Below are 110,182 nucleotides of genomic sequence, written 5' to 3'. Positions count from 1 at the left end.
CTATATGACTTTCTGAAAAAGGCAAAACTATGGAGACAGGAAAAAGATCAGTGGTTGTCAAAGGTAGGGAGGAAGAATGGATGAATAGACAGAGTACAGAGGGTTTTTAGGGCTGAGAAATTATCTGTATGATATGACAATGGTGGGTACATGTCATTATACATTTATCCAAACCTACAGAGCATAGGACATCAAGAGAGAAGCCTCGGTAAATTTTGTACTTTGGGTGATTATGATGGCTTAATGTAGGTTCATCAGTTATAACAAATGTACCACTGTAGCGGGGAACACAGACAGTGGGGGAGCTAATGCATGTGTGGGGACAGTGAGTATATGACAGATCTTTGTACTCTCCATTCAACTTTGCTGTGAACTTAAAACTTCTAAAAAATTATCTTTAAAAAAAAACACAACACTGGGTGACTCATGTGAGGCTCTATGTAAAATAAATACTCTGGAATTTTGACCTTGAACTCATGCTTAGAAATGGAATTACTCGTGGGGCTTCCATGATGGTCCAGTGGTTAAGACTCTGCATTTCCAATTCAGGGAGCATGGGTTTAATCCCCTGCCAGGGAACTAAAAATCCACATACCATGTGGCTTAAAAAAAAAAAAAAATAGAAAAGAAATAAAATGGAATCACTCGTGACAATAGCTCATTTGAGCATAGAATTCTGGATTGACAAACCCAGAAATCAAGAGCTATTATTTTTCACAGACCCTCCTTGAAAAAATTATTAAAGAATGAAACTAGAAAAATAAAGACAAAGGTTGTGTCATGTAAGAAGAATTAGTAAGGACAGAAATCAGCAAAAATTGACCAGAGACTCTAAATATTAATTGATTGTAAGTTGTGTAATTATTTAGGAATTTTAAATGTGCATTGATTGTAAGTAGTCTATTTGGTTTAAGAAATAATACCAGGAAAAAAAATTAACAAAGATAGGAAAGGAGCATTTTGAAGAAATTTCAATTGTCCTCATCTTATTCAAGAGGAGAATAGAAATACAAACTTATGTAGATACTGCATGCTGCATGCTAATTCGCTTCAGTCATGGCCGACTCTTTGCAACCCTATGGACTGTATCCCACCAGGCTCCTCTGTCCGTGGGATTTTGCAGGCAAGAATACTGGAGTGGGTTGCCATGCCCTCCTCCAGGGGATCTTCCCAACCCAGGGATAGAACCCATGTCTCTTATGTCTCCTGCATTGGCAGTCGGGTTCTTTACCACTAGCACCATCTAGGAAGCCCCATGTAGATAATAGTTTTTAAAATATAACCTTAAGTGTACATGTGAAATTTTTGAGTAACCACCAAAGGAACTGAAATAGAATATGGTAAAGGTTTTAAAGGAAGGCCAAAAATAAAAGAAAAAAAAGAGCTAAAAGAAATAAAAACCATATGGTATTGGCATAAGGTAGACAAATAGGTCAATGAGATAGAGTAGAATACAGAAATAGAAGAATCCAGAAATCTATACGATCAGTAAATGTTTTACAAACTGTGACAGCCATTCAGTGGGGAAGATAAAATCTGTTCAACAAATGGTTCTGGAACAACTGGATGACTATATGGAGAAAAGTGAACCTGATCTCTACTCCCACCAGCATGGGATGCACAGTTCTATTCAACTCTCAAAACTCATTGAGCCACATGCTTAATGTGCATGTGTGTGTATGTGTGTTTCTTGTACATGAAGTAATAATTTTTTGTAATTGATTTATGTTTGGTTGCTCTGTGTCTTCGTTGCTGTGAGCAGGCTTTCTCTAGTCATGGCAAGTGGGGAGCTGCGCTCTAGTTGCGGTGCACGGGCTTCTCACTGCCGTGGCTTCTCTTGCTGCAGAGCTCGGGTCTAGGGGCCCGGCCTTCAGGAGCTGCAGCACGTGGGCTCAGTAGTTGTGGCTCGTGGACTCCGGCACGTGGGTTTAGCAGTTGTGACTCACAGGATTAGTTGCTCTGCAGCATGTGGAAGCTTCCTAGACCAAGGATCTAACCCATCCATGTCCCCTGCATTGGCAGGCAGATTCTTATCCACTGTACCACCAGGAAAGTCCAATACTCAATTTTTTAAAGCTCTACTAGAAATGATTATGAATTCCTCCCAAACTTTGCTCTTAGCCTAAATATCACCTCCTCAGAGAGGTCCTCCATAACCACTCTAGACCTTCAGCACCTTCAGCATCTTGGATTGTACTGACTTCAGCATGAGGAAGATAAAACATTATATGTCAGGCGAGTGCAGAGAAAAAGAGAGTGAGTTGGGCAGTCAGGCAAGAAAAGGAAATTTATTAGAGGGAAAAGAGAGGATGACTGGCTCTTAAGGAGAACCAGAGTTCTCCCTTTCTGATGGAGTCCTTCTTTTACCCCACCAATGAAAAAATCTCTGAAGGGATGGTCACGTAGCCGGAGGTCTGGAATCTGGTAGTCTTGCAGCTTTGAAAAGACAGGCACCAGTGAGATAACAGGATGCCATTTGGGCAGTTTGGTCGGCCTCACAGATCACTGTGATTTATTCTTTGTTTGCGAGGTCAACATAACAAGCCATCTTATCATTGAGACCCCGTGTGGGCCCTATCATTATCCAGCCAAAATTCCTTATCCCTCTGCTCTACAACCCACCTTCATACCTCCTGCTTCCTCTATCTTCTTCTTTTGTTCAGCCCCTTCCTCTGTATGTTTATCCCATTCCCTCCCACCAGCTCCAGCCTCTGCTCTACTCATTATCTTGTCTTCCCATCCCAATGTCTTTATCTTCTTCTACTGGAAATGCTTTCCAGGCCTCCTCCTCCAAGATGTTGGAGATCACAAGATAAACGGTGATCACCACTTCCAGTGGTTAATTTGGACTTTGAAACCTCACATTTTCTCTGCCTTCTGGGCATCCTGTCAGTCTCTCTGGTTTTTCAGTACCTAATGATTTGCTGTTGAGGATCCAAAATCATTTCTGATGGCCCTGGAACAGAAGACTTCACCAGGAAAGTGGAATTGAAGCTGGATTCCTACCTTTTCTTCTCTAAATGCTACTTGCTCATCCCCTTGGATGTGATGCTAATTCTGTCCTCCCAGAGTGCCTTTTAAAGGTTGATAGAAACTGTCCTTGGAGATCATAAAGCTCAGCAAGGCTGACATGCACAGTTGCACAGGTTGTACATTTCACAACACACCCTGCTGAGGCAGTAAGAGGGGCCTGAAATCCAGCCTTCACTCCCCTTACCAAGCCATGCATCTGTCAACTAAAAAAGATGTACAACTTGAGAGTTAAGTTTCATCTGGGGTGCTGAGGCAGTAAGAGGGGCCTGAAATCCAGCCTTCACTCCCCTTACCAAGCCATGCGTCTGTCAACTAAAAAAGATGTACAACTTGAGAGTTAAGTTTCATCTGGGGCAAAATGAGGACTGCAGCCTGGGAGGCAGCATCTCAGATAGCTCTTAGAGACCACTCCAAAGCGGCAGTGGGGGAAGGTCAATAGATAAGGTTTTGGTGCAGGGGGAGTTCAGGACCATGAAGCATTCATTTTACAAAAAGTTTTTTGTTAGTCATGAGGATCTGATGTCACCATGAAGGGATTTAGTGCTTCTCTAGATATGAGGAGATGCAAGGGTTGAGATCATAAAATCTGTTCCTAAAAACATCCAACTATCTGAAGACCTGTCCCACCAGATTTCCTGGAGCACAGAGCGCCTCACTCCAGCCTGAACCCCCTCAGGGGGTGTTGAAGATCAACACTAGAGCAGATGGAGTTCAATCTCCATGGCAGGTGGCAAATGCCTTTGCTGTTCAATCGTTGGCAAAGCTCTTGGTAAGTGCCAATTTGTAGTTGACACATCCTTGAACTGTATCTGTCTAGTGGACAATTAGTAAAATTGTGTACTAATTTGCAAAAGGCACTCTAGGAACTAGCACGCACCCTGAAGCCTAGCCTGGGTGAGACACTAGCCAGGTAACTGGCTATGATTGGATGCAGAAGGCCTGCAGCCATTCAGGGCCCTGATTTACAGGGCTTTTCTGAGAAGATATGAAAGAAGCCGCATAAAGGCATGCGCCAGTTTTCAGTGAGGCCTATTATCTGATGTTCAGCAAGTTAAGTGATGTAAAATCACTTAATTTGTAAAATCAGCCACAGGCCAGCCCGACAATTTCCATCCATCCACTCAGCTTTGGCCAGAGAGGCCCTCACTTCTCGGGCCTCGGCCACCTAGCCTGTACCCAGATCAAACTGATTCAGCCATGCCAACTTGCCTTGTGTCAGGCAAGTGTATGCTCCTCGATTCTGTCTCATCACAGCAAAGATTTGGAGCGACGGACATTAAAGCCCTCAGCGTGTCGCAGCTCTCAGGTCTTGGACAGACCGTGTTATAGCTCTTAGACAAATCGGTGTTACAGCTCTATTTTATTTAGAAAATAGCAAGAGAATCCATCCTCAAAGCGTGAGGGCATGCCAACCCAAAGATGTGAAGAGAAGAGAGTGGGGGAGCATGCCAGCACGCGGGGAAGAGAGAGAGAGAGAGTGCACTTTGGCTCCTATTTTTATGTTTTTTTCCTCCCCCTGGGCCTGCCCTATGTAAATTGGGCTAGCCAGGAATGCTGTTTGTTCTACCAGAGGTCCTCATTCAGGTCCTCAGACCTTTCTTTGACCTTCCTTTGTTCTATTTTCACCGGCTTTTCCCTTCCTTGTCTTTTAGCCACCGCCATTTTGGACTCCTGTTACCTGTTCTAACTACCTAACACTTGGATTGGGAGAAGGCAATAGCACCCCACTCCAGTACTCCTGCCTGGGAAATCCCATGGACAGAGGAGCCTGGTAGGCTGCAGTCCATGGGGTCGCTGAGGGTCGGACACGACTGAGCGACTTCACTTTCACTTTTCACTTTCATGCATTGGAGGAGGAAATGGCAACCCACTCCAGTGTTCTTGCCTGGAGAATCCCAGGGACCGGGGAGCCTGGTGGGCTGCCGTCTATGGGGTCACACAGAGTCGGACACGACTGAAGTGACTTAGCAGCAGCAGCAACACTTGGATTAGTATTTGTGTGGTATAATTTATCTTCTTCCCTTCAATCTTACAATGTTTCTCTCATTGACACTCTATAGTCTCAATGCCCTTGTGGACATTGACCCTCCACAGGCTGTGGATAGTGCTGGTATACTCCTGTCTCCTGCACAGTGAGTTCTGGTTGGGCAGGGGCTGTCTTCTTTGCTTTAGACCTACGCCTGCCTCCCATAGCTTCTCACCCAGTGCGGTTGCTTCATGGTCTACTGAAGTAGGGTTGTCTCCCATCTCTCAGTGAAGTAGGAATTTCACCCTTTTTTTCTTATTTATTTTTTGGCTGCCCTGGGTCTTCACTGTTGTGCGCAGGCTTTTCTCTGGTTGTGGTGAGCAGGGGCTACTCTCTAGTTGCCATGCACAGGCTTCTCACTGGAGTGGCTTCTCTTGTTGCAGAGCATGGTCTGTAGGACATAGGGGCTCAGTAGATGTAGTGCCTGGGCTTAACTGCCCCTCGGCATGTGGAAATCTTCCTACACCAGGGATCGAACCTGTGTAGTCTGCACTGGGAGGTAGATTCTTAACCACTGGACCACCAGGGAAGTCCAGGAATTTCACCCTTAATGAACACTGAAGCAGAGGTCACAGAACACCAAAGACACAGAGAGGCGTCCCATCTTTCACTTTGCCTTTACTGCATAAAACTCACGAGGCTGGATATCATCCGCTCAGTTCCCAGCCTCTGCCTCCTTGTACTTTTCTTCAGCTGACCATTCACAGCTGTCCCAAGAGAGAAGGTTTCCTGTCCCTTCTCATCATTTCACTCAGGACAGAAATGGCAGTCCTATGATAACAGTGAATTAGCGTTCTCTAACCTTATTTGAAACATTGATGAACTGCCTTCTCCCCAATTTTGGGTAGAAATATAAATGTTAGGGGTAATCTTCAAGTGGGAGATTTTGTTGACAATTTAAACACTGTGTAACTATAAGAAATAATATTTCAACAAAGGACACTGACACACTACTTAAGTCTTCCCTCGGGCTGCAGATAGCCTTGCCTTTACTGGCAGAGGCACACAGGGCTTGTTGTAGCTCACAAAGGAAACTTGTTATATGGTAGCATCTCATGGTCTTTCTAGGGAAGAGACTTCCTGAGTTCCAATGGACTTCAATAAAGCTTGGCTCATAGTGGGTGCCAGAGTATGCCTTGGAATGAATGAAGGATGATTGCCTCTTCTTGAAGGCATGATCTTCCCATTTCTCATGATTATAACAGGTCCATTTACTGAATGGATGAACCATAAACTTTGTAAGGTCACTAGCAGCACCCAGTGCAACTAAGAACAAATCTCCCATCTCCTTCCAAGCTCCTCACCCATTAACCCTCAGCTCTCTACATTTATTGTTATTCAGTGGCTAAGTCATGTCCCATTCTTTGTAACCCTGTGGACCGCAGGGACCCTGTCCTTCCCTGTCTTTCAATATCTCCTGCAGTTTCCTCAAATTCAAGTCCATTGAGTCAGAGATGCCATCCAACCATCTCATCTTCTGTCACCCCCTTCTCCTCCTGCCCTCAATCTTTCCCAGCATCAGGGTCTTTTCCAATGAGATGGCTCTTTGCATCAGGTGGCCAAATTATTGGAGCTTCAGCATCAGTCTTCCAGTGGATATTCAGAGTTGACACACAACTTTTTACACTAGGAGAAATCAAAACATACCATCCACATGAGATAAACGGCTCTGAAGCCATGTAGCTTGTCTATGAAATACTGACTTTAGGAAGGATAAGGGAACATTCATCTAGGATGGAAAAAAATCATCTTTGACTACCCACTTCCTTTGGCCTCTTGCCTTCTCTCAATGAGAGATGATGCTTCTTTAGGTCTTTCCTTGCGGCTGAGCCAGAGCTCTGACTGAGTCATTGGAATGGCCTCTGCCAGCTGTGGGCGAAGCTGTTTGGAAGTTATAAATCAAGCCACCCTTGTCATCAAGGGCTGGATGACAAATCGGTTTCTCCCTTGCACCAGTTTCCATCAACTGGTCGTAGCCACAGGAAGCACACTGCTGGAACAGCACCTGAGACCTTATCTAAGGCTTGGTGGGGAAGGATTTCTAATTGCTCATCAATCCCTTCCATGGTTATTGTTACAAAAGAATCACCCAAAACTTGGAAATAAGTCAAAAGTCTTTTTATTATCAGGCTACGGCATTGTCTAAAAGCCCTCAAAAGACCACCTGACTCTCCAAGGAAATGTGAATTTATATATTGACCAGAGACCCAGCTCTGCAAGGGTTGATAGTAACTTGGAAAAAACTTAGAGAGTACAAATTATTTTTATGTGGTAGAGATGCAAATGATTTCTGACTAGCAGAGAATATAGACCCAAACAGTATGGATATATTGTTCTTATATATATTAACCAGTCTTACAGTTTTATATCTTACTTAGCAACTAAATTCTAGCATCCTTCTATTATTTTAAGAGCACTGTATTTTTACATATCAGTTCTCATATCCTCTCTGAAGCCAGCTCTGCCATCCTGCTGGTTCTCTCATTAATGAGTTAAATAAAACTTTGGTACATGCTTGCTGTGCATTTGTTTGAGATTTTAATATTTTCTAAAATTATTCCTTGACAGTATGGAAGGAGGCAGGAGGCAGCATGGGAGTTATGAGCTCTTTGTTTCTGGCCTGGGGTCCAGAGGAAGAGAAGACTTTGAGGATGCTGCCTGCACAGCTTCTGTCCTGCAACTCACCTTAAACTCTCCATCTGCCAGGTACCCAGCTCTGGAGACAGACTCACATATGTGTTAGCAGTTGCCTGCTTGGGCCACCCAGTTATCTAGTTATGAGAGAAATCATGTTGCCTTTCAACATTAGAGGAGATTTTGAAGATCTAATGAAACCCCATCAACCCCTTCCCCACCCCGCTCTTTTTTTTTTTTTTTTTTTTGTCTTCATCTGGCCTCATCACACAGCATGTGGTATCTCCCTGACCAGAGATCAAACCCACAACTCGTGCATCAGAAGCACAGAATCTTAATCACTGGACCATCCAGACCGTCCTGGAATCCCATCAACTTGATTCAAGGAAGTGATTTATCACCTCAAGTCCAGCTCAAAGAAGTGAACTTGAACAAAATCCATGTGGTCCAAAGCCCTCTCCACATCACAGCATCTTTCCTAATGCTCTGATGTGCCAGCTTTCCTTCCATCAGGACCACAGCACCCTATAATTAGCACTAGGGAGTAATAACAACTAATGCTTATTGTGTGTCTAATATCTACACGTGAATTCTAAGTACTTAATATCACTTGATATGATAACCACTCTATAAGACAGGCACCATTAATTATCATGCTCTCCATTTACAGAGGAAGGTACTGAGGCACAAAAAAATCAAGTAACTTCCCCCAAGACCTCACAGCTCATCAAAGGCATATCTGAGGTTTGAACACTCAAAGAATTTATACTCTAACTGCTTCACAATAGGCTCCATTCACAAATTAGAAGTTGAAGATGTTCCTAGTGGTATTAGGGTTAAGACCCCATGCTTCCAGTGCAGGGTGTGTGGGTTCCATCCGTGGTCAGGAAACTTAAAGTTCCACATGCCAAGTGACACAGACCAAAAAAAGAAAAAAAATAGACACTGCACAAATTCAACTTAAAAAGCTCAACTCTTGGGATAGTAAAAAAGTTCTGGGAATGAATAGTGGTGGTAGTCACACAGTAGTAGTTCAGATCAGATCAGATCAGTTACTCAGTTGTGTCCGACTCTTTGCGACCCCATGAATCGCAGCACGCCAGGCCTCCCTGTCCATCACCAACTCCCAGAGTTCACTCAGACTCACGTCCATTGAGTCAGTGATGCCATCCAGCCATCTCATCCTCTGTCGTCCCCTTCTCCTCCTGCCCCCAATCCCTCCCAGCATCAGAGTCTTTTCCAATGAGTCAACTCTTCGCATGAGGTGGACAAAGTACTGAAGTTTCAGCTTTAGCATCATTCCTTCCAAAGAAATCCCAGGGCTGATCTCCTTCAGAATGGACTGGTTGGATCTCCTTGCAGTCCTAGGGACTCTCAAGAGTCTTCTCCAACACCACAGTTCAAAAGCATCAATTCTTCGGCGCTCAGCCTTCTTCACAGTCCGACTCTCACATCCATACATGACCACAGGAAAAACCATAGCCTTAACTAGATGGACCTTTGTTGGCAAAGTAATGTCTCTGCTTTTGAATATGCTGTCTAGGTTGGTCATCACTTTCCTTCCAAGGAGTAAGCGTCTTTTAATTTCATGGCTGCAGTCACCATCTGCAGTGATTTTGGAGCCCAGAAAAATAAAGTCTGACACTGTTTCCACTGTTTCCCCATCTATTTCTCCCGAAGTGGTGGGACTGGATGCCATGATCCTTTATATGCCACTGAATTGTGTACTTAAAAGTGGTTAAAATGGTTAATTTGTATATTATGTATATTTTACCACAATTTAAAAAAAAAAAAAACACCTTAGTTTTACTACATACTAGCTGTATGACTTGGAGCAGATTGACTTTCTAAGCCTGATTTCCTACCTAAAAATGAAGATGTTAATAAAGTGTGTGTGTCATAGTGTTATTGTAAGGATTGACTTAGTTGATTAAATTGCTCAGCAGAATTCCTGGCACATAGGAAGACAGAAATGATTGTTAGCTTTAAAAAAAAAAAAAAAAAGTAGAAATTCTTACCAGCAAGAGTAGGAAATGTGAACTTCACTGTTTATCTATGAAAGACTACCTTGTACTCTTGTGAGAGGAAGAAGTATTAGCCAACCACCAGTCATCCCACCGTCCAACCTCAACCTAGAAGGGACATACCAAGGGAACTTCATCTCCACACCATTGTGCTCAGATACAAAGAAGAGAAAGCCAGCCACCATTATCCTATGTTTGGGGGCCCTTCTTAAGTGCTAGGCACTGGCTAAACCCCTTTGCATTATGACCCTACTGTCACAGTCATTGTATGAGATTAGCATTACTTCTTGCATCTTAAGAAAAAGAAGATCCCACAGATGCAGAGGAGTTCATCAGCTTGCTTAAGGTCACCCAGCTGCTGAACAACAGACCCAAGATTTGAACCCAAGTCTGTGCATCTTCGTCACTGACTATTATAACAAATCACCATACACAAAACAGCTTCAACAACAGACCATTTATTTCTCACAGTTCTGGAGTGTGGCAAGTCCAAGATCAATATGCCAACAGATCTGGTGTCTGCACAAGACCCACTTCCTGGTGTGCAGATGGACATCATCTTTTATCTTCAGAGCAGGGAGAAAGAAAAGCAAGCTCTCTCCTTTCTTCTAAGGGCACTAATCCCATCATGAGGGCTACACCCTCATGACCTAATTACCTCCCAAAGGCTCCACCTCCTAATACCACCACACGGTGGTGTAGGTTTTCAACATATGAATTGGAGGGGATGCATTAACACTCTGTAAAAATAACTCCAAAATACCCATATTATACCACCTTGCAGGAGAAGGCACTGGCACCCCACTCCAGTACTCTTGCCTGGAAAATCCCATGGACGGAGGAGCCAGGTGGACTGCGGTCCATGGGGTCCCTAGGAGTCGGACACGACTGAGCGACTTCACTTTCACTTTTCACTTTCATGCGTTGGAGAAGGAAATGGCAACCCACTCCAGTGTTCTTGCCTGGAGAATCCCAGGGACGGGGGAGCCTGGTGGGCTGCCATCTCTGGGGTCGCACAGAGTCGGACACGACTGAAGCAACTTAGCAGCAGCAGCATACCACCTTGCTGCTCTGCCACCAAGAATGTGACATGTTTGGAGCAATATTAACCAGAATTCAAAACACAAAACAAAAACAAATCCAAGTGAAGGAGGAGGAGAGGGTCATCCTTTGACTTTGAAATGGAAAGACCAGGAGTCCTAGATGGAGCAGGAGAGGAGGAGAGGCTTATTGGGATGCTACACAAGAAGAAATATACACTCCATCCCTCTTTGTAGAGGGAGCATCCTTCTTGAGACCCACGAAGACATGGGGCTGTGTTTTGGGAGCGAGCCTTTGAAAACACTGTGATGATGATAAGGAGGAGAAGGAGATAATTAAAATACTCGTAGTTGCAAGTAACAGACACAGAGTTGCTTTGTTTTGTTTTTAAATTTTTGGCTGTGCTGCACAGCATGTGGGATCTTAGTTCCCCAATCAGGAATTGAACCCACCTCTCTGTAGTGGAAGCATGGAGTCTTAACCACTGGACCACCAGGGAAGTCCCAGAAACTGAGTTCTGACCTCTTTGAGCAAAATGGGAGTTGATTCACTTAATCAAGGCAAGCCTGGAAGAATAGATTGGAAAAAATAGAATTGATGGGACCAAATGCCTCCAAAAGATTAAGAGACAGGAAATACAACAACCGTCATTTGTAGGAGACCACTACTCTTTCGTCAATCAACACCCCAGATCCTTGGAAGGTCATATGTCTGTTCGTGATGCCCAAGTCCTTGATTCTGGAAGAGACGGGCTTTAGACCTGTGGCTTCTATAAGTGGAGGAAAAGCATTGCTTTCCACCAAGATCTCACACCTGGGGAATAACTTCCAAATAAGGTAAGCGGATGCTGAAAAGCACAACGCCCCCCCACGCCAAACCCCTGCCAAAAAATTCCAGTCATTGCAATGTCTATGATATATATTAATATTAATATAATATATTAATATTAATAGCCCTTCTATGATTTTTCCAGTCCCAGTATACTTGAATGCTATAAATATTCAAGATGAAAGTGTAAATTTTGTGTTCATCAATGAAAATGTCTTGCATAAACATTTAAGTCTTACCAAAAAGTCATACCCAGTCTAAAGAATAGCGTTTTCAGTTAGGACCTTCTCTATATGGAATTACTTCATCTCGGCCAGTAAGGGGAAAGCGTATAGGACAAGTCAAAGAAAGAGGTTACATGCTATCCAGCAGTGAATTATTACCTATTATCAAAACAGGAAGAAGAACAGAAAGCAGAACTAAACAAAATTATCTCTGTGGTAGAATTCCTAGGGCAATTGCCAGAGGCCAGAACACTCTCGTGTGGATGAGAGAACTTGAGAAGAACAAATAATTGAGGACAAAAGTTTTGAGTTTCTTTGTTGATCTTCCTGCTTCCCATGGTAAGCTGGGATTTTCACTTTAGTCATCTCCATATTTTGCAATATGATAAAGAGGTTATGTGATGATCCAGGACAGGGTGTCCTACCACACTAGACACAGTGTACCTACCACTGTTCTTCTAGCCAAGTGTGATTTCAATAGTCTAGAATTGCCAGTGATCAGATGAAATCTTTGATCCCCACTATTGGGTCCAGAAAGAATTTTGCATCACCTTTTCCCTGAGGGACCATGCTCACAGATTTTGGGGCATATGTGTGTTTTCTGTTGCTCAGCTATGTCTGACTCTTTGTGATCCCATGGACCATAGCCCACCAGGTTCCTCTGTTCACCGAGTTTTCCAGGCAATAATACAGGACTGGTTTGCTATTTCCCCCTCCGGGGGGTCTTCCTGACCCAGGGATTGAACCCGAGTCTCCTGCACCTCCTGCATTGCAGGTGGCTTCTTTACTGCTGAGCTACCAGGAAGCCCCCACAGACTTTGAGGATAAAATCCCAAAATAAATTTTAACAGAAATAATTGCCTTTCTATGGAAGAGGGCCACTAAACCATAATATCACCTACGCTAACCTTTTTTTTCTTTAGTTTCATCCCTTTCTTCCTCTCCTACGATATTGTGACATTACCTATTTTCTCCATCAAGCATTATTTTACTCTTCATTCTTCACTGAATTCCTCCTACAGTGTATATTTGTCAGAAACTAATTCTGTTGCAAAAGATAGAAACCCAACTCAAAATAGATTGAAGAAAATGTATCCACTCACACAATTTGGAAATCAGTCCAAACAGTAGATATGCAGGTATAGCCAGATCAAGGGACTCAAACTATGTCATCACTCTTTGATTTTTCTTCATCATTCTGGTACATTTTCCTCTATCCTGGCTTTATTCTCTACCAGATTCTCCTCTGTGGGGTCTAGAAGCTGCAGTTTAACATGGACATTGCAGTGGGAAAGGATAGCATTTTTCTCCCAGTGCCCATTAGCAGTCCTCCCACAATCAGGAATCATGACTGGTTCTTCTTTTGTCATATGTCCACCTCTGAACCAATCACTGGATCCAAAAGTATAAATTGATTGGCCAGCCTGGGTCACATGCCCACCCCTATGATAGGGGTGTGAAGTCCCTTGAAGGACCATCTCACTAAAATCCTCTGCCAAAGAAATGCTAGGCAGGCAAAAGAATAAGCAACTTCAGACAAACATATATTCAACCTTTACATTGATTCCCAACTTCCTTTCCTTTTGCTTCTTGTTTCTTGCTGTGGAATTCTGATCTGGATATTAAGCTGAGTCTCCGAAACACCCACCTGGTCCTGCCATGAACACCCTACACTTGAGATCCCAGGAGAAATATTGGCTTATAAGATAAATCAACAGAGAAATATTGTTTGGAACTTCTCTTGACCAAGTGTTCAGGGGTCCTGGGTCCCTGAGTGGACATTTATGTGTGAGTTGGACTGGGGACTTTTACTGGGCAGGAGGTACCAACACCTCATCAGAGCCATTTGCATGGAATTACTCTTTCTCAGAATTACATCATCCAGAATGGCATCCCAAAACACAGATTTATCACCAGTATAATGAAACTCATGAAATTTAATGTTCCATTCAATAATGTAGTAAAGTTTATTTGTAGACCTTTATCAGCTCCCTATGTAATAAAAGAAATCATATTTTCACCACATGCTTTTTTCTGATTTCTCCCTCTTATCCTGGGTTGTGAGGATGGCCCGCTTCCCTCTGCCAGTATTGGGAAAATACAGAGAGTGAAGAGATAAATGGGGCATGGGTACAGGCTTGCATGCAATTTGCATGTGATGCTGTGTGCCCAGGTATTAAATGTACCTTGTATTCTGCCCTTGAACAGAAAGCAGGACTGGGGAAGATAAAATACTTTTTGCCAAGAGTCCTGTTGTTGAAATACCTGTTCATTATGCCTTCCCCTAAGAATATGACAAATACTCCAATATTGGGGCTTCCCTCTGCCATTAGCTCTTACTGTTTTATTGTAGTAAACCAGGAACATTAATTACTGTGCAGACATGGTCCAGACACGGTATTTTGTATGTAGTACTTGTCTCTCTTATTTTCTGAGAACCTGTAGGTATTGTTCTAAAATTGAGATATATCTAACTTATATGTTTTTAGTTTTTTTAATCTGTACCATTTTAAAAGTTTTCATTGAATTTGTTACAGTATTGTTTTTGTTGTTTATGTTCTGGTTTCTTGACCATGAGGCACATGGGAACTTAACTCCCCAACCAGGGACTGAACCCACACCCCTGCATTGGAAGGCAAAGTCCTCACCATTAGATCTCCAGGGAAGTCCCTGAAAATTATTTTAATGCTTGTTAATACTTACAGGTAACTTAGCCTCTTCTGGTTTAAAACAGGGTCTCCAGGTGACTGTGAAGTAGAATTCCAGATCCCTTCCCCTACCATCTCTTTCTCTTTTGCTTGCCCTAATCCTCAGAGTCTGGGTCCATAGGAGCTGGTGTGTTTTCAAAGTACCAGGGAAATGGTGATGTCTCATCTTCACCAGCTTTTTGGTTGGATTTCTTATCCTCACATCAGCCCCTAGCTCAAGTGGCCGCTGCTACAGTATTCCCCCAAACCACCCTAATAGACGCCCTGGGTCTTCATCCTAGAATTCTCTTCTTCTCTCCATGAGCCTCAGTGATGTTTCCAGACCTCCCACTTCCACCCAAACCCAAGGGGTCATGGCCAGAGTGGTGGTGAAAGGTGGTCAGTCTTTCTCCAACCAAACTGACTGTGCTGTGGTTTCTTTCCCTCTGTTGTTGTTTTTTGTTGCTAAGTCGTGTCCATCTCTTTCGCAAACCCAAAAGATGGCCCTAAATCTCCATGGGGTTGAAAAATAGAAAAAGAACCTGCACAGTCTAGAAAGAAAATGAGACAAAGGGTGGTTTGCGATGAGCAAGAGATCTGGATCTCTACTTCCCTCGTGTCAAGCTGGTTTTCTTTCTAGTTACTTTCATGCCCCCTCTGTTCACCAGCTCCTCCCCTTGCACCTCTACTAAGTGAACTTGGCTACTTAGTATCTCACGTTGCTCCCTTCAGCTGGACTTCTGCAAGTAACGATGCTGGCTTTTCCATCCTGCATGCTCATATGGAGGCCACAGGGATGGTTACCATGGACACCAATCCAGCCAAAAGACCTCAGGGCCTGTGCTTGAGATGGGAGGCCTCATCCCGTTATCCCCAGGGCTCCTTGGGTAGAGGAAGGGAGAAGAAGGGCATGGAGCACTGGTTACAGACAATGAATCCAATACCTTGGATGCAGAAGTTGCAGCAAGACATCAGTGCACATTGAGAAAGGCTCACTTTCACTGTGGTCCTTGCCATTTCTTCCTCCTCTTCTCCCATCCTGCTCTGTTTTCTTTCTTCATCTCTCTTTCTCTTTCCCTCTCCTGGCAGGCAGTGGAGTCCAACCTGGATTTCAATTCTAGCTCTGCCTTTTGCTAGCTGTGTGACTGTGATCGAGGAATTTAACCTCTCCGATACTTAATTCCATTGCCTATTAAACAGGGGTGAAGATACCTACCTCCATTCTCTAATAAGAACTAGATGAGAGAATGTCTGATATCTATCCAGGGCAAAGTAAACACCCAATTGATGTTCTCCATGGTGATCATGTCTCCCCTCCAGTAAGTCCTATTGAAACTATGCAACTCAGATTGGGACTCAAACCCATTGTCCTTTTTTTTTTTTTTTTTTTTTCAAATTTGTATTTATTTTTGGCTGCCTTGGGTCTTCATTGCTGCACATGGGCTTCTCATTGCAGTGGCTTCTCTTGTTGCAGAGCACAGGCTCTAGTGAGCACAGGCTTCGGTATTTGTAGCTCATGGGTTTAGTTGCCCTGTGGCATTTCAGCACGTGGGATCTTTCTGGACCAGGGATCAAAACCTATGTCCTCTGCAATGGCAGGTGGATTCCCAACCACTGGACCACCAAAGAAGCCCCTCAAACCCACTGTATTTTAATTGAAATCGCCCACCTGGTCTCAGGACTTAATGAAGTTCAGGTGCTTTATGTCTCATTGCAGAAGAGTGATAGGTAAAAAGTAGATTTATTGAGAAAGATATACACTCCACAGACCGAGTGTGGGCCATCTCAAAAGGCTTGGAGAGCAGCCCTGAAATATGGGGCAGTCAGTTTTTATGGGCTTGGTGATTTGATAAGCTAACAGGTGAGTGGGAGGGTCACTCCAACTGTTTCGGGGAAGGGGTAAGGATTTTCAGGAATTGGAGCACTGCCCGCTCTCTGGCCTTTTATGGTTGGCTTCAGAACTGTCCTGGCACCTGTGAGTGTGGCACGTAGGTAGCACATTGTGATAAGCGTCTGATGAGGCTCAATCCACTGGAAGTTGAATCTTCCAGCAACATGGGCCTAGTTGGTTCTAACCAGTTTTTGTTTGTTTGTTTGTTTGTTTTGTCATATGCTCAATGCCACTATCATGCTTTTAAAAGTTGTGCCCTGCCCCCTTCCCTCCTGTCTCCCTATTCAACCAACAGAATTCACAGGGGCTGCAAGGTAGGAAACCGCAACTTTAATGAGAAGCTTGAGATTTCTTTTTATTCCAAGACGCTTAACATTTCCCACTGAGTTGCCTACATAGCCTACCTAGCCTCATTCTCCCAGTTAGATGTGCTTAACACTCTGGGCATCTTCTTACTGTAGGTGTATATTTTTCTGCTAAGATAATCAAATATGCCAGTAGGGCTGACGGAAGCAAAACAGAGCCACAGATAAGACAATTTCCCCGGCGCATAAAATGCAAAGGGGCTCTGAGCAGAGATGGCATGCCGAACGTCCAGGAGCACTGGGGAGATGTCTGGATCAGTGCAGGTTTTCATTAAGTTGAGAAAACTACGTTCGCTAAGGATATAGTCCTGGCCGTAGTCCTCTTGCACTTCAGGGGAAAGGTTGTCCAGGACAGTCCTCTCCAGCTTCTCCCACATTTGACTCGTGCCTGAGATGTCTGAGATGCAAGAAAAAAAAAAAAGAGAGAGAGAGGCTCAGATGCTGGGAAGGCCAGAACAGGCATGTCCTACCCCTAACTGGGAAAAAGGCTCTTGTAGATTGGTTTCTGTCGGGAAGGACATTCCCAAATGCCTTTTAAAGTAAGTGCTTTGTTTTTTTATTTTTTTAAGATTTTTGGATGTGAGTCATTTTTAAAGTCTCTACTGAATTTGATACAGTATTGTTTCTGTTGTTGATGTTCTGGTTGGTTGGTTTGTTTGTTTTGGTCAGAGAGGCATGTGGAATCTTAGCTCCCCCACCAGGGATTGAACCCACAGCCCCTGATTGGAAGGTGAAGTCTTAAAGGGAAATCCTAAAGTATGTGCTTTATAATGGCAATTCTATTCTTTTAAACAGGCATACAGAACAGGACACAGAAGACTAGGTTTCCACAAACTGAACAGCTCATGTAACCAGCAGCCAGACCAAGAAAAGGAAAAACCAGCCAAGGCTCCTTTCCCAGGAGCAACTGTTCCAATAAACAAAATAGAGTTTTGCCTGACTTTAGACGCACACACACATGGGTACATGTATTGCGTAGTCAATAGCTTTCCATTCTGTAAACATGCCATAAATTATTGATCTGTTATACTATGATGGCCCTTGGGGTTGTTTTCAATTTGAGGCTCTTAGAAATAGTGTTGCCATAAATATTCTAGTACATATCTTTTCATGACTATTAAATACAATATACAATATAATGTATATATTATCTATGCCAATGTGCCAAGTCACCTCAGTTGTGTCCGACTCTTTGCAACCCTATGGACTGTGGCCTGCCAGGCCCCTCAGTCCACTTTTAAAAATATAGCAGTAATACCTGCGTATTAAGTTAAATATATGACATTGGGAATTCCTTGGTAGCCTAGTGGTTGGAATTCTGGGTTTCTACTGCCATTGCCCAGGTTAAATCCTTGGTCAGGGAAGGTCCCAAAAGCCTTGCAGCCAAAAAAGAAAAAAAAGTTAAAAAATAAAAAATCTTGAACATGATTTTATCTATTTAATAAATAAAACTTTCATTTTAAACAACACATTAAAATTTAACACATAATGATTAAATATATAACCATAATTTAATATAGAAGTAAATTCTTGCTTATTATAGAAAATTTAACAATATCTATGTGCTGTGCTGTGCTTAGTAGCTCAGTCATGTCCAGCTCTTTGTGACCCCATGGGGAATAGCCCACCAAGCTCCCCTGTCCATGGAATTCTCCAGGCAAGAATACTAGAGTGGGTTGTCATGCCCTCCTCCAGGGGATCTTCCCAACCCAGGATCGAACCCATGTCTCCCTCATTACAGGCCGACTCTTTACCATCTGAACTACCAGGGAAGCCCAAGAATACTGGAGTGGGTAACCTACCCCTTCTCTAGGGGATCTTCCTGACCCAGGAATCAAACCTGGGTCTCCTGCATTGCAGACGGGTTCTTTACCAGCTTAGCTACCAGGAAAGCCCAATAATATCCATATTTTACTTTAAAATATAGTAGCAATGTCTGCTTATTGTATAAATAATGAATAATAAGGAGATGCATATTTTTAAAAAATTACTCTCCTCTGAGGTCACTCACAGTTTTGTGTCATTTTACAGTCCCTCCTACTTCATAAACATATACATGTATGTTTGACTTCAGCTTAATTTCATTTCATTTGTGTTTTCACAAACAAAACGCAGAAAGGATCATACTAAATGAAAACACATATGGTATATATTTTTTGTTTGTTTGCAGGTTTTGTTTTTGGTTTGCTTGCTTAGTAATAAATCACAGACCTGCCTCCTGGTCAATGGCTCGAGGTTTAAACCAGAGCTGCAGAATTTTCCACCGAGCAGTTTTTAGTCACCACTTCTCAATCAAGGGACGAGCCAGTCGCTCCTAGTTTCCCCATTTCAGGCAGTGCTGCCATCAACAACCTAGCACAATATATCCTTTTGTTTTTCACCCTTTACTTCTTTAGGCTACTGTCCCCAGAGGGTGACGATCCGGTCAAAAAACAGGTATATTTTGAATTTTAATAGCTACTGCCAGATTCCTTTCCAGAAAGGTTGTAGCAACCCACACTCCCTCCTGCAAAGTGTGTGATTGCACAGGGATTGCTGTGGGGATGAATCTTGTTTGCCAGCCTGGGTGACTCCTGGATATCAGAACAGTGAGGAAGCCCAAATGGGGTTTCACTTGCTCATTTCTTTTCATGAAGGCATGACACCCTGACACCCATACTTAAAGAAATGATTACCCTGACAATTACCACTCTGGGGGCTTCTTTGACTTGGAAAACATGTTTGCATGAACTATGGTTCCTCCAGCTGCTTCTTCCCTAGTCTCTGCTCTCACAGACTAGGGGGTTTCTTTTCTTTCCACTTCCTCCCTCGCTGAACATCTCATGGACATTCTAATCACTCTTGCACCTGCCCTACCCACAATCCCCAAAGCTATGTTTATTGATGACAAAGCCACCAGCCTTTGATCAAACTTCATCTTCCTCTTCTGACATACTGTTGCCCATCCCCTGCCATTTTGAGGCCATGTACAATAAAACTGTTAAGATGACTGGGTTCCAAATCCAAACACTAGCTCATCTCAGCTCTGTGGCTTGAGAAATCCCTTAACTCCTCTGAGCCTCAGTTTTCTACCTATGAAATGGGACTATTGTGATGCCTGCCTCGTGTGTGTTCAGTCGCTCAGTCATGTCGCATCTTTGTGACCCCCGTGGACTGTAGCCCACCAGGCTCCTCCATCAGTGGGATTTCCCAGGCAAGAATACTGGAGTGGGTTGTCATTTCCTTTTCCAGGGGATCACATAAAATCTTAAAATGTGCTTGGAGTGCAAAATGTTCTAGCTATTTTTATTGCAAAGGACCCCAAAAATCTGATGTCTCCTTGAATGTCTTCAGAAATTCTGTGTCCCTAAAGATTCCTTTTCTCATCTCCCAATTCAAATGTCAGACATAAGTCCTCAGCCCTCTACCATCTGGCCTCTTACCTTTAGAGAGCCCAGCAAATATCAGCCTTATTTTTCATTTTACTTATTGTTTTTGGCCCCACTGTGTGGCATGTGTGGTGGGATCTTCCCTGTGATCAGGGATTGAACCCCAACCCCCTCAGTGGAAGCATGGAGTCCCAACCACTGGACTGCCAGTGTGAAGTGAAGGGAAAGTTGCTCAGTCATGTCCAACTCTTTGAGACCCCATGGACTATACAGTCCATGGAATTCTCCAGGCCAGAATACTGGAGTTGGTAGCCTTTCCCTCTCCAGAGGATTTTCCCAACCCAGGAACTGAACCCAGATCTCCCACATTGCAGATGGATTCTTTACAAGCTGAGCCATGAGGGAAGCCCAAGAATACTGGAGTGAGTAGCCTATCCCTTCTTGAACGGATCTTCCTGACCCAGGAATGAAACCAGGGTCTCCTGCATTGCAGGTGGACTCTGAGCTATCAGGAAAGCCCACTGGGCCACCAGGGAAGTCCCCAAATGTCAGCTTTAAATTGAGAGCAGCTTGGTTTATGATATAAAAGAACCAGGCACTACACCAAGAGATCTGAGTTTTAATTCCCCACCACTGTGGTGTCATAGACGTCCATGCTGGAATATCTGTTACCCACCCTATAGGAGTGTCCTCGCCTGGTGAATGATGTCAAATAAACCTACCCCTCAGGGATGTGATGTAAATTAAGACATATACAGAAAGGATGGGAGTAAAATTGGAATGATAATTAAGGGAACAATTTACAATTATCCAGTAAAGTTGAAGACAATGAAAATCTATGACCCAGTCATCCCATTCCTGGGTATGTGTCATAGGAAAAATCACACACACACACACACACACACACATACACCACAGTACATGTGCCAGGAGCTCCACAGAATTGTTCACAATTGTCCAAAGAAGAAGGAAAGAAAGAAGAAAAAGTTGCTCAGTCGTGTCTGACTCTTTGCAACCCCATGAACTGTAGTCTGCCAGGCTACTCTGTCCATGGAATTGTCCAGTCCAGAATACTGGAGTGGGTAGACATTCCCTTCTCCAGGGGATCTTTTCAACCCAGGGATCAAACCCAGATCTCCTGCATTACAGCCAGATTCTTTACCATCTGAGCCACCAGGGAAGTCCAAAGCAACCCAAATATCCCATTGATAGTAGAAAAATTTGTGGCATATTCACAGAATACGACACAGCAACAAAAATGGATGAACTACAGCTATGCACAGCACAGAAGAATTGTGAAAACAATATTTTGAGAAAAAAGACAGACACAAAAGATTACATACATGTTGATTCCGTTCAAAGCTCTAAAACTAATAAAGGCAAACTATTGTTTGAGGATGCATGCATGCATGGAACACTGTCAAGAACAGCAAATAAATAATTGTTAGAGAAAGTACAGGAGGTTAAATGTTGCAAGGAGGAGAGAGCCAAAAGCAGAGAGGACCGTATGGGGGCTTCTGGGAGCTGGAAATGTTTAGGTTTTTTGATCTGGATGTTAAGTGCACGAGTTTCTATCAGTCTGCTAAACTGTGTATATGCGATATATTTCTCAATTTAAAAAATAAGATCAACAGCATCAAGAAGGAATGTATGGAAAATGGCTAGTGCCTGATAAGAGCAGCTGCCCCCAAATGCTAGCGATGACAATTTCACTGGGTCCTTGAAACAGTCACTTAATTGCCGGGCTGCTGTCTGGTCCGTAGTGCATCCTGCATCTGTGTTAGAAGTTTACGTGGGCTGTGTCACCAAGCCCTCAATGCCCCTGCCAGCTCATCATTCTCCCCTTTTCCACTAGCTGTCAGGCAGCTTTCCTCGCTCTGTCTCTCAGGCTGTCACATTTGGCATTGTCTCCGACCCACCCTCCTTCTCCATCAACTCCCCTCAACTCTTTTCCCCACCCAGAGAGTCCCCAGGCTGAAAACCCCTCCCCAGACTTCACCTCCCCTCCACTCCTACAGTTCTGGTCCTACCTCTCAACCCAGATGGGCCACGTGTCTTTCCCCAGGTTTCCATCCCAGATGAACCCTTTCACCATCTCCTGGCTCCTCCTGGACCGCTCTGGGAGATTCCTGGCTGCCAAATACCTCAAGACAAAGTTCTGGTTTTCTTTTAGATTTACATCTGGTGCGTTTGAGTTAATATTCAAACCTCTAGGGTTTGTTCTTTAGCATGTTAGGCATCCCTCTCCCAGTGTGTGGTTTTTTATTAGACATGCTCTTTTACCTCTTTGCTTAAATCACCAATTAAATGTTTGATGGCCCAGAACTAAGGACGGAGCCATGGGGGGTCATTTGCCTCTCCCTAGAGTCCAGAAATTCAGCAAGAGGAGAAGAAAGGACAGCCATCTCCTCCCGGGGTAGAAGGAGGCAGATCATATCCATATCCTCCAGAGGGGATGAGGTGGTGTTTGAAAAAATACATGACATCAATATAATTTGTTGGTGTGAGGAGGCAGGGGAGCAACTATACATTGCAAAGCCGGGCACTTGGCCGTCAGTGCTTGAAAGAGGGACTTCCCAGGTGGCGCTAGTGGTAAAGAACCTAGCTGCCAATGCAGGAGAAGTAAGAGACGGGGGTTCGATCCCTGGGTCAGGAAGATTTTCAGGGGAGGGCATGGCAACCCACTCCGATATGCTTGTCTGCGGAATCCCATGGACAGAGGGGCCTAGCGGGCTGTAGTCCCCAGGGTCGCAAAGGGTCGGACACAGCTGAAGCGACTGAGCACACATAAACGCTTAAGAAAGGCCCGCCCATCCCAACCCCATTTTGGTCCTCCGCTGACAGGTTCAATTTGACCTCTGTCAGAACAGAACATCTGTCAGAATCTCTTCCAGAATGAACACTTCAGGGCTCTTGGGCTCAGACACCTACTTGTTTTGAAGCCTCCGGGCTGGATGACAGAGACTTTAACTCCCCATTTGGACAGCTCTTGTCGCAGGACTGATGAAAACATGATCAGAGCTGCCTTGGATGAGCCATAGGCTGCCATTTTCTGCATTGGAACCCCTCCTAGGGAATAACAAGAGGAAAAAAAAAAAAATCAGGTCTGAGGTTTTTATTTGTTCATCCACTAAGTTTTTAGATGGCACCTACTTCATGCCAGGAGCTGGAATCAGCAATGACTAAGGCAGACAAAGGAAGACAAGGGCCCCTGGTACCCGGGTAAGAGTGTGTTCCTGGTCACGCTGCTGTCTGGCTTCCTTTGCTTCTGCTTTCCACGGCTGTTCCATCACAGCTGGTCCAATGACAAACCAAGTGTAAGGCTCAGTCTCTCCCAGCAATTAAGCTAATGTAATAAAGAGTATCTGCCCAACCTCTGACCTTCCGGTTTGGCCAACCTACATTCTGAGGTCCTGGGTGGACATATGTTGGGGGGAAGGAGGGGTAGAATGGGCACTGTTCACTCCATTACTGTACTTGTACTTGGGCTTAACACGTTGCTGCAAGGAGTAACAGACACCACAGGGAACTGTGGGATATCTCTGTAAGAGGGTATGACCCGTCAGAATGGCCGTCATCAAAAAGACTCTAAGTAATAAATGCTGCAGAGAGAGTTTGGAGAAAAGGGAACCCAATTACTGTAGACAGTGACTGCAGCCATGAAATGAAAAGATGCTTGCTCCTGGGAAGAAAATTGCAGCCCAGTAAAACTGGGGGGCAGGGAACACAGGCATTGAAGAGATACCTAGAAGAGCTAATATCAATTAGCATTATTCTTCTTACATGATTATTAAAGCTGTGGTCTAGGATTTCCCTGATGATCCAGCTGTTAAGACCCCACGCTTCCAATGCAGAGGGTTCAGGTTTGACCCCTGGTGGGGAACCTAAGATCTTACAGGCCAGGCAGTGCAGCCAAAAAAAAAAATTTTTTTTTTTTTTTAAATAAATCTTTGGTCTGGCTCACATAACTTCCTTTTGGGAAACATTCTCCCTTACCCCTCTGTCTTTGCAGGAAGGCTGTCAGTCAGGGGTACTGTGATCATTAAGAGAGGCTGACTGGCCAATCATGATCTTGCATCCCCTGGCCGTGGAGACTGGGTTGGGGCTGTGCATGTGACTTCAACTGAGCAGAGTCCTGATATAGATTGTGGAAGGGAGATAGCTTTATCATTTATTCCTGGATATCTACATGTGATAATGGTGAAATGTCAGCACTCCCGGGGCCATTTTGGTCACCACCTCACAGAAGGTAAGTAAAAGAAAGTGGTGACAAGCGAGTTCAGAAAGCTAGAGGTGGAGGGTTGTGGACTGAAATGGAGATGGAGCTGGGGGAAGAGTTATGATCACCCTGAAGCTTGTTTGCAACTGTCAGTGAGCTTGTAAACTCCTACTTCCTTCTTTAAGTTCCTTTGAGGTTTGGCCCTGTCACTTAAAAGAAAGAGTCCTGAAGCTTAACAATGATGCAATTTCAATATAGAATCTGGCATCAAATGTTAAACTCTGATTCCTGCTTGCCACGTATTTAAGCTGCTTCTTATTGAAGTGATTAAGAGTTCAATATCCAATTCCTTCCTTTGACCCGTGAGAAGGGCCAAAGAAGCTAAAGCAACTTGTTCAAACTTTCAACCCAGTTTGGACAGTTAGACTTGTCATTTCTTCACGGTTTTTAGAGATGAGGTGTGTGTGGCCAGCTGGAAGGCAGGTTAGCAGAGGGCAGCAGTTAAGGGCTGGCTTCTGGAGCCAACTGCACCTGTGTTCAAAGCCAGTTAAAGTTGGGAAAACCAGGTCATGTTTATGCACCTATCTTTTGATCTATAAATTAAGAGTAAGGATAATACATGGTCACAGGATGGTTGTGAAAGCTGAGTGAGTGAGTGGTACAAAACAGGCTCCCTAATAGACCTTCCTGTTATTTGCCCAGGCACTGGGTTGTTTAAAAGCTTCCTCAGGTGATTCCAGTGGTCAGATCTGGTTGTTAAATGCTTCTCAAGAACATCTCTGAATGTTTTCCATGTATATTTCTGTCTTCTGGATGTGTAAATGTTAATACAGCTTGGGACCTGGGAAAACTGAGGTTTATGTTTCGGTTGTAGAAGTTGTGACTCAGAAGTTGGATAGCGACCTGGCATTGCTGTCTTATCTTTGATCTAAGTCTCAGAGATGTGGGTGGGGCAGGGGGAGGGCACGGGTAAGGTATGTTGTGTTTCAAGAGTCTGAAATTAAATCTAAGTCTATGCCGGAAGAAAGTGTTTCTTGTTTATATGTTTGGTTTTGATGGATCTTGAGCTGTATGTGCCTTGGTCAAAATATATTTCCCTTAAATTATGTTGACTGAAAGCATATCTCAGAAGGTTGCATTCTGTATGATTCCATTTATATTACAGTCTTGAAATAAAATTATACAGATGGAGAATAGATTTGTGGTCGCCAGAAGTTGAGGTGAGGGTGTGGATGTGGTCCTGAAAGGGATAGCTCAGGGGATCCTTTTGCTGAAACATTCTGTATTTTGATTGTGTTGGTGGTTTTAGAAAGCTATGCATACGATGAAACTGCACAGAATTACACACACACATAAATGCATGCAGATAAAACCGGTGAAGTCTGAATAAGCTCTGTGCATGGTACTGATGGTTTTGATGTCACACTATAATTACGCAAAATGTTATCTTTAGGGAAGGCTGAGTGAAGGGCCAACAGGACTTCCCTGTACATTTCCTTGCAGCTTCCTGAGAATCTATACTTATTTCCAAATAAAAAATTTTAAAAGGCATTCTCTCTTTAAGACATTTTAAGGCAAGAGAATTGCCTAGCTCCCATGTAGGTCTTTGGATGTACCAAGATCATAGGGTCTCTTAACATTTTGGTAAATAAAACTAAAAATTTAGGTTTTTTTTTTAAGCTTGTCATGGGACGCCCCTGGATTTCCCTGGTGGCTCACTGGTAAAGTATCCGCCTGCCAATGCAGGAGATGCGGGTTCGATCCCTGGGTTGGGAAGATCTCCTGGAGAAGGAAATGGCAACCCGCTGCAGTATTCTTGTCTGGAGAATCCCATGGACAGAGGAGCCTGGCAGGCTACAGTCCATGGGGTTGCAAAAGAGTTAGACATGACTTAGCGACTAAATAACAAAAAATAGGAGGCCCCCAAATCAAGGTCTGGCTAATCTGAAACGTAAAAGATGAGCCCCCTAAGCACACCAGAGTGTGAAACATTTCTGCTGAGGCTGCAAGCAAATTTAAAGTGATAGCGTACTTGTCTGTCACTCCATCCCACATGCACCTCCATCACAGACTGGGCTAATGCAAAAGCAAAACTTTGCCTGTAGAGGGATACTTGCTCAGGACATATTAAAATTGAATGCTGGGGTTCCCGTCAATCGATTCTAAGTAGCCAGCGCTGGTAAACTGCCCAGAATATGAGGTGACCTGTTATTAAGCAACTTAATGGAACACCCAGGCAACAATGGGACTTGTTTTAACCATCTGCATACAAACCTATGGACTATTTTGCTGCTGCGGTGGTTGCTTAGTTGCTAAGTTATGTCTAACGTTTTGCAACCCCATGGACTGTAGCCCACCAGGCTCCCCTGTCTATGGGATCTCCCAGGCAAGAATACTGGAGTGGGTTGCCCTTTCCTCCTTCAGGGGATCTTCCCAACCCAGGGATCAAACCCTCATCTCCTGCATCGGAAGGCGGAATCTTTACCACTGAGCCAGCAGGGAAGCCCCAGGGACTGTTTCCATCCTTCACAACTGCAAACCATCCATCTCCCCTTGGTGGGGCCACCATGAATGCAGCATCCCACCCCCTTCTAAATCTACCAGTCTCCCCTACCCAGTCTTTCTGCCTCGGGGAACTACTCAGTGACTCTGTTGTCTGGCAAGAACAAACTCAGCATTCACATTTGTCATCTGTCTGGGGTTCCTTGTCTTGGACTTCATGGTGTAGAGGGAACCTTGAAGTTACAATCCTGCAGCTTACAGAACTGTGAGGCCTTCCCCGACCCACCCCCCACCATCCCCTAAGGTGGGGCTCAGTCCTAGTCTTTGCCTGATTCATTTGGTGCTGGACAAGCAACAGGTTAGTAACCTTTCAGTTCTAGCAATCAAGTGCTCTTGGGGTCCTCTGAGGAAGCACAGGGCCTCAAAGGCTCCTCATACGCACAACGATCCACACCTACCAGATCATCTTTTTCCTGACCAAAAGCTGACATACGGCTTTCCAAGTGGATGTCCTATAACACAGGGCGGAATAACCGCAACTTTTCAGCCTGAAGCTGTATAGGTAGGGTGTGATATTTTGATTTATAATAAATATGTATTTGGTCATGGTCATTGTTTCTGGCACTGGGCTTCTAAAGCCCCGGGAGTTTCCTAAGGCAGCGGTCCCCAGCCTTTTTGGCACCAGGGACTGATATCATGAAAGATGATTTTTCCACAGACAGGAGGTGGGGGGTGGGGATGATTTCAGGATGATTCAAGCACATACATTTATTATGTACTTTATCTGTGATCTAACCCTGCCACTAATCTGACAGGAGGTACTAGTCTCAGGGCTGGATGTTGGGGACCCCTGCCCTAAGGGACAGGAGCTGCAAAGGTTAAAGGAGACTTTTGTCATGTTAATGAGGCAACCAACAAAACCCTCTCCTAAGGATGGGGCTGGTTGCCACTGGATTCAATCTTGTGATTAGAGGGTTGGAACTTTCAGTTTTACCCCCACCTCCATCTCCAGTGAGGGGAGAGGGGAGATTGAGATCAATCATCAATGGCTAACGATGTAGTCAATCATGTGCTCTAACGAAGCCTCACGAAAGCCCCAAAGGAGGGCATTGGGAGAGCTTCCAGGTCAGTGACCACATGGAGACTGGCTTTCAGAGAGCATGGAAACATCTCACCCTTTCCCCATGCCTTGCCCTGTGTAGCTCTTCATCTGGCTCTTGATCTGTATCCTTTAATATCCTTTGTAATAAACCAGTAATCCAGTGAGTTGAGCTGCTCTAGCAAATTAATCAATCCCAGCAACAGAGTAGTTGGTACCTCTGCTCTACAGCCCATCGATCAGAAGCACAGATGATAACCTGGGCTTGTGTCCAGGATCCACTGTTTGTTTGCCCCCGTGTTTGCCTGATATGTCCTTGTTTGGTAGCCTGGAAGAGTGAGAATTTAGAGAATTTAGAGTAAAAGACCTAGGTACCAACCCTCATTCCATTGCTTACCAGCTGGATGATCCTGGGCTAGAATGTGCTTAATCTAAAAGGAATTAGTCTCTGCATCTTGCAGATAGATGTTAGAATTGAATCCAAAGTGGGGATGGGCGGGTGGTTGGGGGGACAGTCCTGTAGAACTGAGCCCTCAACCAGCGGGACCTGATGCTATATCCAGGTAGAGAGCATCAGAATTGAGTTGCATTGTAGGCACCCTGCTGGTATCTGAGCATTGCTTGTTGGTGTCGGGGAAACTCTTCTCTGCAATTTGGGACCAGGTGCGGGACACATTTATAGGGGTACCAGGGTCCCATATCCACAGCAACTTTCTCATTCTCTAATATCTTCCCAAGACAGTACTCTCATGACCTTGTCTTGGGAGAAAGCAGTGAGGGTTCCCAGCTGGTTTCTGCTTCCTCCAAGGTCAAGTGAGTCATTTCAAGTAACAAAGTCCAGGGAATTCCCTGGCAGTCCAGGGGTTAGGGCTTCTCTGCTGAGGGCCAGGGTTCAATCCCTGGTCAGGGATCTAAGAATCCCCACCTCCATCCCCCTTCCCCCCAAAAAAGAACAAAGTTCATTACTATATTGCACCTTTCCAACTCAAGAACACAGACCAGGGCTTCCGTGGTGGTCCAATGGTTAAGATTCCATGCTTCCACTGCAGGGGACATGGGTCTGATCCCCTCGTTGGGGAAGTTCTGCATGCTACAAAGTGCAGCCAAAAGGAAAAAAAAAAAAAAGAACACAGACCAACCCAGGAGAGGTAGGTTTGCTTACCTTGTTTAGGTACGGATAACAGAAATTTGAGATTAATAGCATCTCCCCAGTCCCTGGGGATTTAACAAACTGTTCAGTAACAAAGAAATATCTAAGACCTTGTTCAAAGTGTGATTGAGAAGCAAGGGCAGCAGCTAGGAGTCTATTAGAAGTGCAAGCCCTCGGGTCCCACTCCAGACCCACTGAATCAGAAATTCTAGGGATGAGAGCAGGATTTTTTTCTTACTGTGATAAAACACACAAAATGTAAAATTCACCGTCTAACCTTTTTAAGGTGTACAATGCAGTGGCTTTTAGTATGTTTACAATATTGCGCAACCAACAGCACTATTTGGTTCTGTATTTTCAATGCCCCAAAAGGACACCCCGTAACCATTAAGAAGTCACCTCTCACACCTTTTCCCTCCAGGCCCTGAGAACCACTAACCTGCTTTCTGTCTCTATGGGTTTGCCTGTGTTGGACATTTCACATAAATAGGACTGCCCCAAGATGTGGCCTTTTGTGGCTGGCCTCTGTCACTTAGCACGATCTTCTCAAGGTTCACCCTTCAGTGTATCAGTGCTTTGTTCCTTTTTGTGGATTAATAATATTCCACCGTGTGGACAGACCACATTACGTTCATCAGTTCATCAGTTGATGGACATTTGGATTGTTCCCATCTCTAGCTATTGTAAATAATGATGCTATGAAGACCTGTGTACAAGTTTTTGTTTGAACACCTGTTTTCTGTTCTCTCAAGTACACACTTAGGAGTAGAATTGCTGAGTCATACTGTAACTCTATGTTTAATTTATTGCTGCTGCTGCTAAGTTGCTTCAGTCGTGTCTGACTCTGTGCGACCCCATAGACGGCAGCCCACCAGGCTCCCCAGTCCCTGGGATTCTCCAGGCAAGAACACTGGAGTGGGTTGCCATTTCCTTCTCCAATTTAATTTATTGAGGAACTGCCAAATGTTTTTCACAGAGGGTGCACCATGTTACATTCCCACCAGCAATTCAGGAGCGTTCCACTTCCTCCACATCCTGGCAGATCAAGTGTTGTTTTCTGATTTTTCATGACATCACCCTAGTGGGTGTGAAATATTACCTCATTTAAGTTTTGGCTTCCTGTCATTGTTTTTAAGTAGCCCTCTTGCTGATATTAATGCATCCAAAGTTTAAAAAAATTGTCTAGGGACCAGTAGCGTTCACTTAGGAACTAGTTACGAAATACAGACTCTTAGGCCCTCTCAGACCAATTCAGTCAAATCCTTCATTTTAACAGGGCCGCCCGATGCAAAGAGCAGACTCATTGGGAAAGACCCTGATGCTGAGAAAAATTAAAAGCAAAAGGAGAAGAGGGCAACAGAGGATGAGATGGTTGGATGGCATCACCGACTCAATGGACATGAGTTTGAGCAAACTCGGGGAAATAGTGAAGGAGAGGGGAGCCTGGTGTGCTGCAGTCCATGGGGTCAGAGAGAGCCAGACACGACTGAGCGACTGAACAACAGCAACCAGGTGATCACCGTACACAGTGTTTGAGAAGCACTGATGTAGGTGACAGCCCTAAACTGCTAATACTTCCTCATCATTGCTTAAACACACTAGAGTTAGGGTCTGTGGTTTTTCTGTTTGTTTTGGGGGGTTTTTTGCCTCCCATTTTTGCCTGGTATCCTTGTTTGGTAGTCTGGAAGAGTGAGAGGAACACAGAATTTGGAGTCAAAAAACAGACCTGGGTACCAACCCTGACTCCACTGCTTACCAGCTGGATGATTCTGGGCTAGAGCATTCTTGATCCAAAAGGAATTAGTCTCTGCATCCTGTAGATGGATGATTCTGGGCTAGAGCGTTCTTGATCTAAAAGGAATTAGTCTCTGCATCCTGTAGATGGATGATTCTGGGCTAGAGTGTTCTTGATCTAAAAGGAATTAGTCTCTGCATCCTGTAGATGAATGATTCTGGGCTAGAGCATTCTTGATCTAAAAGGAATTAGTCTCTGCATCCTGTAGATGTTAGAAATGAATGACTTGAAGTATGTAAGCATCTAATTAAACTCAGCATGAAGACGTTCACTCCCATCTTGCTCTCCCCTCTCCCCCATTTTCCTGTGCTTGCTCTGGCTAGTTTTAAGGAAGTAGATCTCATCTTTGGCTTCTTCTCACATTACCGAGCAACTGAGACTGGCTGAATGATTTGCCAGATGGTTCCCTTAAGGCAGCTAGTTCGACAAGGGGGGGAAAAAAGAAATCCAGGCATGATCCCATAGTCAATTTCTACCGACTAGGGCTTCCCTGGTGGCTCAGTCAGTAAAGAATCTGCCTGCAGGACAGGAGACATGGGGTTCAATTCCTGGGTTGGAAGATCTGCTGGAGAAGGAAATGGCAACCCACTCCAGTATTCTCGCCTGGGAAACCCCATGGACAAAGTTGCTTGGTGGGTTACAGTCCCTGGGGTCACAAGAGTTGGACATGACTTAGTGACCAAACCACCACATGGACTAAGTCAAACTGAACTCAAGGTTGGATCTGCCTGTAATTTGTAGACTTGTAAGACTCTCTGTGAGACCAAGGACTTTGGCGCAAAGTTTTTCACACATTTTTAAACAGCTTGATGTGATGGGTGTCAACTACAAATCGGCACTTGCCAAGATCGCTGCGAACGACTGAACAACAAGGGCATTCACCATCTGCCTTGATGGAGACTGAACCCTGCACTGTTGCAACTGTTGACCTTTAACACCCGCTGAGGGAGTTCAGGGTGGAATAAGGCACTCTGTGCTTCTGATGGCATGGGTCTTTAGATAGATGTTTTAGGAACAGATTTTATAACCTCAACCTTTGCATCTCCTCATATCTAGAAAAGCAATAAATCCCTTCATGGTGACATCAGATCCTCTCGACTAGCAGAAACCTTTTTGTAAATGAATGCTTAATGGTATTGAACTCCCCCCTTCACCAAAATCTTATATATTGGCCTTCCCCTACTACCTCTTTTGGAGAGTCTCTAAGAACTATCCGAGCTGCTGCCTCCCGGGCTGCATTTTTTTGCCCACAATAAAACTCAACTCGCACCTCTCAAGTTGTGCATCTTTTTAGTCGACTTGGGCAACCATCACTATCTCTCAGTAGAGATCCCTGTTACTAGAGTGCCTTCTGCAACTGTGCTAAGTGCTCAGAACCCACCGTGCATTTAGCTCTACGGTTGAGACCAGAAGTTCTCAACTGGGGGTGCTTCTGCACCCCACCCCCACCCCCAGTGGCCATGTGGTAATATCTGAGGGTTTCTCAGCGCTGTGGGTGGGTACTACTTACATCTAATGAACCAAGAACATGTGTTGCTAAACATCCTGCAGAGCATCAGACAGCCCCCCTCAGAAAGAATTAGCCTCCCCACATTATCAATAATGTGGAATCCGGAAATGCTGCCTTCGACTCAGGTGCTGTGCCACCCTGTCATGACAGGAGATGAAAGGGACCCATAGACAAGTGGGGTGGCCTGCCTTCAGATCACCCAGTAATACAAGAGCACAGTTCAGAGCACAACGGGCTCAAAATCCCTGAGGCCTGAGTCGTTTTGATAAGGTTTGCTTTTAGCTGTTCTCACTCAAGTACAGCTTGCAACATAACACAGGTATTTGCTCTGCAATTTCTTAAGAGGACAGCTGGCCAGAAAAGACTTTCAGGTCTCTCAAACATAAAGATTTTTCACCTGCCCTTTGTCCCATCAATCAGTCATCTCTCCCTTCCTTCAGTCCTTGGTTAAATATTTATCAAACTGCCTTGCTGGGATTTAGGTTAAAGAGCTATCCTATTCTGTGGGAGGGATGAGAAACGAACTTGCTTACACGGCAGGGGCAAATGTCCTCCCGGGTAGGTTGTGGTCAAATCTGGAAGTCGTGGCCTATTGGGCTTATCGGCGCAGGAGCTGTCGTGTGTGATAGGAAGCGGCAGGATGAAATGCCAGGTACTGTCACAGGCAGGCATGGTGATGCCAGCGGCGGGCAAGATGAAAAGCCACAGGGGCACACAGAGCCAGCCTCTTCATGGTGCACGGCCTTTGAGTCTCTTACTCTACTACACGCCAGGTTCAAGGCTGATGCTTAAATCCATGTCATTTCATTCCATCTCACCATGGCCCTAAGAAGGAACAATCATTTTTATCCCCTTTGTAAAATGCACGAGCTGCAACTCAGATTCAGGACTTTGTCCTGAGTCACTCTACTGTCAGCGGAAAAGACAGGATCAAAACCTATGCAGTTTATCCCCACTCAGCTTCCTGGCTTTCTCTCCTTTCTGAAACCTGATTCTATCTATATAGCTACATGCTGCCTCACTTGTTCTTTCTGTTTCTTGTTGCTTTCTTTGGAGAGGAGGAGATGTAGGAGGGAAGGGTGTATTCGTAATGCAATCGACTCTTGTGTGCATCTCCTGGAGAAGTCTTTAAAGAAGCAATGTTTCTGCCCTGCCCCAATCCTGGAACTTCCTGTCTACTGACCCTCTTTACACCTGGGTATGGGGGCGAGGCTAAAGCTTGCAGATTAATAGGCAGAGGAACATGGTAGAGGTGATCCTTTGGGAAAAGTCTCTGACATGATGTTAACACAAGATCCTGCCTGAATCAGTGGGAGAGGCAGTGACTTGGTGCATCAGAACATGGGGCCAAAGTTCAATTCCAGTTCTAGCTGCAGGGCTGGTTACATAACTGTTATGAAACTTGATTTTCACAACTGCAAAAGGAGAATACTAATACTTTGCGGGGTTGTTGGGATCATATATCTGATGGCATCCCCAAAATGTCTAAAACCTAATAGTTGTTTGTGTAATTGCTAAGTCATGTCTGACTCTGACCCCATGGACTATAGCCTGCCAAGTTCTTCTGTCCGTGGCATTTTCCAGGCAAGAATGCTGGAGTAGGTTGCCATTTCCTTCTCCATAATGCCTAATGGATGCTTCCTAATAATTATTAACATCTGTTAGATGTCTGCTATATGCCAGGCACCGCTCTAAGTACTTTAACATCAGTTCTATTGGTCACAACTGTCCATCTTCCAACCACTCTTTGACTCTGACCCTCTTGCCTCCCTCTTATAAGGATTCTTGTAACCGCATCAGACCCACCTAGATAACTCAGGATGATCTCTGCCTTTCAGATCCTTAACTCAATCATACCTACAAAGTCCCTTTTGCCAGGTAAGGTCACATAATTCAGGTTCAGGGAATCATGGCGTGGATATACTTGAGAGATCATTATTCTCTACCAGACCAGTTGTCTATTCACAGTATCGTGAGACACTGTCTTTGGGGTTACTTGCTATGCAGCCTTGAATAAATGGAACAGAGTTATCAGTTCCAGCTTAGCTCCTCCTGGCTGATGCAAACTTCCATGATAAATCTACATGATATTCTTGTCATGCAGAGGGTGGCCAAGGTGCCAAGCTCAAGACAACCTGAAGGGTCGGGGCAGCCAGGAGCTCCGGGAGAACTTTGGAGAACACTTACTAGTGACTGGCTCTCTCTCTCTCCACACCTCCATCTTCAAAATGAGAAAAAGACCAGCATGTACTTCCAAATAAGCACATTTTCCAAAATTACTATTACATTAGCTTTGCCAAGAGACTCATCGTCAAGCTGTCATCATCTTGGATGTTAATTTCTGTGGATTAGTAGTAGGCTATATAGTGCCTTTTACACATCCCGTGACTTTTCTGATTTTTGTGTTACAGTCTAGCTTCTTTTCTCCTTGCTTAAAATCTCTTCCATTGTTCTGCAAAACACTCATCAGCAAAGTGCAAGGGATTCTGCTGAATTCCTCTGCTCCTCATCGATAAGGTAAACTGTATGTATGGTTTAAGATCTTTGGCGCCTGTCTTCTTGCAAACGCCCGCGCTGTCAGGGACATATGCTTCCTGTCTGCTCTGATTTCATGCTACTGTTCTAACAACTTTATAAAAACCCTGGGTGACTTCTGAGTCCTGTAAATGAACCCACTGCTGGGTTTTCCCTGAAACATAAGGATTCGGAGCTGGGTGTGATGAAGGAAGACTCCACGCATCCAGGTGGATGGAGTGAGAGGCTCCGGTGAGTGACTGGCTAAGAGCAAAGGAGAGAAAGGCACGGGGATAAACAAACCAAAGAAAGCTCAAAGCTCTGAAACCTAAAGACCAGGAGATGAACAGAAAGAAGTTAAGAGAGCAAACTTTTGAGTTGCTAGTAGCAAGTGTAGCTTCAAACATGTTGACTTGATGATGATGGTAAAATAATGGAATGGAAATAATTAAGGCTAGGTGTAAAGGTTTTGCATGTCTAGTGGTGAGAATAGGAGTGAGATGTGTGATTTAATACTCAAAAATTTTCCTCTAATGGAAACATGTGATAAGTGAAATTGTTAGTTAGTCAGTCATGTCCGACTCTTTGCGACCCCAAGGACTGTATCCCACCAGTCTCCTCTGTCCCATGGAATTCTCCAGGCAAGAATACTGGAGCGGGTAGCTATTCCCTTCTCTAGGGGATCTTTCCAATCCAAGAGTCAAACCAGGGTCTCCTGCATTGCAGACATATTCTTTACTGCCTGAGCCACCAGGGAAACCCAAACATGTGACAAGTCAGTTCAAAGTCTTGGCTTAAGGACTTCCCTGGTGGTCTAGAGGTTACGACTCTGTGCTTCCAATGCAGGGTGTGCAGGTTTGATCTCTGGCCAGGGAACTAAGACCCTACATGCCATGTGGCATGGCCAATTTTTTTTTTTTTTTTTTTTTTAAGGCTTAGACGCCAAGTTGAAGATGTATGAATGGACATCCTCGTAGCATAAATTCATCATTTGTCTATTCATTCATCCATTTTTCCATTCCTTTGCACCCTTGCATTTTTCCATTTATTAATTGAGCTTTTACTTCATGCCAGACACTGGGCCCATAACAGATAGTGTGCATATTAGTGAAATGTAAAATAAAATCTTATGAACGAATGAGCAGCTCAAAGTTGAGAACAGAGGAAGAGAAAAACTTCCTTGCCACTGCGTCAGGCAAAAGGCAATGATAGGTCATTTCAGTAAATATTTGTTGAATGAATGAGGCAAAGAAGCATGTGAGACTTCTAGAAGTACCAGACTGAGGAAACTGAAGTTTTTGCAGAGGTCAAAAATGTAAAGGCTAAATTCAGAAGAAAGATAAGGGTGAAGTACTGCCAATGTGTTTTCTCAGGATTGGTTTGCTTTAGCAAAAAAATTGGAAATATTTTGGGGTTCTCATAAAAGTTAAAATACAACACTCATTGCTCTTAACCAACTTAGACCTCTCTCTCTCCATCCTTTCCCCTCCTCCCTCCCTCTTTTCCTTCCTTCCTTGCAACCAGCAGTGTTAATGTTGAAAGTGTTAGTTACTCAGTTGTGTCCAACTCTGCGACCCCAAGGACTATAGCCTGCCAGGCTCCTCTGTCCATGGAATTCTCCAGGCAAGAATACTGGAGCGGGTTGCCATTCCCTTCTCCTGGGGATCTTCCTGACCCAGGGATTGTGCCTGGGTCCCCTGCATTGCAGGCAGATTCTTTACTGTCTGAGCCACCAGGGAAAGTAGCAATGTTAGCAACACACTCAAATAGCTGTAAAATTCAAGGAAGTTGCTAAGTTAGAACCAGGGAAGAAAATATCAGGGACAATATTAATTGTCTAAAAAAAAAAAACAAACACCTTCCCCCTTGAAACATAAAGAAACCCAAATCAGATGAACAAATAGATGGACTTTTATTTAAAAAAAAAATCTTACTCAGAGCCAACTGAGCCAACAGTGAAGATCGGCATTCCTCTACACAAAGACAGGATCCTGGAGTTTAGAGCCCATCCTCTAGGCTTCCCACTTACCCACACAGTGACTTCCCCAAACAACCCCCTGGACACCACTCAAAGCCTACTAAGGTTCTGAGGAACCCCAATTTGTAGGTTTATCATATATGGCCTTTACTATGTTGAGGTAGGTTCCTACTGTGCCCATGTTTTGAAGAATTTTAACCATAAATGGGTGCTGAATTTTGTCAAAGTCTTTTTCTGCATCTACTGAGATTATCACATGGTTTTTATCTTTCAATTTGTTAATATGGTGTATCACATTGATTGATTTGCATATATTGAAGAATCTTTGCATCCCTGGGATAAACCCAACTTGATCATGGGGAATGAGCTTTTTGATGTGTTGCTGAAATCTGTTTGCTAAAATTTTGTTTAAGATTTTTGCATCTATGTTCATAAGTGATATTGGCCTGTAGTTTTCTTTTTTTGTGTTGTCTTTGTCTGGTTTTGGTATCAAGAACCCCAGTTTGGAAATATCTATTCTAGGAGAAAGAATTTGACATCACCGGCATGAGCATTTTTTTATGGAAGGGAGATGTTAAACCCTTGACTTGTTAGCTATCTGCCCTTTGAAATGGAGAGAAATGAGCCATCAAATGTCACACCCTGTGAGTGTGTGGTGGTGTGACACACACCAACTATCTTGAGATTGCAAAACAATGGGAATAATGTTATGGAAAATGCTAGTTGGCAGCCAACAGAGATAAGGATCACTGACAGTGCCAAAAGAGTGAAGACATATGCCTACTCATTGTCCAAGGAAAGACAGAGGGTGCAGGTGCTGGGAGGCTGGAAAACACAGGTCCTCTGTCACGCTGATGTGAACTGTATGCAGGGTTTCCTGGCCAAATCTAGGAAGCTTGTGCATTAGCAGTCACGCTGTGAGGATGTGTGAGAACCCTAAATCCCCAATAATGAACAGATGAGTTAGAAGATAGGTAAGAGTCAGTACAAGAAAGGTTTTGTACTAAGATCAAAGGCAAACACAGGATTTGACTAATCTTCACCCAGCCCTCCATGAGAGTCTTGTTTTCTTGTTCAGCCCACAAAGAATGCTACAAGCTGCATCTTGCAGGACTGGCACCCACGACCTTGTGGGGGAAAGGCAAGCTCACCTGCCATGCTGCTGATGTTCACCAGCCTCCCCCTGGATTTCCTAAGAAGAGGCAGAAACGCCTTCGTGACTTCCACAGCCCCAAAGAAGTTCACGGCCATGCATCGTTTGTATTCGGTCATGGGAATGAGTTCCCCATCGGTTGGTAAGCCAAGGACTCCGGCGTTGTTGATCACAGCCCACAGTCCTGAGGACAGAAAGGAACAACTCTGAGATTGGGCAATACCAAGAGAGTGGGATGATTTTTAATCCTTCAAGCTCCTAAGTCAACAGGACCCATTTGAGACTTGAGATCTGGGCAAGAGATCAATTCAACTCTCACACCTTTGTCTTGGGACTTCCCTGGAGGTCCAGTGGTTAAGACCTCACCTTCCAATGCAAGGTGGGTGTGGGTTCAATCCTTTCTTAGGGAACCAAGATCCCACATGCCTCATGGCCCAAGCCAAAACATAAAACAAGCAATACTGTATCAAATTCAATTAAGAGTTTAAATATGGTCCACATTAAAAAAAAAAAAAAAAAAGTCTTGAAAAGGAAAAAACCTTACTCTCCTTGAATACTTTTGAAAGATTAAGAAATGGTTTTATGGAGTTATATTCTTTTGCCTCAAAGTTTATTCCAAGTCTGCCTCATGTTTCTCTCTCAAAGGAGTATGTGGAGACAATAATGTCTCTTTAAGACAACGTGTCTTACATGCAGTGCAACAAAATAAGATTCTGTCTTCCCTTTGACTGGAAGAGTTCCCCTAGTACAAGGAAACAGGAAAACTAGAGCAGAAATGCCAAGAGCTAAGAAAACTACAGAGTCCTTGAGCTCTGCTCCCTTCCCCAGCCAGCCTGATCCCCTTGACTAACCGGAATCACAAGGAGAGCTTGTTCACTCACAGGTGCCTAGGATCCAGCTCCAGAGAAACTGATTGGGGATGTCTAGGGTGAGACCTGAAAATCTGCATCTCTAGCAAGTTCCCAGGTGATGCTGACTCTACAGGCCTGGACCTCACTTGGAGAACCACTGTCCACAACTGGTGATTTTTCAGCCTTGACTGCACATTAAAATCATCTGGGGAGCTTTTTAAAACCCTGACACCCAGGCCATACCGCAGCCAATTAGATCAGCAACTCTGGGGTAGTAAAGAAAGGGGATCTCGGCATTAGCCATTTTTTAAATCCCCTACATAGATGATTCCAGTGTACAACCAAGCTTCGGAGTCATTGCCCTAAATGGCAGAAGAGTGGTAATACAGAAACTCCATGTGCTTTGTGGGGAGGAGGGTCTGGAGCACAAGTGAGTCACCTGGGAGAAACAGAGGCGACAGGAGCTGGGGCATGTTCAGCTAGAGAGACCTGAAGCAGATTCTCTGAGTTCCCTGAGCCACTGCAGGGTTTAGACCAATGGCTCTCAAGGTGTGGTCCAGACCAGCAGCAGTAATTGGGAACTTGTTAGAAATGCAAATACTGGAGCCCCATCTCAGACCTGCTGGATCAGAAACTGACGATCAGAAATTACTGTTGAAGCTCAGCATTGTGACATGACATGCCCAAGCGTGAGATGCACGCCCACGTGTGAGAACCACTGGGATACAGAGGAGCAGAATGAGCCCCCATGCTAGGAAAGGCACGGAAATGGCAGTAGACACCAGCCCTAACTTCAAAGAGGCAAGTAGCAGCCAACCTGCATGAGGACCGGACAGAGTCTCAGCAGAGTCCAGCATGAAGCACTGGCCATCAAAGATGTAATGTCCCATCCCTAGGAATTTAGGATGCCACCCTGGGGAAATGAGAGAAAGCTCCAAATGACTGACATGGTTTTCGCCACATGGCTCAAGATAGAAATTGAGTTGACTTATAGAAAATAAAGTTACATTTCTTGCACAGCTGAGTTGGTGGTCTGACATTTACATGCAGTAATGACTGGGAGCTGTGAGAGGATGCCTGGCACGCAGTAAGAGCTCTACAGCTATTAGGAGGTTAGCGATAGGAGGAGAGGATGCCTCCAACTAATCCCTCCAACTGATGGTTTTAATTGCCTCAGCCTGATGCATACCTTTGACCAGTCAAACATACAGGTGGCAGCTTGAGAATGCCCTATGACATGGACCACCAAACATATCCTGTAAAAGGCTGGATAGTAAAAGCTTTAACATTGCAAGTCCTACTCACTCAACTCTGCCATTACGGTGTGAGCAGCCACAGACAATCTGTAAATGAACAGGACTGGCTACGTTCCAATAAAACAATAGGGACATTGACATTTGTATCCCATATAATTTTCGTGTGTCCAAAAAAATCTTATTCTGATTTCTTTTAACCATTTAAAAATATAAACACCATCCTGAGCTCACAGGATATACAAAAACAGGTGGCAGATTTATATAATAATCTATATATCTTTATAAAATACTCTTTAAATGACAAAGTTAAAGAGATAGACGTGATCTGGGTGAATTCCGGGAGTTGGTGATGGACAGGGAGGCCTGGCGTGCTGCAATTCATGGGGTCGCAAAGAGTCGGACACGACTGAGCGACTGAACTGAACTGAACTGAACTGAAAGAGATAGAGAGCAGGTTAAGGATGAGAATATGGCTCTTCAGAGGTAACGTGATGGGTCTGGTGGTGATGAAACAGTTCTGTATTTTGAGTGGGGTGATATTGCACAAAACTACACATTATGAAATTGCAAGCAAGCGCACACACACACACACACATGCACTTGCATGTATAGCTGATGAAATCTGAATGAACTCTGGGGATTACACCAATGCCAATTTCCTGGTTTTGATATTGTACTATAGTTATGCAAGATATTAACACTGGGGGAGGCTTGGCAAAGAGTGAATCTACTATTTTTCAAAATAAAATAGTTAAAAAAAAAAAGGCAGGGCCACATCTTGCCAACTCCTGCCATAGAATTCTAAGCTGGCCAATATACCTATTATACCCTTAGGGCTTCATAATAGTTTTTTAAAAAATTAATATTAATAACGAAAAAAGGGATTCCCTGATGGCTCACATTAAAAGAATCCACCTGCAATGCAAGAGACACAGGAGACACAGGTTCAATCCCTGGGTCAGAAAGATCTACCTGGAGCAGGGTGCAGCAACCCACTGCAGTATTCCCACCTGGAGAATCCCACACACCAAGGAATCTGCCAGGCGATAGTCCATAGGGGTTACAAAGAGTCAGACATGATTGAGTACACAGACACCAGGGCAATAATGAACAATATGTTCATGCTAATTTTAAAATCTGCTATGTAGGGACACCGCACAGTTGCTGGCCCTCTTACAGGAGCTGAGGTTTTCTGGTTTATCCACGTGGCCCAGAGGGTTCTTTAGCAAACATCCTTCTTTGTGATTTTAAATGAACCTGTTCTACCGCTCCACTTTCTGTTTGACTTGAGAGGCTGAAGTCGAGAGAGACCGCGAGAACAGGTAATTCTGTATTGGTGTTGAATTGGTATATTGGTAACTCTGCCTCAGTAAGGACTGTTCTCCAGAATGCAGGCCCCCAAACAGCATGTAAAGTGTTTTCCAAATTCTCACACCTTGGAAAGCGTACTGATTGGATCCTTTCATCCCAGGACACTGGTATTGTTCTTAGCATTTCAAGAAGTACTACCTTATCATTCACTATGGCCAGTACTGTCCTGCTGGGCCTCTCTAGATGGTGTATATTGAATATCTCCTAACAAGACAAATAAAAGGGATAGCAAAAGACAAGGCCAGGAAAATGACCTTTCTAGAAAACAACAATATTCGTTTCTTTTTTCTGGGTAGATCAGCTGTGAAGAGGACATAAGAAGGAAGTCCTTGAGGCCTTCATGGAAAACCCCCAAGTGAAGCCATAACAGGAGAAAGCGAAGCTAATTAAGAGAGGCTGGGTCCTGATGACATTGCTTGAATGCCTGGATCCAGACATGCCTGAAACCAACGGGTCTTTTTAGTTATGTAAGCAAAATGCATTCCCTTTATGCAGAGCTGACTCATTTGAAAAGATCCTGATGTTGGTAAAGATTGAAGGCAGGAGGAAAAGGGGACGACAGAGGATGAGATCGTTGGATGGCATCACCGACTCAATGGACATGAGTTTGGCAAACTCTGAGAGTTGGTGATGGACAGGGAGGCCTGGCATGCTGCGGTTCATGGGGTCACAGGGAGTCAGAAAGGACTGAGTGACTGAACTGAACTATGAATCTTTCTTAACATCTGAACTGAACTATGCTTTAACAGTTTTGAATTGGTTATGTCACTTGTATCTGAAAGAATCCTGATGGAAACATAGTTTTGGTTCTTAAGAAACCCTGTGGTGAGGAGTGGGATATGGACATATTTGTACAATAATGCAGTAACGAGGGTGTGTGCAAGGGGTAAACAGTGAGTTTCCAGAAGAGGAAGTGAATGATGTAGCCTGGATTACTGTTACATTTGAGCTAGATCTCCTGTAGAGTGTGTGGTTGGACAAAGGCAAAAGTCTAGAGAAATGAAGTGGAGGCAAGAGGGAAGTTTGGGTAAGAGGAAGCTGAAGGTACAAAGTCATGAACTAGAACATTCTATTCTGGAAACCATTCATCATTTACTGAGTGGAACAGCAGATATTGCAGATGAAGGTTTTGGCAAGGGCTATTCTCCTGAAAGGTCTTAGAATCCCTGTGAAGGTGTTTGATGGTGAATGAAGGACCACAGAACCGTTCAGTGGGACAAAGCATACGCCTGGCTAATAGGAGGAGCCCAAGACACGGAGGCTCAGTTTATCAAAGGAGATGGATGATACTCTAAGATATGCACATTGTAAAGACCACTCTCCATCTGGAAAGCAATGGGGAAGGAAATCCGATTACAAACAGAGCTCAGGTGGGAGATGAGGGTCCCAGTTAAACCATAGCTCCCCCAGGCTAATAGGAAGGGGTGGGATGATAAAGATCTAGGACATAGAATTGACAGGACTCAGGACCAACAGGATGCAGAAATCAAGGGTAAGCTGCAGGCCTAAGTGACCCCAGCTTGTTTGGCTTGAATGACTGATTAGGTGGCAGTGCCTGGGCTTCCCTGGTGGCTCAGACAGTAAAGAATTCACCTGCAGGATACCTGGGTTTGATCCCTGGATTGGGAAGATCCCCTGGAGGAGGACATGGCAACCCACTCCAGTATTCTTGCCTGGAGAATCCCCCTAGACAGAGGAGACTGGCAGGCTACAGTCCATGGGGTCACCGAGTCAGACATGACTGAGCAACTAAGCACAGCCGGTGTCTGAGCCAGCACCTCCATCGTCGGATGCAGGAGGGGAAACTGATTTGCAGACTAGAAGCAGAGGAAAAAATAATGAGGTCCGTTTTTGACAAATTGAGGCGGGATATCTGGTAACCAGTTGTATACGCCTATAGGTCCTGACATTGAAAAGAGGGCTATGTTGTTAACACAGATTCAGAAATTACTGGATTAAATGGCAGTGTTTCTCAGCTCTGGCAGAATATTAGCATTGCTGGAGGAGCTTTAAAATATGCTAATACCTGGGACCCCCAAATGGGATCTTCTTTATAGTGGACCTTCCCAGAAAAGGAGAGCACCAGTACCAGCCTCGCTGCGGAAGACCTGCTAAGTTACTGCCTGTAGATACCGATTTAATCTGCTAGGGAAAAGTCCCCAGGCTTCGTGGGAATCACAGACGTGTGACCTGTGCTTCAGAAAGATCTCAAGCTTGGTTTAATTTTCCACTGGCATTACCTTAACATCGTAAACATTTTGTAAACAAGGGGCCGCACATAAGTTGCAATTTTGCACTGCATCCCCTAAATTACATAGCCCATCCTGGGTCCACACATAGGTATTTTAAGACACTTCCCAGGTGAAAATTCCTGGTGTAGGAAGAGAAACAGGATAGCCCAGGAAACTTGGAGTGGGGTCTGGGGACGGAGCCCTCAGTAACACTCACACTTAGGGGACTGGCATGGTGGGCAGAGGAAGGAGGTTCATATAAGAGAAGCAGAAAGAATGATCAGAGAACTTAGAGGGCAAGATGTGGCTGGAGACCCCCAAAGCCCAAGGAGGAAAGGGTAATCAACACATTCAAACACTGCAGAGAAGTTAAGAGCTTGGTGTTCAAGATAATACAGACTGCTTCCCTTGGCCAGACCATTTAGGGAGATGTGTCAAGAAGTGAAAACTGGGCAGCAGGGTTCCAAAGAGCCTGGCTGTGAAGGGAGAGGAAGAGAAAGGCAGGGGCTAAGGGAAGACAGCCATTATGAAGCTGTTGCTGCTACTGCTAAGTCGCTTCAGTCGTGTCCGACTCTGTGCGACCCCAGAGATGGCAGCCCACCAGGCTCCCTGGTCCCTGGGATTCTCCAGGCAAGAACACTGGAGTGGGTTGCCATTGCCTTCTCCATTATGAAGCTACTTCAAGTCTAATACATGTTAGTATCAGTAGGAGGAAAGACATATGGAGGGGCAGCAAGTAACAGGGGAGTGACTGAGCAGAGGTTGGAGGGAATGAGATGGAGAATTCTGTAAGTTCTGAGGAAGGACCATGCCTGACTCCTTCGCAATGTCTTCATATCTGCAAGAGGTCCCAGCAAGGGGCAGGGGCTCAGTGCAGGGGTCTCCAGATGCCATCCAAGACTAAAGGGAAGTGGTAATTAGAGGCTAGAACCAGTGTTGGGCATTTGCAAGGAGGGTGGAGGGCAGTCGAGGGCACAGGTAGCTGAAGGCAGTACCTTTGTTCTGCAGCTTCTCCTTCACTTTGCTGTAGGCCGCTTTTATCTCCTGCGTGTTGGTGATGTTCAGCTGGAGCACAGAGAGATTCTTGGAGCAGGTTCTTCGTAATTCCTCTGCTCCGGACCCCTGTTCATCCAGAACTCCGGCAAATACAGTGAAGCCCAGCTCGTCCAGATACTTGGCCAAACCATGGCCAAACCCAGAATCGCAACCTGCAAGGGGCCAAAGCAATACAAAATGGGCTCAGACTAAAATGGCAGGAGAAATTATTGAAGAAAAACTCACGGCATGCTGTTTATGATGGTCCATGTTCTCTGTAGAGAGTGGGTCTTGAGGAAGTTTTCTCCTTTGCTAAGTGGAAAATGGGCAGAGAAGCCACAACAGACAAATTTCTCTTTATTAAAAAAAATAACGGAGGTGAGGAAGAATTTTAGGTGGGGACATAAATGGAAGGAGAAATGCTGATGAAGGGAAGGGGTCCAGGTGGTCAAAGAATGTAGCAGCGGAAACTAAGACATCTGACAGAAGCTTTTTCACTCATCTCTACGTGTAGTGTTTGCTGTAATAACCTCCATTACTGCATACAGTCTTCAGTAAAATTTTCATTACAAACTAACAGGTTGGAGTTGGTTTTTCTTTTTAAAGCTATAACAAAATGTCAGGTCCTGCTTCAAATTGGACCCAGGACAATAGAAGGAGCTACCCACAGGGTCCAATTCCTTATGAATTATGAAAGATGAAGACTCCTAGCCACCTGCCCTTCTCACCTCCTTGAAAGCTTGCCCCTAGCCATGGCCTTCTCCCAAACCACTGAACCCTAGAAAGACGCCTGCAACGGAAACCAGATAGAAATCCCTAAGGGCACTGCTTTGTGAAACCAGAGGATAAGATCATATGCAAAGCATATGTCAAATCTCAGATTTTTTTTTCACTAATCAGAAAAGGTCCATTCCTGTAAATGCTAGAAGGAATTTGGCCCATGTGCTTCAGAGAACACAAATACACAGTTATTCTTTCCAATCCAAATTTCTTGCTTGCTTTAGTTGGATCCTTTAAGGTAACCTTTTGGGTATTAGTTCTAGAAGGTGTTGTAGGTCTTGATAGAACTGTTGAACTTCAGCTTCTTCAGCATTACTGGTTGGGGCATAGACTTAGATTACCATGATATTGAATGGTTTGCCTTGGAAACCAACAGAGATCATTCTGTCATTTTTGAGATTGCATCCGAGTACTGCATTTCGGACTCTTGTTGACCATGATGGCTACTCTGTTTCTTCTAAGGGATTCTTGCCCACAGTAATAGATATAATGGTCATCTGAGTTAAAGTCACCAAAAAAAGATGTCCTTTTAATTATTGGGTACTGGAATGCAAAAGTAGGAAGTCAAGAAACACCTGGAGTAATGGGCAAATTTGGCCTTGGAGTACAAAACGAAGCAGGTCAAAGGCTAATACAATTTTGTCAAGAGAATCCACTGGTCATATCAAACACCCTCTTCCAACAACACAAGAGAAGACTCTACAGATGGACATCACCAGATGGTCAATACTGAAATCAAATTGATTATATTCTTTGCAGCCAAAGATGGAGACGCTCTATACAGTCAGCAAAAACAAGACCGGGAGCTGACTGGGTCAGATCATGAATTCCTTATTGCAAACTTCAGACTTAAATTGAAGAAAGTAGGGAAAACCACTAGACCATTCAGATATGATCTAAATCACATCCCTTACAATTACACAGTGGAAGTGAGAAATAGATTCAAGGGATTAGATCTGATAGACAGAATGCCTGAAGAACTATGGACAGAGGGTCATGACATTGTACAGGAGGCAGTGATCAAGACTATCCCCAAGAAAAAGAAATGCAAAAAGACAAAATGGTTGTCTGTGGAGGCCTTACAGATAGCTGAGAAAAGAAGAGAAGCTAAAAGCAAAGGAGAAAAGGAAAGATATACCCATTTGAATGCAGAGTTCCAAAGAATAGCAAGGAGAGATAAGAAAGCTTTCCTCAGTGATCAATGCAAAGAAATAGAGAAAAATAATAGAATGGGAAAGACAAGAGATCTTTTCAGAAAAATTAGAGATGCCAAGGGGACACTTCATGCAAAGATGGGCACAATAAAGGACAGAAATTATATGGACCTAACATAAGCAGAAGATATTAAGAAGAGGTGGCAAGAATATACAGAACTATACAAAAAAGATCTTCACTACCCAGGTAATCACGATGGTGTGGTCACTCACCTAGAGCCAGACATCCTGGAATGTGAAGTCAAGTGGGCCTTACCTTTTGTGAAGCATCACTACAAACAAAGCTAGTGGAGGTGATGGAATTCCAGTTGAGCTATTTCAAATCCTGAAAGATGATGCTGTGAAAGCATTGCACTCAACATGCCAGCAAATTTGGAAAACTCAGCAGTGGCCACAGGATTCGAAAAGGTCAGTTTTCATCCCAATCCCAAAGAAAGGCAATGCCAAAGAATGTTCAAACTACCGCACAATTGCACTCATCTCACACGCTAGTAAAGTAATGCTCAAAATTCTCCAAGCCAGGCTTCAGCAATACGTGAACTGTGAACTTCCATATGTTCAAGCTGGATTTAGAAAAGGCAGAGGAACCAAAGATCAAATTTCCAACATCTGTTGGATCATAGAAAAAGCAAGAGAGTTCCAGAAAAACATCTACTTCTGCTTTATTGACTACACCAAAGTCTTTGTGTGGATCACAACAAACTGTGGAAAATTCTTTAAAAGATGGGAATACCAGACCACCTGACCTGCCTCCTGAGAAATCTGTATGCAGGTCAAGAAGCAACAGTTAGAACTGGACATGGAACAATGGATTGGTTCCAAATAGGGAAAGGAGTGCATCAAGGCTGTACATTGTCACCCTGCTTATTTAATTTACATGCAGAGAATACATACATACATACATACATACATACATACATCATGAGAAACACTGGGCTGGATGAAGCACAAGCTGGAATCAAGATTGCCCAGATAAATATCAATAACCTCAGATATGCAGATGATACCACCCTTATGGCAGAAAGTGAACAAGAAATAAGAGCCTCTTGATGAAAGTGAAAAAGGAGAGTGAAAAAGTTGGCTTAAAACTCAACATTCAAAAAACTAAGTTCATGACATCTGGTCCCATCACTTCATGGTAACTAGATGGGGAAACAATGGAAATAGTGAGAAACTTTATTTTGGGGGGCTCCAAAATCACTGCAGATGATGACTGTAGCCATGAAATTAAAAGATGTTTGCTCCTTGGAAGAAAAGCTATGACCAAGTTAGACAGCATATTAAAAAGCAGAGACATTACTTTGCCAACAAAGGTCCATCTAGTCAAAGCTATGGTTTTTCCACTAGTCTTGTATGGGTGTGAAAGTTGGACTATAAAGAAAGCTGAGCCCTGAAGAATTTATGCTTTTGAACTGTGGTGTTGGAGAAGATTCTTGAGAGTCCCTTGGACAGCAAGGAGATCCAAGCAGTCTATCCTAAAGGAATTCAGTCCTGAATATTCATTGGAAGGACTGATGCTGAAACTCCAATACTTTGGCCATCTGATGTGAAGAACTGATTCGCTGGGAAAGACTGAAGGCAGGAGGAGAAGGGGATGACAGAGGATGAGACAGTTGGAAGGCATCACCAACTCAATGGACATGAGTGTGAGTAAGCTCTGGAAGTTGGTGATGGACAGGGAGGCCTGGCGTGCTGCAGTCCATGGGGTCGCAAAGAGTCAGACACGACTGAGTGACTGAAATGAACTGAACTTAAGGTAAATTTAGATAATTCTGTTTCATTAATGTGGAACGGGATATGAATTCTGATCTTGGGATGCAGGCACTTAACCAAATTATCAAGCTATCTACAATGATGGTTTATTTGAAACAGTTCTTGTGAGCATGAGGCTTCTTTCTTGCATCAAATGAGTAAGGACTCATAGTGGCAGGGAGAAGTACTTGTCAGTGTGAAAGTCACAGTTTATCCTTCTATAATTAGCTTAGGAGAAAAAAGTGAAGAACCCACTGTAGCAGGAAGAAGCAAGAGTCTTCCAGGGTCTGATATTTGATTAACTATTGTTACTGTGAATATTGTTACTATTGTTCCATTGTTTTTCCATGGCAGAACATACGGCAGAGACTTGGGAACGTGCATGCCTGAAGCCAGGTTATTCTTCTGTTCCTATGTTGCTTGCTGCTGCTGCTGCTGCTGCTAAGTCTCTTCAGTCGTGTCCGACTCTGTGTGACCCCATAGATGGCAGCCCACCAGGCTCCGCTGTCCCTGGGATTCTCCAGGCAAGAACACTGGAGTGGGTTGCCATTTCCTTCTCCAATGCATGAAAGTGAAAGTGAAGTCGCTCAGTCGTATCCGACTCTTAGCGACCCCATGGACTGCAGCCCACCAGGCTCCTCCATCCATGGGATTTTCCAGGCAAGAGTACTGGAGTGGGATGCCATTGCCTTCTCCAATGTTGCTTGCAGTGCCACAGAAGTTGGCCGTGCCCCAGACAAATGGGGTGCTGGTCTGTCCCCACAAACCTTTATCCCAGTCTTCAGGCAAGGAGGGAACTGCCTTGTGCTCTCAGCCAGTCTCTTGCCCAGGGTTCCTGCTTTGGTTGACTACACCCTGCTCAATACAGCTTTTGTCATCACAGCTTGAGATGTGATGACTGATTTCAGCCCAAGGAACCTGACGGCGAGCATTGAAGGGACAAGTCGCCAGTTTGCGACATCAAGATGATTCTTTCTGCACTTGATAAATTGATAAGGAAACCTGCAGGCTCTGATCTGGTGGTTTTTATCATAAGGGCATCATAACAGCTTTTCAGGATTCAGAGTATTGATGTAAGTTTCTTCCATGTTGGAAAATAAGGAGACTAATCCAAAGTGCTCAGCTGAGACACGCTCTCCCAACCGTGGTCTTTGTCCACACCCTGTGCCCCAGCAACATCAGGGTTCACTTCCAGCCCCTGATGTTAGGGGGTGGGGCCCCCACTTCCTGCAATGCAGGGCTGGGCATCAGCAGAGCGTGGGGATGGGGGCAAAATCTCAGAATTTGAGATGCGAGTCTACCCCACCCACTTGGAGTGTATTATGGACTGTAGAAATTTGGTCTATACCCACAAGCACAAAATAGAGATATCTGAAATTTTAAGATGAAGACATCATGGACATAAACTCACCCTTGGAGCCATACCAGAATAAATGTGTAACAATTACTAAGTCTCTACAGCTCTAAAGATAAGAGATCATATTCACATTGGCTGTGCCAGGTGGTCTGTCCTGTAAACCCTGAAGGAACTGCCTTGTCAGCAGCTGGGGGCTACAGTCAGGCATGCCCCTAAAAATCAGAAAGTTCAGGAAATCAGAGAGCACACTGACAATCAACTCAAGGATCAATATGCAAGTGATTAGAAAAGATATCTGACTTTAAAGCTAACAACACCTCCCTGGAGGGACTTCCCTAGTGATCCAGTGGTTAAGAATACGTCTTGCAATGCAAGGGTTGCAGGTTAAATCCCTGGTCAGGGAACTAAGATCCCACATACTGCAGGACAACAAAGCCCGTGGGCCACAACTAGAGAATCTGTGCACTGCAGCAAAAGATCCTCTATGACACAGTGAACCTCCCACATGCCTCAACTAGGACCTGATGCAGCCAAAGTTAATTAATTAATTTTTAAAACCCCTTCATGGATCACAGTCTTGTCATGCTGAAGAGGCTTGCATAACTCAGTGAAGCTATGGCCACGCCATGCCAGGCCACCCAAGTTGGACAGGTCATAATGAAGAGTTCTGACAAAATGTGGTCCACTGGAGGAGGAAATGGCAAATCACCCTAGTACTCTTACTGCAAAAACCCCATGAACAGTATGAAAAGGTAAACAGATAAGACACTGGAAGATAAGCACACCCAAGGTGTCTGATACGCTACTGGGGAAGAGTGGGGGCCAGTACTAATAGCCCCAGGAAGAATGAAGAGGCTGGGCCAAAGCGGAAATGATGCTCAGTTGTGATGTATCTGGTGGTGAACTAAAGAGCCTCTTGATGAAAGTGAAAGAGGAGAGTGAAAAAGTGGACTCAAAACTCAACTTTCAGAAAACTATGGTCATGGCATCCAGTCCCATCACTTCATGGCAAATAGATGGGGAAACAATAGAAACAGTGAGAGACTTTATTTGGGGGGCTCCAAAATCTCTGCAGATGGTGACCGCAGCCTTGAAATCAAAAGACACTTGGTCCTTGGAAGAAAAGTTACACCAACCCTAGATAGCACATTGAAAAGCAGAGACATTACTTTGCTGACAAAGGTCCGTGTAGTCAAAGCTATGGTTTTTCCAGTCATCATGTATGGGTGTGAGGGCTGGACTATAAAGAAAGATGAGCACCAGAGAATTGACGCTTTTGAACTGTGGTGTTGGAGAAGACTCTTGAGAGCCCCTTGACTGCAAGGAGATCCAACCACTCAATCCTTAAGCAAATCAGTCCTGAATATTCATTGGAAGGACTGATGCTGAAGCTGAAACTCCAATACTTTGGCCACGTGATGCAAAGAACTGAGTCATTGGAAAAGACCCTGATGCTGAGAAAGATTGAAGGAAGGAGGAGAAGGAGATGACAGAGGATGAGATGGTTAGATGGCATCACTGACTCAATGGACATGAGTTTGAGCAAACTCTTGGAGTTGGCAGGGAGGCCTGGTGTGCTGCAGTCCATGGGATCACAAAGACTCAGACATGACTGAGTGACTGAACTGAACTGAACTGAACTGGTGGTGAAAGTAAGGTCCAATGGTGTAAAGAATAATACTGCCTGCTGCGGCTGCTAAGTCACTTCAGTCGTGTCCAACTCTGTGTGACCCCATAGACGGCAGCCCACTAGGCTCCTCTGTCCCTGGGATTCTCCAGGCAAGAATCCTGTAGTGGGTTGCCATTTCCTTCTCCAATGCATGAAAGTGAAAAGTGAAAGTAAAGTCGCCTAGTCGTGCCCGACTCTTCGCGACCCCATGGACTGCAGCCTACCAGACTCCTCCATCCATGAGATTTTCCAGGCAAGAGTAATACTGCCTAGGAACCTAGAATGTTAGGTCCACGAATCAAGGTAAATTGGGCTTGGTTGTGAACCTGGCCCCCAACCTCTGCAACCCTGCTCGAGTTATTTAACCTCTCTGTGCCTCAGCTTCCTCATCTCTAAAATGGGCTTGATAACAGTGCCTACATCAGTTATGATTTGTCATGTGCTTAACAATGCCTGGAATTACTATAATAGATCTTTTAAAAAAAAATAATACTAGGTACATGACATTCTTCCTGAATTTCAGGTGTTTACATGCATGATCTTGGTAGATAGGAAGTTCACCTCTACTGATAGCTAAACATCTTGGTTAAGACTCCGCCTGCTTGATTCTGCCTCTGCCATGTCTGAGCCTTGGGTAACATTACATAAAGTAGTGCAGAGCCTCCACTTATTCATCTGGGAAGTGGGGTTATAACGGTTCCTCCCTCCTAGGCTGATCTTGGAAGTCAACAAGACAGAGAATGTTCTGCACAAAGCCCAGCATATCATACGTGACTGTTCCCAGTATTGTGGCTCTAACCCAGACATCATTTCTGATGTGATCATGTGAACGATCAGGCTGTGCTAACCCTGGTGTCTTAGGGCCATGCAGGGGCCAGAGGGCCTTGAGAATGTAGGTGGATGGGGAGCCACTCTCTGTCAAGATAGAGTAACCCTTGTGCACTCCAGAAACCCAAAGACAAGGCAGGGGCCTTTGTGAAAGCTACTTTCCCTCGTGGCTCCCTGGTAAAGAATCTGCCTGCAATACAGGAGACCCAGGTTTAATCCCTGGGTTACGAAGATCCCCTGGAGAAGGGAATGGCAACCCACTCCAGTATTCTTGCCTGAAGAATTCCATGGACAGAGGAACCTGGTAAGTTACAGTCCATGAGCTTAGACACAAAGAGTCGGACACAACTGAGTAACTAACACTTTGTGGAAAGGCAAAATGTTTCATAACTTACGCATCAGTAGCTCAGTTGGTAAAGAATTCGCCTGCAATGCAGGAGACTCAGGTTCAATCCCTGGGTCAGGATGATCCCCTGGAGAAGGAAATGGCAACCCGCTCCAGTATTCTTGCCTGGAAAATCCCATGACAGAGGAGCCTGGTGGGCTACAGTCCATGGGGTCATAAAGAGTTGCAGCCAACCGAGCAACTAAACCACCAGCCTCTGAAAATTATCAAACCTAGTATGACTCAAATGCTTACCAAGACCCATCCAGCTTCACACATATTAACTCCACCCACCCTGGGAGATAAGTCATTTTACTATCATCACTCTACGGAGGAGGAAACTGAAACACAGAGGATTAAGTCATTTAGCTGGACATGGCAGAGGTAGGTTGAAACCCAGGCAGGGGTTGATGTATAAACATCTGGAACATAAAATACTCTATTCTTCCAGAGCACAGGGCCTAGCATATAGTAGCTGATCAATAAAAGGCGTGTGTTGGGGACTTCTCCAGCAGTCCAGTGGTTAAGACTGTACACTTCCAATCCAGGGAGAGAGAGTTCAATCCCTGGTGGCGGAACTAAGATCCGACATGCTACACAGCACAGACAAAAAATTACACACACAAAAAAGCATGTGTTGGCTAAATGGGCATTTAAGAGGCCTTAATGCCTTAAAAACGCAGAGAGTCTTATGTCACTAGTATCGAGGGTTCCTAGCCTCTAAGTCCTAACAAACACCTGTGGAGTTGGATGCCTACCCCAAGAGAGGGTGGAGGAATTGCTGGGGGTGGTTTTAAGCTATGCCCTTTGAGATCATTCTGTCTCTAGTGGCCTGGAAAATCATCAGCTTGGAGCAAGCAACGAGTACTAGAGTCTCGTTTTTGCAAAACTGGAGTGAATGTGAAATTATGATTTATTCTAAAATATTAATAAAGTCTCTCAATTTGTGTGAAAAACGGAAATGTGAATCACTTTAACTCAGAAGAGTTAAGAATCATAGTTTCTGAGCTGGTGGGCTAACTGTAAGTGGATTTATGCTATTGCCGTATGGAGCTGGTGAATAGAAACAGCTCATCATTTGTTGGGTCAAGTCGTCGGCAAGTTGTGAATAACTCAAGTTCTGGAGTTCTTTAAGGCTAGGTCCCCTGAATGAAACTCACCTGTCAAGACTAACAGCATGTGCTCTTGGACACAAGCTGGTTCCTCGGAAGCTGCATTCAGAAAAGGATGAAGAGGGAAGAATTTGCAACACTGTAAATGATTTCTTTGTTGTTGTTGTTATTGTTTAGTCACTCAGTTGTGTCTGGCTCTTTGCAACCCCGTGGACTGGGAGGCTCCTGCCAGGCTCCTTTGTCCATGGCAAGAATACAGAAGTGGGTTATCATTTCCTTCTGCAGGGTATCTCCTCTCAGAATCAAACCCACATCTGCATTGGCAGGTAGATTCTTTACCCCTGAGCTACCAATTTTTTCTAGACAGTGTTAAAACATCATATAAGTAATAAAACTTTAAGAGCAACATCAGGATAAACAAAAGAAGTTACCCATAACATTACCAATCTAGCATAAGTTTTATAACTTTCTTGCTTTTTCTTCTAGTCTTTTTTTCCTATACACTGTTCTTTAACAACTATAATTATAGTACACATATGATTTGACAACTAATTTTTAAATTAGTATTATAGATATGCGGATGACACCACCCTTATGGCAAAAAGCAAAGAAGAACTAAAGAGCCTCTTGATGACAGTGAAAGAGGAGAATGAAAAACTTGGCTTAAAGCTCAACATTCAGAAAACTAAGATCATGGCATCCGGTCCCATCACTTCATGGCAAATAGATGGGGAAACAGTGGCTGACTTTATTTTTCTGGGCTCTAAAATCACTGCAGATGGTGACTGCAGCCATGAAATTAAAAGACACTTACTCCTTGGAAGGAAAGTGATGACCAACCTAGACAGCATATTAAAAAGTAGAGACATTACTTTACCAACAAAGGTCCGTCTAGTCAAGGCTATGGTTTTTCCAGTGGTCATGTATGGATGTGAGAGCTGGACTATAAAGGAAGCTGAGCACCGAAGAATTGATGCTTTTGAATTGTGGTGCTGGAGAGGACTCTTGAGAGTCCCTTGGACAGCAAGGAGACCCAACCAGTCCATCCTAAAGGAGTTCAGTCCTGGGTGTTCATTGGAGGGACTGATGTTGAAGCTGAAAAGCCAATACTTTGGCCACCTGATGTGAAGAGTTGACTCATTTGAAAAGCCCCTGATGCTGGGAAAGATTGAAGGCAGGAGGAGAAGGGGACGACAGAGGATGAGATGGTTGGATGGCATCACCGACTCAATGTATATGGGTTTGGGTGAACTCCGGGAGTTGGTGACGGACAGGGAGGACTGGCATGCTGCGATTCATGGGGTCGCAAAGAGTCAGACACGACTGAGTGACTGAACTGAAACCAGTTTTAGCTATTTCCACAGTCTGCAAAACCATAAGTCATCATTTTTCACTACTAGATAAAATTCTCCCCATGAAAATGCAGCAAAGAAAGACATGATTAGAGCCTGGATTTTGGAGCCAGGATCCCTGGGTCCAAACCCTGGCTCTGCTACTTACAAGCTGTGTGACTTTGGCCAGTCAATTTACCTCTCTGTGCCTCATTTTCCTTATCTATAAAGTGAGATGATACTAGGACCTGCCTCATAAGATTGTCCGAAAGATTAAATGATTTTATATACTAGAGTAATTGCAACAGAGCCTGCCACATGGCAGTTGCCACCCAAGTGTTAAATAAATAGCAATTGCGTTTCTGTTTGTTTTAAATCCATGCTACTCCTTTCATTGGCTACTTCTGGTTCCTAGAACCAAAAGGATTTTGAGTTCTTATCTCAGAAGATCATCACAGACATTCTAACCACAATAATGAACTGGCCAAGTACTGTGCTTTCTGCCAGCGGTCTCATGTCTCCTAGACTCTCCTTCCCTAAAGCTCCTTGAAGTCTCCCCTTTGTCAATATCTTTGAACAACAGCAGCTTAAAACAGAGTTTCTCAGGGGGTGGGCCTCTTCAGAGGTGCCAGGGCCCGTTCTCATAGTGGAATTTCACTTCTCTTCATTGGAAGGACTGATGGTGAAGCTGAAACTCCAATACTTTGGCCACATAATGGCCAAATGGGAAGAGCTGACTCATTTGAGAAGACCCTGATGCTGGGAAAGATTGAGGGCAGGAGGCGAAGGGGATGACAGAGGATGAGATGGTTGGATGGCATCACCGACTCCATGGACATGGGTTTGGGTAGACTCCGGGAGTTGGTGATGGACAGAGGCCTGGTGTGCCTGCAGTTCATGGGGTCGCAAAGAGTCGGACACGACTGTGCGACTGAACTGAACTGAGTGGAATAGACAAACACAAATGGAGGACCTGTTGTGTATCAAATAAGAGGACACCATCTGAATATGTGTTTTGCTTGGCCCATACAGTGTATTTCTTAGAAATTTAAACAAAGGCTAAAATCCAAAAATGCCACCTGAAAACCCAGATCGGTGGTTTCTTTTGATTAACCAGAATATGGGCCAACTGTGGGCCTGCGTTCCTACGAGGAACTCGTGTGCTGAAGCTGAGGATCCCAAAGCTGCCCCCTGCCACTCCCAGTCCGCCGTCCCCACCGCCCTCCCCCGTCCCCCGACTCCCCTCCCCCCACGCTCTCAGGTCCAGGGTTCCCACTTCCTATTGTGCATGCGCACCTCTATCGCCAACTGCCTTCGCCACTGAGACCCGTTCCCACCTCTGCAGCCTTTTGAACCCAACATACCTGCCACACTTTGTCCCACTTACAAAGCTCATCTGGGTCTAGAGTTATTTATCTGTAAAACCGTGGAAAACTAGGGAGGAAGACTTTCCGCACCCTTGTTTGAAATTTAAGCACTCCACCAGATTGCCGCCCTCATGTTGACTCTGCCTGGTCCCTATAAAACAGATTAAGGTGCAATAAAATGGTAGACACATAATAAAACTGTAAGGTACCTAATAATTCCCTGAGAGCCATACAAGGCTCAGCTTCTAATCCAGGAAGAGAAAATACTTGACAGTTTTACCACTGACACTACGTGTGTTGACTTTGGCACTCTTAAAAGATAGTAATGTTGGGTGGTGAACCCCTGGGAATTAGCTAGAGCTTTTTTGCTTAATTGGAGGATAACTGCTTTACAGTGTTGTATTGGTATCTGCTGTACAAAGTCTGTGTGAGTAGCTCCGTCATGTCCAACTGTTTGCAACCCCATGGACTGTAGCCCACCAGGCTCCTTTGTCCACTGGATTCTCCAGACAAGAATATTGCAGTGGGTTGCCATGCCCTTCTCTAGGGGATCCTCCCTACTCAGGGATGGAACCCAAATCTCCTGGATTGGCAGGTTGATTCTTTACCACTGAGCCACCAGGGAAGCCCCTAAGACAACATGAATCAGCCATAATTATATATATATATATTTATCTTCTCCCTCTTGTGCCTCCTCCCACCCACCCTCCATCTCTCTTTCTAGGTCATCACAGAGCTTAGCTAGATCTTTCATGTCAATTTTTTAAAATAATTTTAAGTTTTATTTTTTGGCTGTGCTGGGCCCTCATTGCTGTGAAGGATTTTCTCTAATTTGGGTGAGTAGGGATGATTCTCTAGTTGTGGTACACAGGGCTTCTCATTGTGGTGGCTTCTCTTGTTGCTAAACACAGGCTCTAGACATGCAGGCTTCAGTGGTTGCAGCTCAAGGGCTTGATTGCTCTGCAGCAGGTGGAATCTTCCCGGACCAGGGATTGAACCCATGTCTCTTGTGTTGGCAAGCGGATTCTTCACCACTGAGCCACCAGGGAAGCTCTCATGTCAAATTTTTAATGAAAATGAATTTTTCCTGGAATGTGAAAACCTTTATGAATATTTCTTCAGTACTATTGATATTCCTATGTTAAGATGGGTAACCGAGATGCCAAGAGATTACTCGTTCAAGGCTACACAGCTGGGATGTGCAAGAGTTGGCTCCCAGAGTAACCTGGAAATGTACATTACCATATGTAAAATAGCCAATGAGAATTCACTGTATGACTCAGGGAACTCAAACCCAGGCTCTGTAACATTCTAGAGGGATGGGATGGGGAGGGAGATGGGAGGGAAGTTCAAGATGGAGGGGACATAGGAATACCTATGGCTGATTCATGTTGATATTTGGCAGAAACCAACACAATACCTTCAATTAAAAATAAATGAATTTTTTAAAAACATAGGGATAATAAAAGGTTCTCATGAACTGAAAACAAAACCAGAAAAATGAGCTGGCTTTCAGACCTAGATTTGCTTCTTTCATGTTCTATTATTGCTATGATTCATTTATTGTCTCCTTGAGTGCTTTGCAGTGGTGGGGATGGGGGCACCAATGATGAAAGCCCTCTGGCTAAGAGGGGTCTCCATAGTGATGCCAGTTCCCTTCACACAGGATGGACTGCCATCATCCATCCAGCAGTGAAAATGACTTACAGCTGATTTCCTGGATGGAAAAATGCAGTGGGTTTGTTCTCAGTGGTGCATAAGGAAGCAACTCCTAGCCTTGCAAAATAAGCAGCCAATCAAGGTAGCTCTGCTGGGTTTGAGCAAGTGGCTGGATTTCCAGACCACAGCCTAGTCCTGATGCCTCTTCTGAACTCTACCTGCTGCAATTTCAAGTTGAGCCAGAATTCATCACCAATTGCCCCCAACTGCTTTACCTTCTGGAATTTCTTGTTCTCCTAGTTACTCAGGACCAACACCTTCTCTCCCAATGCTCATCTCCAGTCAGTGCCCACGCCTGTCCTCCTAAGACTGATACCTATCTCTATCTCCTTTCCAGCATCTCATGACAAAAAATGCCAACTCAGCTCAGCCTCTCAACAGATTGTTAAGTTAGGGATTGTTTTCGTTGTTGCTTAGTCACTCAGTCAGGTCTGAGTCTTTTGTGACCCCATGGACTGTGGCCCACCAGGCTTCTCCCTCCATGACGTTTCCTGGGCAAGAATACTGGAGTGGGTGGCCATTTCCTCCTCCAAAGGATCTTCCTGACCCAGGGATCAAACCCATGTCTCCTGCATTGGCAGGTAGATTCTTTACCCCTGAGCCATTGGGGAAGCCCAAAGTTAGGGGTATATGTCCTCAAAAGCCACGGAAAATGATGCTGTAATTGTCCAAAATTTCATATTATGTCTTTTATGGGTATGCCAGTTAAGAAACACTGGACATGAAACAGTACTGACAGGGATGATGTTCAGTCAGCTGAGAAGGCCAGAATTTCAGAAATCCTCAGTCAAGCACAGAAGCCATTAAAAAGAGGTGAGTTAAGGATCTAGACAAGATTCATGGGGTAAAACAGAGCCAGACACAACTTCACAACTGAACACCAACAACACACAGAAACCAGGGACGCTTCTCAACATCCCACAGCATTCAGGACAGCCCCCACCACAAAGAATGATCTGGCCCCCAATGGCTATAGTGCTGGGAACCCCTGGTCTAGAGGAAGACACACTTTAGGTAAATACGTGAAACAGAGAGTAAGCGATGTTTTCAATAGAAAATCTCTGGGAACTACAGGCCATAGTTTCTGTCCAAGGAGAACTCAAAGTCCCTCCTTTAGGGGACATCCTATTGGAGAAGAATACAGGCAGGAAAGAAAAAGAACTAGGTTACCTCCACCAGGACAGGGAATCTATTGGGTTAACCCAGTTCACTGTTCTAGCCTCTGTGCCTAAAACAGTGCTGTTAGGCTTCCCTGGTGGCTCAGACAGTAAAGAATCCACCTGCAATGCAGGAGACCCAGGTTCAATCTGTGGGTCAGGAAGATCCCCTGGAGAAAGGAATAGCAACCCACTCCAGTGTTCTTACCTGGAGAATCCCACAGATGGAGGAGCCTGGTGGGCTGTAGTCCACGGGGTCTCAAAGAGTAGGACAGGACTGAGTGAGTAACATGCATACACAGACACCTCTGTGCCCAAAACAGTGCTGGGTCTAAGTCCCAACAGTCTGAGAGCCTTATGTTTATATATGTTACCTTATTTCATGCCCGAGGTCTCAAAGTGGGTCTTTTTTTAAAAATAGATTTTAATTTTTTAAAGTTTTAGATGTATATAAAAATTGCAAAGAGTATAGAGTTCTCTTTGCTTACAGTTTCCACTATTATTAACATCTTACATTAGTATGCTACATTTTCTGAAATTAATGAACCAATATTGATACATTATTATTAACAAAATTTCAGACTTTTTTCAGATTTCCTTACTTTTTTAGGTCATTTTTCTATCCCAGGGTCCCATCTAGGATCCCTTATTATACTTAGTCATTATATTTCCTTAGGCTTCTTCTCAGACTTTTTCTTGCCTTTGCTGTCTTTGAAGGTTTTAAAGAGTACCGGTCAAGTATACAGGGCTTCCCAGGTGGACAAGTGATAAAGAATCTGCCTGCCAAAGCAGGAGACACTGGTTTGAACCCCGGGTTGGGAAGATCCCTTGGAGAAGGAAATGGCAACCCACTCCAGTATTCTTGCCTAGAAAATCCCCCAGACACAGGGGACTGGGTGGCTACAGTCCATGGGGTCACAGAGCGTGGAACACAACTGAGCACACAAGTATATTGCACACACACACAGTCAAGTATATTGTAGGATGCCCCTCTGGTGGAATTTGTCTGATGTTTTTCTTGTGTTCTGGCTAGGGTTATGAGCTTGGGGAAGGAGATCACAGATACAGTGCCATTTTCATCACATCGTGTTAAGAGTACAAACAAGCAACAAGACATGAATGTTGACGTTGCCTTTGATCACCTGGATGAAGTAAAGTGGGGAAATTTCTCTGCTATAAAGTTACTCTTTATCCACCCCCTCTTCCATACTACACTCTTTGGAAGGAAGCCTCTATGTATTAATACCTACATAAATTATTTGGAACTCTTGTACATGGGAGATTTGTCTCTTTTCTCTCATTTATTAATTTATTTTTATCTTTATGGACTCATGAATATTAATTTTATACTTTGGGTTATAATCCAATACTTTATCTTAGTGCTCAAATTATTCCAGCTTAAATTATTTTGAGCTCTTTCAGTTGGCTCCTGTCAAAGTATATTTTTTATTATGATTTTATAGGTGAAAGAATATAAAGTTTCTTTAAACCAAGCTTCAAAGAATATAAAGTTCCCACTATCACTAAACTAACAAGAGCAGAGGTGCAATGAAAATCATTAGATTCTAAAGCACAGGGGTTTTTTCCCTACTCATCATTGGCTACTGATCCATAGCCAATCTTTGTTGACCAATGACTAGTGTATCTTTCATCTGATGGAGTTACTTAAGGCAATAAGTTTTGAGACTACCAGTCTGTTATGTACATTACAGGGAAACTTCCTTATTTTTTGACTTTTTTTTTTTTTTTTTCCCCTACTGTTTGCCATGGGGTGATGGGATTGGATGCCATGATCTTAGTTTTTTGAAAGTTGACTTTTTATATGTTGATGAATTTTCACAGAGTGAATCCACTCGTGCAGCCAGCACCCACATCCAGACCCAGAGCTTCACTAGCTCACCAGAAATCCCCCTGGGGCCTTCCTCCAGTGATCCCCACCCCAGAAGCTACCATTATTCTGGCATCTAACAGCAGATCAGGTATACTTGATTTTCACTTTAAGTAAATGGAGCCATCCGCGTTATTCCTTTTGGAGGCTGGATTCTTTTGTTCATCCTCATTTGTTTTCATGTGGTTTGGTTAGTGGAATTTTTTAAAAAGAGGTTCCAACCACTTATTTCATAAGAAAGGCTACAAACAAGGTAACACTTGTAAAAACACGTTAAGCAACTCCATTAAAAAAATAGCAGACTGCTATTATAAAGTAAATTTACTTAAGATTAACGTTACACAAAGAAGGGGAAACTACCTGGAGATATCACTAAATTGTCCCATTATACTGGGGTGGCTCACTTCCTCCTCCCTATCTTTATCTATAATCTCATCTACCACGGGCTCTCTTAATAATGTTTCTGTTAGTTTCTTTCACAGCAAAGGTGCCTCTTGACTGACAGGATGTCCTTCTTGCCAACACATAGCCAAAAACTCACTAGGTTGCTTCTAACATCTAATGGTGCAAGATGCTACCTGCCAAACTGGACTCAAATACTGCCTGGAAACCCAAGAGATCTGTGATCTACAGAATTTCTCTTTCTCTTTCGTTAGCCATCACTGCCAATGACCTAGTTCCTCCTGATAGGGCCCGCATGGGGTCTCATTGATAAGATGGCTCGTTATGTCAACCTCGCAAACAAAGAATAAATCACAGCAATCTGTGAGGCCAACCCAATTGCCCAAATGGCATCCTGTTATCTCACTGGTGCCTGTCTTCTCAAAGCTGCAAGACCACCAGATTCCAGACCTCCGGCTACGTGACCATCCCTTCAGAGAATTTTCCCTTGGTGGTGTATAAGAAGGACTCCATCAGAAAGGGAGAATTCTGGTTCTCCTTAAGAGCCAGTCACCCTCTTTTCCCTCTAATAAATTTCCTTTTCTTGCCTGACTGCCCAGTTCACTCTCTTTTTCTCTGCACTCGCCTTACACCTCTCAACAGAGGTGCAGAACCCTTGATGTCCCTGCCACCACCCCACTCTGATGCCACCATGGACCTCATTCAATCAAAGCACGCTCTCCTGCAGGACCCACTCCCTCACCACACGCTCCTAACCAGCCAGAGACAGCACAAGAGAGGAAGGTATTTGCCGTCCCCACTCACACACAAAGCATTGTGTTATTTCCTAGTTGGATCCAGGCTTTCACCCCACTGTTTTCTAGTTGGAATCAGGTTTCTGATTTCTACTGCATCCTTACCATCATATTTCTCACTGACTTACAAACCTCCTCTGGCTCCCTCTTGTCTGATAAGTGATGGATGAAGTATCCTGCCTGGGTTTCAGTAATCTCTTTAATTTGTTCACATCCAGCCAAGTCCAAGATCAGGCTCTACTTTGTATTCTAGTCAGGCTGGATTCTTCAACATCCCACACATGTCCTGCTTTTTCTATCCTGTGTGTTCCTGCCTATCCTTCTAATATGCATGCATTTGTTCATTCTTTCAATAGCTATTTTTTTAACAGCTATTTGTTCAGTTCCGTTCAGTCACTCAATAATGTCTGACTCTTTGTGACCCCATGGACTACAGCACGCCAGACTTCCCTGTCCATCACCAACTCCCGCAGTTTACTCAAACTCATGTCCATTGAATCGGTGATGCCATCCAACCATCCTCTGTCATCCCCTTCTCCTCCTGCATTCCATCTTTCCCAGCATCAGGGTCTTTTCCAACGAGTCCATTCTTCACATTAAGTGGCCAAAGTTTGGGTGCTTCAACTTCAGCATCAGTCCTTCCAATGAATATTCAGGACTGATTTCCTTTAGGATGGACTGATTGAATCTCCTTGCAGTCCAAGGGACTCACGAGAGTCTTCTCCAACACCACAGTTCAAAAGCATCAATTCTTTGGTGCTCAGCTTTCTTTACAGTCCAACTCTCACATCCATACATGACTACTGGAAAAACCATAGATTTGACTAGACAGACCTTTTTTGGTAAAGTAATGTCTCTGCTTTTCAATGTGCTGTCTAGGTTGGTCATAGCTTTTCTTCCAAGGAACAATTGTCTTTTAATTTCATGGCTCTAATCACCATCTGCAGTGATTGTGGAGCCCCCCAAAATAAAGTCTCTCACTGTTTCCATTGTTTCCCCATGTAGTTGCCATGAAGTGATGGAACCAGATACCATGATCTTAATTTTCTGAATGTTGAGTTTTAAGCCAACTTTTTCACTCTCCTCCTTCATCAAGAGACTCTTTAGCTCTTCTTCACTTTCTGCCATAATGGTGGTGTCATCTGCATATCTGAGATTATTGATATTTCTCCAGCAGTCTTTTTTTTTTTTTTTCCTCCAGCAGTCTTAATTGCTTGTGTTTCATCCAGCCTGGCATTTCACATGAGGTACTCTGCATATAAGTTAAATAAGCAGAGTGATAGTATACAGCCTTGATGTACTCCTTTCCCAATTTGGAACCAATCTGTTGTTCCATGTCCAGTTCTAACTGTTGCTTCTTGACCTGCATACAGATTTTTCAGGAGGCAGGTAAGGTGATCTGATATTCCCATCTCTTTGAGAATATTTATTAAGTTATTTATTAAATGCCTACAAGGTGCTGTGCAGGCCTCCCAGGTGGCTCAGTGGCAAAGAATCTCCCTGCAATGCAGGAGACTCGGGTTCGACCCCTGGGTCAGGAAGGTCCCCCAGAGAAGGAAATGGCAACCCACTCCAGAATTCTTGCCTGGGAATTGCCATGGACAGAGGAGCCTGGTGGGCGACTGTCAGTGGGGTCACAAAAGAGTCAGACACGACTTAACAACTAAACAACAATGACAGCTGTGTGCTACGCACTCTCCATGAGGGTACAGCAGTACACAAAGCCATCCAAGTCCCGGTCCCGTGGGCCTTATGTTATAGGTGGAGATGGGATACATTCAATAAACACACGAACAAATGCATCTGGTATTAAGAGCCAACGAGTGCTGTGACCAGAGAGGAGGATGCCGGGTTCTATATGGAGGTCAGGGAAGGCACCTCTGAGCAGGAGCAGTTGAACAGTCTTCCCAGGGAAAACTACAGGCACAGAGAAGAGTAGGTGCGAAGGCTCTCGGGGACATAACTGTTAGAGGAAGAACAAGGAGGCCATTGTGACCACAGGGGAATGAGTGAGGAAGGGAGCAACAGGAGGTGAATCAGAGCAGTGGTTCAAGGCCAGTTCATGTGGGGCCGTTAACGGCTCTCAACTGCTCTCAACGGCTCTCAACTGGGGTGATTTGGCCTCCACTCCAGGGGACATCTAACAATATCTGGAGACATTTTTGGTTGTCATGGTTGTGTGGTGCTACTGGTATCTCACTGGACGCCAGGATCTAAGGATGCTCTTTAATATCCTACGGCACACAGGGTGACACATCAAGGAAGTATCCAACCCCAGCATCCATGGTGCCAAGGTAGAGAAAGGCTGCTTTATCTATTTATTTGCCTGTGCCTGGTCTTCACTGTGGCATATGAATTCTTAGTTGCAGCATATGTGATCTAGTTCCCCAACCGGGATCAAACCTGGGCCCCCTGCATTGGAAGCACAGAGTCTTAGCCACTGGACCACCAAAACCTTGCTTTAAACCATGGCAATGACTTTGGCTTTTACTCCAACTGTGATGAAATGGCATTACAAAGCTTTAAACAAAGGAAAGACATGAACTGACTTCAATTTTGAAAGGGTCACTTTAGATACTGTGTAGTAAATCATACCTTGAATAATGAGTGATATAAAAGGCTACCATTTATAAAGCCATTTAAAAGGCTACCAATTTGAGACACTGTACGACACCCCTTAAACTAGGATATCTTGGTAACTTTCTTCATTGTTCCTACCACTACCTGACATTGTATGACATTGGTGTGTTAATTTTTAAATATTTGTCTCCCCCAATAAAATGCAAATTGAGAGAAGGCAAGAACTTTGCTATGTGACCTGTTGAATCTCTAGCCCCTAGGACAGTGCCTAGCATACCCTGGGAGCTCTGTATTTGTTGAATGAACACATGGCTCTTGGGGTCAATCCATTTATCCCCATTTCACAGACAAAAGAATCAAGTTTCAGTGTTTGTTGCCTGAACAACACTATGAGTAAAACTCATTTGTGTTGTGTGGGCCATTTCCAGGGGGATCATCTCCCATTTTGGTGACAATTCCCAGAAAGAAAAGTTCCCAGGGTACACTATTCCAAGTGACTTGCCTAAGCTACTGAAGCTATTGCTACACCTTAATGATTTTTGACATCAATATCTATTTAGTCATTCATTTGCCAAGTTTTTACTGAGATCATACTATGTGCCAGGCACTATGCTAGGCACTTGGGATATACTGGTGAGGAAGATCAACGTGATCCTTGTCTGACTGACACATATAAACTATTGATACTGTGTATAAAATAGAGAACTTACTGTATAGTTCAGGGAATTCTACTCAGTGCTCTATGGTGACCTAAATGGGAAGGAAATCCAAAAAGAGGGGATATATGCATGCATGGAGCTGGTTCACTTTGCTGTACAGTAGAAACTAACAAAATATCGTAAAGCAACTATGCTCCAATAAAAATTATTAATTTTAAAAAAGAAAGGAAAGGAAAAGACAGATCAGTATTCATACAGAAATATCCAAGATGCATTGCTAATTTGCCTGTGAGGAAGTATAGTGTGATAACTTTATTGTGAAAGAGCCCATGAGATACTAGGAAGGTATATACACTCATATGAGAACCAAGAAAGGCATGGAACCATAATGTCCAAGAAGAATATTGATTTGAAACAACTGGGAATAAAGGAAATAAAAACAAATCTTTAGGTGCAAAAGAAAACGTGAACTCCACCTGCATTAGTCAGCTCGGGCTGCCATAACAAAATAGCATAGACTGGATGGTCTTTCAACCACAGAAATCCATTCTCCCACAGTTCTGGAGGGCAGAAATCAGAGACCAGGGTGCAAACATGAACAGCTTCTGGTGAAAGCAATCTCCCTGGCCCTCTGCAAGGAAGTCCACTGCAGATCTCTTCACTGTTTCCTCACATGACCGAGAGAGAAAGAGAGTTCTATGGCATCTCTTCTTATTTTTTTTTAATATTTATTTATTTATTTGGCTCCACTGGGTCTTAGCCATGGCACACAGGGTCTTCCATCTTTGTTGCAGCATGCAAGACCTAGTTCCCTGGCCAGGGATTGAACCTGGGCCCCTGCATTGGGAGTGCAGAATATTAGCCACTAGACCACCTGGCAATCTCTTCTTATAAAGATACCGATCCCATCATAAGGGTCCCACCCTCATGAACTCATCTAAACCTAGTCACCCCCCAAAGCCTCCATCTCCAAACACCATCATAGTGTGGGGGGCAGGGGGACTAGGGTTTCAACATATGAATTCAGGGAGAATATAATTCAGACTATACCACCATCCTCACAAAGTTCACAGTCCTGTGTGGGATATAGACATTACCTGCATGATATAAGAAAAAAAATGATGCACTGCGGTAAGGGTTACAGAGGAACTAAATGAGTGCTGTGCGATGAGTAATTGAGGCAGAAAGGAGGGATCAGACTTAAGGAAGCAGGCTTCTTCAAGGAAGTAACATACAAACAAATCACCAAAAATGTGGTACAATGAAAAGTACCTCATTAATAACTTTTACACAGATTACATATTGAAGTGATAGCATTTTTAATATATTACGTTAAATTAAATATATGATTAACATTCATTTTACCTGTTTCTTTTTCATTTCTTTTTACATGTGACTACTAAAAAAGTCTAAATTACTTATGTAGTATGCATGTGTGAATACTCTGTCGTGTCCAGCTCTTTGCAACCCCATGGACCCTATATAGCCTGCCAGGCTCCTCTGTCTATGGGATTTTCTTTCCCAGGCAGGAGTGGGTTGCTATTTCCTCCTCCAAGAGATCTTCCCGACCCAGGAATCAAACCCCCATCTCCTGTGTCTCCTGCATTGTTAGGCAGATTCTTTACCAATGAGCTACCACAAAGTACTTATGTGGCTTGCATGATATTTCCACTGGACAGCACTGCCTTGTACTATTCCCTTCTACCTAAAAACACTAGTGGAAAGGAGGAGTGACTCCCCAAAGAGACAGAGGTGGAGGTGATGGAAAGCAACATGTCAGGAGGTCGAGAAGTCGAGTTGGCAGAAATGACTAAGCAACATTTTCAGAAGAGAACAGTCTACTAGTGGTTCCAGCTTTCTTTTGGGGGTTATTGAAAGTTGGGGGTTAGACAGTAGTGACAGTTGGATGGCCTTATGAGTGTACTAAAATCCACTTGTACACTTGAAAGGGTGAATTATATGGTATGTGAATTTATCGCTCAATAAAAAGTAAGATATAAACAAGAATAGAATAGGGCAATCTAATATCTACCATGTCTGCTATGACAAAAGACACCTGAATTTTCTGGAAAGCTTACTATGATTCGAGTATGGAAGGATGTGGGTTTGAGAGTGAGTGATTAAGGAGACAGGGCTCTTACATGTTTTGGTGGAAAGCAGGGCGGAGAACAATACTGCACCTTCACTTGGAGAAAGATGAACTTGAGGATTTGCAAACACTCTGGAGGCCATGAATGGACCTACTACAAGGGATCACATAGGGACTTAAGCACATGATGTCTTGACCTAATGGGGAAGGGTGACCATCCCTGATGTCTGAGTCCCTTCGGTTATCTGCTTGATTAAATTCAACCGTGAACCTCTATCTGTGGTTATAGTTTCTACACTAGAACCTCCTTGCTTAGTGCCAAGGGGACACCCCGCCCATGGGCAACTCTCCATGTCCATCTTTGTGTTGGCTCTCCAGCTGCAGCCAGAGATGAAGCTTATCCCCAGGGGACAACGGCACGCAAAGTGGAGTTTTCTCTATGCCCAGTCTCGGAGCTGATTAACAACGCCTTTAGAAGCTAGCCCCAGCCAAAGAGTCCACTCATGAGTTCACTCAACTTCTCTCTGCTTCACACAGGACTGGACGCTGGGGGTAGAGATCAACCCAGTCCCTGCCCTCAAGGCACTTAAAGTCTGGTGGGAAACTCCAAGTCCATGGCTAGCAGTATGGACTTTACCCATTCCTGATAAATATATCATTGTTTGGCTATGCTGATATTTGCTGTCTTGGTTTGCGGTTCCTGTCATTGTTTTTAATTCAGGAGGATGGAAGATGGTGATGATTTCCATAAACCCTCATCTCCTCTGTGGACTCTGCACAAGGGCTATGGTAATCTTAGCCTGTTTGGAACGCATGCCTCTTCCAGATCTTCACTGCTCTTCGTGCTTTATGACTTGGCTTCTTTTCTCTGTGGTTCAAGTCACGACTCCCTGATCTGCATGGGCTCTGTGGGCTCCCCGTGTTTCTGCACCTGCAGTGCAGACAAGTCCTGTGCTAGGAAAAATTTCTAGAAAGCACCTTGTTGCTGAGTTATTATTAAATGGAGACCCAGCAGTCATGACCAAGAGATGTCATTTGGTAAATTGTGTGTTTAATCAAATAATAATTGTAGAATGAACATTTCTTAGAAGTATAGTGGACATCTGTTGTATTTGCTGCTCTGTAAAGCAGGATATCTTGGGTAAAGAGATGGCAAATTGGGCGATTGGAAGGAAAGCCAGTAATAGACGTGAGAAGAGTCAAAAGGCATTGAAAAACCCCCAGGCACATAAAAGTCAGGACCCCTATTCTAGGCCTAAGGGGCAAAGGAAGGGATCAGTTGCTGAAATCCAAAGAGAGTAAACTGTGACATTCCATCAGGGAGTTAGGCAACCCCTAGTTCCCTGGTAGCTCAGCAGTAAAGAATGCAGGAGGCACAGGTTTGATCCCTGGGTCAGGAAGATCCCCTTGAGAAGGAAATGGCAATCCACTCCAGTGTTCTTGAAGAGGAAAAGTTAAAATTTTACATAACCTCCTGCTCCTTCTGCCTCTAACTCAGCTTGCTCCTTGCGAAGTCTGGATCACGTAGGTCACGTAGTCTCAGAAAGTGCGGACTCACAATACTAGTAACTGGAGCTTATCTCACTCACTCTTGTCCTGCTCTTTGCAATAGCTGCTGCTGCTAAGTCGCTTCAGTCGTATCCGACTCTGTGCGACCTCATAGACAGCAGCCCACCAGGCTCCCCCGTCCCTGGGATTCTCCAGGCAAGAACACTGGAGTGGGTTGCCATTTCCTTCTCCAATGCATGAAAGTGAAAAGTGAAAGTGAAGTTGGTCAGTCATGTCTGACTCTTTAGCGACCCCATGGACTGCAGCCTACCAGGCTCCTCCATCCATGGGATTTTCCAGGCAAGAGTACTGGAGTGGCTGTAATAGCTAAGTCCCTACAAACCTGCTTAATCATGCCTGTCTGTGTATAAAAATTCTGTAACCCCTTTGTTCGGGGCTCAGAGCTTAGAGTGTTACTCCTCTGGGGCCACCAGCATGAAAAACCTGAGTTCTCCAACTCTCTGAGTGTGGTGCTTGGTTTCTAGAGTACTGGTTTCTGCAACATTTCTGGAAGCCCCAGTGAGATTCCACTCATGCTGGCCTGCTGAGCAGCCGTCCGGACTGGTGGCTCAGCCAGGCTGGAGCAAAGGAACCCTGAGGCAAACACGGAGGTGGGCCACCCGACAGTATTCCGGGTTTTCTTTCAGACCAGAGTTCCGATTCTCTGGATGGCCGAGCCCAGACTGGACTCACTTGAGGGACGGACCAACTCACCAGGAATGGCCACAGGATCAGGTAAGGCCCCAGGGCCAGTCCCCAGTCAGGTCCTACCCCAACAGGTAGAAGACTGATAACCTCTCCTTGGGGCTCCCAGGAAGGGAGCAACAGTTACAGAAACCTGGGGACTAGGGAGAAGGGAGGCATTGTGATAACCTCTGAATGATTGTGAGCACGTGATTGCTGATCGAATAAAGTGAGAGAAATTTTTCATTTTGGAAACTGCAAAACCAATTCTTTTTGAAAATACAATTAAAAACAACTAGCAGGTTAAAAGGCCTGCCCAGGAGAAAAATTGAAATTAACCCTTTCCATGTCCTTGAAATACACAACCAACTTTGCCTGAGACCTCAGCCTTTGGCAAATTAGAACTTCAAGAGAAGAAAAAAAAGGAGGATCAAAGAGACGTTTTAAACCTCAAACAGAAAACTGTAAGATCGCTGTCAGTCTGTCTGTCTGGATTTATGTATGTCTCAGTGTATGTCTTTTGTTTTCTTCCGATAATACTGTTAAAGTTGTAAATGAGTTCTAATTTAATTGGCCTAAAGAAAAGCAAGCACTTACAAATCAAACAATTCTAAATTTAAAAAAAAAAAACTTAACCTAAATAAATTTCAAATTCATGTAAACTGGGAAAATTTCAATATTAAATACCAGACTAGACATCTCTTCAAGAAAATTACAGATACCAAGGGATACCATCTTTCATGCAAAGACGGGCTCGATAAAGGACAGAAATGGTATGGACCTAACAGAAGCAGAAGATATTAAGAAGAGGTGGCAAGAATACACAGAAGAACTGTACAAAAAAGATCTTCACGACCCAGATAATCATGATGGTGTGATCACTCACCTAGAGCCAGACATCCTGGAATGTGAAGTCAAGCGGGCCTTAGAAAGCATCACTACGAACAAAGCTAGTGGAGGTGATGGAATTCCAGTTGAGCTATTTCAAATCCTGAAAGATGATGCTGTGAAAGTGCTGCACTCAACATGCCAGCAAATTTGGAAAACTCAGCAGTGGCCACAGGACTGGAAAAGGTCAGTTTTTATTCCAATCCCAAAGAAAGGCAATGCCAAAGAATGTTCAAACTACCACACAATTGCACTCATCTCACACCCTAGTAAAGCAATGCTCAAAATTCTCCAAGCCAGGCTTCAGCAATATGTGAACCGTGAACATCCAGATAGATGTTCAAGCTGGTTTTAGAAAAGGCAGAGGGACCAGAGATCAAATTGCCAACATCCACTGGATCATTGAAAAAACAAGAGAGTTCCAGAAAAACATCTATTTCTGCTTTATTGACTATGCCAAAGCCTTTGACTGTGTGGATCACAATAAACTGTGGAAAATTCTGAAAGAAATGGGAATACCAGACCACCTGACCTGCCTCTTGAGAAATTTGTATGCAGGTCAGGAAGCAACAGTTAGAACAGGACATGGAACAACAGACTGGTTCCAAATAGGAAAAGGAGTACGTCAAGGCTGTATATTGTCACCCTGCTTATTTAATTTATATGCAGAGTACATCATGAGAAACGCTGCGCTGGAAGAAGCACAAGCTGGAATGAAGATTTCCAGGAGAAATATCAATAACCTCAGATATACAGATGACACCATCCTTATGGCAGAAAGTGAAGAGGAACTAAAAAGCCTCTTGATGAAAGTGAAAGAGGAGAGTGAAAAAGTTGGCTTAAAGCTCAACATTCACAAAACAAAGATCATGGCATCTGGTCCCATCACTTCATGGGAAATAGATGGGGAAACAGTGGAAACAGTGTCACACTTTATTTTGGGGGGCTCCAAAATCACTGCAGATGGTGGTTGCAGCCATGAAATTAAAAGACACTTACTCCTTGGAAGGAAAGTTATGACCAACCTAGATAGCATATTCAAAAGCAGCGATATTACTTTGCCAACAAAGGTCCATCTAATCAATACTATGGTTTTTCCAGTGGTCATGTATGGATGTGAGAGTTGGACTGTGAAGAAAGCTGACCACCGAAGAATTGATGCTTTTGAACCGTGGTGCTGGAGAAGACTCTTGAGAGTCCCTTGGACTGCAAGGAGATCCAACCAGTCCATCCTAAAGAGACCAGTCCTGGGTGTTCATTGGAAGGACTGATGCTGAGGCTGAAACTCCAATACTTTGTCCACCTCATGCGAAGAATTGACTCATTGGAAAAGACTGATGCTGGGAGGGATTAGGGGCAGGAGGAGAAGGGAACGACAGAGGATGAGATGGCTGGATGGCATCACTGACTCTATGCACATGAATTTGGGTGAACTCCGGGAGTTGGTGATGGACAGGGAGGCCTGGCGTTCTGCAATTCATGGGGTCCCAAAGAGTGAGACCAAGTGACTGAACTGAACTGAATGTTTCGTAATCTAATAAGGAAGTAGGATGTGTGTTTTTAATAAAGGAGATAGAAAAAATAAAATTACATTTTATAAAGGGAAAAGAAAGTAGGTCTGACTTACATGTGGCTGTTACAAAAAGTGATTAGAAGTTTTGTGGAAAGTGACCCTGAAAAAAAAGTTTGTGCATGGTTAGGAATGACTAGTCAAGATTAAAATACATTTAATTAAGTTTACCTCAATGAGTTTAAAGTAAGTTGGTGCAAAAACTTAAATTTGGCCTTTCTCTCTGTTAAGAGGACATGCTTTCTTCAGATGTTGAACTGCTTTTAATTATTGATTTAAGTTTCTTTACCCCTTAATTGATCTGTTCTATATTTACCTTTGAAATCTTCTGTTAACTTTGGCTAAGTGAATAATTATTATTTCACAGTAAATTATATGATCCTACCTGACTGAGTGTTATAAACCCTTTTGACATTTATTGACAAAACTTCCTAAATAACTTGACTTCTAGCTAACTTTGGGATGCTTCAGAGGGCCCCTGACATCCCAAAGAGCTATTAAGCTACCTGGGTTCATTAGACATGTTAAATGACATGAGAAGTACTGTTGAAGGGGTGATAAATCTTTTCAGGTTATACTGTATGGTTGATGTTACTAATATAGATACCCTAAAATTATGTTAAATTCATATAGATCTGATATTCCCTGATAAAATATGGTGAATTATAATTCTAGTTATCATATTAAAGTGTTACATATCACAACAATGATCAGGTTTCTTTGTTAATTGCAATAGAATCAGATTTTAAACATGCCTTCTATGGTTTTACTCTCATGCCTTTAATACTGCTAGCTCTTCAAGATTTATGGAAAAGATTTTCTAAGATTAAACAGATAAACAAACTTTGTTATAAACAGTAAGCTGGTACCGAACTAAAATTTGGTTTTCTCTCTGTCTAGAGAACAAAGTTTTCTTAGAATGCAGCTTTTGATAACAGATTATGAATCTCTTTGTCTTTAAGTGATTTATATTTGTTTTAAAAATCTTTTTGGTAAAGTAAATAAACATTATTTAAGATTATGATACATGTAGACAAAGCTCATTCTGCTTCTACAAAAAAATAACCCCTCACAGTAAGACTTTTGCTATCCTGATGTCCTTAAAACATGGCAATAGTCTGCTCCTAAATCAGGAAATTAAAAATGGATAAACAACAGCTGAAAATCAAAGAGCCAAGCTGCTTGGCTTTCCCCGGCTCCCTGATGGACTTCATTTTTATTTGATGGGTTAAAGCCTTACCTGGCTACAGCGTTAATGCCCTCACAATGAGTTCTCCAAAAAGAAAAAAATTATGTTTCACTGAATTTTAAGTTCTAGTTTTGTTAATTAAGGCCTGTGCCTACTAAGACTCACTTCTGAGATAGTTTCTTGTTATGTTATATTGCTAAAAGTTTTAATTGTTATTAAAAAGGACCCTCTAAGATTGTTTTTAAAGCTTCTCTCAGTAACCAATCTTTGGATAAAGGTCAGATGCTCCATGATGTACAACCAGGAGATTAACACTTGGCTATAATCATTTAACTGAGTCAGATGACCTGGGGTATACCAGGCTATACCCAATGAAAGTTCTTGACTTAAATTCTTGCTGGTGACCTTACTAATAACGGCTAGCTATATTATTTTCTATGTAGCTTGTTTCAGAAGATTATTGCTTACATTACCAAATGTGTGACTGAGCCTGTGGCAATTCCACATGAGATCAATAATTGTGATAATGTACCTCTAGATACGGGAAGAAGCGATAAGAGGAAATATTTTCCTGGACCAAGAGGCTGGTAAGACAGGTATGGTCCAGAGACTTCTGCTACTTACAAGGCCTGGTCTAGTGGCAACACATTGGAGTGGCCTGTCAATGGAATCTTTGTTAGACCTGGGAATGAGCCTTCCAAGCACCGTGGGACACAATGACCATGAAATGCCCCCAAAACATGGTCAAATATGTGGCTATGAAGGGGCCCTGCTGACTGGAAGTTGGCCCTTGCCAGCTGCCTCTACAAAGATTAAATCATGACCACTGAAAGATGCTGATCTTCAACGCCCTCTTCAAAGGAGTTCAGGGTGGAGACAAAAAATAAGGCACTCTGTGCTCTGGGAAAAACCCGGAAAAACAGGCCTTCAGATAGTCAGATGTTTTCAGGTAAAGATTTTTATGAGTCCAAATTCGTGTATCTTCTTGTACCTAGAGAAACACTAATGTCACAAGCCAATATCTGGACCTGGTTCTCCTGGCTAGCCCCCCAGCAGCTTTCCTGCTTCTATTAATCTTTGGGCCAAATATCTTTAACTTTCTTGTTAAGTTTCCTTCTCCAAGTAGTAGTACAACAAAAACATCCCCCGGGCAACACCCAGACGATGCTGAAACAAGCTGCCTTATCATTCTGTGGACTCTCCTCTCCCTCCGTAAATGCACCCCGAGGTCCTGAGGCTATTTTCCCTTTGAGATCTTATACGGGAGACCACCCCCAGTGATAGAAAAGCTCAAGGGAGACCACCAACAACTAGCTGGAGATGTCCCAACACCTCCAGGCCCTGGGAAAAGTCTTCTGCCATATTGCCTAAGAAACCTTATAAAGAACACCCATTCCCTTGAACAACTGGGTTCACCCCTATCACCCAGGAGATGAGATATGGGTTAAAGACTGAAAACATGAACCTCTTCAGCCAGTTTGGACAGGTCCTCAAGCTCGTCCTGGCAATCTGTACTGCTGTTAAAGTTACAGGTGTCATGTCTTGGATCCACCACCAGAGTCAAGAAGGCAGCGGCTTCCTGTGATGAGAACACCTGGAAAGCAGTTTGGGACCCCAAAAACCTCCTGAATGTCCAGTTCCAAAGACAAAGGCCCTCACCCAGGAAGGACGCTGAGCCCTGCTCTAGTCACTCTGGAAGCTGACTAGACAACACACAGCAGAAGCTTGAGGATTCTTCAACCTTGCTCCAGCCACACCCTGGCAGCTGGCTGGTCAATGCACAGTGGAAGCTTGAGGATCCGGCTATCAAAATATCAATGGATTTTCATTGTCAACCCTGGCTGAGATGATTCTACTGAATAGGAGAGGGCTAGACCTACTGACAGCTAAAAAGGGAGGACTCTGCCTCTTCTTAAATGAAAAATGCTGCTTTTATGTAAACCAATCAGGAATAGTCAGGGACATGACCCAACAGCTAAGGGAACGAATCATGAAAAGGAGAGAGGAACTAGCAAATTCCTGGGGTAATCGGAGCAGTATCTGGAGCTGGGCATCATGGCTTCTGCCTATAACCAGTCCTCTCTTCATGTTCTTTGCACCCCTCTTGTTTGGCCCTTGTATTCTCGATGCTATTACCCAATTCATAACCTCTCAGATCGAATCCATAAAGTTACAATTGGTAATAGTTCAATATAGCCCCCTAAACAATGGGGAGCTCTGAATGTCCTACCAAAACATGAGATGATGCTTTCTACAATGAGTGATAGAAGCATCAAGACGGGGGAATGAAGAGGAAAAGTTAAAATTTTACATAACTTCCTGCTCCTTCTGCCTCTGTAACTCAGCTTGCTCCTTGCAAAGTCTGGATCATGTAGGTCACACATAGTCTCAGAAAGTGGGGACTGACAATACAAGGAACTAGAGCTTATCTCACTCACCCTTGTCCTGCTCTTTGCAATCGCCAAGCCCCTACAAACCTGCTTAATCATGCCTGTCCATGTATAAAAACTCTGTAATCCCTTTGTTCAGGGCTCAGAGTTTAGAGTGTTAACTCCTCTGGGCCCGCCAGCGTAATAAGCCTGAGTTTTGCAACTCTCTGAGTGTGGTGCTTGGTTTCTCGAGTACTGGTTTCTGCAACATTCTTGCCTGGAGAATTCCATGGACAGAGATGCCTGGTGGGCTACTGTCTATGGGGTTGCAAAGAGTTGGACCTAAACAACATCAGTGACCCTGCTGAAAAGGCATCAGGAGGAATAAGCTGATTTCATGCTTCTCTCTTCCTACAACCTCTGACCTTTGCTCTCTGCTGATAGAGGTCAGTCTCGGGATAGAAAGCAGAGTGGGGAAGATGCGTGGAGAAGGGTGGGTCCATGTGGATTTGTCTGTGGCTAGCACATCTGCTCAAACATCCATCCCCACTTCCTCTGATGGGACATTGCTTTGGTTTGAGGGAATCTTATGAGTTGCATCGTGTCTCCCGAAAAGATATATGAAAATTCCAACCTCTAGGACCTCAAAATGTGACCTTTATTTGGGAACGGACTTGTTGCAGGTGAAATTAGTTAAGGTGAGGTCATACGCAGTAGAAAAGAAAGAAGAAAGTGAAGTCGTCCAGTCGTATCTGACTCTTTGCCTACCAGGCTACCTAGACTGTAGCCTACCAGGCTCCTCTGTCCATGGGATTTCCCAGGCAAGAATAATGGAGTGGGTTGCCATTTCCTTCTCCAGGGGATCTTCCCGACCCAGGGATCGAACCCAGGTCTCCTGCATTGCAGGCAGACCTTTTACCCTCTGAGCCACCAGGGAAGCCATACGCAGTAGGGAGGGTACATATTCCAATATGACTGGTGTCCTTATTAGAAAAGGAAAATTTAGACACACAGGAGGAAGACTGTCATGTGAAGATGGAGGCAGAGATTAGAGTTACACTGCCACAAGCCAAGTATCACCTGGGACCGCTGGAAAAGGCTTCCTTCTCTAGAGGCTTCAAAAGGAGTGAGGCCCTACCCACACCTTTATTGTGGAGTTCTGGCATCAGAGCCATAAAACAAATTCAAAATAGAAGGAGGGGAAGGGATAAATCAGGAGCCTGTGATGAACACACACACACACACACACACACACTATTATGTATAAGATAGATAACAAACAAGGATCTACTGTATAGCATAAGGAACTCTACTCAATATTCTGAGATAAGCTATATGAGAAAAGAATCTTTAAGAAGCATATATGTATATGTATATAACTGAATCACTTTGTTGTATACCTGAAACTAACACAGCCTTGTAAATCAACTGTACTCCAATAAAAATAAAAATACCAATTATTCTGATGTTTTAAGCCACCCAGAATACGGCTCCTTGTCACAGCAGCTCCAGGACACCACAGAGGGGGCTACCCCTCCCCCCACATGGCACCGCAGGACAGTCCAACCCTGCTGGGGTTGGGGAAAAGGGTATTTGCCCCCTGGGATGTGGATTTTGAGCATGAAAACAGGGAACCAGACAAGTCCTAAATTCAGATCCCTGCTTTGTCACTTGCTGGCCTGATGGGACTGGGATGAGCCAGTTCAAGGGAAATTCATACCCCTAGGGCTTGCCTCCTGGTTGGGATTTTTAAGCCGTTAGGAGACCTCAAAGTGCTGCCTCCTGAGGGAGCTCATGCTATGAACAAGCAGAAACTCACTGACAGCTCTCCTCACAAAGACTGCTTGCTAGAACCATCTTGAAGACATAGACCTTCCCTTTTCTGGTGAATGAGGAGGAGGAGGACATTACTGCCCACTGGGTCTAAGACACAGTCAGCAAATATCATCAGCTTCATTATTTACAAAGCCTGGAGAAGAAAGAGGAGCAGAGAAACAGGAAGACCCAGGCCTAGCTTTCCAGATTTCTGCATTAAGCTGGGAAGCCCACCTGAGCGTGAGTGCACAACAGAGAGGGGCACAACCTTCCCAGGCCCATGGCCCACCAAAGGGGGCACTTGGCATTGGTCATTTTCCTCCCAGTGACCAGCCCCATGGCAATCATCTCAGCAGACTGGCCACAGCGCTGTCGTTAAAACGTGGACACAATACGATTTGTGGTCACACTGCACACAGATCATTGTTGATATGCTTGGCACCAAATAAGGCCTTGAGGGTGCTGTGTTGATTCCTGTCCTTGGTGATGGTAAGCTCTGACAGAGACCTACTCCAGCTGCCAAGGGCAAGGGAAGGTACGCCTGGGATCTGGGAGAGCTGACCCAACACTCAAGGACAGTCTGCCAATTTTGTAGATAAATTAAGGCTCTGCAGTGTTAATCACCCAGAGGTGGGAGGCCAGAATTTGCTGGCTCCAAAGTTCATGCTCTTTCTGCTGTGCCAGGTCACCTCCCACTCACATGTCCAGCAGTCCTGGCTTATTCGTGAATTTAAACATTCATGCATTCATACATTCATGCATGCACTTCTTCAATGCATGTTTATTGAGTAGCTACTGTGTCCCAGCAGCTGTGTTAGATACGAGTTAAGCAAAACTGAGTGAGATAGTCAAGGTAATCTAGTGGGGAGAGGGGAGCGCAGATACTTAACAGATAAATAAATGCGTATTTAATTTCTATGTGAGAAAAGTACTATATCAAAGTAAGATATGGAGATTGAGAATAACAGTTGGAGACTTAAAGTCCCAACACTAGGGAATGCTCACTCAATGAGGTAATATTTAAGCCACTAGTGTTTCAACTGGTCAGTGATTTTGTTCCCACAGGACATTGTCTGAAGACAATTTTGGTGATCACAGTAAGAAATGGCTGCTGCTGCTGCTGCTGCTAAGTCGCTTCAGTCGTATCTGACTCTGTGCGACCCCATAGACGGCAGCCCTCCAGAACCCCATCCCTGGGATTCTCCAGGCAAGAACACTGGAGTGGGTTGCCATTTCCTTCTCCAATGCATGAAAGGGAAAAATGAAAGTGAAGTCACTCAGTCGTGTCTGACTCTTCGCGACCCCATGGACTGCAGCCCACCAGGCTCCTCCGTCCATGGGATTTTCCAGGCAAGAGTACTGGAGTGGGGTGCCATTGCCTTCTCCAAAGAAATGGCGGTAGGGTGCTATTAGCGTTTAATGAGTAGAGGCCATGAATGCTTCTAGACATCCTACAATGCACAGGGCAGCCCCCAAAACAAAGAATTTTCTGGCCCAGAGTGTTAATGGCACAAGACTGAGCAACCCTGATTTAGACAAAGATATGAAGGTGACCTTTGCTGACAAAGTAGTCAAAGCTATGGTTTTTCCAGTAGTCATATGCAGAGCTGAGAACTGGATCATGAAGAACACTGAGCATTGAAAAACTGATGCTTTTGAACTGTGGTGCTGGAGAAGACTCTGGAGGGTCCCTTGGACTGCAAGGAGATCAAACCAATCAATCCTAAAGGAAATCAACCCTGAATATTCACTGGAAGGACTGATGCTGAAGCTCTCATACTTTGGCCCCCTGATGCAAAGAGCCAACTCACTGGAAAAGACCCTGATGATAGAAAGGATTGAAGGCAAAAGGAGAAGAGGGCGGTGGAGGATGAGATGGTTAGATAGCATCACCAACTTAACAGACATGCATTTGAGCAAATTCTGGGAGATGGTAAAGGATAGAGGATCCTGGCGTGCTGCAGTCCATAGGGTCACTAGGAGTCGGACATAAATTAGCAACTGACCAACAGCATGAAGATGAAGAAGATGCTAGCCCTATTCGCCTGCCCCAAGCATTCCAGATGAAAGGGAAAGCATGTGCAAAGGCTACAACGTCAGGAAAAGCTTTGTGTCTCAAGCTAAGGAATAGGGGAGAAAGTTACAGAATGAGAGGGACCAGATTGTACAGGGCCCTGGTCTTGGGCAGAAGTTTGGCTTTTTATTCTTTGCCATGGAAAGCCTTTAAAGGGTCTTAAACTGGAGAGGGCACTCTGGCTACTCTGCAGAGGAGTGGCAGTGAGGGAAGAGTAGAATCCCAGAGACTGGGATAGAACTGCCCAGGAAGAGATGACAGCCTTGACTAAGGCCGGGGCTGGTACAGGAGGGAAATGGGTGCATCAGTGATGGTTACTGCCCCGGCGGTGAGCTGGATCTGGGGGGAAGAGGAGGAGAAACGGGGATTCTGGTCTCCAGCGTGCTGGGTCCTGTGGACCTCCAGATGGGGAAGACTGAGCCAGGGCCAGGTGGGAGGGGTCCCGGATCAAGAGCTTGCCTTCAGACACGGCAGGTCTGAGACACCCAGTGGACTTGGGTAGGTAAGGTGTTGGAAAGAGGAGTTACTCAGAAGAGGCCTTGCAACTGTGCTTGCAGATCTGCCCCCAAGCAGGGGACCTTCTCTGTGTTCATGGCAGCCCACAGCTGGCTGAGAAGCCTCACCTCTGTGGGTTACCAAAAGAACTCTCTGTTTTGTGTCTATTTAAAATCCTGCCTCTGCTGCTGCTTCGGTGGTTGGCTGAGTTCCATCTGTCAAAACAAAGAATGGTCAACATCTGGGATGTTCTCGTGCCACCTTCAGTTCCAGACCCTTTGTTCTGAGACTCTCTTGTTTACAGCAATGTCAGTCTCCTGCTGAAGCCCAAGGGCTGCTTCATCTCTTCCATCCCATTGGGGATAGAATATTTACAGTCTTCTTTCCGACCTCCTTTTTCCAAACAACTCCCAGCATCCTCTGCCACCGTGTACTCAAAGCAAAGAAAAATACATTGAGACCAGGCCTATTCTTCAAGCTCTAGTTCAATCCTCTATTTCCTTTTTTCCCCTACCTTTTGACTGCCTTCACCCATTTCCCTATTCCCCCACCCTCATCTCTGGTAACCACCAATTTGGCCTCTTTTTCTAAGAGTTTGTTTTTGAAGCATGAGTGATCTATAAGACTGTGTTATTTCCTGCTATGCATCATAGCCTTTTGGTATTTTATGCATTTCAAAATGATCATCATGATAAGTCTGGTTATAATATGTCAACATAGAAAGATATGACATAGTTATTGACAACACTCCCCACACAGGTACATTTTGTACCCATGACTGGAACTTTGTATCTCTTTAATCTCCCTCATCTATTTCTCTCCATGCCTACCACCTGTTTGTTCTCTGTATCTATAACCCTATATCTGTTTTATCATGTTTATTTATTTGTCTTGCATTTTAGATGCCACATATAAGTGAAATAATACGCTGTTTGTCTTTCTCTGTCTGACTTATTTCACTTCATGATACCCTCTAGTGTTATGATACCCTCCTGATACCCTCCATCCCTGTTGTCACAGATGGCAAGATTTCATTCTTTCTTTATGGTTGAGTAATATTCTGGTGATTGCAGCCATGAAGTTAAAAGACGCTTACTCCTTGGAAGGAAAGTTATGGCCAACCTAGATAGCATATTCAAAAGCAGAGACATTACTTTGCCAACAAAGGTCCATCTAGTCAAGGCTATGGTTTTTCCAGTGGTCATGTATGGATGTGAGAGTTGGACTATGAAGAAAGCTGAGCGCCAAAGAATTGATGCTTTTGAACTGTGGTGTTGGAGAAGACTCTTGAGAGTCCCTTGGACTTCAAGGAGATCCAACCAATCCATTCTAAAGGAGATTATACCTGGATATTCATTGGAAAGACTGATGCTGAAGCTGAAACTCCAATACTTTGGCCACCTGATGCGAAGAGTTGACTCATTGGAAAAGACTCTGATGCTGGGAGGGATTGGGGGCAAGAGGAGAAGGGGACGACAGAGGATGAGATGGCTGGATGGCATCACTGACTCAATGGACATAAGTTTGAGTAAATTCTGGGAGTTGGTGATGGACAGGGAGGCCTGGTGTGCTGTGATTCACGGGGTCACAGAGAGTCGGACACGACTGAGCGACTGAACTGAACTGAATATTCCATCATATGTACACGTGTGTGTGTGTGTGTGTGTGTGTGTGTGTGTATCTCCCATCTTCTTTATCCATTTCCTTTTATTCCCTTTTATTATTATCAGACACCCATCGTTGACTTGCTCTGTACCTGGCACTTGGGGATACCATGATCAATGAGAGTGATACAGCCCCTGATAGAGACCCAGGCTTGATTCCTGGATTGGGAAGATCCCCTGGAGAAGGAAATGGCTACTCAGCACAGTATTTTTGCCTGGAGAATTCCATGGACAGGAGAGCCTGACAGGCTATATATATAGTCCATGGGGTTGCAAAGAGTTGGACACGACTGAGCAACTAACACTCTCACTTTCAATATGGATCTCACACCTTAGGACAGGGTGTCTCAATCTCAGCACTATTGACATTTGACATCAAGTAATTCTTTGTTGTGGGGACCATCCTGTGCATTGTATGATGTTTGGCAGCTTCCCTGGCTTCTACCTATTAGATGTCAGTAGCTTCATCCCGTCCCTCAAGTTGTCACTACCCAAAAATCTTCAGTCATTGCTAAAACTGTTCCTGGGAAGCAAAAATTTCCCAGTCAAGAGATATTGTTCCAGAAGGAAGAGGACATTAAACAAACACTCATCAAGGTAGATAAATGTGATGACAGAAGCATAAACAAGAGAGATTCAATTTATCTTGGCAGGAATGGAGAGATAAGAGTCCAATGTGGAGACCACCTGTTCCAGCCCAGAAAAATAGCTGGTATTCCTTCCAGCATGAGGCTTTCTCTGACTGATCAATAGTCTTCTGTCTTCCTACTTTCCTGCAGTAGCATTCACCGGCTCTGTACTAGGCAGCCGGGTACAGTACTGAGCACTGGGCGTGCCTTAGATCATCGTATTCTTGTAAGTACCCTCTAAGCATAATTGGACCACAAACCGCTAAAGATTTACCACATAAGTAAATTGAAATAGTAAATTGAATGAAAGCTGAGACAGTGACTGCTTCTACTTCTTGTTCATCCTCCAGCAACAGCCTCCCATTTCATCAGTTACCACAACCTTTTGGAACTGTCAATGTCTCCTGAGCCTCCAAGAGTGCTCCCCCCAATTTTCCCATCACCCAGATTTCTTTGTTTGATCTTACTATTCCCTAGGCCTGATCTCCCATCTTGCTTCTTCCTTGTCCCACCCTTGTTCTCAAAACTTCAGAGTTGCCCAACCGTCTCCTTCATACCCTTTCCTGAAATCATTCTCATCAGTTTCCCCAAAGCATAGAATCCAGAGGTATCCTGTCATCTCATTCAATCTGTCCTCCATGTTTGATGTTATTTAAAACTCTCCTCCTTGGAGCTTTCTTCTTCCTTGGTACCCTGCACCCTTCAGGTCTACCTTCTGCATCCTATCCTATAGATTTGGGTAGCCTCCACTGTTCCTCCAAGTTCCCAGTTCCTTGTCCCAATCTCTACACTCATTGCTCAGGCATTGTTTTAGCTTTCCAAGCTTTATTTAACCTACCTTTGTGGAATACTAGCTTAACTTGCTTTTGCAATCCATCTGGACACTCTACCTGAATACAACCTTGACACCTCAAATTGAAAGTGTCCCAAAGAAAAGGCTCTATCTTTTCTTCAAAGTCAGCTCTTTCCCTCAGCTTCTCAAAATCTGTTGTTTCTTTTAGTAGGAAGAATCATTCTTGGAGCTTCAGAATGAATTGTCTACATTCATTCTTGTTCATGAAGTCACTCCTTGAACCTGTTGTGGGCACCATGCTTTACAGACTGTCTGCCCTCATGGAACTCACAGTCCATCTGGCAAGACAGATGGTCAAAAGAAAGTGCAGAGAGCTTTGATGAGGGTTATAGTAGGAGAAGTCTAATGTGTAGCGGGTCTCTCCTCTTCTTTATCAGCTAGACCCAATGAGCTGGAAAGTGCTCTGGTTCTCCCATCATTGTGCCCCTCCAATCAGCTCCTTGCTCTCCAAACTCTTGGCCACTGCCTTGGCCTCCTAAGTGGTCTTATTTCCTCTTATTTCTTTTCACTTCTCTGAATTCTCACCTGTTACGTTGTCTTGTAACATCTTCCTTCTTATTGGTCCCCTCACAACACTGTAAGTTTATTCAATATAACTCATGTGTGTGCACGCGCGTGCTTGGTCAGTCATCATGTCCGACTCTTTTGTGACCCCATGGACTGTAGCCCACCAGGCTCCTCTGTCCATGGACTTCTCCAGGTAAGAATACTGGAGTGGGTTACCATGCCCTTCTCCAGGGAATCTTTCCAAACCAGGAATCGATCCAGTGTCTCCCTCCCTATGGGCAGATTCTTTACTGTCTGAGCCACCTTGGAAACCAAAGAGAGAGAACATTGCATTTAAATTCTAGCACTGCCACTTACTTCTTTTACGTTATATGATCTTAATTGTACAATCTCCTGAAAGCCGCAATTTCTAGTGGTTTCTTCAATTTGAGTGGGATTAATAATAGGCATTATCTATCAATGTCTTGATTATGATTTTAGAACATGGGTATTGGGCTTGTTGCATATATTCACCCTACTTTTATATATTTAAGGCTTTTCATATATTTAAAAATTATTTATAAGGTATTTGTGAAAATTAAATTAGGAAAATGCTAATCACAGTGCCTGTCACAGTTCCTAACACATAGATAGCCTCCAGTACAAAGTGGTCCTCAGCAGTGAAGGAAGGGTCACTCTTCATGCCACCAAATCCTTGCTGGGCTGCAATTATCTTATCTCTTTATTGGTTTGTGCCATGTTCTCCTCCACTGGAACTAAGCCTCATGAGGGCAGAGACCCTGCCTGTCTTCGCTCCCCGTTATATGTCAAGTGTGCTCAGGAGGCAGTTGACGAGTGGTAACTGCAAACGTGGACTGTGAAGACACACCATCATGGTTCCCTCATTCTACATAAAGATAATTAACCTCAGACAGGTAAAGCAGCTTGTTCAAGGGCCCAGAGCTAGTGAGTGGTCTAATACCTTCTTTTAGACGTTGTGCATCTTAAGAGTACATCTGTGTATATATGTTTATGTGTGTGTGATGGGATGGGTGTGGGGGATAGGTTGTGGGAAAACAGCCCACCATTAACCCTGTTTGAGTTTGCAGTCACACCTCCCTGGACCTCTATCATAGAAGCCACAGTTTGGATACAGCACTCTCCATCCAGAGGGCCAGTTTTCTGAGCCTAATATGAGGTTGGGAACCCTTCTTCTGCACTGCACATGCTTCCTTCAGTATAGAGGGATATCTATTAGTGTGACACTAGCCCTGCTCTGTCTCCCACTCCTTCCTTCCCCTTGGGAGGTGGAGCAAAGCATCTGTTTGGTGATTTTGACAGAAAGAACTTTGGAGGCTGTTTCAATGGGTGCAAAGGTCTCTTCTCTCTCTAGCAGAAGAACCAAAAGGACAGTTCAAAGAAAATGATCAGGACTGAGAAGCAGAGGAGAAAAACCAAGAGGCCAGAGTATCACCTGGAAGCACTCCTCTCTTTCTCAGCATCTCCCAGCCTGAAAAACCCCTGTGCTATTGGGCTATGATAGCCTAGCTGTCCAACCCAAGCCCTACCTCGGGGGCAAGGCTTGAGTCTTCTCAACCCTGCCTTGACTGGATGCACCATTTGTTGTTGTTCAGTCACTGTCGTGTCCGACTCTTTGTGACCCCATGAACTACAGCACTCTAGGCTTCCCTGTCCTTCACTATCTCCTGGAGTTCGCTCAAACTCATGTCCATGGAGTTGATAATGCCATCCAACCATCTCATCCTCTGTCACCCCTTCTTCTCCTTCCCTCAGTCTTTCCCAGCATCGGGGTCTTTTCCAATGCACCATTATTACTACACAACTAAGATACCTTCTTCAAGACTTATATCAGTAATAAAACTGACATCTTGATTTCCACTTGCCTATCTCTATGAGTTCAGAACTCAGCTGGGAATATTAGAAAGGGACTTATGAATTGACCCCACCAAACAAAACAACAACATCCAAGGAAGAACTTTGCATGTATACTGATTTAATTTTATTTCATTAATTCCAGGTTGGTTTGTATTGCTAATACCAAGATGGCACATGATGTTAAATCTGAGTCAACATCTCAAAGGAATGTCAAGTAATTGGAAAGGGTCCAGAGGAAACTTAATAGAATGGTGAGAGTTCTGGAAACCAGGCCATGGTAGGGAAAGGTAAAATGAATCAGAAGATTTAGTTCAAAGCAGATTTGGCTATGATATGACACAGTCTTCACATTTTTCAAGGGCTACCATGCAAAAGAGTGGTTTAATCAGATTATGTGACTTCCAAAGGCAGAACTAAGTGCACTGATGGATATTCCAAGGAGGCATATTTTGGCTCATTATAAAAATTATATTTGCAATGACTGGCATTGGATAGAAGTATAGTTACCACCTACAGATGGCCCTTTATGTGTATTATCTCATTTCATCCTGGCAGCATTCCCAGAGAGATCAGTATATGATTATCTCCATTTAACAGATAAAGAAACTGAGGTTCTGGCAGGTAGATTAATTTGCCCTAGGTCAAAAAACTAATAAGTGGCAAGGCAGGAGTTAGTAAATGCATCATTCATTGTCCTAAGTATGTGGTCTTAACTGCTACACGCTACTATTCACCCTGAATGACGGTGACCAGACCTGCACTTAGACGTACCTGTGTTGTTTCAAAAGAGGAACAGAGTTTTGGTTTTGTTTCTATTCTTCTTCTTAATGATGCCCAGGTTTGGTTTGACTTTCTAGGCTACAGGACCTCAGTAAATGTAAGTGTTTATAGAAAATAGGATTCAGGGCTTCCCTGGTGGCTCAGTGGCAAAGAATCTACCTGGAAATGCAGGAGACACAGGTTCAATCCCTGGCCCAGGAAGATCCCACATGCTGTGGCTTAACTAAGTCTGTGCACCGCGACTACTGAGCCTGTGCTCTCGAGCCCAGGAGCCACAACTACTGAAGCCCACACGCTGCAGCTATTGAAGCCCACACGCCCCAGAGCCCGTGTCTGTAACAAGAGAAGCCACTAGAGTGAGAATCGCACGCACTGCAACAAGAGTAGCCCCTGCTTGCTGCAGCTAGATAATAGCCCATGGGGCAACGGAGATCCAGCACAGCCAAAAATACAATTAGATCAAATTATTTTTTCAAAACAGGATTCAATGAAACCCAGATCCTTTCCCAGTGTTTCAATTGCCCTATCAAAGCCTTTGACCCATAAAGATGAAATGGGGGTTTCACTCCACCTAAGACCATGCTGGGCGCTGACTGTTTCAAATTAAGATCCATCCAGTGCAGTCCCTGGGCCTTGAATCCTCTGCACACAAAGAGCATTCCACACAGGTCCCTAGTAGCTTCTGTTTTTGCATTTTAGAATTGTTTTTCAGTGGACATGTATCTTTTCAATGTCCTGTTTATGGCATGAAATCCATGGGAGATGGAAAATCTGAGCACAGAGGAAGGAACTCATAAAGCATACCAGTGGGCAAGAGAGTGGAAGTGAGGGTCAGGGAGCACATGCTGTGCATGATAAATTCTATGTTGAAGAGGAGACGCCCCTCTGTGACAATGGTGGGTGGAATGGATGCAAGCGTCCCTGGATCATCCAAGCCAGACATGTTCCTCCATTCCACTCCATGTCTGCCCCAGACTCCCTCCTGCTTCCTGCTTATCTAGCCCTGTCTTATCCTCATTGGCACCTGGATTCACTGACTTGTGTTACCCCCAGGTGTCCGTTTTCCTCCATTTTGTTCAGTGCGACAGAACAATCTGAACCATCTACCCATTAACCTGATGTCCCTGGCCTTGATTCAGAACCTCTGCCCACACTGTGTCCTAACACGTATTTGTTGACATCCTATGATCTCATCTAATCACCAACTCTGAGGTTCCAGCACTGGAGGGTAAGGGATGATGCAAAAGAGCTGTATCTGGAAAGAGTTCACCGTTAGGAGCATAAACAGGGGACACCAAAATGCATGGGATAATCAAAGTTCACAGACTGAAAAACAAATGGACAAGGTAGCTATGTCTTCAAGGCACTAAGCAAGGATAATCTTGGATAGATTTTAAAAAAAAATTTTTTAAATAGGAGTGTAATTGCTTTACATTGTTGTGCTAGTTTCTGCCATACCACTACATGAAAAGTATGGAACACTTCATGTATTTTTGTGTGTTATCCTTGCCCCAGGGCCAAGCTAATCTGTGTCATTCCAATTTTAGTAGATGTGCTACTGAAGCGAGCACTTCGATGGCTTTTTTGAGATAAACTTGTTTGGACCAGGAATCCTTCTGAAGAGGGCTAAGGACAAAGGCCACCTAAGTGGGAGGGGGTAAGAGGAAGGACAGGGAGGAGTCAGAGGACAGAGCAGCAGGGGAGAAGCATGGACATGTAGTGTTCTGGAAAGCAAAGGAGGCCGTGTCAAGAAGGAAAACAGTCAGCAGTGCTGGCGTGGAAGCCATGCTCAGGGGACGAGGAGGGTACCAGTAACACTTGGAAGAGCAGCTTCAGCAGCTGGGGTATGAACCAGAGGGTGTTCTGTTCGTGCTGCATCCCAGGTGACCAGGAGCATGCTTCGAAACAAGTCATCACAAAGCCCTGTCCAGAGCAAGCCAAGAATGACATTACAGAACAATGGGCCCACCACAGGCCATGTCACTCTGACCTTTCTACATGGGTGACCTCAGCAAAAAGAACCAGCAGAGATAAGTCCTTAAGCAAGTGAGTCTATGGGGACAAACCCATTGTGTCCAACCAATGACCATGACAAGGGGAGGACATTTCACCAGCTTGGTTCATTCACTAATGGCTCTCTCACTCATGAACACTGAGATGGGTCTAATGTGCTCAGAGACAGAGAAGGCACTTGGTCATAAAAGAGATCTGGCCTCTGCCATCAGCTTACAACACATTTGGGGGAACTTCATTCCATGAGTATATCCGCCAACCTCAACACGCCATCTAGAATGCCTAATAAAGTCCCCATTCAAATTTTACAAAATTACCCAAGTTTTAGCAATACCTTTTTTATGTCTCTCTGTAGAGGGCTACTGCTGCTGCTCCTGCTAAGTCACTTCAGCCATATCCCACTCTGTGCGACCCCATAGACAGCAGCCCACCAGGCTCCACCGTCCCTGGGATTCTCCAGGCAAGAATACTGCAGTGGGTTGCCATTTCCTTCTCCAATGCATGAAAGTAAAAAGTGAAAGTGAAGTCGCTCTTTCATGTCCGACTCTTAGCGACCCCATGGACTGCAGTCTACCAGGCTCCTCCGCCCATGTATTTTCCAGGCAAGAGTACTGGAGTGGGGTGCCATTGCCTTCTTTGTTAGAGGGCTAAGGTTAAGCTTAAAACGAATGATCAAAGAGGTTATGTGTTCATTAAAAACAATCTGATAGACTAAATTATAGATTCACTGAGGACTGTATTGATTCCTTACAATATATACCAATGACCTCTTCCCCTGAAGCACTAACCACGCTATGTTGCTTGTGTTTCTCTTTCTCCATCCTCCTTCTCCAAACCTAATCAAGATCTAGGTCTGTATTTCCAACGGCCCCCTCACTGCCCTCAAACTCAAACCTGAAGTCAGATTCACTATATGGCATCTCTCCATTATCACCCTTTTCAGGCATCCTTATTCCCATCTGTGGTACCTTTCATTTTATCTTCTCTCATGAGCATATCCTACATCCAGCCAATTACCACGTTTCGTGTCAAGCAGGGTCTTGTGCCCATAAAAGATGTTCAACACTTACTTGCCGATGAATGGACACATTTTATATTCTGGAAACATTTATAGCTGACTGGTAACTGTAGCCATGGCACTGATAATGACAGCTGTTAAAGACCAAGGCCAAGGCTTTGGGTGGCAGATGGGGCTGAGCTGGGTTTAGTCTCATAAGATGCTTGCTCCTTAGAAGAAACGTTATGACCAACCTAGACAGCATATTAAAAAGCAGAGATATTACTTTGCAAACAAAGGTCCATCTAGTCAAAGCTACGGTTTTTCCAGTGGTCATGTAAGGATGTGAGAATTGAACTATAAAGAAAGCTGAGCACCAAAGAATTGATGCTTTTCAACTGTGGTGTTGGAGAAGACTCTTGAGAGTCCCTTGGACTGCCAGGAGATCCAACCAGTCCATCCTAAAGGAAGTCAGTCCTGAATATTCATTGGAAGGACTGATACTGAAGCTGAAACTCCAATACTTTGGCCACCTGATGTGAAGAACTGACTCATTTGAAAAGACCCTGATGCTGGGAAAGATTGAAGGCAGGAGAAGGGGATGACAGAGGATGAGATGGTTGGATGGCATCACCGACTCAATGCACATAAGTTTGAGTAAACTCCAGGAACTGGTGATGGACAGGAAGGCCTGGTGTGCTGCAGTCTATGGGGCCACAAAGAGTTGGACACGACTGGGTGACTGAACTGAACTGAACTGATGTTGCTTAATATTCTAAGGACTTTGGACACATCATTCCCTCATTCATAAGATGTTAGTTACTAAGGTTGTGGGAATCAAATATAAAAAGTATGTAGAGCTCTGAGTGCAGAGATGTTATTTCCTTTAGTCCCTAGTCCACTGTCAGCCTAGAAAAGGAAATGGCAACTCACTCCAGTATTCTTTTTTTTTTTAATTGAAGGATAATTGCTTTACAGAACTTTGTTGTTTCTGTCAAACCTCAATATGAATCAGCCATAGGTATACATATATCCGTCCCCTTTTTGAACCTCCCTCCCATCTCCCTCCCCATCCTAACCCTCTAGGTTGATACAGAGCCCCTGATTAAGTTTCTTGAGACATACAGCAAATTCCTATTGGCTCTCTATTTTACATAAGATAATGTACGTTCCCATGTTACTCTTGCCTGGGAAATCCCACGAGCAGAAGAACCTGGTGTGCTACAGTCCATGAGGTCTCAAGAGTCAGAAGTAGCAACTAAACCACCACCACCCACTATCAATGTTTATCCATTTCAGCAGACTAACATTAAAGAAATGGAGTAGCCATCATGGTCAACAAAAGAGTCCAAAATGCAGTACTTGGATGCAGTCTCAAAAACAACAGAATGATCTCTGTTTCCAAGGCAAACCATTCAATATCACAGTAATCCAAGTCCATGCCCCAACCAGTAATGCTGAAGAAGCTGAAGTTGAACGGTTCTATGAAGACCTACAAGACCTTTTAGAACTAACACCCAAAAAAGATGTCCTTTTCATTATAGGGTACTGGAATGCAAAAGTAGGAAGTCAAGAAACACCTGGAGTAACAGGCAAATTTGGCCTTGGAGTACGGAATGAAGCAGGGCAAAGGCTAATAGAGTTTTGCCAACAGAACGCACTGATCATAGCAAACACCTTCTTCCAGCAACACAAGAGAAGACTCTACACATGGACATCACCAGATGGTCAACACAGAAATCAGATTGATTATATTCTTTGCAGCCAAAGATGGAGAAGCTCTATACAGTCAGCAAAAACAAGACCAGGAGCTGACTGTGGCTCAGATCATGAACTCCTTATTGACAAATTCAGACTTCAATTGAAGAAAGTAGGGAAAACCACTAGACCATTCAGGTATGACCTAAATCAAATCCCTTATGATTATACAGTGGAAGTGAGAAGTAGATTTAAGGGCCTAGATCTGATAGAGTGCCTGATGAACTATGGACGGAGGTTCCTGACATTGTACAGAAGACAGGGAGCAAGACCATCCCCATGGAAAAGAAATGCAAAAAAGCAAAGTGGCTGTCTGAGGAGGCCTTACAAATAGCTGTGAAAAGAAGAGAAGTGAAAAGCAAAGGAGAAAAGGAAAGATATAAGCATCTGAATGCAGAGTTCCAAAAAAATAGCAAGAAGAGATAAGAAAGCCTTCCTCAGTGATCAATGGAAAGAAATAGAGGAAAACAACAGAATGGGAAAGACTAGAGATCTCTTCAAGAAAATTACAGATAACAAGGGATACCATCTTTCATGCAAAGATGGGCTCAATAAAGGACAGAAATGGTAGGCACCTAACAGAAGCAGAAAATATTAAGAAGAAGTGGCAAGAATACGCAGAAGAACTGTACAAAAAAGATCTTCACAGCCCAGATAATCACGATGGTGTGATCACTCACCTAGAGCCAGACATCCTGGAATGTGAAGTCAAGTGAGCCTTAGAAAGCACCACTACGAACAAAGCTAGTGGAGGTGATGGAATTCCAGTTGAGCTATTTCAAATCCTGAAAGATGATGCTGTGAAAGTGCTTCACTCAATATGCCAGCAAATTTGGAAAACTCAGCAGTGGCCACAGGACTGGAAAAGGTCAGTTTTCATTCCAATCCCAAAGAAAGGCAATGCCAAAGAATGCTCAAACTACCGCACAATTGCACTCATCTCACACACTAGTAAAGTATGTGAAATTCTCCAAGCCAGGCTTCAGCAATACATGAACCGTGAACTTCCAGATGTTCAAGCTGGTTTTAGTAAAGGCAGAGGAACCAGAGATCAAATTGCCAACATCCGCTGGATCATGGAAAAAAAGCAAGAGAGTTCCAGAAAAACATCTATTTCTGCTTTATTGACTATGCCAAAGCCTTTGACTGTGTGGATCACAATAAACTGTGGAAAATTCTGAAAGAGATGGGAATACCAGACCACCTGACCTGCCTCTTGAGAAATCTGTATGCAGGTCAGGAAGCAACAGTTAGAACTGGACATAGAACAACAGATTGGTTCCAAATAGGAAAAGGAGTACATCAAGGCTGTATATTGTCACCCTGCTTATTTAACTTATATACAGAGTACATCATGAAAAATGCTGGGCTGGAAGAAGCACAAACTGGAATCAAGATTGCTGGGAGAAATATCAATAACCTCAGATATGCAGATCACCATGCTTATGGCAGAAAGTGAAGAGGAACTAAAAAGCCTCTTGAGGAAAGTGAAAGAGAAGAGTGAAAACGTTAGCTTAAAGCTCAACATTCAGAAAACTAAGATCATGACATCCGGTCCCATCACTTCATGGGAAATAGATGGGGAAACAGTGGAAACAGTGTCAGACTTTATTTTTTGGGGCCCCAAAATCACTGCAGATGGTGACTGCAGCCATGAAATTAAAAGATGCTTACTCCTTGGAAGGAAAGTTATGACCAACCTAGATAGCATATTAAAAAGCAGAGACATTACTTTGCCAACACAGGTCCATCTAGTCAAGGTTATGGTTTTTCCAGTAGTCATATATGGATGTGAGTGTTGGACTGTGAAGAAAGCTGAGCAGCGAAGAATTGATGTTTTGAACTGTGGTGTTAGAGAAGACTCTTGAGAGTCCCTTGGACTGCAAGGAGATCCAACCAGTCCATTCTAAAGGTGATCAGTCCTGGGTGTTCTTTGGAAGGAATGATGCTGAAGCTGAAACTCCAGTACTTTGTCCACCTCATGCGAAGAGTTGACTCATTGTAAAAGACCCTGATGCTGGGAGGGATTCGGGCCAGGAGGAGAAGGGGAGGATGAGATGGCTGGATGGCATCACTGACTCAATAGATGTGAGTCTGGGTGAACTCTGGGAGTTGGTGATGGACAGGGAGGCCTGGTGTGCTGCAGTTCATGAGGTCGCAAACAGTCGGACACAACTGAGTGACTGAACTGAACTGAACTGAACTGAATGTTAAGTTTAAAGGAGCCCAGAGAATTCCCTGGTGGTCCAGTAGTCAGGACTCCTGACCTTCACTTCTGAGGATTTAGGTTCAATTCCTGGATAGGGAGGTAAGATCCCCCACAAGCCACGTGTTATATGCCCCCCACCCTCCCCACCATGGCCACCAGAAAAAAAATTTAAAGGAAGCTAAATCCCAAGCTGAGGCCAACAATATTCCATTTTAGAACACAAATTGGGCTGTTTAGTAAGTCCTAGAAAGGGGTGACCATCCACCTAGGACTCTGTTTGGGGTGTAAGATAAAGACTTCCACATCAAACATATTCTTCTTCCCTTCCCTGATCTCTCTTCCACTGTACCTACTTTTGAAAATTCCAATTAAAAATTATGAAATTCAAAAAAAAATATCCAACTCAACAAGTTTTAATGAGTGCTGGCTGTGTGTGTCATGGCTGATTAACCAGTTGCCTGGAAGACCTTATCTTCCTTGTAGAAAGTAACTTTTTCAAATCCTAATGAGCTCCCTCCCACACCCAACACTGGGCTTCATGCCACTCTGGAAATCCTTCTGGAGGCACCCTCCATTTCTTTGTCGACCATTGTTTTTCCTTTTAGTTCTCTTTTTATCCTACCTAACCTCACCCGTCACCACGTCAGCAGACAAAATTGCCTCTCTCCCTCCCTCCCCCTCCTCTTTCTCATCCACTAGCTCCATTTATAACTGTGAGTGTGAGTGTGAGTGTGTGTGTGTGTGTGTGTGTGTGTATTATTTATAGTTTACAGAGGAGAAAACAGTACTTTGAAAGATCACACTGCTAGTAAGAGGTATCTAGCAGATATCAGGCTGCCCCAGATCCTTGACCATTTTAAAAAATTGTTTTAATTGGAGTATAATTGCTTTACAGCAGTGTGTTAACTTCTGCTGTACAATGACGTAAATTAACTATGTGTGCATGCTAAGCCACTTCGGTCATGTACCACTCCCTGTGACCTCATGGACTGTAGCCCTCCAGGCTCCTCTGTCCATGGGATTCTCCAGGCAAGAACACTGGAGTGGGTTGCCATTCCCTCCTCCGGGGGATCTACATGCATACATATATCCGGGGCTTCTCAGGTGGCACTAATGGTAAAGAACCCGCCTGCCAATGCAGGAGACGTGGGTTCAGTCCCTGGATGGGGAAGATCTCTTGGAGAAGGGTGTGGCCACCCACTCCAGTATTCTTGCCTGGAGAATTCCATGGACAGAGGAGCCTGGCGGGCTACAATCCATAGAGGTCTCAAAAAGTCGGACACGACTGAAGCACTTAGCACACAGCACACACATATATCCCCTCCCTCTTTGGCCTCTCTTCCACCTCACCCCAATCCCACCCCTCTATTTCATTCCTCCAGGGGGCCTTCCCAACCCAGGGATCAAACCCAGGTCTCCCGCACTACAGGCAGAGTCCTCACCATTTGAGCACCCCCACCCCGGGATCCCCTTCCCACTCCTCTAGGTCATCACAAAGCGCTGAGCTGAGCCCCCCGTGCTACACAGCAGCTCCCCCCAGCTCTCTATTTTGCACACGGAGGTGTATATGTGCCTTGACCATCTGGAGGGGCTCTCATCCATAGCACACTTCACTCCCAGCAAGCAGAACCTGTGACCTTGTCCACCGGCTGCCCAGAATGCTGGGGTCCTTTTAGGCGGTGGCCATGGAAAGCCAGAGGGCTTCCCTGGTGGCTCAGACGGTAAAGAATCCACCTGCAATGCAGGAAACCTGGGTTTAGTCCCTGAGTTGGGAAGATCCCCTTGGAGGAGGGCATGGCAACCCACACCAGTATTCTTGCCTGGAGAATCCCCGTGGACAGAGGAGCCTGGTGGGTTCCAGTCCAAGGGGTCGCAGACATGACTGAGCAACTAAGCACACACACAGCAGGGACAGCCAGCTGGAGTTTCAGCCTCTCCTCCTCTTGCCAAAGGGGGTGGGGGTGACAGCCCTTGACTAATGATTGACAGGTATGAGGGTATCCCCTGGCCCGCAAGGAGGACAGCTCTGGCCTGTGACACCTGGACCTCCTGATCTGCCCCGGGTTACTGAGCTAATACCAGAGCCAAACGCACTTCCCTTGTTGCTGAATCGGGGCTTGGCCTCCTCCCCTTCCCTGTTCATCTTCCCTCCTCCACAACCTATCACCCTTAACCTATAAACCTTTCCAATAAATTCCTTTCACACAAATCTTCGCCTCAATCCCTGCCCCTGGAGAACCTACCCTGAGGCAATGTGCACGCAAGGTTCCACCCAAGCCTGTCAGACTTCAACCCTGTTTTGCCTCCATGGTACTTGACATGCTGTTGCAGGGTGGCTGGGCTCTTCAATAATCTCACAGCCGTTTAAAAAAATTGACTGGCTGCCATAAGCCTTTGGGGCCTTGAAGACAAACGTAGGTTTGAATGCTCTACGTGCTATAATTATATGTCTTGGAGACAAAAGCCCTTTATTTTAACAAAGTGAAATAAGGGACTCAAGGAAAAAGATTTTTTGAACTTGTAATTGTCCTACACCTGGGTCCATAATTAAGTAGACACTTGGTCCACTGTAGTGGGCCAAGCCCTGATTCAGCAACAAGGGAATATGATCTCTTTGTTAAATGGTTTTGTTATGAGAAATGGAATATTTCCTGCTATATCTGTAAACAAGAATATCACAGTCATCAAGGATTGCAACCCTTCAAAGTAAGGTGGTGAACCCTAAGGGCACTCAGGAAGGAAAAGAATATCTGCCACCTAGTAGCCATCAGACTGCAGCCTCTCCCTGCAGTGAGCCCTGAGGAAAGGAAGCTCAGGATGTGAAAGCACGGGACCCAGGAAGCCGAGGCGCATATGAAAGGAATGATCTTAGTGAGCCCTCGTCTTCCCATGCAGAGAAAAGCCCCAAATTCCTTAACTTAGAATATTTGATCTTCTTTAATTAACAATAACCTTCTGAGGTTCAGACTACCTGCCCTTTGTTTCAAAAGTTCTGGATAACCTTGGCCCCTCTCCTCGCCTCCTCCAAGCGATTTTCTCAGGGTTACTTGAGATGCTGTCTCAAGTAAAAGCTTGAGAGGCTTGGCTTGAGGCCCTAAAAATTTCCACCAAATAAAACATGATTCTCAACTTTTAGATTATGAATATTTTTAAAGTCCACGGTTATATAAGTAATATAACTACATTAGACAAATTCTGAGGGAAAGACAAATCTAAGTACTCTGATCCAACCATTCACACACTATTTCCTCCTAGTGCTTTTCATGTTCGTGTGACATGGATATAGTCTTAGCCAAACACCAGGATCCCCTGGGTGCTTTCCCTTAGTTCAGTTTCCATGTTCTGGCACAGTTGTCAGGTCATTTTACAGGAGTTTTTCAAAATCTCGTTTTACATCCGGACACTATACCAATCATTTGCCACCATTTTGTTTTTTTCTTCATTTTAATGACATTTGTTGCTTTCTTTCTAATTTTACAATGTTGTCACCATTTTGCTGGCTTTTGATATTTCACAATTTTAAATAACTTTGTAAATATACTGGTTTGGTTTGCATCTTCCCTTTTTCTCACATTTCAGATTATTTCTTTAAGAGAAATGTCCAAATCTTGAATTATCAGGTAAAAGAATAACATTTATGGTTTTGAGGTACACTGCCACATTTCTCTATGTACCCCCCCAACCCTAAAATGTGTACTGATTTACCGTAGAAGCCAACCTGAAGCAAAAGCTGTTCCAAGTCGTGATTCTTTAAGGAGTTATGAACTGGATTACTATGATGGTGCACTCAGTCACCCACAGCCAGACATTCTGGAGAGGGAAGTCAAGAGGGCCTTAGGAAGCACTGCTGTTAATAAAGCTAGTGGATGTGACAGAATTCCAGTGAAACTGGAATTCAAATTCAAAACCCTAAAGGATGATGCCATCAAGGTGTTGCAGTCAATATGTCTACAAATCTGAAAGACCCAGCAGTGGCCACAGGACTGGAAAAGGTCAATTCTCATCCCAATTCCTAAGAAGGGGAGAACTTAAAGAATGTTCTAACCATCGGACAATTGCATTCATCTCCCGTGAAATAAGGTCATGCTTAAATTCTTGCATACTAGGCTTCAGCATTATGCAAACCAAGAACTTCGAGATGTCCAAGCTGGGTTTAGAAAGGGAAAAGGAACCAGAGGTCAAATTGCCAACATTCGCTGGATCATAGAGAAAGCTAGGGAATTCCAGAAAAACATCTACCTCTGTTTCATCAACTATGCCAAAGCCTTCGACTGTGTGGATCATAATAAACTGTGGAAACTCTTAAAGAGATGGGAATACCAGACCATCTTACCTGTCTCCTGAGAAACCTGTATGTGGGTCAAGAAGCAACAGTTAGAACCCTGTATAGAACAACTGATTGGTTCAAGACTGAGAAAGGAATGTGACAGGGCTATCTGCTGTCGCCGTGTTTGTTTAATCTATATGCTGAGCACATCAAGAGAAATGCCGGGCTGGATGAGTTACAAGCTGGAATCAATATCGGTGGGACAAACATCAACAACTTCATTTATGAAGATGATACCACTCTACTGGCAGAAAGCGCATTTAGAAGAAGTCCTAAATGCGAGTGGTGGCTGCCTTGCGCTGGAGCAGCCATGTGCAGATACCCCACATCCAAGGTGAGAAAAACCCCAGTAAGATGGTAGGAGCTGGAGCAGCTGTGAGGAGATATCCCACGTCCAAAGGCAAAGGAGAAGCTCCAGCAAGACGGTAGGAGGGGCGAATTTGCATTTAGAATCAAACCCCGTGCCCACCAGAGATGCTTAGAGGGCTCAAACAAACCTTGTGCGCACCAGGACCCAGGGACACCAGAGACTGAGACAAAACTGTGTTTGAGCATCTCCTGTGGAGGTATGGGTCAGCAGTAGTCTGCCGAAGGGACAGGAGCTCTAGGTGTGAGTATGGTATAACTCCTCTTGGAAGAGGTTTCCATTAACCCCACTATAGAGCTGCCAGAACTTACACAAGACTGTGATCTGGGAGGGCACAACAGAAACTTGTGCAGCAGGACTAAGGAGAAAGGAACAGTGACTCCACAGGAGACTTGCCTGTGGGTGTCCAGGAGTCTCTGGTGGAGGCGTGGATCGGCAGTGGCTTCCTGCAGGGCTGGGGGCACTTAGTGTAACAGTGCATGCCTGGCATCTTTTGAGGGAGGTCACCATTATCTTCATTACCTCCACCAAAGTTTCAGTTCAGTTCAGTTCAGTCGCTCAGTTATGTCCAACTCGTTGCGACCCCATGAATTGCAGCACGCCAGGCCTCCCTGTCCATCACCAACTCCCGGAGTTCACCCAAACTCATGTGCATCAAGTCGCTGATGCCATCCAACTATCTCATCCTCTGTCCTCCCCTTCTTCTGCCTCCAATCCCTCCCAGCATCAAGCTCTTTTCCAATGAGCCAACTCTTCGCATGAGGTGGGCAAAGTATTGGAGTTTCAGCCTCAGCATCAGTCCTTCCAATGAACACCCAGGACTGGTCTCCTTTAGGATGGACTGGTTGGATCTCCTTGCATTCAAAGGGACTCACAAGAGTCTTCTCCAACACCACAGTTCAAAAGCATCAATTCTTCAGTGCTCTCACATCCATACATGACCACTGGTAAAACCTAAACCTACTAGACAGATCTTTGTTGGCAAAGTAATGTCTCTGCTTTTCAATACGCTATCTAGGTTGATCATAACTTTCCTTCCAAGGAGCAAGCGCCTTTTAATTTCATGGCTGCAGTCACCACCTGCAGTGATTTGGAGCCCCCAAAAATAAAGTCTGACAATGTTTCCACTGTTTCCCCATCTCTTTCCCATGAAGTGATGGGACCAGATGTCATAATTTTGGTTTTCTGAATGTTGAGCTTTAAGCCAACTTTTTCACTCTCCTCTTTCACTTTCCTCAAGAGGCTTTTTAGTTCCTCTCCACTTTCTGCCATAAGGGTGGTGCCATCTGCATATCTGAGGTTATTGATATTTCTCCCGGCAATCTTGATTCCAGCTTGTGCTTCCTCCAGCCCAGCGTTTCTCATGATGTACTCTGCATATAAGTTAAATAAGCAGGGTGACAATATACAGCCCTGATGTACTCCTTTTCCTATTTGGAACCAGTCTGTTGTTCCATGTCCTGTTCTAACTGTTGCTTCCTGACCTGCATACAAATTTCTCAAGAGGCAGGTAAGGTGGTCTGGTATTCCCATTTCTTTCAGAATTTTCCACAGTTTATTGTCATCCACACAGTCAAAGGCTTTGGCATAGTCAATAAAGCAGAAATAGATGTTTTTCTGGAACTCTCTTGCTTTTTCGATGATCCAGTGGACGTTGGCAATTTGATCTCTGGTTCCTCTGCCTTTTCTGAAACCAGCTTGAACATCTGGAGGTTCATGGTTCATGTATTGCTGAAGCCTGGCTTGGAGAATTTTGAGCATTACTTTACTAGCATGTGAGATGAGTGCAATTGTGCGGTAGTTTGAGCATTCTTTGGCATTGCCTTTCTTTGGGATTGGAATGAAAACTGACCTTTTCCAGTCCTGTGGCCACTGCTGAGTTTTCCAAATTTGCTGGCATATTGAGTGCAGCACTTTTCACAGCATCATCTTTCAGGATTTGAAATAGCTCAACTGGAATTCCATCACCTCCACTAGCTTTGTTTGTAGTGATACTTTCTAAGGCCCACTTGACTTCACATTCCAGGATGTCTGGCTCTAGGTGAGTGATCACACCATCGTGATTATCTGGGTCTTGAAGATTTTTTTTGTACAGTTCTTCTGTGTATTCTTGCCATCTCTTCTTAATATCTTCTGCTTCTGTTAGGTCCATACCATTGTTGTCCTTTATCCAGCCCATCTTTGCATGAAATGGTCCCTTGGTATCTCTAATTTTCTTGAAGAGATCTCTAGTCTTTTCCATTCTGTTGTTTTCCTCTATTTCTTTGCATTGATTGCTGTTCAGTTCAGTTCAGTCACTCAGTCGTGTCTGACTCTTTGCGACCCCATGAATTGCAGCACACCAGGCCTCCCTGTCCATCACCAGCTCCTGGAGTTCACCCAAACTCATGTCCATCAAGTCGGGTGATGCCATCCAGCCATCTCATCCTCTGTCATCTCCTTCTCCTCCTGCCCCTAATACCTCCCAGCATCAGAGTCTTTTCCAAAGAGTCAACTCTTCACATCAGGTGGCCCAAGTATTGGAGTTTCATCTTTAGCATCAGTCCTTCCAAAGAACACCCAGGACTGATCTCCTTTAGAATGGACTGGTTGGATCTCCTTGCAGTCAAAGGGACTCACAAGAGTCTTCTCCAACACCATAGTTCAAAAGCATCAATTCTTTGGCGCTCAGCTTTCTTCACAGTCCAACTCTCACATCCATACATGACCACTGGAAAAACCATAGCCTCGACAAGACGGACCTTTGTTGGCAAAGTAATGTTTCTGCCTTTGAATATCCTGTCTAGGTTGGTCATAACTTTCCTTCCAAGGAGGAAGCATCTTTTAATTTCATGGCTGCAATCACCATCTGCAGTGATTTTGGAGCCCCCAAAAATAAGTCTGACACTGTTTCCACTGTTTCCCCATCTATTTGTCATGAAGTGATGGGACCAGATGTCATGATCTTAGTTTTCTGAATGTTGAGCTTTAAGCCAACTTTTTCACTCTCTTCTTTCACTTTCCTCAAGAGGCTTTTTAGTTCCTCTTCACTTTCTGCCATAAGTGTGGCGTCATCTGCATATCTGAGGTTATTGATATTTCTCCCGGCAATCTTGATTCCAGCTTGTGCTTCTTCTAGCCCAGCGTTTCTCATGATGTACTCTGCATATAAGTTAAATAAGCAGGGTGACAATATACAGCCTTGACTATTCCTTTTCCTATGGATTGCTGAAGTGAAGTGAAGTCGCTCAGTCATGTCCAACTCTTTGCGACTCCATGGACTGTAGCTTACAAGGCTTCTCTGTCCATGGGATTTTCCAGGCAAGAATACTGGAGTGGGTTGCCATTTCCTTCCCCAGGGGAGCTTCCAGACCCAGGGATAGAACCCGGGTCTCCTGCATTGTAGGCAGATGCTTTACCATCTGAGCCACAAGGGAAGCGCCAGGTAAAGCCCACAAGGGTAAAATGATTGCTGAGCCCCAGGTAAATATCAGGGAGGGAACACAGCTCCACCCATCAACAGAAAATTGGATTAAAGATTTACTGTGCATGGCCCAGCCCATCAGAACAAGACCCAGTGTCCCCTCAGTCAGTCTATCCCATCAGGAAGCTTTCATAAGCCTCTTATCCTTTGCCATCAGAGGGCAGACAGACTGAAAACCACCATCACAGAAAACTAACCAATCTGATCACATGGACCACAGCTTTGTCTAACTCAGTGAAACTATGAGCCATGCATGTAGGGCCACCTAAGATGGACGGGTCATGGTGGAGAGTTCTGACAAAATATGGCCCACTGGAGAAGGGAATGGCAAACCACTTCAGTATTCTTGCCTTGAGAACCCCATGAAGAGTATGAAAAGGCAAAAAGATAGGACACCGAAAGATGAACTCCCCAGATCAGTAAGTGCCCAATATGCTACTGGAGATCGCTGGAGAAATAACTCCAGAAAGAATTAACAGATGGAGCCAAAACAAAAACAACACCCAGTTGTGGATGTGACTGGTGATGGAAGCAAGATCCAATGCTGTAAAGAGCAATATTGCATAAGAACCTGGAATGTTAGGTCCATGAATCAAGGCAAATTGGAAGTGATCAAACAGGAGATGATAAGAGTGAATGTCGACATTCTAGGAATCAGCAAACTAAAATGGACTGGAATGGGCAAATTTAACTCAAATGACCATTATATCTACTACCGTGGGCAAGAATCCCTTAGAAGAAATGGAGTAGCCATCATGGTCAACAAAAGAGTCTGAATTTGGTACTTGGATGCAGTCTCAAAAATGACAGAATGATCTCTGTTCATCTCCAAGGCAAACCATTCAATATCACGGTAATCCAAGTGTATGCCCCAACCAGTAATGGTGAAGAAGCTGAAGTTGAATGGCTCTATCAAGACCTATAAGACCTTTTAGAACTAACATCCAAAAAAGATGTCCTTTTCATTATAGGGGACTGGAATGCAAAAGTAGGAAGTCAAGAAACACCCGGAGTAACAGGCAAATTTGGCCTTGCAGTGAAGAATGAAGCAGGGCAAAGGCTAATAGAGTTCTGCCAAGAGAACGCACTGGTCATAGCAAACACCCTCTTCCAACAACACAAGAGAAGACTCTACACATGGACATCACCAGATGGTCAACACCGAAATCAGATTGATTATATTCTTTGCAGCCAAAGATGGAGAAGCTCTATACGGTCAGCAAAAACAAGACTGGGAGCTGACTGTGGCTTATATCATGAACTCCTTATTGCCAAATTCAGACTTCAATTGAAGACAGTAGGGAAAACCACTAGACCATTCAGGTATGACCTAAATCAAATCCCTTATGATTATACAGTGGAAGTGAGAAATAGATTTAAGGGCCTAGATCTGATAGACAGAGTGCCTGATGAACTATGGACAGAGGTTCGTGACATTGTACAGGAGACAGGGAACAAGACCATCCCCCAAAACAGAAATGCAAAAAAGAAAAATGCCTGTCTGAGGAGGCCTTACAAATAGCTGTGAAAAGAAGAGAAGTAAAAAGCAAAGGAGAAAAGGAAAGATATAAGCATCTGAATGCAGAGTTCCAAAGAATAGCAAGAAGAGATAAGAAAGCCCTCCTCAGTGATCAGTGCAAAGAAATAGAGGAAAACAATAGGATGGGAAAGACTAGAGATCTCCTCAAGAAAATTAGAGATCCAAGATACCAAGGGAACATTTCATGCAAAGATAGGCTCAATAAAGGACAGAAATGGTAGGCACCTAACAGAAACAGAAGATATTAAGAAGAGGTGGCAAGAATACACAAAAGAACTATACAAAAAAGATCTTCACGACCCAGATCTTCAATACCCAGATGGTGTGATCACTCACTTAGAGCCAGACATTCTGGAATGTGAAGTCAAGTGGGCCTTAGGAAGCATCACTACGAACAAAGCTAGTGGAGGTGATGGAATTCCAGTTGAGCTATTTCAAATCCTGAAAGATGATGCTGTGAAAATGTTGCACTCAATATGCCAGCAAATTTGGAAAACTCAGCAGTGACCACAGGACTGGAAAAGGTCAGTTTTCATTCCAATCCCAAGGAAAGGCAATGCCAAAGAATGCTCAAACTACCGCACAATTGCACTCATCTCACACACTGGCAAAGTAACGTTCAAAGTTCTCCAAGCCAGGCTTCAAGAATACTTGAACCAGGAATGTCCAGATGCTCAAGCTGGTTTCAGAAAAGGCAGAGGGACCAGAGATCAAATTGCCAACGTCCACTGGATCATCGAAAAAGCAAGAGAGTTCCAGGAAAACATCTATTTCTGCTTTATTGACTATGCCAAAGCCTTTGACTGTGTGGATCACAATAAACTGTGGAAAATTCTGAAAGAGATGGGAATACCAGACCACTTGACCTGCCTCTTGAGAAATCTGTATGCAGGTCAGGAAGCAACAGTTAGAACTGGACATGGAACAACAGACTGGTTCCAAATAGGAAAAGGAGTACGTCAGGGCTGTATATTGTCACACTGCTTATTTAACCTATATGCAGAGTACATCATGAGAAACGCTGGGCTGGAGGAAGCACAAGCTGGAATCAAGATTGCCGGGAGAAATATCAATAACCTCAGATATGCAGATGGCACCACCCTTATGGCAGAAAGTGGAGAGGAACTAAAAAGCCTCTTGATGAAAGTGAAAGAAGAGAGTGAAAAAGTTGGCTTAAAGCTCAACATTCCGAAAACTGAGATCATGACATCTGGTCCCATCACTTCACAGGAAACAGATGGGGAAACAGTGGAAACATTGTCAGACTTTATTTTTTTGGGCTCCAAAATCACTGCAGATGGTGACTGCAGCCATGAAATTAAAAGATGCTTACTCCTTGGAAGGAAAGTTATGACCAACCTAGACAGCATATTGAAAAGCCTAGACATTACTTTGCCAACAAAGGTCCATCTTGTCAAGGCTATGGTTTTTCCAGTCATGTATGCACATGAGAGTTGGACTGTGAAGAAAGACGGGTGCTGAAGAATTGATGCTTTTGAACTGTGGTGTTGAAGAAGACTCCTGAGAGTCCCTTTGACTGCAAGGAGATCCAACCAGTCCATTCTGAAGGAGATCAGCCCTGGGTGTTCTTTGGAGGGAATGATGCTAAAGCTGAAGCTCCAGTACTTTCGCTTCCTCATGCGAAGAATTGACTCATTGGAAAAGACTCTGATGCTTGGAAGGATTGGGGGCAGGAGGAAAAGGGGACGACAGAGGATGAGATGGCTGGATGGCATCACCGACTCGATGGACGTGAGTTTGAGTGAACTCCAGGAGTTGGTGATGAACAGGGAGGCCTGGTGTGCTGGGATTCATGGGGTCGCAAAGAGTCGGACACAATTGAGCGACTGAACTGAACTGAACTGAACTGAAGAGGAACTAAAGAGCCTCTTAATGAGGATGAAGGAGGAGAGTGAAAGAGCTAGCTTAAAACTAAACATTAAAAACCCTGAGATCATGGCATCCAGCCCCATTACTTCATGGCATATTGAGGGGGAAAAGTTGAAAGTAGTAGCAGATTTCCTCTTCTTGGACTCTAAAATAACTGTGGATGGTGACTGCAGCCATGGAGTCAGAAGACATTTACCTCTTGGCAGGAAAGCTATGACAAATCTAGACAGTATGTTGAAAAGCAGAGACATTACTCTGCTGACAAAGGTTCACATAGTCAAGGCTATGGTCTTCCCAGTGGGTATGGCTGTGAGAGCTGGACCATAAAGAAGGCACAGCCCCAAAGAATCGATGCCTTTGAACTATCGTTCTGGAGAAGACTCCTGAGAATCTGCTGGACAGCAAGGAGAGCAAACCCATCAATCTTAAGGGAAATCAACCTGGAATACTCATTGGAAGGACTGATACTGAAGATGAAACTCCAGTATTTTGGCCATCTGATGCAAACAACTGATCATTGGAAAAGTGTCTGATGCTGGGAAAGATTGAGGAAAGAAGGAGAAAAGGCCATCTGAGGATGAGATGGCTGGATGGCATCACTGATGCAATGGACATGAACTTGGGCAAACTTTGGGAGATGGTGAGGGACAGGGAGGCCTGGTGTGCTGCAATCCATGGAGTTGTTAAGAATTAGACATGACTGGGCAACTGAGCAACAAGAGTCTAACTAACTAAATTCATTTAAAATTTCCCTATTTAGTACAAAGGTCTTGAGAGCTTCTCTAGAATTGTATGCAATCTATGGCATTCCTCCTGAAAGTGACTTGAAAGGCACAATTCAGTCAGCCTTAAGGTATGTCCTTCCTTTCTTAAGCCTAAGCCTCCTAATTGCTAAGCATTTCATTGAGGGATTAGTCACTGGGTTTGAGTTGCCTAATTGAATCAGTCATTTTCCGTGCCACTGAACACAAGTCAGGACATTTCAATGGCTGATGTGAGCTGAGCTGGGTGTATTTGGTACGTTTCTGCATGCCTCTGTCTTCAAAAGCATAGGATAAAGAACACTGACAAGACAAAGAAGCAAGAGACAATTCCTGCTTTCTCGGTTACCTTGAAGTTTGCCTCTGTTTATCCTAAGCTTTAGTATTCTTATCTATTAGTCTTAGAAGTGCTGCTTCTTGAAATCCATTTCCCAGGAATATTTGGACCTCCGAGAAATCATGGCCATTAATGTCAACAACAGCATCATGATTATTTTTTTCTAACATGCTTCATTGTTCTGTCTTCTTTCATGCAAGTGGAAAAGTACAAAAAATAAATTGGAACTGGAATTACTCTGAAGACTGTGGGGACTTGCTACTACAGACTGAACAGAAAAATTTATACTGTTCTTACAGTTTTTCACCCAGCCAGCCCTAGAACATTTGAGTGAAACAGTGGAAAACCCAGCCAATCCTCCAGATGCGTGACTCCAGGTAACACCAGACATTAGCGTAGATAAACATCCCATGGATCAACTGAATTTTCTACCTTTGAACTGTTTTGGTGATTTTTCTTTTTCATTGCAGAAGCTTGTTTTCTGCAGCACTTCAGAACTCCAACAAGTGCCTACTTGCGTCTCATTTTAAGAGAGAATTTCATGATTAAAAGTCAAGAGCAAGATAGACAAGTCGCTTTCTAGTCCCTTTCTCAGTGACTTGGGAAATCGCCTGATTTGGTTCCATTCACACTGCCTGTTTGCCTTCACTTCACTCCCGTGGGTCACAACCTGGGGTGGAGAGTGGGGTAACGACCTCCCTCCCAGCGAATGGTTCCGCAGCTGCCGTCCTCACCATGGCTGGACTTTCTGGGTGAGGATAACACTAGGTAACCCTAAATAAAGTCCTATCCAAGCTCAAACTTCACAACCAAACAAACCAGTTTTACAACACCTAGGAATTTAGTTTGGCCTCACACTTGTAGCAGGGGGAAAAGCAACACAGGAGAAGGAAAAACAGCTAGCACCTCGGCCAACCGGCAGCCAGCCGCCTTCTGGACACCTTGCCAAATTGATCCAATTAAGAAACATTAGCAGTCCCAAGACAGATCTGAAGACAAAGGTTTGGATGAGACACAAGGTTCCCGACAGCAGTTGGGGAAAACCGCAACGTTTTGCAGCCCGGGTGAGTCTCTTTGATATTTAAATAATGAAGCAAAGTACAAGGATAACCTCAATTTGAGAGCTTTTTTGTGCATCTCAGGAATAAGAAGCCAAGTCTAAAACACAGCTAAACATTAATCTCAGAACGAAATTTGGTTTTAGCTTTAAAAAAAAAAAAAAAACGTATAGGGCTTTCCTGGCTATGATGAAATGAACCGCCTTGGCTTATTTGTACATATCCTGGGAAATTAACAAAATCGTGACTTAGATAGATGTTCCCTTCCAAGTCCCTCGTACCACCATCCTCATCAAAGGCACCTTCTAAAGAAGATCAAATTGCTGTAGTGAAAGACACGGGGGATGTGCTTGCATTTACGCCATGCCAAATATTTTCTTTTTAAACCTAATCTGAAAAAAAGTCCTGCTAAGGCAAAGCAAGGGCCAGTTCCGGCCCTGAGCAGGGCTGTCCACTTACCTGTTATCAGCACCGCCTTTTGATCCACAGGTAACAACTCTTGGCCAGAAAAGTAAGTATACATGACGAAATACGACAGGGAGAAGAGGACCAAGCCCCAGAAGAGGGACAGGCTGATCAGACAAGCGCCTCCCCAGAGGCCCGCCAGGCAGACCACCTTTCTCCCCACCTGCCCTGGGCTAGTCTTGAGTTTGCAAAGAATTGTTCCTCCCAGCACTGCGGTGACAGTCAGGAAGAGCCACCCTGGCTCAGAGAAGAAAGTGCCCATTCTTGGTGACTCTGCACCTTTCCGTGCTTACGGCCAGTGAGCCAAGTGGGCAAAGGCAGTCTGGAGGCAGCCTGGGTTATATGGACGGGGAGGCAAGAAGGGAGGGGGAGAAGACAGCCCCAGCTCACTTTAAATGAGTATGAATTAAGCATACTCATATAAGCCACATATTTCCTGGTGGGTAATTTAAATCAATCTGCAGTTTAATATAAATACTAGAGCACTGACTATTTGATTACTCCCCCCCACGCCCACTGCACACATGACATAGATGTGTACTCACCCACAACAAACACACACATCATTTTTTTTTTTAATCACCTCTGGAGAGATAACTATTTAGGTAATAATTGACAGAATTCAAACTGTATGAACAGTAAATAATGAAACCTCTAGCTCGCAGGAGATATTTCAGTGCCTGTGGTGTGTGGGTCAAGGCTCTTTTCTGACCCAGGGGTGTGTGTGTGTGTGTGTGTGTGTGTATGTAAATCCAGGCAACCACTCTGGAAGGGAAACAGATCACTGATTTCGTCCACATCTGCAGCATTCCTGCCATCTCCCACTGGAGCCAGGCTGAAGGGTTAGATGGAAAAGAGAACGCAGAAGTAGAGGAAGAGAGTCTCGGCAAATGAGACGTGCTTTGGTCTCACCGGAGGAAAGCCAAGCCAGGGAGAGATAACGCTATAATAAAAATATGAGTAATGGCTGATAGATACCTATTTGTGCCAGGAGCCATGTTCAGCTGAGACCCTATTTTCTGCCAAACTCTGCTCCAGGCACTAGTGCTCGACAGTCAATATGCACAGTCTCTCTGAACACAGTATCTCCATGAAATAACTTCTATCACTGCAGTGATTTTACAGGTGAGGACACTGAGGCACACAGAGCTTAAGCGACTTGCCCAAGATCACACAGAAGTGGAAACGAGCAGTCTTATTTCAGAGTTTTATGCTCTAACCACTCTACTGTGCTAGGAGAAAAAAATTAAAGACAATTCGTATATTATGTATAGCTCTTCTCTATTTTAGCCTCATCTGAAGCATGAAATAGTTCAAGGCGGATGTTACTATGAACATTTTACAGTGTGGAAAATTGAGGCTGGAAGAGGATTAGCTACTTAAGAATAGTGGGTCAAGACCCACAGCCATGACTCAATTTTCTCAAAAGGCAGCACTCGGGAGCGTTGACAATGCTGAGAGCCCCAAGAGGTCACCTCCCCACTTGGGTTTACAGCCTCGCCTGCGCTGGGCACCTGTCTGGGAGGGACCCAGAATTCTGATAAAGCTGACTGTAGGCATCTCTGGAGAAACAAGAGAAGTCCTCAGTCTGAGGTCGGATTGGCTGTATTCAAATCCAATCTCAGCTCTGCATCTTAATAGCTAGGTTGTCTTGGGTGGGTGATTCTTTTTCCCTAAACCCTCATCTCCTCAGCTGTAAAATCATAAAAACACTAAGGTGAAGTGCTAAGCAATCCTGCCCGGCACACCAGAAGGAGCCTCATCAGTGCTGGTAATTTGCATTTCTTCAACAGGAGAGAAAGAACCAGAGGAGGAAAACAGAGTGCCTAGTGGTGTATAGATTTCTCACAAACCCTGGCTGAAGTTAGCACGTGCTGAGGGTGGGGAGGAGGTGGGGGACTGTGTTGTTGCTGTTCAGTTGCTAAGTCGTGTCCGACTCTTCTGTGATCCCATGGACTGTAGCCAGCCAGGCTCCTCCCTGCATGGGATTCTCCAGGCAAGAGTACTGGAATGGGTTGCCATTTCCTCCTCCAGGGGATCTTCCCAACCCAGGGATTGAAGCCACGTCTCCTGCGTTGGCTGGTGGATTCTCTACCACTGAGCCACCAGGGAAGCCCAAGGTCAGGTGAGAGGACTCCAGTGATGAATGATGGGGTGGAGGCAAGATTTTGGAGGAAGTGTACTTAGCA

General features: G+C 44.2%; 1 protein-coding gene, 1 long non-coding RNA gene, 1 other non-coding gene and 1 pseudogene across 4 annotated transcripts; 1 reads left to right on the top strand and 3 right to left on the bottom strand.

Annotated features, from left to right (window-relative positions):
* The first annotated feature begins 10,512 nt into the window (after nt 1-10,512).
* Nucleotides 10,513-17,706, top strand: LOC129632439 (uncharacterized). 2 transcript variants are annotated; one of them, XR_008704516.1, is made up of 2 exons: nt 10,513-11,594; nt 17,549-17,706. It is a non-coding gene; the product is annotated as an uncharacterized LOC129632439 (long non-coding RNA). The 2 variants fall into 2 exon arrangements; XR_008704515.1 differs by lacking the exon at nt 10,513-11,594 and adding an exon at nt 16,214-16,358.
* Nucleotides 16,369-108,255, bottom strand: HSD17B2 (hydroxysteroid 17-beta dehydrogenase 2). The gene is made up of 5 exons (XM_055554063.1): nt 107,988-108,255; nt 44,746-44,958; nt 38,040-38,225; nt 23,053-23,190; nt 16,369-17,150 (listed from the first exon to the last, which is right to left on the bottom strand). Exons 1-5 carry the CDS (start codon nt 108,253-108,255, stop codon nt 16,789-16,791), a joined length of 1,167 nt encoding a protein of 388 aa, XP_055410038.1. The 3' UTR covers nt 16,369-16,788.
* Nucleotides 45,564-49,619, bottom strand: LOC129632057 (gametocyte-specific factor 1-like; annotated as a pseudogene).
* LOC129632665 (U6 spliceosomal RNA) lies at nt 88,276-88,379 on the bottom strand. Its single transcript, XR_008704652.1, has one exon. It is a non-coding gene; the product is annotated as a U6 spliceosomal RNA (small nuclear RNA).
* Nucleotides 108,256-110,182: the final 1,927 nt, after the last annotated feature.

This window comes from Bubalus kerabau, chromosome 17 (genome assembly GCF_029407905.1).
Source record: "Bubalus kerabau isolate K-KA32 ecotype Philippines breed swamp buffalo chromosome 17, PCC_UOA_SB_1v2, whole genome shotgun sequence".
Lineage (NCBI taxonomy): Eukaryota > Metazoa > Chordata > Mammalia > Artiodactyla > Bovidae > Bubalus > Bubalus kerabau.
Note: the sequence above shows the minus strand (reverse complement) of the source record. Positions and strands in the feature narration are given on the sequence as shown.

Bases quoted from the DNA above. Each gene is read 5' to 3' on its own strand.
- HSD17B2 (XM_055554063.1), bottom strand. From the start codon at position 108,255: ATGGGCACTTTCTTCTCTGAGCCAGGGTGGCTCTTCCTGACTGTCACC. The intron at 44,959-107,987 runs GTAAGTGGACAG...GGCCCCTTGCAG, and splicing joins AAAGGCGGTGCTGATAACAG to GTTGCGATTCTGGGTTTGGC. The intron at 38,226-44,745 runs GTACTGCCTTCA...TTCTGTCCTCAG, and splicing joins GGAGAAGCTGCAGAACAAAG to GACTGTGGGCTGTGATCAAC.